This window comes from Rhamphochromis longiceps, linkage group LG18, assembly GCF_057381845.1.
Source record: "Rhamphochromis longiceps isolate RC_006_pf linkage group LG18, R_longiceps_female_GT1.1, whole genome shotgun sequence".
Taxonomy (NCBI): Eukaryota; Metazoa; Chordata; class Actinopteri; order Cichliformes; family Cichlidae; genus Rhamphochromis; species Rhamphochromis longiceps.
In genome coordinates, this window is record NC_140574.1 from 15,413,406 (window position 1) to 15,516,879 (window position 103,474).

General features: G+C 40.3%; 10 protein-coding genes across 19 annotated transcripts; 8 read left to right on the plus strand and 2 right to left on the minus strand.

Annotated features, from left to right (window-relative positions):
- Positions 1 to 40,256: 40,256 nt before the first annotated feature.
- Positions 40,257 to 41,938, plus strand: LOC146647961 (ATP synthase F(0) complex subunit g, mitochondrial-like). Its single transcript, XM_085389673.1, has 3 exons — positions 40,257 to 40,354; positions 40,631 to 40,791; positions 41,740 to 41,938. The coding sequence occupies exons 1-3, from the start codon at positions 40,303 to 40,305 to the stop codon at positions 41,836 to 41,838; spliced, it is 312 nt and encodes a 103-aa protein (XP_085245799.1). The 5' UTR covers positions 40,257 to 40,302; the 3' UTR covers positions 41,839 to 41,938.
- A 33-nt stretch (positions 41,939 to 41,971) lies between these two features.
- ift22 (intraflagellar transport 22 homolog (Chlamydomonas)) lies at positions 41,972 to 45,601 on the minus strand. The gene is made up of 5 exons (XM_085389672.1): positions 45,299 to 45,601; positions 42,951 to 43,033; positions 42,692 to 42,775; positions 42,386 to 42,588; positions 41,972 to 42,308 (listed from the first exon to the last, which is right to left on the minus strand). Exons 1-5 carry the CDS (start codon positions 45,335 to 45,337, stop codon positions 42,160 to 42,162), a joined length of 558 nt encoding a protein of 185 aa, XP_085245798.1. The 5' UTR covers positions 45,338 to 45,601; the 3' UTR covers positions 41,972 to 42,159.
- Positions 45,602 to 45,712: 111 nt separating this feature from the next.
- On the plus strand, positions 45,713 to 53,630 carry LOC146647963 (outer dense fiber protein 2-like). Of its 4 annotated transcripts, none has more exons than XM_085389663.1 (17): positions 45,713 to 45,807; positions 47,014 to 47,185; positions 47,283 to 47,406; positions 47,537 to 47,668; positions 47,761 to 47,835; positions 48,622 to 48,693; positions 48,771 to 48,887; positions 48,985 to 49,170; positions 49,257 to 49,366; positions 49,459 to 49,594; positions 49,742 to 49,852; positions 50,603 to 50,707; positions 51,022 to 51,180; positions 51,592 to 51,692; positions 51,812 to 51,980; positions 52,251 to 52,376; positions 52,475 to 53,630. In XM_085389663.1, exons 2-17 carry the CDS (start codon positions 47,022 to 47,024, stop codon positions 52,637 to 52,639), a joined length of 2,052 nt encoding a protein of 683 aa, XP_085245789.1. In that variant the 5' UTR covers positions 45,713 to 45,807; positions 47,014 to 47,021; the 3' UTR covers positions 52,640 to 53,630. The 4 variants fall into 4 exon arrangements, with proteins under 4 accessions (XP_085245789.1, XP_085245790.1, XP_085245792.1 ...); XM_085389664.1 differs by having other exon boundaries at positions 51,812 to 51,974; XM_085389666.1 differs by lacking the exon at positions 51,022 to 51,180.
- A 2,236-nt stretch (positions 53,631 to 55,866) lies between these two features.
- Positions 55,867 to 58,072, minus strand: LOC146647964 (CCN family member 1-like). 2 transcript variants are annotated; one of them, XM_085389669.1, is made up of 5 exons: positions 57,757 to 58,072; positions 57,463 to 57,667; positions 57,016 to 57,363; positions 56,719 to 56,915; positions 55,867 to 56,637 (listed from the first exon to the last, which is right to left on the minus strand). In XM_085389669.1, exons 1-5 carry the CDS (start codon positions 57,796 to 57,798, stop codon positions 56,317 to 56,319), a joined length of 1,113 nt encoding a protein of 370 aa, XP_085245795.1. In that variant the 5' UTR covers positions 57,799 to 58,072; the 3' UTR covers positions 55,867 to 56,316. The 2 variants fall into 2 exon arrangements, with proteins under 2 accessions (XP_085245795.1, XP_085245796.1); XM_085389670.1 differs by having other exon boundaries at positions 55,867 to 56,619; positions 57,757 to 58,061.
- A 4,233-nt stretch (positions 58,073 to 62,305) lies between these two features.
- On the plus strand, positions 62,306 to 64,590 carry bcl10 (BCL10 immune signaling adaptor). Its single transcript, XM_085389671.1, has 3 exons — positions 62,306 to 62,797; positions 63,200 to 63,488; positions 63,618 to 64,590. Exons 1-3 carry the CDS (start codon positions 62,747 to 62,749, stop codon positions 64,022 to 64,024), a joined length of 747 nt encoding a protein of 248 aa, XP_085245797.1. The 5' UTR covers positions 62,306 to 62,746; the 3' UTR covers positions 64,025 to 64,590.
- A 466-nt stretch (positions 64,591 to 65,056) lies between these two features.
- Positions 65,057 to 71,675, plus strand: mcoln3a (mucolipin TRP cation channel 3a). Its single transcript, XM_085389668.1, has 13 exons — positions 65,057 to 65,163; positions 65,589 to 65,820; positions 65,914 to 66,081; positions 66,183 to 66,336; positions 66,567 to 66,648; positions 66,724 to 66,820; positions 66,928 to 67,027; positions 68,495 to 68,607; positions 69,497 to 69,646; positions 69,808 to 69,909; positions 70,013 to 70,135; positions 70,249 to 70,455; positions 70,577 to 71,675. Exons 2-13 carry the CDS (start codon positions 65,614 to 65,616, stop codon positions 70,712 to 70,714), a joined length of 1,641 nt encoding a protein of 546 aa, XP_085245794.1. The 5' UTR covers positions 65,057 to 65,163; positions 65,589 to 65,613; the 3' UTR covers positions 70,715 to 71,675.
- A 1,380-nt stretch (positions 71,676 to 73,055) lies between these two features.
- On the plus strand, positions 73,056 to 80,626 carry ssx2ipa (synovial sarcoma, X breakpoint 2 interacting protein a). The gene is made up of 14 exons (XM_085389667.1): positions 73,056 to 73,294; positions 74,117 to 74,249; positions 74,528 to 74,691; positions 74,855 to 75,064; positions 75,592 to 75,702; positions 75,801 to 75,936; positions 76,019 to 76,094; positions 76,184 to 76,364; positions 77,450 to 77,600; positions 77,736 to 77,872; positions 78,189 to 78,362; positions 78,461 to 78,578; positions 79,807 to 79,957; positions 80,116 to 80,626. Exons 2-14 carry the CDS (start codon positions 74,216 to 74,218, stop codon positions 80,258 to 80,260), a joined length of 1,788 nt encoding a protein of 595 aa, XP_085245793.1. The 5' UTR covers positions 73,056 to 73,294; positions 74,117 to 74,215; the 3' UTR covers positions 80,261 to 80,626.
- Positions 80,627 to 80,749: 123 nt separating this feature from the next.
- Positions 80,750 to 82,834, plus strand: LOC146647968 (guanine nucleotide-binding protein G(I)/G(S)/G(O) subunit gamma-5-like). Its single transcript, XM_085389674.1, has 3 exons — positions 80,750 to 80,914; positions 82,070 to 82,212; positions 82,557 to 82,834. Exons 1-2 carry the CDS (start codon positions 80,834 to 80,836, stop codon positions 82,193 to 82,195), a joined length of 207 nt encoding a protein of 68 aa, XP_085245800.1. The 5' UTR covers positions 80,750 to 80,833; the 3' UTR covers positions 82,196 to 82,212; positions 82,557 to 82,834.
- A 2,763-nt stretch (positions 82,835 to 85,597) lies between these two features.
- Positions 85,598 to 102,759, plus strand: gpt (glutamic--pyruvic transaminase). 6 transcript variants are annotated; one of them, XM_085388132.1, is made up of 13 exons: positions 85,622 to 85,764; positions 89,067 to 89,150; positions 90,274 to 90,460; positions 94,534 to 94,623; positions 94,802 to 94,910; positions 95,060 to 95,193; positions 96,286 to 96,529; positions 98,357 to 98,436; positions 98,525 to 98,661; positions 98,870 to 99,044; positions 100,380 to 100,535; positions 102,000 to 102,112; positions 102,435 to 102,759. In XM_085388132.1, the coding sequence occupies exons 3-13, from the start codon at positions 90,323 to 90,325 to the stop codon at positions 102,523 to 102,525; spliced, it is 1,467 nt and encodes a 488-aa protein (XP_085244258.1). In that variant the 5' UTR covers positions 85,622 to 85,764; positions 89,067 to 89,150; positions 90,274 to 90,322; the 3' UTR covers positions 102,526 to 102,759. The 6 variants fall into 6 exon arrangements, with proteins under 6 accessions (XP_085244257.1, XP_085244258.1, XP_085244256.1 ...); XM_085388131.1 differs by lacking the exon at positions 89,067 to 89,150 and having other exon boundaries at positions 85,598 to 85,764; XM_085388130.1 differs by lacking the exons at positions 85,622 to 85,764; positions 89,067 to 89,150 and adding an exon at positions 89,232 to 89,358.
- fuz (fuzzy planar cell polarity protein) lies at positions 85,771 to 87,503 on the plus strand. The gene has a single exon (XM_085388136.1). It carries the CDS (start codon positions 86,076 to 86,078, stop codon positions 87,372 to 87,374), a length of 1,299 nt encoding a protein of 432 aa, XP_085244262.1. The 5' UTR covers positions 85,771 to 86,075; the 3' UTR covers positions 87,375 to 87,503.
- Positions 102,760 to 103,474: the final 715 nt, after the last annotated feature.

Here is a 103,474-nt window from a genome sequence, read left to right on the forward strand (position 1 = left end):
AAAATTGGGCTATTTGTACACACAGAAGCCTGACTAGGGACAATGCAAAGCTGGGGGAACGAGACACAGGGGCAAACAATCAAGAGTCCATCAGACGGTTAGTAGAAACCCAAAACGAGACACAAGAGGAAACTAGTGATCAGAACAAAACAGGAAAGGAATTATGACGCTAACAGAGGTACAGTCATGGGGAATTAGCAACTAACATTAGAGTATAATAGTAAATCATATAAACAGGCATATACAACTCCATGAAAAGTAAACATTCTTAAACTCAACACACTAAGATAATAATGAAATCATGAACCAAAAACACAGGACTGGGCAGGTTTAGAATAATAAAGAACTCAAAACAGGAATCCAATTAAAGCTCAGTTTAAGTTATGATCCATATCCATCATTATTTGTTTCTAAACAACATTAAATTTGAAGCACAGTGAATTTAGTGAGTCCTTCTTCTAGCAAAAGCAAGTGATCTTTCTTATTTTTCAGGCACAGTTCCTGCAGATCTTTGTTCTGCGCTATGAGGCTTTTCACCTCATTGAAAAGCTCTCCATGCTGCACCTCAAGTTTCTTACACCTTTTCTGCAGTTCTTCTCATGTTTCTTGATTTTCTTCATGCTTCTCTTGCAGTTCCTCATTTTTCCTGTGGCAGTTCTTTATGTTTTTCTTCTCAAACTTTCTTTTCCTGCATATTGTTGTTTGTTTCTTGTACTTTGTCATGGATGTCCAGTAACTCTTGATGTCTCCTCTGCAGTTTGTGTAGCGTACACTGGATGTCATTATGCTTTTTCTCCTATCGTCACTTCTCCTCTTGCATTCTGATGTTTGTAGAGTGTGCTTTGTTATACAATCCTTGCAAATAGTTTTTTGGTTTTTTGCTCACCAGTGCTTGGACTTTACTCTGCATTTCTATGCATATTTTCTCCAGTTCTTCAAGCTGGCACTGCAGTTCTTTGTATTTAGCTTCAATGTGAAATGTGTTTCTTATTATTTAATGGTTACTAACAGAAATCGTGAACATTATCTGTTAAAGAAATGTTTGTCTATTAAAATTTAAATGTTTATTTTTAATATTTTTTTTAAATCCAGATCATTATAGAATCCATGCCCTTTATTAATATACATAATGCAAGCTATGTCTCAGCCATTGGAAGTATTTTGTATTATTTAATATATCTGATGCCATTTCAGCTCATTACACAAGAGAAACATAATTATTCTATATTACTGTCTCTGTTACCTGAGTATTCATCACTTCTATATTCAACACTATTTCACAACATTAAATATAAATGTAAATTTGCTAACTTAATCTAAGTTAGTTACTTTGTAAAATTAAAAAAAAAATGTATATAATATAGTAAAACATTACAACAACATTAAATTTAAATGTACTCATTTAATGTAAAGGAGTTATTTTATGCACTTGAGGGTGGACGATGGGTAACTGTTTCAGGTCATCTAACCAGTTATTTAACAAAGAAGTCCTTCTAGAAGCAAGTTTCCCCTTTTGAAAGCCCTTTTATGATTCATGTTAAGGTTTCTCGATGCATTATCATAGTTATTTTTACAATCACAAGTGAAATGTGGTTAAAAAACTTTACTTTGCCCCAAAGTAAAGTTTTCTCTGCTCTTCATAGAATTTGTTGCTAGGTACACGGCAAATGAAGACAAGTTTGAACAGAATAGGAAACTAATAGTACACGAGCTCTTAAGGATATACCAGCGGACCTATAGTTTAGAAAGCTAAAATTAATTCGCTCTAACAATCTAGCCTACATTAGCTAACATTGTAATGCTATTTAGAGAACAAATAACCGGCACTTATTGCGTCACAGTAATGGCCCTGAGTTATCAGAACTATTGACCCTTTTTTGTGTTTTGAACCTTCACAGCTGAACTGCGTCATGAAATTCTTCTTTATGTTGTAGTAACGCAAAATTTACTTAGAAATGACAAGCTGTGCTGACGCATGCAGCACCTCTGTGGGAGCGCACTGGTTACGTCATCACCTCAAGAACAGTGCCCGGAAAAGGCCCGGCAAAGATCTTGCAAAGTGTAAGGCTTTGGTAAATATGTGCATAGATTTCGAACGTGTATTTAAGTTTTTCTTTCGATAAAGAACTCCCCACTGCCATTCCCACTACACCAAATAGTTACGAAATCAACAATTAAATCACAGAAAAATTGCTGTTTTTCCAGTATCAACTTTAGAAAAAGAGCCTTATTATAACCTTACTATAACTTTATTATAAACACAGGACAGTCTAGCCAATGAGCTACCAGAACCTTTCTGGTATTTTACACATTCATCATGTAGAAAACTGTGACGTAAATTGCACTTCTTCTTTCTTTAGGATATGTCAGGGATTAAATGTTTAGTTAAATGTCTGAAGACACTTAAGATCAAAGTGGGCCATATGTGGCCTACACTGCAAAATTAGTTTAATATCCCTCTTCTAAGGACAATCAAACTAATTTTATTACCAATCAACTTCATAGCAGTTATAAATTGCCCTCTGGGAACCATCACTGTGCTCCATCAACAGACCAACATTGCTATTATTGATGCAGTAATCTATGAAGGGGAGCCATGCAGTTAGGGCTGGGCGATATGGACTAAAATCCATATCGCGATATAATTTGAAGCATGTGCGGTAACGATACAGTGGGGCAAAAAAGTATTTAGTCAGCCACCGATTGTGCAAGTTCCCCCACTTAAAATGATGACAGAGGTCAGTAATTTGCACCAGAGGTACACTTCAACTGTGAGAGACAGAATGTGAAAAAAAATCCATGAATCCACATGGTAGGATTTGTAAAGAATTTATTCGTAAATCAGGGTGGAAAATAAGTATTTGGTCAATAACAAAAATACAACTCAATACTTTGTAACATAACCTTTGTTGGCAATAACAGAGGTCAAACGTTTACTATAGGTCTTTACCAGGTTTGCACACACAGTAGCTGGTATTTTGGCCCATTCCTCCATGCAGATCTTCTCGAGAGCAGTGATGTTTTGGGGCTGTCGCCGAGCAACACGGACTTTCAACTCCCGCCACAGATTTTCTATGGGGTTGAGGTTTGGAGACTGGCTAGGCCACTCCAGGACTTTCAAATGCTTCTTACGGAGCCACTCCTTTGTTGCCCGGGCGGTGTGTTTTGAATCATTGTCATGTTGGAAGACCCAGCCTGGTTTCATCTTCAAAGTTCTCACTGATGGAAGGAGGTTTTGGCTCAAAATCTCACGATACATGGCCCCATTCATTCTGTCCTTAACACGGATCAGTCATCCTGTCCCCTTGGCAGAAAAACAGCCCCATAGCATGATGTTTCCACCCCCATGCTTCACAGTAGGTATGGTGTTCTTGGGATGCAACTCAGTATTCTTCTTCCTCCAAACACGACGAGTTGAGTTTATACCAAAAAGTTCTACTTTGGTTTCATCTGACCACATGACATTCTCCCAATCCTCTGCTGTATCATCCATGTGCTCTCTGGCAAACTTCAGACGGGCCTGGACATGCACTGGCTTCAGCAGCGGGACACGTCTGGCACTGCGGGATTTGATTCCCTGCCGTTGTAGTGTGTTACTGATGGTGACCTTTGTTACTTTGGTCCCAGCTCTCTGCAGGTCATTCACCAGGTCCCCCCGTGTGGTTCTGGGATCTTTGCTCACCGTTCTCATGATCATTTTGACCCCACGGGATGAGATCTTGCGTGGAGCCCCAGATCGAGGGAGATTATCAGTGGTCTTGTATGTCTTCCATTTTCTGATGATTGCTCCCACAGTTGATTTTTTCACACCAAGCTGCTTGCCTATTGTAGATTCACTCTTCCCAGTCTGGTGCAGGTCTACAATACTTTTCCTGGTGTCCTTCGAAAGCTCTTTGGTCTTGGCCATGGCGGAGTTTGGAGTCTGACTGTTTGAGGCTGTGGACAGGTGTCTTTTACACAGATGATGAGTTCAAATAGGTGCCATTCATACAGGTAACGAGTGGGGGACAGAAAAGCTTCTTACAGAAGACGTTACAGGTCTGTGAGAGCCAGAGATTTTCCTTGTTTGAGGTGACCAAATACTTATTTTCCACCCTAATTTACGTATAAATTCTTTACAAATCCTACCATGTGAATTCATGGATTTTTTTTTCACATTCTGTCTCTCACAGTTGAAGTGTACCTCTGGTGCAAATTACTGACCTCTGTCATCATTTTAAGTGGGGGAACTTGCACAATCGGTGGCTGACTAAATACTTTTTTGCCCCACTGTATATATCGCGATATATTCTTTTCTTCTGTATAACGTATTTTCCACACTATAAGGCACACTTAACATCCTTTAATTTTCTCAAAAATCGAGTGTGCCTTATGTATGAATTCTGGTTGTGCTTACTGACCTCGAACCGATTTAGGCGTGCAGAAATCTGTTAAAAAATGTTTTGATGGATTGTCAGAGCATTACGGCTGCCGTAGTGAGGAGCTTTGCGGAGTAATCTGGGTCCAAAACTCCGTCCTCTTCAGGTCCCAAAGTCAAACAAACACAGAGTTAAAAACGGTCTAAATTCTTTCATCTTTAATTAAATCATCAGCATTGCTGGTGTAACAATTAAGTTTAACATCCAGGCATCCATGAAAACAGAATTTATTAAATTTAATGGAGTTAGAAGTTAGCAGGAAGTTAGCTCGCTAGTTTACACCTAAACATTTCATAGCATGTTCTGACTGAGAGATTTTTGAAACTAATTAAAACGTACAGCTCTGCTACCACTTCCAACATAAATGAAGACAGAAAACTAAACAGCAGTGGCGTTTGCAGGGTTACTGAAGTTGGACTACCTGGTATATAATGTTGTGCTACATGATTGCTAGTGACACAGCTATGTTAGCATAACATTAGCACAGTGAAGCTAGAGGATGAACGCCAACTTTTCTTCCACTCGATAAAAGTTAACGTGAGGGATTCTGGTGGTCAGGGACAAATGCAATCGCATTGCAGGATGCTTCAAAACTTCAGTCAGGAGAAAAACTGAGATTATTCATCCACAATACAAGGTTAGTTATTAAATATACTGCAACAGCATGGGAATAGAGCAGCTGCGAGAGAATTCAACATTAATGAATCAATGTTATGGAAGTGGAGGAAGCGCAGTTTTTGGCTTTCCCCATATTTCAAAAGTGCTTCATCTCTTTGCTATGACTGTCGCCCAGCATAATTTGCAGATGGTAATGGTTGTAGCCTCTGCGATGCTTTCGACCAAAACAGGCGCAGCTTGACGACATCATCAACATGCGCTATCGCGATAGAGCGGTATAGTCAAAATCTCTATCGTTGGCCAAATTTATATCGTTTCTATCATATATCGTTTATATCGCCCACCCCTACATGCAGTAATATGAAAGTTGCTCCCTGAGCCTTGTTTTTTTTCTTTATCCAACTTTAGAAAATCTGTCTTCATCACTACTCCCCTCTGGGAAAGAAGTGGTTTCATTCACACAGAGGTTTCTTATTATTTGCCCCTGATCTAATATTTGCTCCTGTCAGAATAAGTAGAGTTCACCATAACCAACAAAGAAGAAACTCGTAATCCTACATGTCTGGGCTACACAGAGCAGTTCATCCTGCCAAAGAAAGATTACACTTGCACTTGTAAAATAATAAAACAAAACTCTCTCCCTTTTTATCAGGATGCATCATTTAAAAAAGAGAGACACCAAGAACTTTGCAGTGAGTAATACACAACGCCAAAAAGATATATCTCTCAAAGGCTAAATGGCTCAGCTATGGATATAGACACACAAAGGAAGGAGATTATTAAAAAAATATGGATGTGCCTTCAGAGTAATCCATCATTTGTTATTAATTAAAACAGGGAAGTAATGCATCATGGTACTCGAAAAGGCAATTACAAATCCATCTCTCCAAAGGCTGACACAATCGCACTGTACCGTGGATAGAAGGAGTAATTAGAACATGAATCTTTAAGATGTTATTAAAAGCTGCAGTTTGGTTTATTTTAATCAGAAGGTGTATGTTATGAGGATATCTACAGAAATAAGCTGTCTTATTCTGCAAACAGACACACTGTTGGAAGTTACTTCTCAAATATACAAATACAAGTGACGCTGCCATTAAAAGTGCCATATTTCAGACCTTATTTGCCCTAGTTACATTTAACGCCTCATTTTTTAGATTTTTAGAGAACTAGTCAACTTTACATTAGTAACCTGATACTCATCCATCACCGAGTAACAAGACTTACAATGAGGGTACTATAAATAAAAAACATGGTTAGGCGGTTCCAATTTGTGAGTCTGTGACCCACAACACTGCTGCTTGTTTGTGCAATGCTTTACAGCTAGACGTGAGCCCTGATGTGACTCATGGTGTTTACATTTTCCACCACATTCTCCTCTGTACTGGAGGACACGGTGAAAGACGCCGGCCTCAGTAGGTGTGGGGTGTGGTCGAGGTCAGTTAGAGCAGATTGATTGCAGAGTCATCAGCAAATTGTTTAAACTTGCCTGACTGAGTCACTTGGCTTTGTTTTAAATTCCTATCTCCACTTAAAAATGCACTGTTTACTGTAGCATGGCAGGGGCTTTCTCCGCTTGTTTCGATTTATTAGGACCACATATATAGTAAGCTTACCCAGTCACTTCAATTAAACTGCCTGAAGGAGCAGCACAGAGAGAGCACTGAGTGTTCTTGTAAATGACATACAATAAGCATTGTGCATATAATAGAAGAACTGCACCCCCACCTCTTCGTATTATTCTGTACAGTTTTTTTTCCTAACAATATTGCATATTGACAAATTTCTCTTACATTCTTATGTGTATATATATATCCTAGATTCCTTTTTTATATACCTTTAGATTTGGATTTATTTATCTTTCCAGCCTGATAAATAAATGAAATGAAACTTTGTTCTGATGTGCACTGTTATATGTTCTGAATGACAATATTCTATTCTAGTCTAGTATAAGAGGTCAAGCTGCCTCTTACTATGAAGGGCTGTGACTCCATATGACTTTATACGGTGCTATATACACAAACCCAACACTTCATTAATTACACCTTGCCCATACGGGGTTGACTCACCCTTTAACTTCAGTGCTGCCTTAAATCTGTGTGGCATAGATTTAACACTGTGCTGGAAACTTTCCTCAGAGATTTTGGTCCATACTCATATGATAGCTTCACACAGCTGATGCAGATTTGTCAGCTGCACATCCATAATGCAAATCTGTCATTCTACCAAATCCCAGGGGTGCTCTGAGTACGGTGAGCTCATTGCCACATTCAAGAGATGAGTTTAAGATGATTTGTGACATGGTGAACTATCCTGCTGAAAGCAGCAGCGAGGGTCGGCTATGATTAGCAACAACATTCAGGTAGGGTGTGGTGTTTAAACAATGCTAGGTTGGAACTAATAGGTGTTGTGCATTCAGAAATGCTCTTCTTCATACTTTGGTTGTAATGAGTGATTATTTGAGTTACTCTTGAGAGTCTGGCCATTCTCTTCTGACCACGGACATCAAAAGCTATTTTCAAGAGAGAAAACTGCTGCTCACTTTCTCTTTTTAAGACATCCTCTACAAACTCTACAGATGGCTATAGATCAGCAGTTTATGAAATACTCAGACCAGCCTGTAAAACAGCTGAGGTCACTTAAATCACATCACTTTTCCATTTCGATGCTCAGGTTTTATTTCAGCAAGAGCGAGATGAGATGATGAGATAGCCTTTATTTGTCAGTTGCAGGTCTTTTGCCCACAACCAAGATGACAGACCTTGCCGACTGTACATACAATACACAAACATCACATTGGGGAGACGGATCAGGCTAGGTAGCATGTCTTCATGCCTAATTACACTAAGTTGTTAATATGCGGTTGGCTGATTAGACAGTTGCATTAAGTAGCAGTTGAAGAGGTGTACCTAATTAGGTGTCCAGTGAGTTTAATTGTATGTGAAAATGTATTTTTTTTTAATCTCCGTGAACTGAAAAAACCCTCATAAAATAGAAACAAGTAGCATCCAGATCTGCAAAGACGCTCATACTACAATACAGGCTGTCACATTTGATACATGAAAAATTAAATTATGCAACATTTCATCTGTTAATCGTCCAGTAATCACTCAAAAATAATGAAGTGTCCAAAATGTCAAAATCAGTCCAGTGCCTTGCTCCTGTTCAAGCAGCAATTTATTATAAATCTGAAAACAAACAACATGTGTGTACATGGGTTTATTGATCACAGTCACCACTTTTTAAGTCTGCAGCCACACAACTGCCACCACATTTTCCCAGCAAATTACTTTTATCTTTATTTATTTTTGCATTTGGGAAATGTTTTTTTTTCCTCAAATATCAGAAGATGCCAGAACTTCCAGCTACTAGCTGTCCAGACAATTACACACAGAGAAACTAAAGGAAACTTGAACCTTCTTGTTTTACGGTCTGCTGGTTAATATGAATGACTTTCTCCAGACTGTTTACATTCATACACTCAACTGCTGCGATGCTGAGTGTTTCATATTTTTTTCAGACATAATCTAATTGAGGTGACAAAGATAATTTCGCTGGCTAAATTCTGATTTGCACATTGTTTCTATTTTGCCACGTCGCCTTTAAGTTGTACCTTCTTGATTTGACCTTCCTGCCCTTTCAGTCCACAAACTGTGAAAGTTTAGTGTTTCCTGGCACTCGAACACAGATAAAATAAAATTATGCATTTTTTTTTTTCTGTGAGTGTGCTACCAGAATTTCAATATGTTTTGCAGGCCAGATTTGGATGATTTACTGACCTTTATATATCCAGCAGGGTTGTTTATGGACTCCTTTGAGGATTTCCATATACACATTGTTTCAGTCTCTATAATGTGGACATAGCGATACCCTGTAGGGTCATAAAGTGAGACAAAAAGCAAGTTTGCCAATTAGCCTGACGAATGCACAGATGTGCAAAAGCTGATAATTGGAAGAAGACAGCAAACATGTTTTAGAAAGGTTGCTGCTGTGGCATCATTTATTTAAAATGATGACTGCTGTAGGATAGATGTTTAAAAGCACCATTAAGTGGAAATTAAAATTTCCATTGCCACACACGTGATCTCCGTGCAAGCCAGCAACTCTGGTCTTTACCCTCAGCATTTAGATGAAACTTCAAAGAAGAGGATGTCAGACAATGAGCAGCACAGATTCATAACCAGGACCAGAGTGAACTGGAGCCACTACTCCCGTAGCAGCTGTTTATTCATCTGAGAATGCCTCTCTCTTTATTTTCTTACTGTGTAAGAACTTATTTGACTAATCAACACTGAAAATTGCTTCTTTGCATGAGGCACTTGGTGCTGAACTGAAACATTTCTGTTGCAGTATAGTAAACTATACAATCACACAGCAGCACATTTCCTTGCCTTTTTGATGCAGAACTATTTAGTATTTAAGGTTTATGTAAAATAATAATGTGTAAAACCTTTGATTAGTTACCAGTAACTCATTTTTCTGTACATATGATACAAAACCTGGTTATACTGCGATAGAAAATATAAACACAAGTTAACTAACTGATGACTGTAACTAATTCTTCTGCTGTTTACTGTAGTGTGATTTGATGTCAGGTTTTTCAGGAATTCAAGGGTTAACGCACGCTTCATTAGCAAGTCAGTGTGACAGGACTCCGCCCTGACCTGATGCTGACATCAGTTGTTCAGTTTTAATTGAAAGGCGTGATATGACATGCATGCAGCTACATTTAGGGCGGTGCTTCAAGTTAACTCAAGTCATAGAAAACAAGTCCACTCGAAACACTAGCTTTGTGTATGTTTAGTGTATTACTGTATAATAAATCATTATTCAAGCCTTTATGGCAGCTATTTTTTCTTGGGCCTTTATTGTTAATGATAATGTGGTCAGTGAGATCAGTCTAAACGTAGTGATTAGACTCGTGGCATCTCTCATACTTTGTAGGTGAGATTCAGAAGATTCAGTTGTATTGTCCACAACATAAAATATTTTTACATCCTTCTCTTGTGCAACATTATGAACTTATATTACCTATGTTTTCTAAAAAAAAAAAAAAAAGATTGTTTAAACATTAAATAATTATTCGTGTAATGCAGGCCGTGCCTGTCCTGCTGCATTTTTATTCCTGCTGTACTCTTTTATTGCCTCTTTGAGAAATTTGGACTCTTAACAGCTCAACTCTGCCCCACCTTAATATAAAAGGACCTCTAGTGTGGATGTGTGCGTAGGTGCTAGTGGGTTGGTTTGTTTAATCCTTTTGATAAAGCGTACTCTTATTTCAAAATTTCATGTGAACTATCCATTTTAATGCTAAATGGATTATCAAAACAAGCCAACTGGGATTTCTCGCTAACAATAATTTTTAACTAGACAGTTTTTACGTTATTACGACATATTTTCAAGCTACGACTGGTAACCATTTTAATCCAAGAAGTACTACTTATAACAGCTTCTCTGTTTTCTCGTTATAACACAAAGCCGCTGTATGTCGTTAACAAAATGCCTCCCAGTAAATTCAGAGGATCAAGAAACTTACCAGCTTTGCTTAAATGTGAAAAAGATACTTTACAGTTGAAGAAATATGAAACAGATTAATATATAAGACGATGATTCGAACATATGCTGAGGTGTTGCCATATATTATGGCAGGGCATTTCTTTAAATGCTTAATCATGTTTAGTATCAGTGAAGTATCAAAGTATGAAAGGGCAGATACACCTAAATGTGCTTTAACCTCTCTACATCATACTTACTCAGTTTAAAGTAACTCTGTATAAAATTGCAGTCAACTGAGTTCTCATCTTACTCCTCACAATTTAAATGCATTATTCTAGAGACAGTTCATAGCTAGTAGTTATTGTAGGCTGTTAGTACGAGGTTTACTTTGAAGCTTGCTGTTTTTGCTGCTCTTAGCTGCTGCTAAAGCTTTTAGGACCCCTCACACAAAATGCCTGTTGACTCGCTGCAATGAAAACATCTTACTGTTGTAAATTACTTCAACTTCTGTTGCCGTTTGCAAACACTTTGCTAATATCGAGTGATTATTAAGCTATTTGCAATGACCTCTACCACAAAACCAAAACAAAAGTAATCCACAGTTATATTATCAAACGTTACAGTAACCTTTAAATTTAATTATGAGCTTTTTCACATTTTAACACCGTGTATAAATGTCATGTTGCCATATGAGCTTTTTACTTTACGACTAGAAAAGTTAGGAGTAAAGAAAAAAAGAGAACTGTTTGAGATTCTGAGATTTGTAATGAAAAAATATATCCATCCATCCACTTATCCTTTCAGGGTCACGGGGGGCGCTGGAGCCTATCCCAGCTGTCTTAGGGCGATAGGCAGGGTACACCCTGGACAGGTCGCCAGTCTGTCACAGGGCCAACATATAGACAGGGAAAACCAATCGCACTCACATTCACTGCCCCATTCACACCTAGTGGTGAAGTGCGACTGTCTGTCAATCATACAGCAGGCAGCAGGTTTGTTGGTTTTTTATCTCACTAACATTCAGCACCAGACTGATCTACCTGTCGGGTTTCTTCCAACTTGCTTTCATCCTTTAATTCTGCATTGCTTTTTGAACAGCCTGACAGCCTTCTCCTAAAAAATAAATAACATATAATAAACAATAATATATAAACATATATATTTATGTGATGTGACAAAAAGATGTAAAGTGGTGAGTATTCAGCAGCTTCAACCCTGTTGACCTTTTATGGGATTTAGAGCCACTCATTTCCTCTGCAACTGTGGTTTTCTGATGGCTTGGACTGGGACCAAAAGCAAGAGCTACCAGGGTAAGAAGAAATAATGATTCAACAAAAAAAAACTTCCTTGCGGTGCAGTCAACCCTGAAAGAAATACATGATTTATCATGATCTTTAAATTTTTCATCTTTGGTAAACAATATAAAGCAGAGCTTTTATGGTTGTGTTGCAAAGAAGGATATTGAATATTAAAGGTGGAAATTTTCTCTGTCTCTTTGATGTAAAGATGCTGTTTTCTCCTAATGCTGAAGTCGAGCTTGTCAGAGGAGATGCTGAATATGGAAGGCCTGCATAAAAACACCCAAATGTGTTAACGTTTAACCTTAATTTAGGCAATGAAAATCTACTCCCACTACTCCAGGCAGTTTGCAAGAACATGGCCAATAATGTAAAACTGTTGTCAGACATAATAGAATAGCTAGTGAATTTGTGAAACCTTGAATACTGGATAAGGTGATGCAATAACTTCTAATCTACTGTGAAATGACATTAAGGTGTTTAAAGAAAGCAGTCAGATTCTCATCAGCTTGTGTTTCGCTTTGGCACAAGTTAGCTAAGCTAAAATTTGTTTCAAAACAACTTCAAACGCTGCCACAAAAGCAGTTTTTTGTGCCCCGAGAAGTAACGTAGGAAAGGATACTAAATACTTTCACTCCTCACTTGTACTCCGCTCTTCACAGTCATGCGCCAGCCTTTTATTTTCCTCAAAGAACACACAGACTTGGTCCCAAAACTGTGAACTCTTTGAAGATAAATAAGACCCAATGCAAGTTCAGAGTCTCCTTTGTTTAAAATCAAGCTGGAAAAAAAAAAGAACCATTGGTTGGATTTTTAGGATATGTTACCAGCCAGTTCCAGGCAGTAATATTATGTGGGTCGGGCAGTACAAAACAAAAAAAAAAAACAAAAAAAAAAGAGCGCGAGTGGATGCCTTCCCTTCCTTTGAGAGGAGTGACATTTGAAACAAAGAGCCCAGTTATGAGCTGCCTCGGACAGGCAGACTGACGGAGGCCAAATACTCCCAGCCCGCCAAATCAACCGCCCACATAGGGTGGGGTCACCCTGGGATGACTCATTCATACATGTACAGGGAAACATGAGTGCACACACATACACACACAGAGAGAGAGAGAGAGGGGGGGAAAGTATACAGTGTTTGCAACTTTCTCAAAACACTACATTTGTAAGGCAAAACTGCAGAAAAAGATGCAACCCAGTAAAACTGTGAGTACGCGCTGAATGAAAATGAAAGAAGAAATAAATCTCTCTGCTCCACTCACGCGCTTTTCCCCCAGCAGCTGCTTTTGTCTGCGGCTCAGGTGAAAGTGTTCCTGGTGGGATTGCCTGTCTGGCCGTCTTTCTCTTGTCACTGATAGTCCGTGCGTAGGAGGCCTTTGTTTTCACTTGCCGTTCGGGCAGCCTGCCAGACATTAAGACTTTTTATAGTTTGTGTCTAGAGCACTCCTTTGTGAGATAGCTCGTTTTATGGATCCTTGGAAAGGATTTGTCAATATTTCAGCATCCATTTAGTCACAGTAAATTACAATGGCCAGACAAATAAACACCATTTACTGGCGTTTGTGTGGTTTTTGTGTCACTGATGTTAGGCAGTTCCAGCAGTAGCTTCTGCATCTTCCCCTGGAGCATTTCTTTGTGTTTCTCTTTGAGGCTGCAGAAGAGAACAGATGACATCAGACGTATACGTTTCTGCCGCTCACTGAGCTGCTAATGCTAATTTGATAACTCTGATAGAGCTGGCTGTTACCTAGCAACATAATATTTGGCCATAAATAGAAACTGATGGACAAACATTGCCCTGCTTGGCTACTGTCCAAACGTCACCTCTGATTTCAATGAACATTTTCATGAACAATTATTTCTGAAACGGCTGATTTGTGAACATTGTAAAAGTTTTCTTTCCTTTTTGCTGAAGTTATCAAAGTTTTTGGAGTTGTTTTCACATTGTAGCTACAAAGTCACCGGCCTCGAGTCTTCCTCATTTGCTCCGTTTTTCTTTTTTCCAGTACAGACAATACATTTTAGAGAATTTCTTTTGATTGCACTTGTAGATGTAATTCATTTAAAAACAAAAGAGGATAATAGCAGCATTTTCCATGCTGGGATTGAGTGAGACTCCAGTTCACCATGTCAACGCTACGTCTGAAAAAGTAAATAACAAGTTATTGACTCATGACGTTTTTCACAATGGATCTGAGCACACCCAACACTATGGGCTGTACTCAGGAGGGATACAGCAAACGTATCTTATCAATGCAGGGAAACCAAATACTGATATTTTATTTAATACATTTTAAAAATGTACCACCACCACCATCCTGAGCAAACTTGCATTAGATTAAAAAAAAAAAAAAAAAAAAGGTGGCTGCCTGGTGATCGTATTGAATGTTTTTTATATTCTGCAACCTGTTGTAAATTGTGATGGCTACATAGTTGCTCTGAGCTTTAGGGTGTTACAGACTGTTGCCTGATAGCAGGCAACCTTTCTGCAAATAACTGTAGTCTGACTTAGACTGACTGCGGTCACTCTTAAAGGTTTACAAATAATTTTAAATGAAGACAAATTGCCAACATCAGTCTGCACAAATTGAATTTAATTGGCTGCTAGCTTGTTGTATTCTGGTCTTGTTCCATTGGTGGGAATGCACTCTTTCCAGCTTGTGTACCATCAGAGCTGAAAGAGCCATCTGGGTTATCAATCCAGTTATCCTGTCTTCTTCCCATCACGCCCGAACCAGTGGCTGCCAATCCCTGACCCTGGCTCTGCTGGAGATTTTTCCTGTTAAAAGTGAGTTTTTCCTTCCCACTCTCACCAAGTGCTTGCTCCAAGGGGCTTGTCTGATTGTTGGGGTTTTCTCTCTATTATTGCAGGGTTTTTACCTTACAATATTGATTTGGTGCTATATAAATAAAACTGAATTGAGTTTTGGGCTGCAATGTACCATAAAAGACGAAAACATGAAAAGACAGTAACCCACATCTAGTCTTTGTTTATTTGTTCAAAATCAGTCTTAAAGTGTTTAGAATTTCAGAGTATGCTCCTTTCGTGTGCTAATTTGAAGCATTTTCCTTGTGTTCATGAAAATTAAATGAAATCCACTGCCGGGAGCGCACAAAGCTTTTTGTGTTCGCCTTTGCAGCCAACAAAAGAACATTTGGCGTAGTGAGATTTTAGAGTTGGAGAATTGTCTCAGTTACTAAAACAAAAGACTGAACTGAATATGAATCTCTCAGTGTCAACAAATCCCACAAAATAAAAAAGAAAAGAACAAAACCAACAATGAACTGAGCTGACTTGCTAGTGCTGTCAACGTGTAGTCAAATCCTGATATTGTGTAGGTCACAGAGCTCTGCGTTGTCCTAAAATGATTAAAAACACACACTGGTGCAAATAGCGACATGAGAACTGTGTTTTAAATGGATCCCACATGCACTGTCCTGTTGCCGTAAATGTGAGCTAGAGCGCCAAAAAATTCTATTCATCGACAAATGGAAATTAAACACAGAGAGGGGAGAGAAGTTTTAAGGCACTGGGAAACATGTACAGTTGTGGTCTTTTGTGTAAACGCGAATGCCCTGTCCTAACAAGGTAAATGCGTAGCGCTTGTTGACAGCACTGTTTATTTCAGATACGCTGTGAAACTGACTGCGATGTGAGACAAAAGGCAGAACGTGGCACAGACGTCGCGACAAACAGGAGCTTGATTCCTGCCGCGCCACCCTCACTATTCACGGCGCTGTAAAAAGCCTTTGGATGAAAGGAGCCAGCAACGGGCCTTCTGTTATAATAAAGTGAGATCAAATAAACGGAGGGATGGAAGAATTGCTCTGGGATCACACGTGTTTGGTTAACGCCAAACAGATGTAGGCATACTGTATGATTACTACATCATAGCATGGATTGTATACCCACTCAGACAGGAAAGCGGTGGCAGCTGTTAGCCATCAACAAGAAGGCATAGGCAGGCCTTAACTATAGGCTGCAGCCGTGCCTACTCAAACACACATGAACGCATGCACGTGTTTGCAAATGTACACGCTAAGCAGCCGGATGCACACTCACAGGGGGGAGCGTGGGGAGGCCCGAACACACACACACACACACACACACACACACACACACACACACACACACACACACACACACACACACACACACACACACGAGTCTCTTTTATCTAGTTAATCTAAAGTTTAACGTCAGGGCCCACCGTACGCCTACCGCCATCTTAAAAAGCACAAAGCTTCTCCAGAATAACATAAACATCCTGAAATGATCGCTGCTCTGTGTCATAATTTACTTTTCATAACAGATCCTACTGCCTGGTTATTTAAAGGCTATGGGTGACCCTGAAACCAGAAGTTTCCTCACTCCTCCTCTGTTGTTATTTAAGGAAAACTTCAGTGTTTCCCTTTCTGCTGGGTGACTCCCTCTCTCCCTCCCTCTCTCTCTCTCTCTCTTGCTGGGTGTGGTTTTGAAGAGGCAAACTTGTGTGAATGATGTGGACTCTCTGTAGTCATAGCTCTGAGTCAGTCCACACCCTTCAACTTAAAGAGGAGTTTTAAGGAGGTGGAGCAAAGCAACCGCTTGGAGCACAGTTTGAGCTCGGACTTGAGCTCGGAGGCTTTTGTGAGCAACAAGTATGCGCGCTGCTGTGACCTGTGTTGACTTTGTGCCGCGCTCTCTGAGCTCTCTGACTTTTGGATCTCTTCGCTCTGAGCATGTCGAGGCTTCAGGGGCTCACTTTTATCTGTCTCCTCTCAAAGACGTGTGTGAGTATGAGAACAAATCTTGCTTGCTTCTCTAAAGTTTTGGAGCTGAGTGAAGTTTGTATGTGGCAGCGCATACAAAGGTGAAAATGGAAGAGGTGAGGGAGCAGGGGGGCCCTTCATGATGAACATGCATTACTTTAAAAAAACAAAACAAAAAAAACAACATCCACAGAGGAATTGCAGCACTTGCAAGACTGCCATATGTGACAGATGCTCAGTTATAAAAGTTTTACAACCAAGGTTTTAAAATTGGAAAATGTATTTATTGATTGGCTTATTTATTTGTTTCTTTATTTCCTGGGAATCCCTTTAAACAAGTGCATGTTTAAAGAATTATTTAGTTATTTTGTCTTGTGGTTGCTAATTTCTTCAGAAAGGTCAGGTCAGGAGTGTCTGTGAGGAAAGTGATAAAAAGAGACGGCGCGGTAGAGGATTAGTGAGGCGGCAAACTTATAAAATGTGTTACAAGAACAGTACAAAACTGTCAATTTAAATCTCATAAAAGTTTTTTATTTTTTTATTTTATTAGGATAATTTGCAGATTGTTCAGATTCAGACGAGTGGTTAAAGTTAAGGTGAAGGAATGAACCCGAGTAAGCGTAAAAGCGAGGCCCGTTCTGCTGGCTGAAGATTAGAAGGTTAATATTACTCACTCGCTCACACTTGTGTGTAAATGGCCGGCTATTCAGCTGTTTTCCCTTTTATAAGCTGCTAAACATATTTGTTTACATTGAGGCTTTTTTTTTGGGGTGAAGTTTCTATATGTTTACAAATATAAATGGATCCTCAATTCATCATTTCTTCAGCCTGCCTCAGCTCTCCTCACCAACTCAACTCATTGCTCCAAAACTACAAATCGCTTTTCGTTGGGATTTCTTTCGCTGTTTTGACTGTTTCATGTTTAACTGTATAACTGATAACGAGTCAACAAGTTTTTTCAAAGGTGATCTGAATCACTCTGAATGTGGTGACGGACGTATAACAAAGAGAACATAAAGCTCAGGCCACGTGGCTTCTCTTCACTCTTTTCTTTTTCTCCCTCGCTCTTCTCAGTCTCTCTTCCTTCCTCTCCATACGTTAAAAGTTGGCACAGATGGAGGAAGTAGCCGGGCTTTTCCACCTTACATCACTTTGCAGTTGCGCACACACACACACACACACACACACACACAGGCCACAACTCACTGCGTACTCGAGTGGCTTTACCAGTCTGTCTGGGTTTCCTCAGCGAGCAGTAAAATCTAACTGATATTGTCCAGAAAACTACGGCAAAACATATCAAACTCTGACTTGAGAAGAAAAAAAAGCGAAGAAAAACACCTGCCTCAGTCTGTGTCAGAGGGAGGTGTTGAAATTGTCCAGAGTTAGTTTAACTTCTCATTAAGAAAAAAGAAAAAAAGCGGGAGCACTGAACAAAGCGCTGCTTAGAGCAGTAGCATCTCACCGTGACAAACTGCTGTTGACATGAAAATACAAAATGAGTCAGTACTTTAAGCATCTGCAGCTATTTTTGGAGTCATTTCGCTTTTAATTTGCATAATATTTCACACATGCTTATTTCTAAAAGTATGAAATGTACTTTTTCCTTGTTTTTACACCAGCGATGATGCATCTGCCTCATAATTGCAGCTGAAACTTATTAAAACAGATACTTTTAAACATCCAAAAATGCCTGCTGCTGCAGCAGCAGCACACAAAAACAATTTGATGATATTTTAATTTGCAAGAAGCAGAGAAAATTACAGGAAAACGCTCAAACTGCAGCAGTGCCATAAAACTGCTTTACATCAGCACCAGATCGAATAAAACACACATCAGAGCAGAGTGCGCTGTGACAGTGTCCAGGCCTCGCTGATTGAAATTTATTGGTCTGATATTTCACGTGCACAGTGGAAGCCTGGATAACACCCTCGAATGAAGCTGTTTTTTTAGTATTTAGTATTTAGATTTTAGTATTTATCTATAATAAACTCCCCAAATTTGGGAACATGCTGTTATAAAGCTAAAAGATCATCCAGGATTTAACACATGTGAGGAAAAAGAAGCTCGACAGGGTGCTTTAGAAGAAGGGGAGGGAGACTACAGAGCTGTTTTGACACAGGCTGGATGAAGTGGCAGACAGAAAGAAAGTTGGAAGTCAGAGATCGGAGACTGGAAGTGTAGAATAGCAAGGAAAAAAATGGAGGAAAACAAAGATGAAAGGCTAATACGAGGCAGCGTTGGAAGAGCGTGAGGGGATTTGTTCTCCTCAGTCTTGTTTACAGGAAGTTATTTTAAAAGTTCCACAGATGGCTGCATTCACAGAAAGACTCTTTTATTGCATTTTTCCAAGGCCCATAAACTCCCTATACCTTCATTTATGTGTGGGAAACTATGATTGATGCTGCTGCTTGGCTCGAGGATGGTCTTGACTGGTCTTGCAGGTTGACTGCAGACATCACCCTCTGAAGAATTCATTTTGTATTTGGCAGTGTGGATTTCTGTCGGCATTGTTTTAAGGTCAGAGCTTTCGAGAGGTTTTAATCTTCTCGTCAATTAACACGTCGTAACAGAGCGAACACACAACTACCGATGACGCCTAACAACATGTTTAAGTTCTAGTTCGCGAAGATGGGCCTGAACATAGCTTCACCTCACAGCAATTAAGCATCTGGCATCGTTTATTAATTAAAACGTACTGTTTTGTTCAAATGGTTAAAACTATAAACTAAATTATGGATGTAAAAATCTAAAAAAGTAAAACAAACGTTTTGGTCCTTTTCAAGTTTAATAGTAACCAGAATCGAGTAACGTCGCTGACGGACTTTGAACTCCTTCATCAGATTGCACTCATGTGAAAATTAATAGAAAGGAATAAAAACATTAATAAAGAAGAAGATGGCAAGAAGGAAAAAGAGAAAGGAAAAAATCTCAGTCATTGTCAGTCTACAAATTATCAGCTTCTAAACAGCCAGAGAAATTTGATAATGTATATAGATTGTAATTTAATTATTTAAGGATGCATTCAGCATTCATCATTCATTCAAAAATAAACACAGATCAAATCAATACTGCTGCCTCTGCACCTTTAAGCTTGCAGTCACAGAAGAAACTAAGTATTCCTGTACATGCTTTATTCTGCAGTATCGCAGGTCTTCACAAGTTAAAGGGTCTGTTTAGTTCCAAGTGCCCAGAGCAGTAATTTGGTAACTTGGAGGTCCCTCTGAGGCCTCAAGTCCACAGAGGGCTCCAAAACCTTGCACTGCCCTGCTGGCAGCTTGGGAGGTAAATAAAGTTAAGCACTCTTTAAAGGCTTCTTAGCCTCCGGATTTTCTGCGACGTTGGTCTGTAAGAGATTTAGTGGGCACGGCATTTCTGCAGAAGTGATTTGGCTGCTGTGGCCAAACCTCAAGCTAATTATTTTGTGTTGATTTATTTTACAGGCAAATGTAAACCATCTTATGACTTGTAATTATCCTTATTTTGCAGATTTTGTTTTCTCAATTTTTTATTTACTTTTTTTTTTTTTTTTTTTTTTTACACATGTGTCGACAATTCAGACTTCTATGTGGAAAAAACATATTCAGGTTATATTCGAACGTGAAAGTCTTCAGATGACTACCAGAGGAGCTGTTGAACATGCATTCAATTATAAAATAATTATGTCCTGGTTTCTCTCATCTTTTGAGCTAAATTACTACTAATAAGCACATGGAAGAAAAACTTTTTCCCCGCCTGCAAAACATAAAAGACCAAAGGAAACGTCTAGGTATTTTATTCTACTGAGTTCTATAATTGCCACAAAGTTGTTGCTTTGACAAAGACAGATAAAAGTAGCCCATAAAGGGTGGAGTGATTGGCTAAAAGAAATAGGTAGATTATTGAAAATAGCTTTAGGCTATTCATATGAAAATGTCAAGCAAACATAAAGTGGAACCACTGAATGTCATATAAGAGAGCCTTTAAACCCAGAGTTCAATCTGACCTTCTCTCTATATAATACATAAAATATCGCTCCAAACAACACTACTTTAGGTTATTTTAACCAAAAAAAAAAAACCACTCTGTGCTGTGTGTGGGCTCCTGGCTCTGAGTATTACAAGTGCAACAGCACAAATCTGCTGTGAAAAGGCAGCTAAAGGACATCTGAAGTTAAACCCCTCAATCTCTGAAGCTATTTAGTCTTGTTAAAGTTCTTGCTGTCTACACACACGTCATGTCTCCTCAGTCTGACTTTCCTCTTTTCTGTCTCAGCCTCCCTTTCTGTTCTGCCACTCTATCCCTCTTCCTGCCCGCCTCTCTTCGCGCCATCACGAGCATAAAGCCAACTGCACTGCAGGCTCAGGAAACCCCTCCTATAGATTTGCAAAAAACGCAGTGCCCACTTTGTCCACATGGGCACTTGTGGCACTGGAATTAAGATACCTTAAGATGTTGACAAGTGAATGACTTTGAACCTTTGAACATTATGACTAAAGTGCCAGAAACTGATGATCTAAGTGTCCGGCAGGTGCTGTTATTTTTTTCTTTGGTGTGGGATACTGAACGCTTCAGGTCAAACTGGGATAAATCAACCATGCACAAGCCTCAGACAGACCCCAACCAATCATGTGTGCCCTTGGCCTGCTCCCAGAAAAAACGTGTCTAGCCAAAATACAGCACAGCTGAGGCTGTTAAAGTCACGGGGTAATCACAAGAGGAACGGCTCTGGCTAGTAGCTCTCCAGAGAGCGAAGGTAAGGTGAGAGGAGCAGAAATTGTTGAGCAGTCAGCGAGGGCTCCCATATATGAGGTCCAGCTATGTGTTGAGTGTTTGGTTAATGCATCCCCAGATTGAGGTGGCAGCCAGGAAATTGATGCGCTGTCAGCATAGCCATAGCAGCACTCTGTTTTTCAAGCATACTTTTCCACCAGATAAAAGGAGGGTGAGAAAAAGCAATTTTCTGCAAACTTTATTCCTGTCATTCTAAAGAACATGCCGGCACTCGTGGATATAGCGCTTCAGTTCTGCAAAGGCAGCACAGCAGATGAGCTTCGAGCCTGGCTGCAAGCACTGTGCTATTATGAGCACTCTAAGTGGAAAGAAAAACGTTTAGTGCAGCGGCTCAAAAAGTGATTTTAATTGTCACGAGATGTCTTCCTTCAATCCGTGACGCCATTTCCACTCTTGATTGGTCAAAAATCAGGAGCACCTCTCAGTATTATATACATACAGTGAAGACCTGCACGTAACTGTTAACCTCATTCATTTATCGTCACATCTTCTGTGATTTTCATTTAGAAACAAACAGTCAAACGTGTTGCAATGAGCAGCATTTGCCAGTCGCTGCTCAGTTGTGAAAGATTGAAGTGTGGAAAATGGGAAAGAACAAAAAAAAAGGAGTGTGAAGTCTGAGTGGAGGGCATTAGTCATCTACGTTCCTCCAACTGTTATTGAGTAGCTCAGGCGGTCTGGAGCTCGGCCAGGCCAATTGTTGCTCATTTAGCTGTCAAACACCCATAGCCCAGGGGCAGCCACAGGCAAGGAGTGGACAAGTTTTATGCTGGTTGAAATGTTAGACTCTGTTTCCATGTTGTCATGTGAGTTTGTCTTTGGAGACATGTGATGAACCCCTTTGAAGTACAAATCAGGATTAATTTTAATCTTTCCTTCTTTTTTTTAATGCTCCACATCCTGTGTCTAACTTTAGCAGTGTCAGTTTCTGCTAATTTGGTGCTCCCAAACAAAATCTGATAAAACCCTCACATAGGGTCTCGTCTAACAGCCCCTATGTGTGGGTTTGTCACTCCTGCCATCATTAATTCAGCGGCTCTGCATGAGGGCACCTCACTGTCTGGATATATACATCTATAGGCTGGTGTCTGACAGCTGGAGAGCGTGTGAGGGAGATGGAAATGTGGATGGAGAAAGGCAGACAGCACCAAGCTATCGAGTTACCGCGACTGACTGTCAAAGCTGACCCCAGGAACAGACTAGCTCTGGGCTGTTACTGTCAGCGAGCTGTGAATCCAGACAAACACAACAGGAGATGCAAACGTTTGAGACAGAGTAGAGGCCCAAAATAAGACAACTATTAGCACAAACATAAAGCAATTAAACAACTAGAAAAAAAGCTTTAGGACAGCAGTGACGTATTATCACCTCAGTGAAAAGCTGGTCGCTTGTGGACATTTCATGTGCCGGTTGCCTAGGAAACCCTCTAACGTATTTACTACCAGGTCACCTTATTCAATGTAATCTCAGGTTCACGTCTTCAATGTCCACCAGCTTCGTGTAGTCACTTGAAGTCACTTGATTCCCGCTTTATGATCTCTGGTCACCTTTGGTCGTCCATGCAGCCTTAGCAATTATTTGCCAAGCAGCCCCTGTTAGCTCTGTTTTGGTCGCCATCAACTGCTGAGGCAGCTAAATGCTGTCCTCTTATTTCCCAAGGGGTCACCACAACAGATGCATCCACATGTTTTGATTTGGCACAGATGCCTTCCTGATACAACGCTCTCATTTATCCAGGCTTGTGACCCCCCCGAGGTCGAGTTTGTGTCTCCTCCTAGAACTGAAACAGGGGTTTTGACTTTGACACCATGGAGCCTGTGTGTTGCATGGAAAATAGTAACTGCTAGTGATTAAATTGCTATACAGGAGTTTTTAGACCCCTTTTTTGGTATTTTTCATGTATTCATTTAACTTTTGGCTGAAAATTGATGGCAATTGCACACAATTAGTTGATACAAATTGTTGTAAAACATTGCCACATTGAGCAACTATTGTATTTTAATCCACTGAAAATATAGAAATATTGATTGCATCAGCTTTAGCACTTAAAAGATTTTTCGAACTTGTAGGTCAATGTGCTCATTCTGGTGTGTTATAGCTGCGTTCACACACATCCGGGCTCTACACATTTTAAAAGAAAACTCATTTTTTTAACACGTTTGTATTAACAGTTCCAGAAGTTATGGCTAGCAGGCGCAGAAACATTTAACTGAGAATATCAGTGTCGAACAGACAGGAAGGCTGTTGTTTACTCTGGGTTGGTTATTCATATTTCCTCTTCTATCAAACACTGTGTTGAGATAAATATTTGGAAAAGCCAGCCACATGCGCCCCATTTACTCCTGTTTCTTGGATGCAAAATCAGGAAGCAGTTTTCCCAGTAGTCAGGTCACATTTTCTGCCTTCTCATGTTCTCCGGTACCTGGAGAAAAGGCTCTTATTTTAATTTTAATACTTAATCAAGAATACAGGCCACCAGGAAAGTTTTTCATGTTTCAGAGAAAAGTTGCCTAATTGCATATGTTGCAGGACATTTGTAGAGACAGATCAATCTTGACAATAGAGACAATCTTGTCAGTCAAAAGCAAACGATCGCATTGTAAGAGAGAACCTAAAGGCAAAGTTGCACAACACATATTATGGATTTTTCTTATGGGTGTGGTCTGTCGCCAAAATACTGAGTAATGAGATAATAAAGATACAAAGTATATAGCAATGTAGAATGACTACTGAGTGCTCATGTAAAAAGTATTTATGGTAAAGTAATAATGCCATTAAAGGAGAATAATGATGGTTTAAAACGTCAGCATGTTGACAGACACCTTATCTGGGATGTTTCAATCACAGAGAGACAAGCTTTAACGATTCACAAAGGCTACAATAACTAAAACGGGCCATTGTCATAGAAATGGAAATGACACGTTTCAAAATAAAATACTTTCATGGGTGAAACATCTCGTCTGGTGTGGCAAATGAGCAGATACTGTTTTATTTTGGAATTGACTATGTTTTATGGAAAAATGATTACTCTGTGTTCGTATGCCTGTATACGAGCTGTATGCCTGTCACTTTCATAGTGTGTTGTGTTCCTGCTGTTTGTTTCCAGTCTTTTCATACTCGTGTAGCTAGCCCTAATCAAAGCCAAGTCCTTTTCTTCACTCTCGAGGGCTTGCTGTTCTCATCCTGCATACTCCAAACCTAACAGAAATCCAGTGTTTATCATTTGTAACATGCAATGTATGCCAGAAGCATACTGTGGCTATTCTGTAGGCTTGGGTGATTGCTGTATGTGAGAGCGTAGCAATATAATCAGCACAATCCTGCTCAGCTCCAAACACACTCGCACACACTCCGTGACCCACCTGTGCGAGTTCCTACAATAACCCGGAGCCTATAGATTTAAAATGCAGATCTGTTTGTCCAGGTGCGTCAGTGAAAGAAAACTCTATTGACCCCCCCACACACCACGCAACACAAGCATAACATGTGGGTGTGCATGTGTTACCATTTAAAAGTGTGTCCCATAATGACATAGTGATGAAGGGGTAAATCTACTCTGCCGTGCTGATGTGTACTCAGATAGACACCTGCAGTCTGTGCCCTTTTTTCCTTTTTCTCTCTGGCCTCACCTGCAACCTTCTCTTCTCCACCATGACTTACATCTTTTTTTTTTCTTTTTTTTTTTAATTGTACCGTCTCCCTCCTCAGCTTCTGTCTTCACAAACAGGATACTGAATGGTTGGTTTTGCTGGAGGGATTCCTGGCAGAGTGATTTGGTTGTGATGTAATGTAAATCACATTGCCAGGGATTTCCAACCAGCTACAGCTGAAACCCACGTCTCCAACGCCTGATGGCTGCTTGGCAACATCAACGTTAGCACAGCCCGCTGCTCTAAATACTTTGACGCATCCTCTCGGTTCGAAAAAAATGAATCAATCTTATGTTTTAAAGGTCCCATTTGCTAAGATGCTGTTAAACTGTGTAAAGTAATCCATACAAAAAATGTTCTAAACCAAATTTAGTGCTAAATTTGAGATAATCTCAGTGGATATTTGTGATTCGGCCTTTTTTTCAGTTTGTCATCGAAAAGAACAGTTTGCTACCTATTCTCCCAAAGTGTAGGTTGTGGTTAGGGTTAGCACAGTTAGCTAAGGTGAAAGCATGGTTAGTCTGGTTCATTTTAGAGGTAAAAACCAACATAAGAGCACCTATAAAGCTTATTAAAGTGCAAGAGAAAAAAACGTTTTGTGGTCAATGGTATATATGGCCCAGGCTAACATTTGGCCCCTAACTAATTTAATTAATTATTGAACAATAAGTTTTTTATACTTTGCTGTTTTTCATGTGTTCATTTGTATGTGTCAGTTACAAAGTTATGAGAATTTGTCTTTGGACAAAGCAAGGCTAGCTGCTAAGCTAAACAGCTGCTTGCGAGAGCTTAGCATTCACTATCTAGATCTTAAAGTCATATTCAGAGCTCCAGAAATGTTAAACGTTTCCCTTAAAAAGTGATCCATGTGTATTCTTGCTCGGGCCCTGCATTACAAAATGTAGATGCAGTGTCCTCCAGACGGCTTCAGCATTAGTTTGGTGGAGGTGAAGGACTTAGCTCACTCCGTGAACAGTTCAGTGAAGTCCTGTGTTCACAGTGGCTAAGTTCCGCTCCTCTCAAACCTTTCCGGCTCTTTGCTCCCTCTGCCGTAACAGATGTAAGATATCAACAAGTAATCAAGGGTTTGTTTGATTGGTTGTTTTTTTTTTTTTTAAAGATTATGTTCTGCTAGCATTATATGATGTATAATTCAATATATAATTGATTTTGGGCGTTTAACGTCCTGCTCTCACTGCTGAGAGTGCTTGAGGGTGCATGAGGCACATCCTGTATTGGTTGTGTAACTGACCTGCTGTAGCAGAGAGCACAGTGATTTCCTACCAAACCATTAACATGAAAATAACAAGCTTCTCTTTTACAGTTTGTCAGATGGAGCGACTCAAAGGGTTTCTGCAGTGCACTTCCCTTCTTCTCGTGCTGTCTACATTATACCATCTGTTATGCATGTTATGCAGCAGTCTTTTGTGCGCTCTCTGAGAGGACAAAGATAAGGCTTATGAAAAAAGAAAGATGGGTTAGACGTAGGCAGGAGGGAGGGACGGGTAAGTCTTACTCATACAGGAAGGAAGTACAGGAAATGTCCCATCGGGAAAACAAGCAGCGGCGTAATTGTGAACCCTGGGCTCATTTACTGTCTGGGTGGTCATGAAAGCAAGGTACTGATTTTGTGTGTATCTCTGTGTGTCCGTGCATGTGTGTATTCATGTTTCAAGTAAACACTTCTGTGAACTTGTATGTTGATTACACAGTGCTACTAACACTGTTCTTTGTTTAAATCTGGAGATTTGAGATGGTTTTTAAATGTTTCTCAGCGCCGAACACTGTAGAAGCATCACGGCACTCTCATAGGGGTTATCCTGTGTTTACAGCAGCTATCTCTATCGTTCTTGCTCACCCAATCGCCACACGGTTTAAAATAAGAGCTACGGGAATTCGAAAAATGTTGTTAATGTCGTTAAGAATAATAAAATATGTCTTCAATCCGACTCCGTTTTTATGTATTTTAATATGTTAATGTCTTTTAATGTGCAGTGTACTTTTCAACAATAGATTTAGAAGCTTAACATCAGTGCTGGTCTCGGACAAGTCCAAATAAAATTGGTAGTGAAAATTGAATTTATAATGGGAAAAGCCATAATGTATTATTCACCCGTTTAAGTTTATATGTATCTTTAATGTTCAAGCTGTTAAATACTTAAATAATAAGCTTTTAAATACTTATATACCTTGGTAACATAATCTATGAGAATGCAATTTATCTGCAAAATAATAAAGCTTTAAAATAAAGGGTACCAAATATAGTGGAAAAAAACAAAAACAGAATAACATTGAAATACTTCAATTAAGTGCACGCATGTTAAACCTGTACTAGACTAAATGTACTCAGTACACTTGTACTGGTCCTATTCATCCTTTCATCCAATGATGTTGGGCTTTGTAAGATTAGTACTCTACTTCTGTGGCATTGGTGGGGGGCAGTCATGGCACCCTATGCCCTCTTGCAGACACACCACTGCCCCCCCCCCCCGGATAATTTGGCACTTTCTGATCTTAGGCTGTATTAATATATATAACTGAAATGGTGGTAAAGACTAACCAAATCAAAGTCAAGTCAAATTCAGTTAAATGTACCATATGTACAGATCAGACACAGGAATTTGAAATTGCATTGCTCCCACAGCCCTCAGTGTACAGAAATCAAGAGGTGCAGAGCTAAAAATGTGGTGCACGGCAGCAGTTGTGACATCACTTTTGGCACGGTCTGTAGTTCAGTAGTTCAATTTACTCAGGACTGAGATTGTGAACCAAAAATCAAAAAACATTTCACTGAGCAATAAAAAATAGTCCCTAACTCTATGTCTTTTCCTTGCTATCTAAAGCTTACATGGAAATTTGTTTCTTATTAAAATCCTAAGCGTTCAATGAATTTTAATACTGTTTGTAGAACTAAATGTGGCTTCTACTGAGCCCTTTAAATGTCCTTTTTAGTGATGTAGGGGCACAAGTTTCAAATAATACGTGACAAGATATAACATAAGACATACACACGAGGAAATACTCTTCTGTAATCTTCAGGAGGTTTTGCTTTAAATCGACTTTTTAAAGCCTCTTTTTTTTTTTTTTTATCTGTCTGTTTTTATGTTACCTTACCTGTATACCTGTTGTTTGCTTCCCCTTGTGGTGAAAGCAGGGTGGTGCGGGTGCCTGGGCTCAATCTCCTGTGCCTACTGAGCTGATAACAGTTAGATATTAACAAGCACTGGCTCAGTTCAGCAGGAACCGGAGTTAGGCCCTCTAGAAACATCGAATCATCGAGCTGCAGTCTGAACCATCTGTCTAATTACAACAGCACACGGCAGCAATCTACATGTTCAATTAGCGTTTCCTATATACTGTACTACATATGTAGCATTATAGCTGGCTTGCCTCCAACAGTAGTTGTGGGATTTTTTTTCTTTCCTCCTCTAAAGGTCCATTAGACTTTTCCCACAAATGCTCATCAAGGCCAATCTCCAAGAAAAAGCCAGAGTGCAATCATCTGTTAATGAGAGCAGAGGAAGCACAGACCCACACATCCTCTCTTAATTTAACTCTCGCAGTGTAAAGCTCGTGATGGAGGAAATCTGCTTCTGTTGGTTTGGTATTACTAAAACATCACAGGAGCAGAGTTTTTCCAGCTGTATTCAACACTTCTTAAGGTCCCAGGAAAATTCCTTTGGATGCGATTTAAGCCAAACCGTGTATTTCAACAACTATTTGACTTGCCTTCAATTAGCTCCTTTTCGCTCATAAATCTGTGAAACAGACAGTTGCAAGTTGGCTACATTAGCAAAGAAGTCCTTAAAAATTACAACCTTCTCACAAAAAAAGTAAAAGAGTACTTTCTACTTATTTTATTAAACCTGTTAAATACAGCTAATGCGATAATAAAGATTAAACCCAGGTCAGGCTGTGGCAGAGCGTCTGGCAGAATAAGTAATACTGTTGTTACTTTTGATATAAGCACATTTTGCTGGTTTCAGGGAAATTTCCTAACTAGTTTATAAGTGATTACAGGAGGTTGCTGGTAGTGCTAGGTGAAACTGGTCACAAAGAGGTATACAGTGTTGCACCGAAAAACCTCCTCATGATGGCTCTGGTTGCTAGCAGATTGCCATGGTTACCTGTAGTTTGTATGGAAGACGCCAGCTTGCCTGCGCTCGCCAACTACTTGTGAAAAGGAAACAGAGAACATTCGCCTTCAAAGTAAATCCTTCATGCAAACGTTTGACAATTACTTGCTGACCAGTTGTGAAACCAGAAATGAAGGATTACTTTCAGATTAAGGGACCCAATATACCTGCCTTATCACTGTGTACCATTAATACCAGCAGTTTGGACACGAGTACCTGCTGCAGCATTCTCCTGAAGAAGGTCGTCACTCAGACGAAACCTCCACTTCAACGCTGCTGTAGAAGAGGTCAAAATGGGAGGCAAAGAGGTTTTTTCTTTTAGGGTTTTTTTTGAGAAAGTCAAATTTTTATATTGTTGCAACATTTCCCTCTGTATAATCTGTGAACCTCTGAGCCTCTGTATATCATTATTTCTCTGTATGCTCTGTATCAATAAAATGGTGGTAAAAAAACCAACACAATCATGCAGTCGTATTTTCAACCTATCTGCAGTGACAGCAGCATAATGCATCAGGCTACTAAAAGGGAGAAGTGCATGACTGGTTAAAACAACATCAAAGTGGCGGCTTGCATCAGTGGATGTTACATCATCTCATCGCTACAAACAAACAAAAATGTCAAGCATAATAGTCCCGTGCGATTCTACAAAAAGTTGCTCAACTTTACCAAACTACTGTAAATCAAAAATACAGCAACTTTACTGTAAATACAAATTACATGAAAATACTGGGAATTCCAGTTACAACAATTTATCTTATGTCACTAAATTTATGTCATTGCACTTACAAGTAAATTCAATTACAGCAGAATTTTTTTCTCCAAAAGAGGTTTTCAAAGTAAAGTTACTCTTATTGTAGATTACTGGCATCCAGGTGAGTGAGTTAATGCAGAATTTACAGCAACTTATCTTAAAATTAGTTTTTTCTGGTGTAACAATTGCTTTACTGTGAACTTGGCACTCTGAAAAGTGGTAAACACCAGAAAGGTGCTACTGTTTGACTGCTGCTGCCTCTCAGTGACAAAGTGCCGCTTCTCCAACAGTTTCTCCAGATTACTGATGACAGTAATGTGAATCCCGAGTTCACTGTCAGACTGCGTTTTCCAAAGTTTGTTCGTGCACTTGCAAAAACAAGAAATATATAATATATCATATATTTTGCTATCATGTCTACGTTCTTTAATTTCTTGCTGTAAACATGTATTTTCTTTCTCTAAACAAATAGTTAGAGAAATAACATGAAATAAAGCAGAACAGCGAAGTAGCTTTGAAAAAAAAACCCAAAGCACTGGTTGTTTGATTTATTATTTATAAATCAATCACCGTGTGTGCAGCGATGGTGAGCAAAACTCGGCTAGAGATTGCTTCCCTTCCCTTAAATCCTGTACTTTGTTGTTTTTCTTAGAACAAGATATTTTACCATTATGCTGGGGCCTAAAAGGATATTTTGAAGTGCTGACGTTTCTGGTGTTGTACCTTAAGTACAAAGTTACACAGAGGAGGTGATATGAGGGATTTTTAGCTTCTCATCGTCATTCTTTTCCACTGTCTGGATTCTGCAGCCATGAGTCAGGTACCTGTTTCTGTTTGACATCTGGCCTGTTGTATCTGCACACAAGAGCCCACATTAACACAGGCACTTTTATACACAACCTTATCCACACAAACTCTTACATAATGTTTAATTTTACACAGGTGTACACACTCCCATAGGCTCAAACCGCTAAAAGAAGAACATTCACACTAGTCATGTACACATCAGGCCTAATTTTTGCTCTGACTTTGCAGCGTCACAAAACTAATGCACCATCAGTGTGCCCTCCTGTATTTCTTCTATGTTAAAGAAAACACAGCTGTAACGTTATACTGAAGATTGCGTGACAATGGATCATCTTCCCTATCTGGGAGAAACCACAGCAACAGCTGTGTGCGTGTGTAAATGTGCGTTTATGTTCTGTACCGTCTGCGTTCAATATGAAAATGAATCATCTGAAAGTGTGTGTCACGCTTGTTTATGACAGCCCCAAACCCCAAACCCAGAACGAGGGCTCACATTTCAGTAATTAAAATCGGCTCATACACCATCAGGCTGGACACTTTAATCCTGCCTTTCAAAAGCTATTTCACATGTGAGGCCACAAATAGAAAGGAAACATATAACATGCTGTTTTTAGATTTAACAAATTGGAATCCGGAGAAAGTTTGGGAGACACGGGCTATCCTGAAGCAGTCTTTCCATTTAGATCGAAATCGTTAACTAAATCATCTGTCACAAGACGGAGGCCTTCAGTTTATTGTGTGAGAATGGAGAAACTTAAAATAGATCCTTTGAAATTAATCAGATTTAAGAAAAAAGCAGTTCTGTGTGTTTTGCACATTTTTAAATACTTTATCTTGTGAGTCAGACAAGAAGAGAAATGAGGAAAATAAAATGTTGGCTGAGGAAATTTAAGGTTCCTTAACTGGCTCCAGTGTGAAATGTAGACTTTACAGAGACAGAATCTCTGACCTGTGTTTGTGTATGTGAAGTTTCGCTTTCTCGCTCTGTTAGCTGAAATCTGCTTTGACCTGTGGATGTTTACTTGTTAGAGTCTGCATCTTTGAATTAAAGTTCATGTTTAGCTTCTATCGTCAAAACAGTGTGTGCACGTAACTGCTATACAAGCAGATTTAAACTCCACTGACATTACTGCGGTGGCGGCGTGGAACGAAAATGGTTTATACTGACAGGGGAAGAAAAGATGTTTACTCCAACAGATAAAGGTTGTCAGTGTGAATGTTGAAATTGTTCCATCTCAGCACACATCTGAAGCTGGTTATGATACAGGCTGTGAGACAAAATCAACTTTAACATACCACTCTGTCCAACTTCCACAGTATAGATGTGAAAGTCTTGTGTGAAGCTGGAAACTGAACATACAATTACTTGGTGGTAGAATTACGGATCAGCCATATGATTAAAACCACTGACTGGTGTCATGAAGAACACTGAGTATTTCATTACAATGCAGCGTCTTGCAGGGAGATCTAGGATCCTGGCATCATCTAAATGCTACTCTGACGACATAGAAAGACGCAATCTTGCAGACTCCTATGGCAATGGCTCTCTCCACTGCAGTGCAAGAACAGATCGGCTACATTAATTCCAAATTCCCCAACTTTCATCATCTGGTGCTGATGCTCCTGGAAAATCCTGATCCAGCAAGACACTCCCAAAAGTCAAGTCCCTATGCTCATCGGTCAGAGCTGCTTTGGCAACACAACAGAGGATCTGTACAACATTAGCCAGCCATTTTATGTACTTATGCTTATTTCATTTTTAATTTAGTAAATGTACTTATTTATTATATAATGATATAATAAAAAGGAAAAAGGAAACATGCAAAAAGTAGAATTTCAACCAGGAAAGCCATCAGGATAGAAGTAGGAAAGCTGGTAACTACTGTAACCATTTGTACTCTCTACACAGAAGCTTTCACTCCATTGATCTACGTTTTGAGCAAAGTGGTCAAAAGATGAATCAAAAGAAAACGTCTCTTTGAGTTGCTGGAACACAGACTCATTCAAATTACCGTCAATCTTGTTGGAGTTCTGCAGATTGGAGAAACTTTTGTTTTATTGTGTTTTGATAACAATATTATATTATTGGTATTATTAGTATTATATTACAATACTTAAAGCTTCTTTTTTCAGCTGTTCTCTTTAGAGGTCGCCTTCAGCATGTCTTTCACTACATCTCTGAACCTCCTCTGTGGTCTTCCTCTTTTCCTCCTACCTGGCATCCCCATCTTCAAAATCCTTTCGCCAGTATATCCACTCGCCCTCTTTTGTACATGCCCAAACCATCTCAGTCTTGTGTCTTTAACTTTGTCTCCAAACTGCTCAAGCTGAGTCACAGCGGTTCACGCTACCATCTTTCCTGAGACTGAAGGATGAGACTAAGTTCACAAAATAGAAAAACCTTTTTTAAAGCCAAAAAGTCACCCGTGACACAATTATTCCGACCCACATGAAGATTTACACTGCATACAGTCATGATGCAAACCTCACCCTGTATCTAACCTTAATATCTACAACCCACTTAGATATTCTTAGAGAAACCTTGGAGGATGTTACTCTTCGTATATTTGTAGATTTTTTACCAAAAGCTTTATTGTGACGATGAATTGGTAGATTTAACAGTTGGAGGTTGGATGGGTGAATTAATAGATGGTTGGATGGATGATTTTTTTCTACGCATTCAAATAAGAAGAAAGAAATTACAATTAAGGAACAAAGCAAACCACAGTGCCGTCATGCTACTGAAAGTTTCAGTACATTAGGATAAAATCAGCTTACCTCACTAATACATCCACCATCTTAGCATTTCCATTTCTTTAAAATTAACAATACAGAGATTTTGTGTAACACAGCCATACATTAAAGTGAGGAAATCTCTTAATCAGTTATAAGGTTAAGCAGAGTGTTTTGTTCTCAGTCTGGTTGTAAGGAGGTTAAAGGCCTACCAGGCCAAAAGGGTGGTGTTATTTAGACTCCTTGGTGTGTCCAACAGATTGACAGGGAACATGATAAGATGTATGCCGGTGTAGTTAAGTGAGGAGGAGTTTAAAACTTGGGATTTTAACAAATATAGTCATTGTTTACAAAGTGGTCAGAAAGTTGAACCATTATGTTCACAGAACATGGACTTGGTGACGAGTCAACCGCAACACAGAGTTCGAAAGCACACCTCCTGCACTCTCATCCAAACACAGCTATCCCACAGCGCTGTGTGTTGAGCTCAAAGCTCCGCATACTGTTTACCTATGACAGTTTCCCCATCTGCACCTTGAGCTCCACAGCTAAGTTCAATCATTGTCCTCATTTCTAATGACGGTGAAAATACCTACAAGCTGAAAGTGGATTATCTGATGGAGTCATTGTTATTGACTTCAGGGAGTTTACTATTAGGAACATCCCCATAGTCAATCAAGACGCCCTGCCTGAGTTTGAATCCAGCACCCTCTTGCTATGAGCCAGCATTGCTAAAAACTGAGCCCGTCATGCTTTACCCTCGACAGCAGGCCTGGTCGCCACCACAAAGAGAAATATGTACTGCGAAACTATCACAGGCAAAATACCCAACGTGAGAAATTATATTTCACCAGCATCAATCAGCAGCATGAAAACACATTATTGCAGTAGTCAAAAGTAAAAAGAAAAAAAAAATCACCATTAATAGCAGCGCACATACTGCACAGTTGACAACATAAATAAGCAAGCAGACAGACGCCACGACATCATGCTTAAGCATATATGGAGAGCCATAAAAGAGAAACAGATACTCATAATTCATAGCTTACTGGCATGGGACCACAGAGGGAGTGACTGAACCAGAGTCACGGTATCAATTCCCAAATGCCGTGTTTGCACAAAACGCACTTATTTTGTGATCTGAAGCAGTTATTACCAAAGAATAAGTCTTTTTTTTTTAAAGAGGGTGAAAGCATCTACAAGCAACTGCATATTTCGGGGCCCACAGTTTCTATGACCTAGTATTAGTAGCAGAGAAGGCAGCACAAACCCAAGCACTACATGTGTCACATTGAAACAATTACAAATAAAAAAATAGATCTACCTTAATTTAATCTTGCTGATCTTCTCTTCAAGCTCATCTCTTTGAGCTTGCCTGCAATGCTTCCAGCTCTGCTGCTACTTGTAGATCACTACCAGGAAGTCCTGTCCCTACATCTGTGTTCTGTAATGCATCTCGGTTCTTCCCCTCTGTTTTAAAACAATCTCTCTTTAATTTAAATTTTAGAATAATGTATAATGTTTGCAAGTAGCCGAATCTTAAAAGTTGTGACACATGCATGTTGCCTCACCTTCAGATCTGGATAAGAAAGACTGGAAGTTTGGTCTCTCGGGTCTCATCATCAGTGATTTATTTTATTTTATTATTTTCTCATGCGAGGACATTCATGTTTTTCGCATTTTATTGTAATGCTGACAGATTAATATAAAATAATTTCATCATAGGGTGCATTTGATTTACAATGTTGGCCCAAGACTAGAAAGAGAAAGTGTTTCCAAACTCTTCAAATATGGTGACAGAAGAGTGTGCATGTGCTATGTAATTTATTATGTGCACACAATCAGTGACCAGCAGTGTTCCACTGTGTGTTTGAGATCATTGTCATGATGAAATATTAAGCTATCTACATGGTGTTGCATGGAGGATCAACATCTGATGGCACATTTCTTGTTCATAACTGTTTGAGGACACACTGCACACTATACCAAAATATACAAGTTATCAGCTCGTATATCTTTCAGGAAGAATCTTGTTGACACAAACATACGATTTTAATTTGAGATGCCTCTCAAATTGTGTTATTTTCATTTTTTGTCAATTTCAACAATAGAAATGGGAACTCTCTTTTTTTTCGCAACAGACTGCTTGCAACAAAGTGCCTAAATACAAAAATTTAAATTGGTTCTTTATTAAGTTGTGTGTTATGTGTAGACACAACATTGCTCCACCTCTTGAGTTAGGCAGTTTTTATGCTTGAGTGATTGATAGAAAAAGCAGCCAGTGTCCAAATAAAAAGAAAGACCCCCAGAAAGCTTGGAGAACTATTGCTCTAGACCACTTTTTAAAATGACAACAAAGTCTGGTTCCTTGGAAGCAACATATAAAGAAATGAGGGGCGGCTCATGACTGCCGCACAGAGGTATAGTTTATATTTACAAAGCTGTATTTTCTTGATCAAAACTCTCAGAAGATCCAAATAGTCTGTTGATGCATTTCTTATTTTCTTGTCTCCCTCCTGTCTTTATTTAAAAGCACAATTCTTGATGCAAGAGAGCCAAAACACATAAAGCTACCATCTGTTTACTTGTTACACTGCACGAATGCTTTGCTGCAAGGATATGAATACATCTCCCAAACAATGTGTTTCATTATTAAAGCGAGCTTGCAAGTTAAGAACTGTGAAGCTTATTTGCCACCTTTAAGCAAGTCTCCTCCACATAACAAACCGCCGTCCCCCACTGATCCATCAGCCTATTTTTCAGACTCATTTGCAGTCTCATCTGTCTCCTTACTGTCTTACCAGAATCTCTGTCCCTCTGATGGGGTGTGGGTGGGATTAAATATATAATTACAACTGTCTTCACCAAACCATCACATCACCTGGAACTCTTCAGCATGAAAGAGAAATGACTTAACTGTGAGGTCCTTGTGCACAGCTGAGCTTCCCAGAGACTGAGAAAAAAAAAAGATCAATCTGTGAATCAAGACCTATGTGGAGAGGTTCATAACTCTCAATATGTGGTTTGGTATAATGATCACAGTACTGCTGTTAATGCGCTCCACTATCCAAGCCGAGTGAGGTGCAGGGAGTTGTGCTATAATTGGTCCCTTTACGCTACTAGACTCCAGCAAGAGTTCACAATGTCACAGTGTTGTTACAGAACACAGTTCATTTGCTGACATTAGCATGGGTGATCTGCTGTTTGCTGATGTTTTTTATCACCTATCTGTTTCAGCTGGTGGCTCTCAGGTAAAAGACGATTAGCTGCATAAAGGGGAATAAATTGTGTTCAGGATCTCGTTGAATTTTGTGATCATTAGGAGCACCAACAGATTATATGCCACCAGGTTCATAAAGCAAACTTGGTGGTAAACATGTAGATCACAAATATACTTTAAGTTTCTGATCACCGGATATATTTAAGTCTAAAATTCCCCATATCATCGTTAGATATTTGACTTTTGATCTTGCTAGTTTTGTGTGTTCTGATTAGTGCACAGAGGGCTTATCAGGGGATTTTTCTTGAAAACAGCTACGTGCATTGGCTGAAACAACACTGTGAGAGAGAACAAAAAAATAAATAAAAAAAAATGCAAATCAATTAGAGCCATTTCATCATAAAAACGGTGGGTATAGCAGCTCTCAGGCTTGTGGTGGAAACCAGACTCAAACTGATTCATTCATATTCTTTCACTGATGGACCAACTCTGGGAATTATATTATAACAGATGTGCCAAGCACAGTTCGTCTAACACCTGATACGATTGTTCCAACTATCACCTTCATCTGACTTTTTTCGCTTTTCCTCATTTTCAGTTTTTATTGCTTTATCCATTTTGTAAATATACACACACAATAATCTTCTTTTGGAGCTTGAGCACAGATTGTCACAGATAAAATCTGCAAGTTGGGAGGAAAGCAAAATCTAATTAGAATTCATCTGACATCAAATTTTCTGCAAGTTGTGAACTGCACTGTTTCTGATGGATTATCAACAGCGGAAACTCTAAAGAGGACCAGACGGCGAGAGGAAATGCTAACAGGTAGCAAAGAAGGGGAGAAAAAGAATGATTAGGATAAAGATGCTAATTTTAAGGACTAAAAAAAATGTAGCTGCATATGGGATTAAAACAAATGACTTCATCACCTCAGTGCTGGCAATCAGCAGCACACTTCCCTGCAGACCAGCACACAGAACTGGATGAGGTCCCTATCTGTCTTCGTAGCCTGCAGGGCTACGACTGATTACTGCCCGCACTGCTGATCTATCTCCAAATGCGCATTCGTGCCAACAGCCAAAACAAAGGAAGTGATGTCATTCGTTTTAATCTCAACTACATGTATGGGCCATTTTATACCATGAAAGGCAAGATTTACGTCGTCACTGCAGCTTCTGTACACATCTGCCTTTGTCTTTCTGTCTGTCACCATCTATTTCTATGACTCACAGCAAGTATCCTTCTGGATCACTGTGTAGAACACCTCACTCTTCTATGCTCTTAGTCATATCCGGAGCACATGTCCCCTCCTTACATTATTTATTTATTCACTTTATTCGTTTAGTTTTTTGGTCTTTTACTAATGCTGATATTCTCAATGAGGAAAGTTCATACATTTGATTTCTTGCAAAGAGTTACGTTAGAAAATTAAAGCTTCTGCCTTTACTAAGATGCCAGGAAGTAAGCGTAATGAGTGGAAACAGGGAGAAAGAGCCAAGCTGTGTGAAGGTTGGAGTGTATAAATAAATAAAAACACAAATGATCCCTTATTTCCCTCCCTTTATTTTAAATTATTTATTTTTTATCAACCAGAGGCATCCTATGCTGTCATTGAGAGGGAACTGGTTCTAAATCAGAATAAAGAGGGTGTTCTCAGTCAGCAACTATAGACCAAGCTTTACTTAAGAAGGCATTTCTCTCATCTAAATCTTGAAGGTCATCAAGGAAACATTTTTAAAAAATATCTTACTCAGGAAGCAGTTTGAGTTGTGCATTAAAGTAAATTACACTTTTTCCACAGTTTCCCATTATACCCAAAGTTACTCTAAAATAGCCTCAGAGTTCAATGTTTTTCCACGCCATTGCATGCCTGTTTGCAACCTTCCTTTGCTTGTTCATAAATATATTGAGGAGCTGTCAGACTTACAGTGAATGTAATCTAAAGTGTTAACGTGAAATGGAAAATTCTTTCTGCTTTCTGAAACCTGTTTTACTTCGATTATATTTCCCTGTAATCTGAGATGACAAGTTTGGTGTTTTGCATTGGTAGTTTTAGCTACTTTCAAAATAAAACACTGGGGGTTGTAACTGTGTTTGGCTGGGAAACACAAGTTTGTAGGGGATGGGCCCACCATCATTTGAGAACCATTTGACAACATCAAAATATAAGAACATACGTGCAAAAGACTTTAACAAGGTGTGCTTTTCTCCCTAAAGCCTTTCAGGGGTTATGAGATATTAGAGAGCACCCTCTAGTGATTTGCTGTTTAAAAATCTAGTTGAAGTTCCTGCCAAATTGACCGCATGTATATCCACTTTTTGAATTGCAGAAAATGGGATGAGAAACCTGCAGAAAGTCATCACTGAACTTTTCAATTAGCTTTACGGCCATCTCAAATGTGAGAAATTCTTCCAGCTCCACAAATCATTTATGTTCTTGCGTGTGAACGCATGCAGTGATTTGGCTAAAGCTATATAACAGTGAATTAAACAAATAGTACCAAGTGTTGGGCGTTTACCTGGGAAATGCAGCTCTGGCCTCCTTTCTTGTTTGTACTTTGGTGCAGCTCCAGTTGTTTTGTTTAATGTGGCCTGTCGGGTGAGTCAGAGGATAGTGAGTAATGATTCAGTCATGCCTGTAATACTAAAAAAAAGAAAAAGAAATTTACACCCACACGCACGGACTACTGTACAAGGTACAAGTTTTGTCTTTTTCATAGTGGGATAAAACCTTTCAGTTATTTGATGTAAAAATAATTTTAAAAAAGGTAAGCACATTTTTATCTCTATACCACCTTTCAAGATAAACATCACAAAGTGCTTCAAAAGAAAATACCAGAGTATAAAAAAAGAGTTAACCAAATGCAAGCGTAAAAGGCTTTTAGCAGTTTTTTAAGACAATAAGAATTGAATAAGAATTTGGTGAATTACAAAACTAAATCAAACCAAACATAGAGGAACTGTCCATGATTTTATGCTTTGTCAGTTTGGTTAAAAAAAATAAAAAAAATCAGCAGCACAACCTGACGACCTTGCCAATTAGGAGAGTTTCTGAGGTCAACTGCCCTCACAAAGTCTTGTGCTTGTATTGTAATACCTGTTTGGACTTTCCTAAATATTTCCCCTCATAATGTGCTCCAAACAATAGCCTGACAATTAAAAGGGAAAAAACCCAAGAAACATGCTCCCTGGAACTAATAAAAATGGCAGGCTGCTTAAACTAAAAATATAAGTAAAAACTAACTTCAAACAAGGAAACTCACCCTGGAAAACCTGAAACTAAGCTGAATTGAAGTCAAATCCTCAGGTTACCGACTGGAAACTTAGAGTTGTTACTGAGTCACTTCAAAATCTGAGCTCCCCAAAATTTACCCCAAATTTTGATTTATAGGGGCCGTTTTTTCTTTCTTTTTCCAACTTCTGAGAAAATAAGATATATTTTTGCGTTATTAAGTCAAGTTTTTTTTTCAGATATTAACCGAAATTTTTCACTTATGGATGGCAAAATATATATATTTTTGTTAGTGGCTGAAACAAGCTTCCACAAATATTTAACTAACTTGCCAACGTGCACATCTCATTTTATTTTGAAAATCGACGACCCGGAAGATTGCTTTCTTCTTCTGGTGACCTCCTGGGAAGTCCTCATCATGGCGCAGGCAGTTAAGAAAGTTGTGAATAAAGTTCCCGCATTAGTCGGCGGTAAGCCTTCTCACGCTTCTTTTTATACTAGAACAAAAAGTGAGGTACTTACCATGAATCGTGTAGCAGGGGCAATGTCGCGTTGCTTACAGTTTGTAGCAGTTGCACTGTGACCTCTGGCGTCAAAACATCAAACCCTGCAGCAAATCTTTATAAGTTTGTGAATTTGTATTTGTACTTTATAAAGTGTTTCATGAGAGGCGAAATAAACACCACGCGTTTGGCTTTGCTGGCTTTACTGCTCCTTGGCTGACGTGGTCTGTGTGTGACTTTCAGCCGCTCTTACATACTCCAAACCCCGGTTAGCGACCTTCTGGCACTACGCCCGAGTGGAGCTGGTCCCACCGAGCCCAGCTGAGATCCCCAAAGCCATAGAAGCTGTAAAAGGTCTGATCAGGAGCTATCAGACGGGACGCCTGGGACAAACTACAGTGAAAGTAAGTTTGAACTGAGTCGATTAACCTCTGTTGACCTTTTAGATTAACTTGGCTGCACAGAAAGTAGACCTTGAAGGAATGGCCAGCCTGTAATTTGTAATGAACAAATAGTTTGACAGATGTGTGCTTCCATGTTGCTGTGGGAGTTCAGGGCCCTGAGTGATTCGATTTTATATTGGGCACCAGAAAGTACCTATTTTGAATATTTACCAGTAGGTTGTGAATTTTGCTTGAGGGTCATTCCAGATGAGTTCATCAAACACCTCGCACCTATTTTAGGGACTTTAAGCATCCTTCTATGCTAACTTTAGCTACACTTGTGAGAGTCCATATTCATATAGCCATGGCACGAGATATTGCCGTAACATTTGAGGGCAATTTAAGTAGTTTATGTAATTGGGAAAAACAATATATTAGGTTTTTAAAAACCCTACCTTCATCTATTATTCTTTTAAAATAAAATGTAATATCTCACTGTAGGGACCTGAAATCCCCATTAACTTTGCCCTTTTCATGCAAATCTGTGATGGTGAGGTGGGACTTTTTTTTTTTTTTAAATTTCATGGCCCAACATTGACCCTTGATACATTGGTCACTCAGTGGATATTGTGCTTTTGAGTTGGAAAACTTAAAACACTAACTGACTAACATCTTTATTAAAGCACATGTGATAGTTATTACTATCCTTTACAAAGTCTGTTTCACTGTCTCAACGTAAACATTGTGGGTCTCTCACAAACACAAACCTTTACAGAACGTGTTAAAGTAAAAATAGGTAAACACACCATCACAAGTGCAGTAACACCAGCTGAATAAAATGTCAACAATTACTTACAAAACCCTCTTTGTGTTACATTATCAGGCCTCGTGCAGGGACTGTTACTGAGTGTGTTATTCTAGAAACATTTAAGGAGTTTTCTTGAGTGACAACTTGTTGTTTCCTTGCAGGATGCCATAAGGAATGGACTGGTGACCACTGAGGTGCTGATGTGGTTCTACATCGGAGAGTGCATTGGCAAAGGAGGCATTGTTGGATATGATGTCTGAAAAATGAACTTTTCTTCCTCCTCTTGCTTTTCCAGTCATTACATTCTCAACAGCCTGCACCAAATTCTTCCAAATAAACAGATGTTTGTATACAGGAGTAGATTTTGTGTCTCGAGTATTAATTTCAAGAGAGAACTGGGTCATATTTTATTCATAAAAGATTTACAAAATGCAAGAAACCAACGCTGAATATGTTCTACACCTATTGTAGAGAATATTAAAGTTTGCATACATGTATAATTTAGAGTGAAAATGTGGTAGTACTGCAGATGGCAACAAAACACATCTTAATTCAGGCCGCATATTTTATAGATGCTACTGCTACGTAATGATGGACATCTCCTCTCGCTCTCGACTCTCCGACATCGCGTTCACGACGTTTCCCAGGTATCTGCAGAAAGCTTGCCTTACATCCTCTGGCTCTTCTTCTAGGTTGGAGTGAATGAGCAGCAGTCTGCTTAGATGTGACGCTGCACAAGAAAATGTGACTGCATTAGCCCAGAGATAATGATTCTCATGACTCTCAGAGGACTGCAGTACAAGTTACCTAAAGGCAGCCGTCTGTCTTCCACTCCACTGCCAGGCTTGTGGTGAGCTATGAGCAGACACTGGCTGTCCTGCAGATCTTGAGAGGAGATGAACATCGAATGCCACGTCTCTATTTCTTTGAGGTGACTTGGAACATCAGGGTTAAAAATGATCACCACACCGCTGGAGTCCTTCATGATTGCAGGCCAGCATGACTCAAATCTGTATGAAAATACATTTTACTACCATCATATTACATCGTAAGTAACAACACTTCTCTTAATTGTCACATAAAGGTAAGGATAACATCTATGCCTCCACTTACTTGAAATCCCCTGAACAGTCCCAAAGTTCAACCTCACACGACTTGTCACTGCTGCCCTCAGGCTGTGATTCAAATTCCAGTATCCTTGAAACAACAGAAAGTAGCTGCACTTTGTATTTTTACACACAAAGACTGATATCTGTCAAGGAAGGCTATGATATTGGTTCAATCTTGTCATTGCGATGACTGAGTTTTACACTAAAGTGACACTCGGAGTGGCTTAATGTTGAAAGCAGTAAAGCTCACATAGGATTTGTACCTGACTCCTTGAGTAGGTCTGTATTCACCGCCCACATTTTCTGTTGTGTCTGAGAGAAAATTTGCAAGAACGGTTTTCCCACTCTGAAAAACAGAAAAGCAGATGGCTTTAAGTACGATGGCAAAATAGTAGCACATTACCCAGCCTGACAGACGGGAATTGTTACCTCCGGCAAGGAAGTCGTGTTTTTGGTAGCATTTGCATGCATGACATTCTTTCTGTCTGTAAGCACGATAGTTTGAAAAGTTTTGAATGAATTCTGGTAAAACTTTGTAGGGGTGTAGAGTGGGGCCATGTTTACAAGCTATTAAAATTTGACTTGTATCCAACAGGTCTTTGGGGTCAACTTAATGATTTACTGGTTGAAAATTGACAAAAAAGTGTTAGAACTTAGAAACAGTGATTCTTGTAAGTATTCTGTGCATTTTCAACATATAGAATGTACCATACAAAGATCTGAAATGTCACGTTTGACCTCTGACCACAATATCACACTTTGGATGCACACTAGTTTGCATCCAAATATCATGTCACATTTCATATCTGCCTTTCTTTCACCTTGACCCAAAAATGCATTATATCTTTAAAATAAGTACAGTCAAGAGAAAGAGAATGAGCTGCAAGCTCAAGTTATTCATGAGTGAACTGCCTTGTGGAGGTTTGCACTCTCATGTTTTTAAGTAAATATTAACTTTAAAGTTAACTACCAGTATTACATAAAAAAGTAAAAAGTGGAATATGTCCTTTCTTCTCCTTTCACCTGCTCCCTTTAGGGGTTGCCGCATCAGCCACCTCAGCCCTTTTTGTGTCCTCCTTCACCACATCCATGAACCTCTTCAGTGGTCTTCCTTATTTTCTCATGCCTTGTAGCTTCATTATTAGCATCCTCTGTGCATGTCCAAAACATATCATCCTTGCCTCACCAACTTAGTCTCTAAACTCAACCTGTCCTCATGCATGTCTTCCATCACCCTCACCCTACTCCTGACTTCCTCATCCAGTACCAACCTCCATCATTTCCTTGGTGGCACAAAATAAGCATTCTTGTATGTATGAGCACATTAAAACCAATACACACCCCTCAATTAATATAAACAAGTACAGTAAGTTTTGATATTTATTTATTTTTTAATATTGTGCAAAAGTCTTGAGCTACTTTTTGTCGTTCTTCCAAGGAGCCAGAATTTTTTAAAACTGGTCTCGAGCAATAGTTCTCCAGGCTTTCTGAAGCTCTTTCAAAGTTTTGTCTGCCTTTTCACCTTTTAACTCAAGGGATAAACCAGTGTTGTGTCTACACAGAACAGACAACTCAGCAACAAACCTGTCTTAAATTGTATCTCTAGGCACTTTGTTATTAGTAGCCTGTTACAAACATATAATTTTGGTCCCATGGTTCTGGTTGAACCCCTGTTACAGACTGGCAGGGTGTACCCGGCCCTGTAGCAGTTGGGATAGGTTCCAGACCCCTCCGTGACCTTGATAAGGGTAAGTGGAAGAGAATGGATGGATGGATGGATGCACTGTGGTCACGCCAGCATCGAATCCATCCAAGTTACATGGTTTATTAAAATAATCAAATTACAGCACTTATATTTATGTTAGACTACTTTTAATTAACTGCTTTAGCCCACTTACAAGGAAATTTAAAAAAAAATCTTGTTCATGACCTGTGTAGTATGTTAACACTATTGGAAGTCCCAAACATATTGCCCATGCAGCAAATGCACACACAAATAGTACAACTGAAAAGCACGCATTTTGAACACAACCAGCCATTTATTGGGCTCCCCAGAGCCCAGTTCTCAACAGAACAGAAAAAAGTCGGCCACCATCTAAAGGATGGTTTTGAATGTCCTTCAAAAACCGTAGAGAAATATTCCTGAGGGTACTTAAAGAAATTACACGAAAGCGTGTCTCAAAGAGTTCCGACTTTCGTTGAAAGTTGATCGTACCAAATATCGACTTCCAAACTTGTTATAATGTTACAAACTCAGTTTTTAATTTAATATACTGTGTTTCAATCTATCTTTGCACATTTTTCAATAAATCTCTGCACCCATTTACCTATCAAAATATAAACAAAAACATGAGGGGTGGCTCGAGACTTTTGCATAGTACTTATCACTCCTTTTCCCTTCGTTACGACTGAATTTATACATTACTTTGTTGAGCAGTGACAAATAAACTCGGAGCGTAAATGTAACGGTGAAGGGTATGAATACTTAAGTCCAGTGCTTTCTCTGGTAATATTAGCCAAGGCAAATTTCACTGTTGACGCTTTTCGCTACCTGCTGGAATCTGAAAGGTAAAATAGCAACCGGTGTACAGTCAAATGAGAATTTACTCACCTCATTGGGACCAACAAAGAGTATTTTAGCTTTGAACATTTCCACTCAACTGACGCTGGTTAGCATTAGCTTTTCAGCTAACTTATCTTTACAAAATTCCGGGATAGCGAAGCAGTATCGCAACAGCAAGGTAAATGTAAATCAGCCAAACTTAGCTGCGTACATATCTAAACCACGTCATACTATATTTTTACCTTTACTTAATAATATATATCTCTTTAAATGATCTTCGATGCTTCCCGAGGATGGCGCACTAGCAATCGCGACAGTAAACTTCTTTTCCGTTTCTATGGTTTCAACCAGGCTCTCTGCTTTCTCTTGTTCATTGGCTGTTTACGGGTCTAATCAAATTTGGCCCCGCCCATTCAACCCTTAGGGAACGAATCAACAAAAAGATAGTCAGTTGACGTCGTTACGCTGCCTCACATCTAACCAATCGAGTGAGACTTTCCAAGAGGCGACTCCCCAGAGTGGAGGAGCGTTATTTACAAGAGGTACAAGGCGAAGGAGTAAGTGTTGTTTAAATTTTCAGGCATGCTTTTGTAAGTGGTTACTTGGTTTGGGCGTTATTAAACACGCTAGACTTGAATGGCGATTTACTTGGTATAATTACTAAAGTGCTTGCTACGCTTAGAGTTCCTTAAAGCTTAACAGCCACTTAACCTTGTCTGTTGCTAAGAAGTAGCTTCCTTGGCGATTGGCTTTCTCATGTCCAAGCAGGACTTTTAACCTTCCTCTTGTGTTAGCTGTCTGTAACTATCTCTGATGTTGAAGGGTCGCCTTTGACCAGTGTTCTAAATAACCCAGAAAATACCCTCAAAACAGCGGTTTATCATCCAGTTTGTTTGTAACCAATGGGTTACATTGTTAGGCTTTTTTATGAATTAAAATGATCAATTACAGCACAGGTGTCAAACTCTGGCCCGCGGGCCAAATTTGGCCCGCAGCCTAATTACATTTGGCCCGCAGCCTAATTACATTTGGCCCGCGAAGCCATACCAAATTACTATTAGAGCTGGCCTACTGGTATTATACAGCTAATATATATATTGTTTAGTATTAAGCTTTGCTTGTTCCATATTCAGTTTTCCAGCAAAAATTATTTGAGTCCATAAGAAGAGATTCATTCTTAAATCTGGAGGAAGATTTTTTTTTTTCAATAAATATTAATGTTAGCCCGCGACTTTGTTCCAGTTTTGAATTTTGGCCCACTGTGTATTTGAGTTTGACACCCCTGAATTACAGCATATCGCTTCTTTTCATTCTAAAAAAAACCCCGATAAACTGAACCTTACGAGAATTTTATGAAGAAATAAAAGGTTGTGGTTCTATTACCTAACTATTACTGAGAAGTATTACAACAAAATGTCTAAAATACATTTCTTCTGATTATTATTATTTTAATATTATTAACTATAGTAACGTTATAGTAAAGTAAAGTTGTATTATTTTATTTTATTTTGTCCACCATGGTAAATTTCCTCCTGAGAAGGTATTGCCCCAGATCATAGATGCTAAAGAAATTGTCACACATGATATTGTGACTCCACAGTCCAGTAGTCATATGAAGGACTACGCGCTTTCCTCGGTTTCACCCAGGGATGCCACTTGGAGGTTTGCCTGTGTAACTCTGTATTTCCCATGCATAGCCGGTTTTTGCGCATAGTATATTTGCACATATCATTTGAGCATATTATATGCACATCTGTTGACAGTAAGAGGCATGTCTCCAGAGGATGACCTTCGAAGTCCCCCCCTTGGTTTCAGCGGTACCAGGGAGGATTTCACTCTGAGTCGTGGCGACCTAGACAGCAGTCATGAGCCTGTTGGTAGAACCAGGGCACGCAGCAGTCTCCATACAGGAACCCCAGAGTGTGAGATCAGCTGGTGAGGTCCTACAAGGATGATGCATTTGAATATGCACTTGCCAGCTACCACAACTTTACTGATTCAAAGTGTTTTCTTGCTTTCCTTTTTATTTTAGTCTCAGAGATTTTGGCAATAAAAATAATCCTTTCCTGAAAATGCTAATGGATGCAGAAGCAGCTGCCAATTCTGCAGCAATCCAGCTAGTGTCGTTTAAAGACGCCATCGACGATGAGTATGCTGTAGGTCTGCAGCAATTTTGGATAAAGCTAGCTTTGTGTAAAGCCAAAGGGTTTCCTACATTAAACATATGTTTTTGCAACTGCTGTCCTGCATTTTCTCTAATTTTCTTTTTTTTTAATGTCAATTAAGGATTCAAGACAGTCTGCCAAAGATAAACGCCAAATTGCAAGACAGCGTGGGCTTCTGCTGGAAAAGCTAGAGGACTTTAGACGAATTAATAAGTCAGTGCGACAGAAACTGAAACAGCTCCAAGAGGCAGAGGTTTGTTAAACTGCTACTACACCGTATAAGTCAACTGTATTTAGTCTGAAAATGTGTTTATTTATGTCCTTGCTTTAAATAATTCCGCAAAGGCAAATCGAATTGATGCAGACCAGCAGATTGACACGCTGCTGAAGAAGATCATGCAGGCTGAGAGTGAAAATGAGGTGAGTGTTTTATTACACCTATGCATTGGCACAAAAGAAGGAAGTTTAAGGGAACTAAGCTTTGTGATTAGCTTGTGAAGATTTAGTCAGTGAAACAAAGTGATAAAGGATAAGTTATAGCGGTTAGATAGATGGATTATTAATAATATTTCATTTATTCAAATTCCATTGTCTCGGCCTGTGATCAAATTCTTTATAGATTCCCTCACTGATTAAATTTTTCTGGGGAACAGAAGTAGAAATATAGTTTTCAGTATCAGCTCAACTGTTTTATTACCTTTGAGTGTGACTCAGCTCTAGGAAGTGACTGAAAGAAAGAGATCACAGATAAAAATAGCCGAAATGGGCTTTCTCCAAGCATGGTTGGGCTCTCCTTTATAAATAGGGTGAAGAGCTTGGGCATTTGGGAGGTGTTCAGAGTAGAGCCACTACTCCTTAATATCAAAAGGAGCCAGTTGAAGTGGTTTGGGCATCTGGATGCCTCCTCAGTGAGGTGTTTCAGGCATGTCCTACCAGGAGAAGGCCCTAGGGTGGACCCTTGACACGCTGGAGATTATATCTCTCAGCCTGAGAATGCCTTGGTGTTCCCCCAGATGAGCTGGAGGAAGGGGCTGGGGCAAAGGGGCAGCCTTTGGTGATTAAACTAGTGAGAGCACAGCCACATTGGTTCTGATGTCACAGGACATACTCTAAAGGTGTTAACTTTACAAAAGCGATTTTAATGCACCTAAAGTGAAGATATGGTGATGTGATAATATGCATTGGTTTCCATGTTTTTTCTCGCAGAATTTAAAGAAAGATTTGAGTGAGAGTGAACAGAAGGTCAGGGAGCTGATAGATCTGCGGAGAAAAGAGCAGGTAAGTACAGCAGAGATCATTTGCGGATGAATTAAGTCATTGCCCATGAAATTATATGTTTACGCTGGCTTCAACAGGAGAACGTAAAGAGTGCAGTTCACATGACCAAGTCAGCAGAGGCAACACGTGCTCACCTACAGGGACAGCTACGCAACAAGGAAGCTGAAAACAATCGCCTTACTGTACAATTACGGGTACAGACACCTTTATCAGCTGGCTGCGCTGTAGACTAAACTGCTTTATTAATGTATAAATTAAAACTGCACACTTGTGGGTTCATGGTCTTTGCAGGCTCTGGAGAGACTCATAACCGAGCAGAAGCTGGAGATTGATGATCTGAAGGGGTCTATCACCTCTCTGTCTGCGAAGGCAGCACAGGACAAAGAATCTCTGAAGAAAGCCACCCGAGCTCAGAAACTGAGAGCGGAGAGATTTGAAGCTGCTATTGAGAAATGCTACGCACAGCTGAGGGAAAAGGTACGAGGTCAAATTGGTTCATTATTTTGGCTTCAGAAGCAGTTGAGGATCCCGTTTGATCTTTGTTTGTCTTGTTTGGCAAACAGGATGCTCAGCTGGCCAAAGCCCATTCAGAGAGAGACTCAAGGAGAGGACAGAAGGAGCAGACGACAGATGAGAAAGACAAACTCGTTGCTCATATAGACTTATTGAAAAGGTTGGTTGGTTCTCCTTCCCAGCCATTTGTCATTTCTGAGTACATCAATATTCAGATGATGCATTAACTGTAAGTGTCTGTTTCCATTAAAGCCAAATTGCAGACTTGACAATGAGAGTGCAGAAGGAGAAGGACGAGCTAACTGCAGCAAATGAAACTCTGATGCAAAGGCTCGAAAAACTCAGCTCAGACAACGGAGAACTCGGCATAAATAATGCAACACTCAAGGTACAAGTTACTGAACAGCTTGTATGTGAGAGTCATTACTGTGAAAGGCAAAAAGCACAGACATGTTGCAAGAAGTCCGGTTTCCATATTTAGGAGTTAGGAGGACCTTATTTTACTAAAACTGTTTGGATTTCTCTGCTATCCCAGGAATCTGTAGCTCAGCTGGAGCAGCAGCTCGCTGAGTGCGAGTCTGCCCTCGTAGAGGAGAAGATCGTCTCACAGGAGAAGAAGCACCAAGCTGAACAGTGTCATTATCAGGTTTGTGTTTTGATTTAAAACCTTTTACTTTCTCGTGTGCTGCAGCCCTGAAATATTCCAGACATCACCCAGTGACAGTGGGTCAGCTCCGCAGCGCTGTGCCTGTGAGATGTCCGATGCACGCAAGATTAGTACAGGTGACTGTCCAGTGAATTCACAGCAAGGAATTGAGGATCTGGTTTGCTGCCCTCTTCCTTTTTTTGTGCAGGCAGAGCCTCAAAAATCAAACTTATCAAAGTATTTTTTTTTCCAGCAGTGACAAACCAGACCTAGACCATCCCTTGTTCTCTGCAGGGAAACTTTTAATCATGTTTGTAAATGACTGTTATTTTTATAGACCCACTACTTTACTCTGGAGTCAACAAACATCAAAAAATGTGCAATGTTGAAAAAAAAGGCACTCTTTCATCATATTTGATCCTCTTAAAGATCATTTCTGAATAAACACTGACACACAACAAAGAGTGTTTTATGTTCTTAAATCTTTCAAACCTTTTACTTCTCATCTATTAATTTCAAATATTAACCTTTCAGTTCTTGTTTTTTTATTAGTATTTTTCTATCTTTCTATCATGTTTGAAGGTCATTTTTTTCCTGACACAGTTAGGATAAAGTAGTTTCCAAACAGGATTACAAGAAACCTACAGAATGTGGTCTGTAGAAGCCACTGAATGAATGACACTAGTTTTTAATGACAGGGAAGGCCACAGCAGGTTTCATGTTAATGTTCTGTATTTTTTTCACCTCCAGGTTGCACAACTTCAAGCTGAGCTCCATGATTCAAAGATAAAATATACAAGTCTTTTAAGAGAAACAGAGAAGACACGAGATGGAAAAGAGGCAGAAGTTGAGAAGGTACCACCGCCCTTCTCTTTAATTTGCCTTATTTTATTTACGTTACATGCACAGTTTCTGTTAAGCTAAAAACTCATTCTAACAGCCCATTACAAGTCTGTCCAGCTCTGTTTCACCTGCTGTTTAATGGACAGTCATTGTGCACTTAGTTTTCTTTTTTCAACTGCATAACCACAGCTGAATGAATCATGTACATCCGTGAGCATCTCTTGGAGAGGTGTGCTGAGTTTTAAAGCATATTACTATGTTTCATTTCCCGAAACCCAACTCTTTTTTTTTTTTTTTTTTTGTGCCGTTCCTCCTCTGGAGCCCAGGTGAGGCAGGAGCTGCACGGGCGCGTGGAGGAACTGAACGCTTACCCCGAGTTACTGAATGCAGCTGAGCAGAGTCTCTTTGAGTGCCAGGAAAACCTGCAGCGCTTGGAGAGGAAGTGCTCAGAAAAGTCAGAGTCCATTAGGCAACTGCAGGTTAAGGTGTGCAAAGCCAGCTGCTGTGGTCAATGTAAAATGCAGTCATTTTCCTATTTTTTGACCACTGGGTGGCAGTATAGCCTCAGGTGACCGCTGGTGCATTGTGGTTTCTAATATTGCTGTGAGTTTCGATGTTTGTGATTGCTGTGCAATGTTTAGGTTGAGCCCACTAGCAAGTCTTTTGTGCTCCCCAGTGTGATCTCTGGTAGAACCAGACGACCACGTGTTTCCGTCAGAAATACTGAGTTTTTATCTCGAATCTGCTCGATTTGAGGCTGATAAATGTTCAGCAGATCGTGGAGGTAGTTGTTGTTTTAAAGTAGCATTTGTGCACGTGGTGTGATTAAATGTTTTCTGCACGATTTACTTGTAGCCCGTGGAGGCAACTCTGAATTTTATGTTTTGCACACGCAGATGGAGAGTCAAAGCAAACTGCTGAGATCATCTGCAGAGATGAGGGAGTCCATTCATGAGGCCAACTTACAATTACAAGAAAAACTGATTTCTATCCAAAAGTAAGACCTCAAATATCAAAAACCTGCTCATATTATCGGTATAGAAATTGATGCTTACTCTATGTGTGTGTGTGTGTGTGCGCGCGCGTGTGTGTGTGCGTGTGTGTGTGTGTGTGTAGAGAGACAGACAAACTGCAGCAAGAGAACCTGGAGCTGGTACGGAGGCTCGCAGCTCAGGAGGAAGCTCTCAGCTACAGCAACCGGCAGCTGGATCAGCGCTCATCAGAGTGTCAGGCCGTCAGCCGACAGCTGGAGGCAGCTTTAGCAGACGTCAGACAACAGGTACAGGTTAGCTGTTGGAGTGCTGACCAACAGTTCAGCACCTGTTCTTCACTCAGATCATCAAGTAAGACATTACAACCTAACAGTTCAGTCGAGATTTGTTTGAAGCCATGCCGTAAGTAATCCAGCTGGAGCTACATAGTAAACAGGCAAAGCTAGATATGCATGTATCTGTATAAAACAACTTGTGTTACTCCAGTTTGGTGTCAAAGAGAGATTTATCGTGCAGAAAATGGCGCATCACATAATGATATTTCACATTTTCACCCCGTGTAGGTCACTAAGGTGAAAGAAGAGGCTGTTTCCAGGGAAGAGGCTCTTCAAACCAAAATCCTGGAGCTGGGAGCCGAGAAGAGCAGAAGGGAAAGCGAGCTGAGGCTTCTTCGCCAGAGCAAGCTCAACGTAAGGGCCATAGAGAAGACGCACTCACGTTAGATGGAACATTTCTTGGAAGGCAGCGCTGAGCTGTATTATCTGTCTGTGTGTCTCTCAATCTGCAGGCAGAGAAGCAGTATGAGGTACGTCTGAAGGACCTGCAGCTTAGCCTGGACCAATCAGAGAGCCACAAGCGAAGCATTCAGAATTATGTCGATTTCCTCAAAAACTCTTATAAGGCCATGTTTGATGAAGGACTGCAAACATCAACATCTTATTTTCTGAAATGATGGAGGTTTGCATTTTAAATCCTGATTTGTTTTGCACTCTGATATTTATTGGGTCTGTTTAAAAGGGCAACATGGGGGTAACTAAACCCTGATTTTTAATTGGTTTGATCAGTTTCTACTTTTACATTCAGATTTTTGAACTGCATTTCCAGGAATCAAGTAATCTGCTGCTGTTTTTTTAAAATACAGTAATGTTTTCAGATGTTTGTACATCTTGAACTATGATATTTTGGTGCTATTCTGTCCGTATGACAAGGAGCTTGTTGCATAACTGTTACATAAGATTGGCCAAACTCTGAGTTGAGTAACACCTAATAGTACTGTTGCATAAATATTACACATTTGAAGTGTGAATGTAAGATAGCAAAGACTACACTGGACTGCAGGAAACCTCTTTTCAATTTCTATTATTTTATAAATTTTAATAGATTCATTTATAAAAAACAAAACAAAAGGACTTTCCAGCAGGGTAACACGAAATTGCTAGAAGGACTAGCAATCAGGTTATTTTAGGCACAATGCAGTATGTACTTGATCTGTCTTATGCAAGTGGCTACAGCTGAACAACTTTTTTCCACAGCCTGCAACTGAACACCAACGAAATTATGACAGCAGTTGTTGGCCAATGCAAGTGGTGCTTGAAAACGAAACATTTTATTGGTGCTTACATCCTTTTCAGTAACCTTTGTGTCTTTATAATGCATTCAAACAGTGCACGTGTGCGATGATAAATTACATGTGCAAGTAAAGCAGCAGGCACTCCACTCAAATAATGTTTGATTGTAAGTCAGATACATGTGTGATTAAAATGTGAATTTATGAATTGAATGAATTCAGAGTGAACTGAAAACATGCAAATGTGGTGCACAGCACAGTGCATCACTGGTGGAAGGGTTTCCCAGCTGCCAGTAATGGCTATCTACACTCTGCCATATTAAAGACGTAGCACACTGTGTGTAGTACCTGAAATAAATGCCACCCTCGTGTAACACTATGCCCTCTTCACTTAAACTTGCACATTCAGTGTGTGAATGTGTGTGTGAATGGGTGGATGACTGGATATGTAAAGCGCTTTGGGGTCCTTAGGGACTAGTAAAGCGCTATATAAATACAGGCCATTTACCATTTACATTCTGACAGGGTTGCGATATCTGATAATTGGCAAAATTATAAATTAGCCCCTAAAGGCTGCCAGAATAATATAAATCCCAATTCAAATATAACATTCTTGCTATCAATACGCAATAAGCAGTTTATACATTTAGAAACAGATTTCTGCTCCATCTTCTCCACGGGCTTGATCTTATAACGCTGATAACTGTGGAAGCTTCCACGCCGTCATTCCCACCGTCAGTTCAGCAGAAAGCAAAACTTTTGGATTCACAAAAAAAAAAAAAAATCTAATTTTAATTGCAAATGACTTTTTGTTTGGTCACATTTTGTCCCAGCTGTGTTTACCTGCGATAGAATGAATCCATATTTCCAGCTGTGACTTTGCCCATCACCCATAATAAATCTTCTGCTCTGACTAGTGAAGCTGATTCAAAATTCAGCGTCTTTACTTTTAATTTCCCTGTCATCCTCCCGGTGCTGGAAACAGGCGTTTGTTTGTTTGTTGGTAGTGGACATAGCAAAGGTGTGGTGTGCACTGGTTGTGTTTTATATTAGGATTCTCAGCTGGACTGAGAATAATTATGTGTGGCCATTAGCTGTGAAGTCCATGCCTTTAGGTTGCAAATGTAACTGCCCACTTCTATCTCTGTTGTTGGTTTGTCTAATAAAAATCTTATATTAATCTGGCCTGGAGGCAAACACAAGAGCTCCGGTATCAGTTGCAGCGTGACTTACTGAGATTTACCGAAAAACTGAGCCATAAATGTACTGTGTTTATTTCTTTTGTTCTCTCACTGTTGCTTGTGCTTCCCTGCTGTATCTATGGTAATAAACTACTGTGAGTCCAGACCTCTGAAAGACTGATGTGTTCCTGCATCGGACGTATTCCCTCGAGTGAGCAGGCCTCCTCTCAAGTTCTCAGAGACAAAGCTCTATTGTGCTCTCCTTCGGGGGATGGAACGATTTCATGGCTGCGTGCGTCAGTACTTATGTTTTTTTCCTTTGCTCTTGTGGTCTTGCCTGTTTACGTAATTCTGTCGATCACTTTGGGAATTTGCTTTTTTCTGCTGCTTTCTGCTTACATCTGACTTTCGGCATTTCAGCACTGAGATGGGCACACCCTGTGCTTATGTGCTTGTTAGGCTCAACAACTTTGATAGCCCTGACGCATAAACCCTTGCAGCTCTGCGTAAACCTGTTGGTTGGGTTAGTAGTTATGTCCCAGCTCAGCTCAGGGGTGGTGGAAAGTGCCATTCAACCAGACAGCCAAACGCAAGATTTATGAATTACAAAAGAGGCAAACTGCATGGATAAATAGGGGTTGGCAAATCAAAGAAAATTTAAAAAAACAGACGGGAGATTTATAGAGTTCAAGAGATTATTAAAGTTCAAAAGAAAATAACTCCCTGCCCAAAACAAAGAGCAGAGCAGCAACACCCTTTTCCCTAATGTAGCTTAACAAAAGAAACGGCTGATGTGTGCACAACCCCAGGCATACACAAGCACCTCAAAAACATCATCACTGCTCCTTATTATCTGCTCATAGCCCTAAAACCGAATCAGCAGAACACATCTTAGTGTGTGCATCACAAACAGCAGTCTTCAATGAGACCTTAACCAGGTGCATCTAGTGAATGCTGGACAGGACCAGCATCTCTCTAATCAGCAGCAGAGACAGAGTGATTGATTGCGACAGAGCCAAGTGATGGCACAGCAGAGCCCACCTTTGACAGAAATACTGAAGAGGACACAAGAGCAACAACAGCCACGGCCGTGCAATTCACAGTCTTATTTCAGTCACATTTGCCTTCTATTCTGCGTATCGTAAATCGCAGTGGAGGGTTTAGATTATCGGTGTAAGCCTATACCACTGCCAGAAAGCAAAAATCTGCAACTTGTGCCCAGCATCTGTGCAGCACCAGGCAAACTGCTGAGAAGTTTACATTACAGACATTCCCAAAACTATTCAGTGACATGTAGGTCCTCTCAGAAGTAGGTCAGCCAGATGCTAAAGAGACTGAAAATCGTTGCAGCAAAGACCCCCTGAGAATTTCCAGTTTTTCTCAAGACAAACTCTTAAGTAAGATAGTGGGGAACTGAATTGGTTTTCCTTGAATTTATTGGAGATTATAATCTGCTAACCATGAAATTAACAGTCTGTGTGTCCAGGCTTCAATCATATTTCTGTTTTGCATTGACAACCAATTACAGAGACCAGGACAGTAAACCAAAAGTACAGTTTTCCATGCTTAACATTAACTTTGCATTAAAATGAAAAAAAAGTATGAAACATAACCCTTTAAATAACACGAGTGCAGTGAATCAAAAGAAACAGCCACCGCGTGACGACACATTTAGCAGCTGCCATAACTTTCCACACTGCGATTTAACATGTTTTGTCATTAGAGGCTTAAATATTATTAAGTATGTACAAAGAATAAGCAGGAAAAACATTTTTTAAAATGCAGCATTCACCATTTAAAAGCAGCTTCACAAAGAAGCAAACCACAAGGCTCCAATAATATGAAGCAGAAGTCTTCTTGCGCTTAAATCAAGTCTTTCGGTTAAATTTTCAGTTTGTGGATGTCATCGAGAGGGCTGTAGAGCTCAGGTGTCTTTTTAGCGTTGTTGGAGCAGTTGAGATTACACTTGCACGATTCGATCGTCATCACCATCCTCCTGAAGGTCTCTCCGTTTTTGCACCGAAAATGGAGAGGCATTGTCCGGGTCCTGTGTGGCCTGCAGCATTGTCCGTCTGAGCAGGATCCACAGTACCTGCGCTGCAACTTTTTCAGGCTACGACAACCTGCGTATGACAGGTGAACTGGATGGCTTGCTTTTCCTCTGTGACTGCATTTTTGACCTTTCTGCAAGAGAGAATGTATCTAGGCTTTAGTCTTAACATGGATGGGTTCTCAGCCTCTAATGAAATAATCACTGTATATGTTCATCAGCATATGGTGTACCTTCGAGGTCAACTGTTTGCAGGGACGGATTTCACAGATCCGAGTTTCTTTCACCAGTTTGCACTGTTTGTTGCGGTTGGTCAGCCTCGTGGACACACCAGAGCCGCAGGATTTGGAGCAGGGTGACCAGGCTGTGGTTTGAGGCATGCACTGGACTCCTCTGGCAAACATGTGGTCCACTGAATAACTCCTGAAAGCTGTGCAGATGTTTTTAAGCAGATATTTTTTAAGTTAAAGGTGGGTTAAAATAATGAAAGCAAGCAAGACTTAAATGCAATAAATATCAAGACTGCTCACCAGGCAGAGACTTTGATTCTCCCCACACAGAGGTGAACTCGTTCTTTTTGGAGAGGTCGTCTTCAGTGGTTTTGACTTTGCTGAACTTTCTTCTGTGCTTTTTTATCATAGCGCTCTGTGCCTCTGTTTCCTCAGGGCAGACTAGTTGTTCGCAGCACCCTCCCGGTACCTTGACCCGTCTTAGTTTGGCACAGCCCAACAAGGGCAGCGAGAATTCACGTGGGCAGAGGGAGACACATCCGACTGCACCGTCGATGCAAGTGCACTGGTGTTTGCAGTTAGGATGGAAGGTTTCCCCACTCTGATAAATCTTGCTGTTGTACTCACATGTTCTCCCGTTTAATTTGGCTGTTAAACAGAAGCAGGGAAAGGCTGATGTGATGAAAAGGGAAAAGGTGACAATTGAAAAACAAAAAAGATCAGAAAAGGGAAATGAAGTCAGCGTACCTCGACAGACTCCCTTATCCGACCCTCCGAAGTTGCACTCCAGTCCCTTCGCAGCATCGCATGGCTGTGTCTTGCTGCAGTCTTCAAAGAGCTGCCGGGCACAAACCTTACAGCATCCACAGCTGTCCAGCACGAGGCTGACGCTGTCTGCACATGTTGGGACTTCAAGGGGACACTGGCAGTCCTTCGGGCACGAGGTTGACACCTGAGGTTAGACCAAACATCCCACCTTTGTAATCAACATTTCTTTCACCCACAGAATATAACAGCAGGCATAAGACACCTTTTCCTCACCAGCGTAAAGCAGAAGATCTCGATGACAAAGACCTTCCACATCTTCTCCAGCTGAAGCAATCTCTCCTGAGTGAAAAAGAAAAACCAGCCTCCTTAATATCACTCAGCAGACCTGGCAGCGGGATGATGGCTGTTTGTTCTCCCTCTTTGAGAGTCCCCATCCCCTTTTATCCACTTCAAGCAGATCTGACGTAGACTGAAGAGGTGTCCCGAAACTATGAGAGGAATGCTTCTCCACACGTCCTCCCATAAGCCAAGCAGAAGTTTCTCCCTCCCTCCTCTCTCACACTCGCTGTGCCAAGAACCACCCTGTGCAGCTTCCACTCTGCCAGGGCTTTCTCTCCGGTTTTACTGTGTAATGCTTTCTCATTTCCAAAGAAAGCAGATATTTTTGACCATTAAGATTCTCCAGAAATAAAAGCTTACATAACATGCAAAACAATGGCATGGATAATTCTTTGATTGCAGTGCTGGGAACTGATTTTATTCTGTTTTGTGACACAATGATTGCACTATTCAGTCTATATCACTGTTATGAAGGAGCTCTTTTGCGCCTAACCAAGACTTTACCAGCTGGTGCTGGACCATATATGTATGTATACCTGGCAGCTGAAATGCATGTGAACATGGCTCCTTAAGGGATTTGACACCGGGCCACTGCAAGTTCTGACATAAATATTGAAGGAAAGCCACATATTTCTATGACTGACTGAATTTCTCCCTGAGCTGAAGCTCTGTTTAGACTGTTGCACGTTGTCTGCGAATAATGTTTGTATTTTCCAGCCTTGCTAGTGTTACAGGTTAAATTTCCCTTCAGTCACCCTGTAAGGGCGTGTGGATGGAATTGAGTTTAACTTCAAGATTTCACAATGAGAGATGAGAGCCTCCTGGAAATGTTTGAAACTTGATAATCCTCTGTTTAGTCTAAATCAGAGCAGTCAGAATAAGATGCTAGACAAAAAAAAAAAAACAAGAATAAAAAGAAAACCCAAGCAATGCCTGAAGCAAAATTCCTCTCAGGATGAGCAACAAAGGCATTTATAAGGGAGAGAATACCTTTCCTTTCATTATAACCTGTGAGAATAAGAGGCTGAGCAGAGCAGATTGGCACAGCCGCCGTCTTATCTAACTAAGGTTACAAAGGCCGGTCTGAGTCAGCGCCAGCTCCGGCAGATGAAGAGCGAACAAGCGGGAGCTTGGTGTGTTTACCGATGCCTGGAAATCGCTGACTGTTGTGGCTTGGTATGGAAATTTCCTTCCAAAATTATAATATCAAGAATCTGCACAAACATGTTAGGTAAGAAGAACAGAGGCGGATGTGGAGGGCAAATTGCATGTCCTCTTCCCACAGTTCAGAAAATGAATGTGAAATAAAACAAGTGAGAAATTGAATCTTTCCTCTTTCTTAACATCCTAAAACACTGTTACCCCAACAGTTTGAAAGCCAGGGTGTCAAACACTAGGCCCAGGGGCCAAAATCGGCCTCACGGAGACTCCAGTCCAGCCCACTGGACAGCTTTAGATAAAAATGAAGGAAGGCATGAATCTTGGACTTTTAACTGTGTTTTCATAAGCTTCATTTTTGCATGTAAAGACTTCAGCCATGGTCATTCACGCTACACCAAAGTAACTGGTCTTTTCTAATGGGAAACTAAGCTTCTTTACACTAAGACCGGCCCATGTAAGATCAAAGATCTGCTCCTCAATGAGTTCAAATGAGTTTGACATCCCTGGCTTAAAGGAGTAGTCATCACTTTTTCGAGCAGATATCAGTGATGCTGAATATCTAATATGGCAGCAACTCAGTGCATATAGTAAGCAGAACGATAGTTTAGATACGACTGTTTCTGGAAGCCACTGAAAGTTTATATTTCAAAAAGAAATAATAAATAAAAAAGTGCCACGCTGTATTACAAGCTGAACTGATCACTGTAAGTGAAACCTCCGCCCTGCCTCAAATTTTCACATCATGTGCAAAAACAACAATCGATAAAATAAGACACTGACCCACGGGCATAAAATCAGTAGACTAATAGTAGACAAATTATAAATAAGAAAATCGTATTAGAAAGTTCAATGAAAGATGATCAAATTCAAGGAACATCCTGGGCTTCTTACTACATTTTACAAGATCCAGAGAAGCTTATTCATGTCTTTATGTCTCGCAGGGCTGCCTAATGCGAGGCTCTTTTTATTGTCCTTACTAAAAAGACTGTTAGACGGCTCTGATTCTCAGCTCCCTGCCTTGACTTCCAGTAAGGTACAGATTTCAAACAAACAGCCCTAAATATATATCTGAGATGCTTAATGAATATGAACCCAGTGGGTCTCAAACCTGGTTACAAGAGCAGACAGATGTGAAACTAAAGAGGGCTTTATATACGCGTCTTGCAAAGACGCGTATATAAAGCGTGCATTTTCTCATATCTTGCAATTCACTTAATGAGAGCGACATGTAATTACTTCAAAGTTATTGTGTTAGAGAGACCTTTTATCCTCCCACAGATACTTGATACAAGCCATGGGTGGACGTGCATTGCACAGTACTCTGCAGCGCCCTGTTAAAATTACATATCCCTGATACTTAATGGGATACACTCGAATGAGTAAGGTGGGTGGGCAGGTTATAATAGGCTGTGTGAAAAAAAGCTATAAAAGAAGTAATTTTGCATGGTTCTTCGACTGAAAAGCACAAATACCTCCTCACTTACGCATATTGTAAAACCACAGTGGATGCAAGGTCACGGTGGTGTCTTGGCTGTTACGTGAGAGTGGGTTTTGTGCTGATATGAATGAAAGTCCCGTCGGTGACATCATTTCTATAAATGCCTTCTTTTCTTTTGTGTCTGGCTCTGCACGAAGGGCACTCTGGAGTCAGCACACTGGGTTCATTTGAAACGCACAGCTGGTCATTTCCAGGCTGCTGAGCTCTGCTGTCCAGCATGAATGAAGGGAATTGTGGAGAGGACAAGTGGGCACGCATTGTCTGTTTCTGTTAACGCTCATTCCACGTTTTTGTTTAACATCTGACATTCTCCTGCTGCGATGAAACAGCAGCCAGACAGCTGTGAGGGGCTTTAAATCATTATCGCTGCATGAGTCCTGCGATCTGATTTACAGTTCATATACATTTCTGCTTGCTGATGGTGGTTTCACACAGCACATACAGTACTACACTGCAGAGCATGACAAAACAAGCCTGATAACAATCTCCTCAGGGAGCGCCCGTCCTCTCTTTGTGCTATACTGCGATTAGGGGGAAGTGAAAATCTGCATGCGTTCAGCCATTCTGTGATAGACTTCATGTTTACCAGAGTGTCACATCACTTCTACTGCGCAGCAATTCCCTTTGTATATGTGAACTTTGACCCGGTGTTCTCTCTGAACTGCTGATGATTTTAATGCTATGACCCTTCAGCTTTATTTGTATATAAACTGTTCTGTGACCTAATCGATGATACAGGCTCTGCCTGCTGAAAATTTACATTGTGATCATCGCATTTCAAAGCTCAGTACTACACTTTAAAATGTGTCCAGCTGCATGACTGACAGTAACGGAAATATATTTACTCTAATTCTCCGAGTTACTGTGCAGATTTTCCAAACAAGACCAGCAAACCAACAGTTTACATAAAATCAGCTCCACCACAGCCAACTAACTTATTAAACCCTTAGTTGTTTGTGTAGTAGTAATAACCTTATTATTATAATTATTTTTGCAGATGCTGTTTCAGATAGTTTAGTTTGTGGTGCTGTTGAGCTTGTCTTTGTTGCATTCTGAGCTTTTTCCCAAGGCTCTGTTCATCCAGTTTCTACGGAGGAACTAACACTATTTAACTTCTACGCTGTTTTTCACAAGGAAAATTTATCTGATGGCGACAGCTACTTTGCAGTGACTCCACATACAAAACATGCAAACAGATCGTAAAGCATAGACGTTTTTTGTGAAGCAACTGAAAAGCCCTGCATCACATTAAAAAAGCCTACGTTTCACCTCAGATTTGCGTCATTACAATAAATCAGCAACAAAAATTCAGAAAAAATTATAAATTGAAATTGAAATTAACTGAGAGTTGCTCTGTACTTAAGTTACTTTGTAGATTAGAGAAATATCTTGTGCAGTATAGCCACGCAGTACAGCAGGGATGCCAAACTCAGCTTAGTTAATTGCCCACAAAGAGTAAACTAGTAAAGTAAAAAGCTCATATCCCTCCTGCTTCTTTAAAACCCTGCCAGATTACAAGTGGTAACATTTCACATTATTTTATTTTCTTATTTAATAAGCAACCTTGAGATCACATAAGAAAAATAACTGCAAAACTATGTCTCAGTTTTTCCACATTCATCAGTATTATGGGAGCCTTTAAGAGGGCCACTTCTGTGCCCTGGACCACATGTTTGACACCACTGGCCTATAGTTTACTGGGTGTATTTAGGCAAGTGTAGCACTTACTTTTCTTTGAATGAATGCTGTCAGACTAAACTGTGGGGTATAGCAAAACCTGCCAAACGTGGTGTTTGTATGCGAGAAGGTCCAACAGCGCCACCTAATGGAGTTATCGAGAAGCGCGCGTGGCCATGGTCGGAAGTGCAGAAGCGCAAGAAGTCGCACATCAGAACCCAAAGCGAAGACAGTTGCTCAGTTTGGAGTTGTTCTGGTAAAACAGGAGAAATCTTGAGGTGAACGTGGACTTTTTTATTCACAGTTACCGGTTTAAACCAGCGCTGAGTGTGAAACCGACGTCTCTGCCGTGTGTTGACGTAGTTAAGCCTCGACACAATCAGGAAGTCCGGGGATTTTTTTTCCGTTGTTGAAACAAAAAAAGTTGAATGGATAGTCGACAGACCACCTTTTATCGATTAATAATAAGGTGTCAGCTTATTTAACTTCTATAATTTATTCGCTGTTGTGTTTTAATCCACCACTACGAGATTATTAAAATAATCTTCAGTCGTTACCACCTGGATTTTCACTTTGCGGGGGAGAGGGATGGATGCTCCTCACCTCACTGAAGATGAAATGGCAGAGATAAAGAAAGACGTGAGTATTATACTTCAGGCACGCTCTGGCTTCCTAACAGATGCCAGATCAATCTGATAAGGGGAGCCATGTGGAAACAGATTCACTGCTAAATATATATTTATGCTTTGCTTAGCGCTATAGGCCTATTAAAAGGAGGAAATGCCCCCACCACACCCTCTTTGTGCCCTCACAATTTCCACTTTCTGTAGGATTTAACAGCAGGACAATAAGATGGACGTTTAGGGCACATCTGGACACCCAGCTTACTTTGTATGTGCCACAGAGAGAGCAGATCCAGGCCTGCTGTAGTCTTTGATTTGAGGGAAGGGGGGTGAACCCTGGACTGTGTGTTTCCTGTTCATTGACACCTCACTTTGCTCTCTTTTCATCTGCCCTCCGTGACTTCCTGTGGCTCTCCAGGTGCTGACCAGATTGCGGCACTACCTCTGCGATAAAATCAGAGCAGATCGCCACCTGGACTACCTGCGCTCTCGCAGGATCCTGACACGAGATGATGCAGAAGAGATCAGCTGCAGGACTACGCAGACCAAGAGGATGGCCGTGCTGCTGGACATACTGGCTGAGAACCCCCGCGGCCTGGATGCCTTGATCGACTCGATTCGGGAGATGCGCTCGCAAAATTTTATCATCGCAAAAATCACAGACGAGGTGCAGAAGGCCAAAAATGAGAAGATCGAGTCCCTCAGAGGTTAATACGTCCATTTCTAAAATAGTTGTGTGTCTGTGTGTATGTGTGTAATGCAAAAAAGTGCTTAATGCGTTTGTTCTTTATGACTTACAACTGTTCCCCTTTTTTTCCCCCTCTTCTATTACTCAGCGGCAGGAGCTTCCAGTTCCTCATCTGACTCCACTTTCAGCACTCCAACCTCAACCAGCGACCTCCCATCAACATTTTCAAACAACTCCACCTTGCTCTTTCACCCGGACAGCGAGAAAAGCCCTTCCAACTCAGATGTGGGCACCTCACTCGATCTGCTGTCTTCGCAAAAAGCTGGAGACTCCTCCGTGGCTTGCGCCAGCATCGCCACGCCTTCCACGACATCATCCAGCCTCCCGAAGCCCGGAGACCCCGGGGCGCCTCCTCTGCCGGACGAGGTAATGGTCGAGTCCCCCTCCAGCATAGATGCTGGAGCGCCGGGGTGCACTAGCAGTGGAGGCGATCCAAACTTCCAGCCCCTCCGGTCGCGCTCCCTCACGCCAACTTCAACTAGGAGCATCTTTTAGGAGCATATCTCAATAAGACAGTTCTCAACCGGTTAAAAAGCCAACCACAACACTCACTCTCTCTTTTTCAGTGATATTCGTGCTTTCGATGAGGCAGTTGGTGAGAAATTGCTGCACATGGGCATATACTGTATACTACCACTATATTAGCTAACTTTTAGAATGAAAATGGGGGCATTTTCTCATCAGCTAGGCTAACTTTTAAAGATTGTTTTTTTGTTTTTCAAATGGTGCCAATTTGTTACCAAACCAAACCCTAGGGTATGGAGATTGCCTAGTTTAAAATGGAAAATATGACTAAAATGAGACAACGGTGCCATCAAAGAAGAAAGAGGAAATCTGCGCGTGCATCAGATGCATTTCTAACGCGGTTAGATTTCCAGCGTGATGTGTCAGGAGTGAAGAAAATGTGACTCACCCTCTCTAACCTCTCCTACTCCCCTTCTGTGACAGGAGGTGTGATTTTTCTGATGAGCTGTAAAGGCCGAATGCAGTTTCTATGTTGTATACACTTGAACGACTACTTGAGCATATATATATATATATATATATATATCCATGTGTGTGCGTATAAAGAGCCAGTCTTGGAGCAGAACTCCAGCTCATGTTTATCTGTTGTTTGTTTTCATGTGTGTGCATTAAGTCATCAAGAATTTGCTTCATGTTTTTGTCACTACAATAGTCTTGAATTAGTAAACATAGTTTCAGTGACATCCTATTTCTTTCTTTATTCACTGGTCATGTAATAATAAAACTAAAGGTTGTTCATATATGGACTGCGCTTGTGTTTCTTTTTTCCTTTTTTCATTGTGTGGTTGATTTCCTGTAGTGATTATGAAAAATCTAAATGTTAGAGTGCCGATAATTGTTAAAATAGGGCATCAACTGTCGAGGTCAAAATGAAGTTATTGACAGGCCTCCAACGTCTAAATGTGTCGTCAGCTTCTGGGTGTGCAGACGTACTTTTTTTTACTTCTGGAAAAAACTGGAAAAGCTACAAGTGGCGCAGAGGAATGACAGTCATTGTGGTGACGGCTGCAGTGGTGACTGTATCACCTGGTTTTTCATACACCGCTGAGAAGCCCTGAGTGTTAGACTGGGTGAACTTTGGGTCGCTGGTGCTCGGCGAACGCTAACAGGTATTTAATTTATTATCATAATTATGTGTAGAGTGAAGTTTAACAAATGTAGTTAGCATCTGATTTAAAAATATATATAATTATATAACAACATCCAATATAAGCAGCTAACTTTTATTTATTAAGCAAAAATATGTGTAGTAATTGTTTTCACACACCTCTCAAATCTGTACATTTCTCTGCTCCCTGTTGCAGGAAGCCCTATGAGCTAAAATGGGCCAGTGTGTGGTAACCACACTGTGGCTGTGGTTTTGTAGTGTGTTGTGGCTCAGTGTTGCATAATTAGTATGTATTGAAGTATAACAATTAAACTATAAAGAAGAGAATAGCAGCAGTGTACACAGGCTGGAGAACCAGTTAGATAAACATCAGGCTGACTGGAATGGCCAGATGCTTTCTTTATCTATTAAACATTTCTGATGCAGGTGTCACAAAGCTGCCTTCAGCCTAATGGAGGACTCCAAGCAGCTTTTGGCTGCCAGGTCAGAGGAGAGTCAGCGAAACGGCTGCTGCGGCTTAGATACAAAGACGGTGGAGGATTTCAGACGGAGGCTCAAATACTTCTTCATGAATCCCTGCGAGAAGTACAGAGCCAGGGGTCGGAAACCATGGAAACTGACGATACAAATATTAAAAATTGCAATCACTACTATCCAGGTAATCCTTTAGTTACGTGTGAATGTGTACAGAGGTCGGGAGCTACTTGTTTTTTACCTGTGAGACTTTCTTTCTCCCCCTGTTTCCAAACAGTTGGTGTCTTTTGGACTGAGTAATGAAATGATGGTGACTTTCAAGGATGAAAATTTGATGACATTCAGGAATCTGTTTCTCAAAGGATACAAGGATCACCGGCACGGAAGCCTTTCCCTTTATACCAAAAGAGATGTGAATGAGCACATTCACTACATTATCAACAGGGTACTGAAACCTTTGTTTAATCACGTGGCATCTTCTATTTAATTTTAATTTTACACTATTAAAAGATGTTTTCTGTTTTCTCTTTGTCTGTTTTTTTTCAGTATACCAATCTCCAAAACCTGACTGTAGGTAATCTTGCATATGAGCTCATTAATGGCGACTACACTCCTCTGACTTTGTGTCAAGTGTTTTATAGAAACAGCACCATCGATCCTGAAAACGACACCTTTGATATTGATCCGCATATTGATAAAGGTACAAAAACATGAAGTAGCTGCAACACTGTTTAAGTCAATGCTTAATATTCTGTGCAAGATATATTTATTGAAGCTGATTCATGGCAAGAATGGAAAATAATCACACTGTGCACTTGTGACGTGAAAAGAGGAAGCTTGTTCTACTCTTCACGGGGATCTGTGCTTCATCGTTCCTCTGCTAAATAATACAAACTGAAATAACTTCTGAACACATTTTCTCCACCACAGATTGTATTTCCATACACCCTATGCAATCATTGAGCAACGACACTCTGGCAACGCATCCCAACTTCTCTTTGGATTTCAGAAGGTGGCTAAACTAAAAATATTGGTTTCATGTCCAATGATAAGAGTGTTGGCTGCTAATATATGTTTGTGTGTCCAGGCTGCTATCTGTGAACATCTACCTAACTCTGAAAACCATCAATCTGCAGACTGTGCGGCACCACGAGCTACCAGACTGTTATGACTTCCACGTAGTGGTTGGTGACACTATCTGAAAAGTGCCACAATCTCAAAGATATATTTTCTATAATATTTTAGGAGATTTTACAAGCTCAGTGACGAACCATCCTTTGTTTTTACACAGATCATTTTTGACAATCGTGCACACAGCGGAAAGATAAAGGTTGATATTGAAAATGATGTTAGAATTTATGAATGCAGTGACTGGAACGTGGAAGGCACATGTGAGTAGAAATAGTACTGAGAGACACCAGGAAGCAAAATATTTGTTAGTGTTAGTCAAACGCCAGCAGGGGGCACAGTAACACTTTTCTGCTTTTCATAATACAGCTGTGTTCAAACTCATAGGCATGAATGTCATGGTCATTTTGTGCTTTTAATGATTTCTTTGAGGTCTTCTTTTTCCAGGGTCGAATGAGAATTGGATACAAAAGGGTTTTTTTGGTCAAAAGTATAATAAGTGGTGCAGAAAGTTTTACATCAGCATGTACTGAGAGGGTGTTGACCAAGAAAGAAGCTACTGTTCCCAAATCAACACCTTTAAGAAAACCCAAATGCATTCTGGAGAAAAGTTTCAGATGTTCAGACCAGATAGACTGACCTATTTGGCCACAGTGGTGAGGGGTAAGTTTAGAGGAATAAAGGTGAGACTTTCAAACCCAAGAACAGTGTACCAACTGTTTTTCCTGCCACTGGTACTGGTACATTGTACAAAATGGGTAGAATAATTATAATGATGGAGAAGCACATCCAAATTCTTCAACGTCACCTCAAATTGACAGGTAGATGGTTGAAACTTGGGCACAGTTAGGTGTTTCAAAAGGACAAACACATCAAACTGGTTTTGGAATGGATAATATAGATCAGCGGTCCCCAACCCCTGAGCCTCGGACCGGTACCGGTCCGTGAGTCGTTTGGTACCGGGCCACGAGAGTTGAGGCTCAGGTGTGAAATGTATGGTTTTCAGGGTTTTTATCGGTTTTCAGCGTTATTTTGTTATCGTTTTTATTGTTAACTCGATTTTCCTGGGTCTTTTCACGTGTGTTATGAATAAATCTTCTTTTTTTCGATACTGGTACTAGTTTTATTTTGTTATATTTATCCGGGACACCTTAAAGGCCGGTCCGTGAAAATATTGTCGGGCATAAACTGGTCCGTGGCACAAAAAAGGTTGGGGACCGCTGATATAGATGATAATTTCATTTCTCATTAGAAATTTTTGGACTATGCTTGAAAGCTGGGCTCATGTCATGAAACCAACCAATTCAAATGAACCCTACCAATTCTGCAAATATGCTCACATATCCAGCCAGAATTACACAAGAAGCTTGTTGATGGCTAACAGAAGCATTTATTTGAGGTGCAACTCACTGAAGGACATTTAAACAAATATTAGTGGGGGTGTGTGTACATGTTTGAGCTGCTATGTCTAACTTTGACCCTATGTGGATTTGAGAAAATCCAATGTAAATCCAATGTCGTACGCTGTACAATCGTTCCACCCTGGAAAACAAACAGTTCAATCAAATCACTAAAAACCCCAAATTACTATGACATCCATGCCCATATTGAGTGTTCGTAATCTTTTGATTGCAACTGTACCTGCATGATCCAAGAAATGACAAAGGTTATGTCTCAGTTTTATAGAGACAGAGCCCCAAAATATTAACACCTGACCTCAAATGTTCTAGCTGGGAAGAACGATTATCTCCTCTTGTCGTTTGATTCTGTGGTCTTCCTCGCCTGTTTCGCCTCTCTCATCCTCTGCATACGATCTGTCGTCCATGGCATCCAGCTCCAGTTTGTAAGTATCACCACAGAAATACTTTTAGCATCTGGCTCAGTTAAGACACTAAACGGCACCCGAGGCAGCCCATAATTATAGTTGATGAGGTCAATCAAGTAATGTTCTCTATACTTTTGGTGAGGGGCTTTACATACTGGTAACATGATGTAGTTTTTAAGAAGAGCACATATAATTTTGTGAAAAACTCTTGAGCCACCTTTCATTTCTTTATATTTTGCGGGGAAAATGGGACATAGGTGCAGAGATTTATGGAAACATACAAACATGTTGGCATGACCACCTTTATTCTTCTGTCTATCAAGATGATTTGACACTACCACTTATTTTCAGTCCAGTCCTTCTGTAATTTGGCGTAACTCTTGATAGCCATGCTTCCACCTAAGACTGTTTCTGATGAGGCTAGATGCACTTTCAGATATTGTTCTTCAGCTCTAGATAGTGTTAGGCCTGCCACTTCTTTTCTTTTCCCGTTTCCTCAGATTTTTAGGGATACACTGCACACCATAAAGAGATATCCCAAATTATGGCATAATAGCTCTTTAGAAATCACCTTGTTATTGCAAAAATATATTTTATGCCCGTCAAACTGTGTTATCTTTGTCATTTTTTGTAAATTCAACTTATGAAATGGGAACAATTGATGTGTGACATGTTTTAACAGACTGCCAATGTGTGAAGATACAATTTAAAATTTATTCAAAGATGTTTGATATGTGTAGACCCAAAACCATAGTCAGGTGACTCAAGATTTTTGCACAGTATTGCTTTATAGTATTAGCTAATAGACTAAGCATGTTAAAATGTGCCTGTTACTACTGCCTGTAGTAACATCTCATTAGCTGACTTGTTTGACAGTCTGTTTGTTTGATAAATTTCTCATATGTAGGAGTTCAGCATATTTTTCAGTGCCTACTACAATAAAACTGTGTCCTGGTCAGACCGCATGGAGTTTGTGAATGGCTGGTACATCCTCATTATTGTCAGTGACATAATGACCATCACTGGATCAGTGCTGAAAATTGGGATACAAACAAAGGTTTTCTCTTTTTTTCTTTTAGAAATCAGTGAATATTTTCTAAATGGTCTGAAATCAGTATGTAAAAACACTTATACTTGGCCAATAAACACGATTCTGATTCTGATGTAAAGGGTTGCAGAATTATCAAATTTATCAGTAGTATTTTTTTTCTTTTGCAGTTCTTAACAAACTATGACGTCTGCAGTATCTTGCTGGGAACAGCCACGATGCTTGTCTGGGTTGGTGTGATTCGTTACCTGAGTTTCTTCAAGAAGTACAATGTAAGACTTTCCTAACAGTGCCTAATAAAAAATACTTTATACAAATAAAGAGCAAATGCATTTCCAGAGGGACTGGCATTTTTTCTTCTTCTTTTTGTTTTAGATCTTAATCTTAACCTTGAGGGCGGCTTTGCCCAACGTGTTTCGATTCTGCGTCTGTGCAGCCATAATCTACCTCGGGTACTGTTTCTGTGGCTGGATCGTCCTTGGACCTTACCACGACAAAGTATAAACACTTTAATTCATATTACAGTACAAACATTAGGGTGATCTGTTCCGACATGATTTCCAGAAACACGATGTCAGAATGTTAATCGTTATTTAAACATTGTTTTACAGTTCAGAACACTGGCTAAGGTGACAGAGTGCCTCTTCTCTCTCCTCAATGGTGATGATATGTTTTCCACCTTTCTGAGGATGAGAGACAAAACCTACATGGTGTGGCTCTTCAGCAGACTCTACCTCTATTCCTTCATCTCTATCTTCATCTACATGGTGCTCAGTCTGTTCATTGCTCTTATCACTGACACGTACGAAACCATCAAGGTCAGTCCGAGCCACCCTGATATTTGATATCTTGCGGGGATGTAATTTACTGTTGAATTTGAGCATATTTTATTTATTTATGTATTTATGTATTTATTCTTATAATGGTTCTTTTTTTCAGCATCATCAGAAAGACAAGGAGCCAGTGTCCCAGCTTCAGGCCTTCATTGCAGAGTGCATAGATCAGCCTGAGTCTGGACGATACCAGAATACTGACGAGTCGACCTGCTGCATGTTTTCAAGTGGTTGCTTTGGATAACAGGGTGTAGTATCATCTTTTTGCCAATTGTGAGCAACGGGTTGCCCTCATGTGACTGCAAAATGCCCCACAGGGTCCTGAGAGTCTGTATAGAGCCTTTGTTAACACTATTGGGTGATAGTGATGGAATATCTTCCAACTTAAACAGATGTACTTTTACTTGAGTTCTGACTTTTTTAGAACTAGTAAATTAGCAAAGTTCCTATGTTAAGGACATGCTGATATTATATGGCCACATTATAAACCAATGTAACATCAATATCAAGCATTGCCGTATAAATATGTCAAATAATATTCTCTTCTTGCCAGTGTTGCATTCAAACATGGAGGGCAGATGTCTCAGACATTAGTGGAGAAAAACACTAAGAAGAACTTCCTCCTGGCTACACAACAACGATGTAACTTGGCGATCTTTTATATACAAGCACTTAAGGAGAAAATTTAAACATATTTCTATTTTCATAATCATTTATCCAACTTGGAGTCTTCCTACCCTAGCTGACATTGGTTGAACAGTGGGGTTCACCCTGGACAGGTCGCTAGTCCATCACAGGGTCAACACAGAGAGAAAAACAATCATTCACACTCACATTAGCACATATGGCCAATTTAGAATCACCATTAGCCGAACAAGCACATCTTTGGACTGGGAGTAAACTGGAGCACTTGGAGGAAATCCACACAGGGAGAACATGCAAAGTCCAACAGAGGGTACAAACCCAGAACCTTCTCGCTGTGAGGAAACCATGCTAAAAGATGCAACTCTCAAATAAACTTCACAACTTAAATGCAAAGTAAAGTGAAAGTGAATTTCCTGAAACGTAATTGCTTTTCATCTCTTTATTTTGTGCTGAGCACAGTTTTTTTTTGTCATCAATACAGAAGCATATCCTATGACCTGTATAAATTACTTTGTGTATTTTTGCTATACTTGTATTTTTTCTTTTGCACAAAATGTCAAATTGAGCACCTTATTTAGATAATAAAGTTTGAATTTCAGTACTGAAAGCTTCTTAGGAGTAGTCATGTCCCTTCTGGATATATTTCAGCGCATCTTTAGCCATAACAGTGGCACCTATTTTAAATTTAATCTGACTTTTTTCTCACAAACATGGTCGGCAAAATATCTGAAAATAAAACATTTGTTTCAGCTGAATTAATTTTACCTCACAGCACTTATGACATGTGCCAATGATGTCTCTGAACCAATCATAGCACAGAAGCAGCTCTTATAAAGTCATCAGTGACCTTAAGATCAGCAGATCTTAGCTCTGTTTGATCTCACTGCTGCTTTCAACACTGATGATCAGGACATTTCAACTCAAAGACTTTATGATCCAGTTGATTTAACGGGTTCAGATTCTTAATTGGGTCTCATTGTATTGTACCTAAAGGCTCGGGGTTTTTTTGTTTCAATTATTTGATTTAGATCTGCATAAATGAACATTCAATCAGGAGTTCTACAAGGGTCTGTCCTTGGCCCATTACTCTTTAACCTTTACATGCTCCTGCTTGGTATTACCATAGAGAATAATAATATATCCTATCATTCTTATGCAAATGATACTGATGTGCCTACCTTGTTCCTCTGATGATTTAACCCCTGTACATAACCTAATAAGCTTCTCTGATGACATTAACTACTGGATGTCTACAAACCCTTTGAACAGAGCTGAACAGAGACAAGACAGAAATATTTGTTGTTGGTTCAGAAAGTCAGAGACAGAAATTTTTTTTTTTTTACACTAATCATCTCTTTTGCGAGTAAGTTGGGAATCCTTGCATTATTTTGGACAATGATCTTAGTTTTGATAATCATATTAATAAGGTTATCAGAAGTGCTTTCTGTCACATATCAAAAGTTAGAAAATTCTCAAACTGGCTCAGGGAAATTGGTCCTTATAGTCAAATCAAGAAGTTTAGACTAGTGAAACACACTATTTGCAGGATTATCCAATTTATCAGTTGTACAGTTTCAGCTCGCCCAGAATGCAACAGTTAGAGTCCTGACCTGAAGTGAATTACCTCTATCACTCGCATTTTACTTTTTTGTAAGGTTCTACTGTCTTGTTTTCATTGTCTTGAGGCATTATCTTCTATTTCAAGCACAATGAGTCTATGTGTAATGACAATTAATTTGGCAGCCGTCAAAACAGGCTTTATGTGTAGTAATACTTCCTGCAGCCACAGGGGGCGCTGCAGTGACATTTATGACACCTGACTGTGGCACCTGACGGCATTTCTCATTTGCATAATGTACACCCAATGCACGGCCCTCATACTGGTTGCCTAACAACGGTGCCACCAATAACAATGCAGTTTGATTGGACGACAGCGGAGGAATAGACTTCAAAAAAAAAAAAATACAAACGCCGCAGCAGCCAGAGTCTGCCCATTAACCTGTGGAGGTATTTTCTGGGCTGTGTCGGGAGTTTTGATACTTATTGCCGCTGTTGACAGGATGTTGACTGGAGTCTACACTGGAGTTGGAGGTGTTTTCAGGGAAGGAGTGTATTAACCGTGCCAGCAGCAGCACGGAGCTAAACTGTTGGATTTAGTTGACCCGTTTCACGCCCTTGAGTGAGTATCTTTGTAGTGTTGTCATGTTAGCATGGCTATTAATTATCCTGTTGGCTAACTAACATCACGGGGGAGACACGGCATGTGTGAACGTTATTTATGCTTAGCAGCGTTAAGCTTCTAAGGTATTTCTCTATAGCCATGTAGAGGTCTAGCAAACGACACAGCAAAGTAAGCAAGCATGTTTGCTGGACTACGTACGTTTAAGCAGCTCCTGACGTTAAGCATTGAGTGCGTCACGTCGTAGCACGTCTGACTTTATCGCCTCCTCAGTGTATGTATTTCTAGATAAAAGCTGTGTAAGCTCTCTGCTTCATTAGATAAACTGGGAAGAGTTGGCTTGTGAGGCAGCAGGCATTTCCCATGATTGGTGGTTGCGTCCAACCGTTTTTACACGCCCCAGCTTTTCAGTGCACCGTTTTTTCTTTTTATTCATCAACACAATGAAACTGTACCTGAATGCAAGTCACGGCATTAAGGCTGTGGGAGTGGCCCCTTTAGTTTAGTGTGTGGTTCAGCCTGTTTCACCGAGCATGTCAGTGATTAAAGTTAAAAAACAAACGCGTAGAACAAATGAGTCTGCCAGATTTACTCTCTGTAATGGATTCTCTTATTTTTATCTCTGTAATCCTTTGGTTTGAGGCTCAGATCATCTTACAGCCCAGCAGTTTGGATGCCAGTAACCAATAGGAGCACCCTCCTAAAACCCATTCGAATCCCCCTCCAAACCGGCACACATCTGACAGTTAATCCTGTGAGGATGAAGCTTCGGCTCAGATTATCTGTTGCTGGTCTGTCTCATGACTTGATGCTCTGTTGCAGCGCTCTGTTCCAGTGCTGTCCTCTGATCCACAACCCCCGGCTGCTTAATCCATCTCCCTGGTGACAACTTATGACCTCGTGTCCTGATGTGTTGGTGATATGGGAGAGTGGTGGACAACTGAGGCATCAATGGGTAACTTTTGTGTGTGTGTGTGTGTGTGTGTGTGTGTGTGTGTGTGTGTGTGTGTGTGTGCTAAAACGATGCATTTGATAGAGCACTTCAAGAATAGCAAGTCCCATTAGCTTTTTTTTTTTTTTTTTTTGGAGGGGGGCTCTTTAGAGGTGACCCACATTTTTGTTCTCATTTCTCATCTGCAACCTAATTCAAGCCTCTCTTTAGAGGAAGAGAGCAGTAGATGTAATGTTTCCACAGTTTCAATATTTTTCCCTTTCTTTGTTCTGTGTTTACAGAAAACTATGAGATATCCAGCATATCACATGTTACGATGTCACCCTCGAGACAGAACAACTTTGTGTCATCGTACTCGTTTCCCTTGGCAAAAAGCTTCTACAGTGTAATAAGTGCCTTTTGCACAGAGGATAACATTCTTCAGTGCATTTCATACATCAATCAGGTATGGAAGGCCCTAGGTTTATTATTATTATTATTATTATGATTGTTATTATTGATTGTTATTATTACTACTTGAAGTGTTTGGTTTATATGCAAACGTTTTATTGTCTCCAAAAAGATAACCCCTAGACAAGGACATACTTTTAATTTCCATCCCCCCACAGGAGCTCGCCTCACTGGGCCTCTCCTCTACGTATATTGAGGCCACCTCACCAGAGGGGACTGGCCTGAATGCAGTACTGGCTCTGAATGCCATGTATGAGCTGCTACAGATTCACAGGCGAACTATGAGCACTGTAGAAGGGCTTGAGAAAGAGCAGCTAAAGAAATCCAGCACCATGGAGCTTATGCAGACGAGCAATACCAGACTCAAGGCATGTATAACCGCTGATCTTTCTTTTAATGTACTTCCAAGAGAGAAAGTGTCTCTTTCGTTTCTCTGTGGAGCCAACATTTTATTTCTTCGGGCTATAATCTGCGTACAGATGTCTTGGAGTAAAGGTGGAGTAATGCAGTGTCACATTTTTCACCTCTTAGAGATATGAAAACACGGTAGTGTGTAAACACTGTGAATATCCCCACTGAACATTGTCAGTCAAGCAAAGACTGACCTTTTACAGCTGTGTGCTGGGAGGTCTTGACGTGCTTTCTGTCACTTTGATGGTATCTGGTTGTGATGCATAGTCCCTCTGTTTTGTTTTTTTTGTTTGTTTTGTTTTGTTTTTTTCTAAACATGCTGCTAGAAAAAATAAAGGTCATTTGATTCACATAGAATTTCATTTGATTATTATTTATTTGTAGTGTATTTTTTTTTTAGTTTATTCGATTATTTAATTTGATTTATAGAAAATCTTCAGACGGCACATAACAGTTACGTCATGTATCATGTGTTTCCTTCCAGGATCAGTTGGAACTGTCAATAAGGGAGAAATCTGGTCTGCATGAAATGGAGAGGCAGCTGCAACTGAAAATTAAGACTTTGCAGAGCTGCTTAAAAACAGAAAAGGATGAGGTAAAGCTTCTTCTTACACTGTGGTTTTGTTACTAATACTAGTTATTTCAGGATGCAAAAACCTGACAGCTTGTAAATAATCAATTATTTCTGGACAGGTCCAGAAGCTCCAAAGTATCATTGCTAGCCGTGCCTCTCAGTACAGTCATGATGCCAAAAGAAAAGAGAGAGAAGCTGCAAAGCTCAGAGAGCGCCTCAGCCAGCTGCTGGTTGACAGAAAGGATAAGAAACTAGGTAAATGTGCTTAACTTAAACAAACAATGATTTGCATAATTTTGTGTCAGTTCTGTTGGATTTTCTGTTTTTCCTCAAATAGCTATCGATGTACTGAATTCCTTGGGACGGTCAGATGGGAAAAGGGGTCACTGGAAGACTGCAAAAGCGACAGCCAGGTATTTTGAAAGTGAAATTCATTTAACCATGTAAACTGAAAAATGTGTAGTATTATTTGCATAAACTGATATGTCATTGATTTCTGCAGCCACGAGGGTGAGATGTACAAGTCTTTGCTCAGTGACTACGAGGCAAGTCAGAAGTCTTTGATGCTGGAGAACGCTGAGCTTAAGAAAGTCCTCCAGCAGATGAAGAAGGAGATGATTCATATCCTGAGTCCACGCAGTTCTTCTGGCCGAGGAGCCACTGCTGATGACAGCCTGGAGCAGGTATTTGAGACACACACACACACACACACAAACACACACACCCCCCTCTGGTAGATGGGTTTGAAAAGATTGATGGTTCTCTTATGGACAGGAAACCATCCAGATGGTGAAATGGTGAATCATGAAGCTGTTCAGGGCTTTGTTGTAAATTACTTTAGATCATTAGAGGTGGGAATCAATATGATATTATCACAATATTATTGTGAATTTTTATTTTATTTTTTTAACGCTATACTGTATGTTGCTATCAGTCTGCAGTCGGATAGGGTCAAGTTGGTAATCACATGCAATAAGTTCCTGATGAGACAGAAACTAACTGTGATTGTCAAAAATATCACTTCTAATCCTGTCTATAGAAAGTCACATTTAACTATTACATTTCCATTGGCAGCTGGTTGAGTCAAATTCTCTCGAGTTGTGCTCACTGACAAAGCCTCATTCAAATTGATGGAAACAAGGTAGCAGTTAGTCTGCATTTAGAAATTAGACGGCATTTATTTGAAGGTTTTCAAATAAATGCCGTCTCTCCTAGAGTGATTTCAGTCAATCAAGTCAGACTGCAACTGTTTGTAGAAAGGTTACCTCGTATAAGTTGAGATGAGCCCCCTTATTCATAGCATTTTCATTTATTTAAAATGTCGATATTTGGTGTCACTGTATCGATACAATATCGCCATAGAAAATATGTTCCTACATACGTACACACATGTGGTAGTGACGAGAATCCCTGAGAGTATCTGGGCAACAACAAGGAATGAGACGCCATCTTGTGGTGTTACTTGGTGTTGAAGTAGAATATTTAACAAAGCAGACCAATACGTTGTCTTACGCAACCTTGACAAATGGACTCAGCCAATACACCAATAGATCATACCTGTAAGCGAAAGTGGTACAATGCTTTAGTCTTGTTACCATATTAAATTGTTGCTTTTGTTTGTTTTTTGCATAGAGATACTTTCAAAATACAAAGAGCACTAAAACTGGTCCATAAATGTTTACCAGAGTATTAGAAATGACATGTCTGAAGTTCAGATCTCCTGATTTCCTCCTTTTAAGCCCACTATATTGTTTTGGCTGATTTGCAGCATCATGATTCAGATGGGGAGGAGAAAACGGGAGACACCAGCAGAGACACTCTGGATCGGTCCTGTGAACATGCCAGGGAGCAGCTAACAAACAGCATCCGTCAGCAGTGGAGGAAGCTGAGGAACCATGTGGAGAAATTAGACAGCCAAGGTAGATTCGGCGTAGACACAATGGCACAACTTTAAACATTTTTCATCTGCAAAACCTTTCTTATGTAGCTGAATGTGTCATGCCTGGAAAGAAACCAAAATTATCAGCTTATCCATTTGGTTTTTGTTTGTCAAGTCTCTCAAGTGCAGAATCAGCTGGAGTCAAATAAAGAGATGATACCTCTGGAAACCCACGAGGATGAGATGGAGAGGATGAGGTGTGAAGTCCAGCAGTGCAAAGAGTTCATTCATGCACAACAGCAGCTACTTCAGGTCAGCATCTGATGAGAGGCAGTCAGTGTGTTTACAAAGGGGGGGGACATGTGTGTGCACGGGTTCTTACTATCTTGGTGGGGACCAAAATCCAGGTCCCCACAGGGTTGGAGGCATTTTTCACACTTAAAATATGGTTTTACTGTCAAGGTTACAATTGGGTTATGGTTAGGTTTAGGCTAAGGGTTAGGGTAAGCGGCTAGGGAAAGCATTATGTCAATGGGATGTTTCTGGCCTGTTAGTCAGTATCAAAAATGATTTAGGAACATTAAGAAATAATGTGCTATCAAAGGAATAACCACTCCTGCTTTTGCAGCAACAACTCAACACGTCGTTTGACGATGAGACTGCCGCTCTCCTTAATGACTGCTACACACTGGAGGAGAAGGAGCGTCTCAAAGAGGAATGGAGGCTCTTTGAAGAACAAAAGAGAAACTTCGAGAGGGAGAGAAAGAACTTCACCGAGGCTGCTATTCGTCTGGGCCGAGAGGTACTGAAGGCTTCTGATTTGGTCCCGTAGTTAAATTGAGCACACATTGTGATGGTGGTGCATTTATTTCTTTGGAATCGTTTTTTTTATTTCGACAGAAAAAGGCCTTCGAAGAGGATCGCGCTTCATGGCTCAAGAATCAGTTTTTGAATTTGACTCCCTTTACAGACCGAAGGAGATGCTCCTCATCAGATGGTCACAGTGCCTTATCAGTTAGTAAGTTGGTGCAATTTAAATTAAGGTGCTTTCTGGAGTGGGTGGTTGAATGACATAGCCTCTCAGTGGTTAAATGTTTTACTTACTAAAATTGGGCACAATATCAACCCCATTTCTGAAAAAGTTGGGATGCTGTGTAAATGCAAAGAATTTATTTTATTTATTTATTTTTAATTCCAGATTTTTATTCAGGGTAGAAACAACGACACAGAACGCATCAAATGTTTTAAAATGGACAATTGTAAGAAAAATATTCACTCATTTTGAAATTCGATGCCATTAACAGTTTACCACTGAGCAGCATCCCCTCTTCTTTCTATCAATCGTCCATAAAATCTTACAAGAGAACAGTTTTCCGCTTTGCCACAGTCCATTTAAAAGCGTTTTAATCCGTAGAAGATGTCAGCATTTCTCGATCGTGTGCAGATATGGTCTCTTCTTTACATGATGGAGCTTCCACCTGTATTTGTGGGAGGCACAGCAAACCATGAGAGATTTCTGGAAGTTTTCCTGAGCCCGTGTCGTTACTTCCATGACAGAATCGTATCTGATTTTCATGCAGTGCTGCCTGAGAACCCAAAGATCAGACATCCAGTGTTTTCAGCCTTGTCCCTAGCACACAGAGATTTCCCCAGATTCCTCCAATCCTTTCAATCTCATTTACTGTAGATGATGACATATTCATGGTCTTTGCAATGTTATTTTAAGGAACACTATTCTGAATTTTGTGAACCCATTTCCATCTTTCCTTTCTAGAAACTCAGCCTCTCTAAGATGCACTTTTTCTTTTCTTTTTTTTAAATGCACTCCATCATATTTCTGTTACTAACTAACCGATTTACTTGCGAAATGTTCCTCCTGCTGTTCTTTAGTACCACCTACTGTTCCAATCTGTTGTGGCCTCTGTCTGAGCTATGAAATGTGTCACTCCCATCAAATTTAAAATGAACCAATATTTCCCCCCCTCAGTTTAAACACTGGATCTGTTTCCTATGTTCTATTGTGAATACAATTTATGAGCTATCCAAATCATTGCACAGCTCCACAATATCACATCGCCAAGTCAGTCTTGTTTATTCAGTACCATCTGCTTGGGGACATCAGTGTGAAAGCTACAAAAACTTGGTGTAAGAGAAAGACTAACAAATAATCATTTTCTAATACTGCATATGAACACCTAATGCATTACCAGAAAACTGTTGTCCTTAAAACACGGTCTGTATTGCAGGAAGTGAGCCAGAGATCAGGTCTTCAGTGAAAGCTCAGCTGGCCAAATCATCTACCTACACGACGTTCTCCACTCCCAGATCTTCACAAAGTGCTGCTCTGCCATCAACTCCTGAACTTTACCGGACACTCCGCTTAATACCAGAAAGCAGGTATTAGTGAGTTACTAGATAACTGTTTTCAGGGACTGCATTTCATTCATGCAGTGAAATGCTCTGCACGATATTAAATGTGAATGTCTTAACAACAGATGCATGAATCAGTGAGGATAAGAGACTCTTACTTATTGTATATATTTTTCTCTTTTTAGTTCCTCCAGACATTCAAATCGAGGACTCTGGCAAGAGTGTAGCACCATTGAAGATGGAGATAATCGGGTCAAGGCAAAAAACGGAGGTCGATGCAGTGACTTGAGTATTTTCTCTATGGGTGAAGATGAGAACAGCCTCAATTAAAGAACTTTTAAGTGCCTTTTTTGTTTTTATCTCTGCAACAAAGTTTAGTTTCAATCTGTGGCTGAAATCCATCAGCTCTGAGCAATCATTTTTCAATGGATGTGCACAGACAATTCACCAAAGCTTGATCACACAAGAAAGCACTTTAAGTCTGCCATAGCTCATTTCTTTACTGACAATTCAGATTTTAAGCTGTTTCAAGGAAGGGTACCAAGCAATGATAAGAGTGTGTTGTAGCCAGAAATTCTTTTCTACCTGTTGATTGTACTGAAATTACCTTTTATGTTTACATAATCTATAAGTATAAATTATGACTTGAAGTATGTATTGCATTAACATTAGATCGATTAGATCTGCTCTCAAGAAGTAATAACAATAAAGATGTTTTTTAATATAATGAAATAAGTTTCCCTTTCATTTGTCGCCCCCTGGTGGATTGAATCGGGAGTTGCAATTAAGTGTGAACAACCGGAATCCGGGTATCGTCATCTTTGCTTTTGTCTCAGCAGCAACCAGCGTAGACGTGTTTCCCTCCGCCCAGCGTTTTATTTCAATCACAGAAAAGGCATAAAAATGTCGGGTTCATCCAACCTGGTGACCATGAAAAAGGTGGTACAGCAGCTTCGTTTTGAGGCGAGCATAAACAGAGTTAAGGTAAGTAAAAGTGACTTTTTTTTCCCCTGACAATTAATGGAAAAATCTGCGAACAGCGCTAGCTGTTGCTGGATGCTAGCACCGTGATGCTAATTTGGCCGAAGCATCTGTGAAGCAGGGCGTTGTTTGTACCGAGGGGGAAGTGTTGAAGTTTCGCGCTGCTTGTAATCATAAAACAACGCCCGAGCAACATAAGATGACGACAAGATAGCTGTAGTTGGTTACGAATTTAACGAAGCGATTTAAGATCAAATGTTAAAACTCTAGCTTCGCAATACCCCCCCCCCCAAGTGTAGCTAATGTTTTTACTTGACAAAATAATTATTCAAAGTAAGGTACTAGATGGTAAATTTCTTAAACTTACAGACCAGGGAAACGCCATGTATGAGACGGATGTATTATTTTGTTTTAATTTTTGTAAACTAAGTGTAGTGGGCATTCCTTTTTGAATTCACATTTTATGTTACTAATTATGTTATAAGATTTGAATAGGTAACTTGACATAAGCACATGATTGATGAATAATGAGAATGATCGTTTTTATTAGCTACTTCTGCAAATTCAAACACTGAACGTTTTTTCCAAATACTGTCTATAACGACATTCAAACAACCTAAAAGACTGGATTCAGTCATGGTTGGAGAAGATGTGCCTTGTTTACAGTTCCATGTAAATGAAGAGCGTCTATTTTAAAAGAATTCTTGCATTTCCAGTTGTACCGCAAGCAAAATTGGATACCAAGGCTTCATCTCTGATATTGGTCGGGCTTAAAAAGTGCATTCTACAGTTTCCTTCAGTTGTGCAGTGGAGTATTATTAGCCCTGTTCAGGTCTGCATCTTCAGGGGTGGCTGGTAGAGCAGGTCATCTGCCAATCGGAAGATTGGTGGTTCAGCCCCTAGGTCCTCCAGTCTGTATGGCAAACATTCTTGGGCAAGATGCTAACCCCGATGTTTGATAAACCTTCCAATAATGGCTGAATGAGCCATGTTATATAAAGCACTTTTACTGCTCAGGTAGAGTAGAAAAGCACTATAGAAGATCCAGTCCATTTTCCATTCTTCCCAGCTACAAAAAGCATCATACAGGTGACTGAGCAGTCATTCAAAAATATTGGGATGCACCTGCTCTAAGTGACTTTTTCTTGTCTTCACCAGGTTTCTCAGGCAGCTGCAGATCTACAACAGTTTTGCATACAGAATGCTCTCCAAGACCCCTTGCTCACCGGTGTGTCATCCAGCACCAACCCTTTCAGGCCACAGAAGGTCTGCTCCTTCTTGTGAAACCTCTGTGTCCATTGGTAAGCCAGCCACACTTTTGAATATGCACATACATGTTCTGTTGCTGCGCTACACATGCCGTCTTTACTGTGTATTCAGATTTCTTTCTTGAATTGAAAAACCTCTCAGACTTGACAGTAACATTGACAGTATTTTCTAATAAATTGATCTAACGCTTGTGTGACCTGCAGGTGGATACTAAAAGAGTTGCTTTTTTTAATACTATGAAACTTTGTTTCAGTTTATACAAATACTGTTGCATTGTAAATCAGTAAAAATAGTCTGAATAAAATCTTCTCATCCTGAGCTGTTTAACCATTTAAAATGATCATCTTTTCTTTTTTCCCTTCCTCTTGTTCTGTAGGCCTTCATTTTGATGCTACAGGGAAAAATTGACCTCAGCACTGCTCCTTATGCCAAGCCATTATACTGCCACGGGAAATCTCAAAAGTAGAACTCGATGGATTTAAAACAGGAAGAAGACTGGCTATTTTTAGATAAGGTAGAAGACAGGAGACGGTATTATTTTCCACGGCACAGTGTGATTTTTGACTCAATTATTGTGCCTTTTCTATTCTATTTTAGTCATCACTGTTCTCAACTTTTTTGTATTTAATGAATAAAATATTCTTTACTACTCAAGTTATTGCCATTATCTTTTTCTTGTTTAAAACAAAATCAGAATTCAGCAAATTGATATAGTTCCATATTATTGTCAAATTCAGCTAATATGAGGGAAATTACTTTCATGTAGCCTTGGAGGCAACAGTTATGGAAACAGCTTGTGTATGAATCATTAAATGGACCAAAGGAAGAGTTTGGGTCAAATTATGCTGCATTATACATGAAATTGGTGATGGGTGAAGTACTTCGATCTGTTTCTTGAGCCAAAATTAAAATGGGCACAGTGTAAAATTTATAGCAACTCTATATTTTCATGCTGTTTTTTATTTTTATTTTATTCTTTTTTTGCAGTGTCCCAGGTCATGATCGGGACTCCAAACTGTGATATTTAAATGTGCATACACAGAGTTTATAGTGCATTAAATTTGACAGGATTTGTTTCCTGTATTCAACTTACTGTACCATACCACCTTTATAAATAAAGCACTTTAAAATAAACCAGGGTCCACAAAGTGGTGTACATATACAAATAGCATAAGCAGAAAATAAATGAAAACATGAATAGAGAATTAGGGAAAAAAAACAGTCAACTTCTTTAAAAAGTGCTAAAGGCTTCAGCAAATAAATGTTTTCTGAGTTTTAAACTCAGAAAGAGAAGAGGTCTGCTTAACCTGCAAGGCCAGATCATTCCACAACTTTGGAGCCGCTATAGCAAACGCATGGTCACCTCTAAATTTACGCCTAGTTTCGGCACCTTAAGGAGCTGCTGATTGGAGGACCTAAGGGAGCAGGCAGGCTGTAGTAGCTCAGTAGTTCAGGGACTCTGAAATTAGACCCAAGGGGTAGCAGATATAGGGAGAAAATAAGGCCTCAACCTGAACCCTGTAGGACTCCACATTGAAGAGAAGCAACAGAGGATACAAACTCACCAAGTTTCACAGAGAAAGTTTCCTCTGCCAAATAAGATCTGAACCACTGCAGTGCAGTACCGCTAACACCCACCAACCGCTCTAAATGAGAAATAGAAATTTTATGATCCACTGTATCAAAGGCAGCAGTTATATCTAAAAGCACAATAATAACACAGTTACCTGAGTCAACTTAGAGTAATATAGTCAACTACATTTATGATACAGGATGTGGAAGAACTTGACAGGAAATGTATATTATAGGAATTTTATGGTATGACATACTGCAAAAAGTCTGCTGCCATATCTTGGGATCTGGAAATGGGAAAGGAGACCAGCACTTTATTGAAATGTATGTAAGCACACATGGAAATCCAGTCTGAACAGTATTGAAACATACGTGGAAATATAATCTATAAGCAAAAACGGTTTGTCCACGTCTAAAGGGTTTGAAAGTCAATATTTGGTGTGATGACTCTTCAAAACCTGAACTCTGAGACAAGCTTTCCAGTAATTTCTTTAAGGAGTCTTCAGGAATAGTTCTCCTGGCTTCTTGAATGACAATCAAAGCTGTTTGGATGTTTGCTGCGTTCTGTTCTGTCAAGTTGTTCCCACACTGATTCAATATTGTTGAGACCTGGGCTCTGGGGAGGTCAATCCACGACTGAAGGTGGCCCACTGTATTTTTCTATCCAACTATGCTTTGACTGTATTGGCAGATCCCTGTCATGATAAAAAATTAAGTTGTTACCCATCGGATGGTTTCCATATAGTACTAACATGGTGGAACAAAATCTAACAGTGGCAATGATGGCTGCGCTTCTATTGAGACCATTTCTTCTGTGAACAGTAGGTGGAAAAACTATGGAAGAGGATTAGGGCCACTGGGGAAAAAAAGGACATGTCTCCCCCTCCCAAATTCTGAGATTAAATTCTGGCTTTTTTCTCAGAATTCCAGAAAAGAAAAGGAAAAAGACGTGCCCAATCTTTTTTTCTCCAGTTGCCCTAATCCTCTTCCATAAAAACTGAAGTCCCAGATGCATTGTTTGCAAAAGCGTGTGTGTGTGTGTGTGTGTGTGTGTGTGTGTGTGTGTGTGTGTGTGTGTGTGTGTGTGTATCTATATATCTATATAATTCCATTGTATGGGTTAGTAACAGGAGTCCTCTTTATTTTAAAAGTTAATATTATTGAATTACAGCAATTATTGATGATAAAATTGCATCTCATCTTTGATTTAAAACCTGGTTACTATCCCAGGACCACCCCAAACAAAAGCAATACAAAGAAATTACCTTCTCAAATCAAATCAAATCACTTTTATTGTCACATCACATGTGCAGGTACATTGGTACAGCACATGTGAGTGAAATTCTTGTGTGCGAGCTTCACAAGCAACAGAGTTGTGCAAAATACAATAATGTAAACAAGCAAAATACAAGAATGGCTACATCTGAAACTAATAAATATATGTACAATATATAATAGTATATGCATTCCTGGATGTGTATACTAAATATTTTTCTGTGTGTGTGTGTGTGTGTGTGTGTGTGTGTGTGTGTGTGTGTGTGTGTGTACACACATATTTTACAAATTAAATAGAGTAAGCAATAAATAAAATATATAAAAATATACAGAGTTGAGACATGTTCTCTATTCTCTATTCACATTTTTATTATATTTATATACAGAAGGACACTCTTTAGTCTGCTCTGTTGATTTGCAGCTTGCCTTTGTACAAACTGTACAGCATTTTGTATAACAATGTTCTGGGAAAATGATGAACTGGGCATCTTATCTGCTCGCGACTGTTGGTGAGCAGTTGGTTGAACTCTCGCGAGATGTGAACGTACGGAAATCACACCCGTGTTGAGAGTCGTTCCATGTACGCGGGCACTGAACCCAGGTCGGTCTCCATGTCCATCTCCTTGAGCGGTTACATCAGAGCTGTTAAGTCGTAACTGCAGCTCGACCAGCCGAATGAAACCGCTCTCATCAGTGTGAAGAATGAATCATGGGACAGCGTTACTGTGGAAACGACGGTAACTGCTTTTGTTAACCTGACATATTAACTACAGTTAGCTGACAAAGCTAGCCGGCAGAATATATCCGGGTATAGTAGCTAGATTTGCTGCTTGATAGCTTGTCTCATTGTTCGTGGCCGGTTCAGTGAGCTGGAAGAAAATGGATTACGTGATGCTAACGGCTCACCCTAGCTGATGCAACTTTACTCGGTCATTGTCATTATACAATCAGCTCATTTAAACCCGTTAGTTAGCTGGCTCAGTAATCTCATGCAGCTGAATAGCTAGATTGTTGAGCGTATGCATAACCTTAAATCACTACTGCCACGATGATGCTCCAGGATGGCGCTACACAGCTTCTTTGCCTCACAGCCAGCAGCGGGGTCCCTCTTTTCACAAGAGGAGCCTCCAAACAGCTGCCCTTCTCTGTCATAGGCTCTCTAAATGGTGTTCACATGTTCGGAGGTGGTCAGGGGGTAGTGTTGACCTGCTCTGAGACGCAAGGTGGAGGGAAGGTGGTGTGGAGACTTTTCCAGGACAGTGTGATACTCATCGCTGTGAGTGGAGGTGGAGATGGCGGAGTGGGCAGCAGCAAAGAGGAGGAGGCCCGTCTACAACGCCTCCTGGAGAATGTGTGGGGCTGCATGGTGCTGGTGTTAGGGCTGGATGAGCTGGTTAATGTCCGGAATGTTGAGAGGCTTAAAAGGGAACTCAGGTCCTGCTTCAGTCTTATTGATGAGCTACTGGAGGACAAGCAGGAGGGTATTCTGGGAAACCTTACACATTGTGCTGATTCACTGGTGCCCCCAAATCCTGCTCTTTTTCAGGAGGCAGTGGATGGTTTTGCTCAGGCTGCAGAAAGCGAGTTTGGTTGCCTCGTTGTTCATGGGCGAATCGCTACAGCAACTGAAAAGTGGTGGCGCCTCGCTCCGCAGGAAGTTGTCCTGCTTTCTGCTTTGATACGCTCACACTCAGCCTCTGGATCTGCTTCTTGTGATTACCCAATTTTCCTTCCTCATGGCAGCCCCACTGTAGCCCACCGTCTTCTCCGCTTCCAGCTGCTGCCCGGAGCAGACGTATGTGTGCTGTGCGGTCCAACCCCATCCCTGCATGGAGCTGAGACTGGGCTGGTGGGTCGTTTCTGGTCTCCTTTGGTCGAGACCCTGAGAGAGTGCCTGGCTGTTGGAGAACGCTGCCTACCAGGGTCTGTATCCGTTCGGCCTGATGTGCTGGCACTTCTTCTCATCAACCGTGAAACACGTCGCGCAGTCTCCTGTGTACGGACTTCCAATTACCATTACGATGATCCATTACTCTCCAGAGCCCGCTGCTGGGAGCTGCTGAAACTCTTTTATATCTTCAGCACATCACGGTACTTCACCCAGGAAGAGCCTTTATGTGTCTCCACAGAAGAAAAGGCTCAAAGAAGCAACACTGAAGACTTTCCTCTTGGATTCTCCCACCAGCCCCAACAATGTTATCTAGTTACAGAGGAATGCAAAAGCTATGGACTTCAAACACCACAGCACCAGCTGTTTCTGCTCATCTTACCATCTGTGCCCACGTTTGCACTGCGTACACTGGCTACACAGACTCTGTCTGATATAGTAGCAGCCACAGGGTTCTAATTGAATTTGCTGTTTAATACCTTTTTTTTTTTTTTAAATCACAGGTGAATATCTATAACATTAATGTGAATTTACATTTTCTTTACTGATTTACGCAAGCATATTATATGCTCACACACAAATCTCACATCATAAAGATAAGCTACTATTTTTGTAAAGACAGTTATTAACTGTGCACTGGTAAAATCTATGGTAGAAACAATGAAACACTACTCAAGCTCTTACAGTTTCTACTACGCTGCCTCTAATGCTGGCAAAATATAAAAACACATTGAAATGTTACACCAAAGTGCTTTGAGTTTTGTTTTGCATCACTGTTTTACAACTGCCCTGCCTCTCTATAAGCTGGTTATTACGTTAGAGGGCAGCACTGTTACAATGTGTATTAAAATATACTGGAGAATAATGTGAAGATGTTAAACTGGATTTAAAATTGCCTGCTGTTTTTGTATATTTTGTATATACCAACTATATTTTGTCTAAATATAGTTGGTTAATTTCTCTGGGTCTTGATTTCACTGAGTCAGTCATTCACGTGTTTTCTCATGTTGATGGGTCTGCCCACTACTGGCTGAGAGATTCATTGCAAAACTCAATAGCTGTAGAACAAAAAGTACAACGTCTAAACCACTTCCTAAATGAAACTAAATGTTTTCAATATTATTTAAGTCAGTCAAAGCTGAGTAATCAAAGTGGTCAAAACTGAACGTTTCCACCTCAGCATTCTTTGAATCAGCTGCTATTTTTGTGCAGTAACTTTAGTGTATTTAATAAAGCCTTGCACCGAGAGTATGAACGTTTTGAGTTACAAGCCCTCGAAGTATATGTCTGGGGCCCAAATGTGGCTGAGGAGACACAAGTACAGGAACTAGCTACATGAAATTTTGAAGTCTGAAAAGTACATTTAAGCTGTGTTTTAAAAACTGCAACCAGATCAATTTTATATCCAGCTGTACAACAGAAAGTACAACCTCAAAACCACTTCCTAAATGAAACAAAATGTTGTCAGTAGTATTGGAGTCTGTCAAAGCTAAGTCCTAAAGTTTAAATTAAATTACAGGCCCTCGAAGTATATGTTTGAGGCCCAAATGTTGCAGAGGAGACACAGAAATGTTGAAGTCTGAAAAGTACATGTAATCTGTGTTTTAAAAATTGCAACCAGTCCAATTTTATATCCACTCAAGTCTTGTTTGTGTGCAGAATGTATAGTTTCGGTAGCAAGACTGCACCAGTTTTATTGTCCATTATATAAAGTCACAGAAACAAGGACTAGCTACACTTTTTATTTGAGCTCAAATGTGTGTTTAAGATCATTTCTGTCTTCCAGCATGAAGAAATAATTAGAGTATAAAATGCTGAGAAAATTAAGCATTTCGAAAGTCCATAACCATAAAAATGTTCATAGTATGAGGGTAAAACTTTGCAGGGTTTCATTAAATATGCTTAAGTATTTATGTATTATAACCCAGCTAGTAGCAGGTGTAGAAAAATTTTCACATTTCCAGAAAGCCGTGAGACAACTTACATGCAAGGGGGGGAAAAAGATCATCTTTGCGTTACAAAAAAATTATTTTACAGGACTTGATGGTGTAATAACAGCTGTGATTACTGATGAAACACACCATTGCTGAATGAGCACTTCTGGTGGTGATGAATAAATGACAGTGTTTTTGCATTTCTCTACAACTGCAGCGATAAATTGAGGAACCCAATTGCACTCTCACGTTTCAGTGTGAAGACTCAGCTTTACTGAAAATCACTGAGGATCAGTAGCATGTAAGTGCTTTCTAGTCCTCGCTTCTCATCAGATGCACTGCACTCCATACTCATTCTGCATTTAGTAGAAGTTGCTGTGAGCCAGGAGACACAATCCTAGACAAAGACCACCCCATTCTGAAGTACCAGTGTTACCAGGCCAGACCTTATTCCTTATGTTTGACCCTTACTCCCAATGGCCTGGAAACACTGCTGAGCATGAGAAACGGTAATGCCTCCTTCTAATCCAGGAACAGTGTACGTTTTGTGCAGATTTTTACATAAACTGCAGCGTGGTTCGGCTTATTCCTGTGGTACAAGGAAATGGAGATTTCTCACATTCTTTTGCATTAATCCACGGGGATTGGGACGTGAGTGAAGTTTAACAAAGCTGCAGTCCACGCAGGAGGGGCTTTGATAACTATTTAGTTCACTTCTGTCTCCACCCAGGCCGCGTGGGCATCTCGGGACAAAGAGAAAAGCGCGGTGAAGTTAACAGTCAGCAGCCGATTAGCTTATTTTCCGGCGTGGAGCAGTTTAGCCCGAGTAACCGGAGAACCGTCGCTGATTGACAGCATCACGGAGCGGCGGGTAACGGAGGAGAGCGGGTGGGATATAGATGGTTACACAAAAAGGGGAGGGGTACGCTCGCTGGCGGCCGTGTTGTTAAATATGCACCGCCTAAGAAAAAAGTCCCAGTGAAAACTTTGTGTAGACACAGTCGTATTTTGTCACCACCCTCAGATTTTGACGCAATATTTTTTTTTTTTGGTCGAAACCTCCTTTTAACTTCAGCGCGTGCTAAAGGTTCGACTGTGCACGCGCGGAGTCGTTTTTAGGATCCCGGCGGTCACTCCTCTTGCTCAACTTTATTTTCACTCCTCTTTCTCCGGTGAAGCAACCGGCGCGGTACAGCTCGCTGTGCCCGCAGAAGTGTTTTCTAAAGTCGCTCGGCTGTTTTGAAAGAGTCTGGTAACATGTCAGCCGCTCGGATGCAGGTGCTCTCCTCCAGAAACGTCCGGCTTTTAAGCCGCGGGCGGAACGAGGTGTTTGCCGGTAGAAGCGGAGCGCAGCGGCCCGGCGGAGACCCCAGGACCCGCTCACTGACTTGTCCCCCTCTGTCATCCTCCTCTTCTCCCGGCAGAGCCCTATCGAGTTTGAGTGCGACGCGGCGTGGACTTCCCAAAGAGAAAATGTCCGAGAATGGGATCATGTCCCGGGCCAAGGTGCTGACCATCGACACCATGAACCCCACGGTGAAGAAGGTGGAGTACGCCGTGCGGGGACCCATCGTACAGCGCGCCGTGGAGCTAGAGAGGGAGCTCTCAGAGGTTTGTACAAGGGCGCCTAGAGTCCTACTTGAACACTACTTTGTGTCTCACTAGACAATAAAGACTAACTTCTGATGTGGCCATGTAAGATGAATGTATTGTGTGTGTGGGTGTATGTGTGCTACTTTGAAAGTTATTGCAAAGCTGTGAACCAATCAAATGCCACTCACCTCTCGTGCCTATTTTAATCTCATGGGACTTTAAATGTTACTTTGTTCTCAAGTCCTACAAAATGATAGATATGATTCCGTGAAAGAGTTTCAGTGTGTCAACAAGTTAGTGTATGTACTTACTTGGCTTGAATTGAAGATCAGCAGGTTAACTAGTGTTCTAATGTCTACGCACAAACTACTGTTGCCAAATAAAAGTCTTTGTTTACATTTGGTTAACTCCTCTACACGCCCTTATCAAAGTCCGTCAGAAGGCTACGTTTTGTCTCTCTGTGATGCACCTGGTTAATTTCTAACTTGTTTTTCAGCTGGTCTTATTGACTCCTTGTTTCTAAACGATGACTGCTTATGTAAAAATACAAACTGACCTCACAGCGAAAGTCCATAGTCTAATTTTTTCTGCATTCCAGCAAAAACTGTTGTCATTATGGTGAATTGAATTACTAAGAGAGATTTGCTCTCTTCTCCTAAAAATGAACTCTCAGCTCTTATATAACCACATTGAAATTAAGTAAATAATAGAAAAGTTTCTTTGCACTTTATTGGCACCAAATAAGAACCTGTTGCTAATTTCTCACTCTCTCTCTCTGCTCTGCTCAATCCCTTCTTCACAAGCTGTCTATGGTGATGTGGCAACCAGCTGTTAGTGTGCTGAGTGCAGTCTGGTGTGAAAACTGTCCTCTCTTGAGTGGTTTGCTTAGTTAAAGGATGAGTATGCGAGCGGGTTCTCGCTCAGGTCAAATGCACGGTAACATCGGGCAACAGGGTCTCTAATGACGGTGGTAGCCCTTTACCCAGATGGTTCAATTACTCCAAACATATTATGTTCTGTTTACTTTGACTGATGCTCATCCACAGATGAGCACTCTCTCTACATATGGGATTTTCTTCTCAGCTACAACAGTTATATCAGGTGCTAATTGATGTTTAGGTGCTCAAAAAGCAGACACAATTGTAGCTGGATTCAGTTGGTAGAAGCACAGTTAAGGTTTAAAGGTACAGGAGAATTTTCACAAGTGAAACAACTTTTTACAGCTGTTGGTAAACTGTAATAAACTTTACTACTAACTAAAACTAGTTCTCTAATTGCATACTGTTGCACAGCCAGAAGGGAGAAATGTATCTCAGTTAGGCTTACTCTCAGCTTCTCCATTTTTTCTGAAGCACTCACCAAATGATGCCAATTATGCTTGGAATTGTTCGTAGTTATTGCAGCACGCCTTACTCTTTAGTGGACAGCTGCTTGTTCAAACAGGTTTGGTTAGTCTTAGATCACTTTGGGAAACGAGTCAGAAAAATATTCTCTCTTTTGTCTGGGCATTAACCTCCTAAGACCCGAACTCTCCCACGGCATGCATTTTTGATTTCTCTTTGATATTTGGGCATATTGGGGCTCAATGAATGTAAAATCAAAGAATTACCAGATTTTTTTTTTGATTTTTTTTTACCTGATTTTTGTTTCTAAGAAAAATGAGAGCCACATATGAGGATATTCATTTAAAATTTCGGTAGAACAGTAGCAGTATAATGTCCTCGTAAGTGGATATCAGGCCCTTGTAGAGCAATGTTGAGTATTTTGGTCTAAATAACCCAAAATGTGATGTCCACATATGTGGACGCCAGGTCCTAGGAGGTTAAGCATGTACGCGCACACAAGAAGGCACGCTGTGTCCCCTGTTCTGTAAATTTTGTTTGCTTTTTGGATGAGGACCAGTATTGCATTGTGCCTTCTAGCATATACAAAGTATGTGTTGTTCAAAGAGCACAGAAACAAGACAAACTGCAACAACCTACTGTACCAGTATGCATATGCAGTGATAAATATCACACTGTCGTTGTTGTTTAGTTTTAATGAGCGGCTATCTGATAGTGAATGGGGCTGTTTGAATGAGCTGCCAGATATTTTAATTCTGCTGGAGCACTGTTAGCTGAACAAACCAAAGAAACAGACACATAAGAGTGCAAAGTGAATTTTTATAACAGACTTTTTGCTGCAAAATCGAAACTGTTGAAAGCCCCTCAGTAGAAAGAAACACTGCCTCTCCTGCTGGACCTTCAGTATTGTTTTTTTCTCCTGTTTTATAAGTGATGAACAAAAAGCACAGGCCAGGAGCAGAGGTCAGCCTTTTTTTTCTAAAAGATCAACATCATGAATGGACGCTTCTTTGACCCAGGGGTGTTATGCACACTGTCTAATGTTATTGGCTCAGCCTGAGAGACGCCTCTTGTGTGTGACCAATGGGAGAGCGAGGGAATCATGTTTCCTAAAATCTGAACTGGACTGGACAAATCAAATGTGTTGTTTGGATTTCTGCAGGGTGTCAGCGTGTAGTTTCACTGGTGGATTTTCTGCACTGTCGCACTGTGTCTTAACATCTGGTGTTAGCAGCATGTGTTTACGTGCATGTTTCTCTGTGTGGTTCACTGTATTGCTGTTTATCCTCCGTCAGAGGTCTCAGCTGGTCAGGAGATTATCTTTCAGACCTTGGAGTATTATATTATTTGCCTGGGAGACCATAAACAAATAGCTCTTATATAGATAATATTCATGGATAATTATTTCAAACATTTAGCTTACTGTTGCTTCATGTAATCCATGCTGTTTTTATTTTTAAAGGTTGCACAAAAGAGATTGAAAGCTTTTTGTGTAATGTTAGTCTGTTTGTTTCACAAGGTTAATAGAAGTGATGTGATAAGCTGGTTTGCTCAGGTAGAAACTGTGTCTGCACATTTGACCTCCATCAAAGCTGTTCTAGACTCACTAAACTACTTTTCCAAGTGGTCTGCGTCTCCTCCTGAATAAACACAGCTTACACAAATGCTGTGCATGCATATCTGTCTTATCTGGAGTTTATATTTTACTTAAATGACCGGGTTCGTAGAATTTAATCATAAGCCTTGAGACTTTGTTTTATTAACTGTCTGTAAGAGTTTTGTTTTTTTGCTCCTTTTTTGAGGGGGTGGGGTGGGGGTCGTTATTTGTTTACATCAGCTTTTGTTGCTTATCAGCCATGCCTTTCTTTGGCTTTGTTGATGCATTACTGAACAAACAAACGACCCCCCCAACTTCCACCCAGAAAACTTGCTGACTGAAAAAAAATTAGAAAGAATTTGCATTTTTCTATAAAGCTGCTAAAACTTTCCCCAGTGTTTTTGTTCAGGATAATATCTGGGACATGACATTCAGTAAAGCAAACTAGGGATGCACAAATTGTGAATTTCTGGGTCGATTACTATTTTGCAGATAACCAGTGCTGATTTGACATTTAGAACAGCCAATAAATGTAAAAAGCGAAGAAAAAAACACAATGTTCAACCATGAGTGTTGATGTTGCATGTTTGACACTGTAGCTTCCCTGTTGTGGTGGAGGGAGGAGTCAGCTGATATACTGAAATATCAGATTTCTAACTCTCCACATATCACATCGGTCCTTAAAAATCGTCAGTCAGACTCTCGTACCTTTATTGTTTTCTGTTTTCTTCTTTTCTATTTTAGTTCTTTCTCTGACTGTCTTTCCACATTTAGCTAGCAGTAAACTGATATGACTCAGCAGATACAAATTAAAGTCACTGCCATGTGTAAATATCATACTATTTGTTGATAGGTGATTATCAATCATATCAGTGTCTGCCAACATGTTACTGGATCCCTAAAGCAACTTTTTAATTTTTCTGCATAACTTGCAGCTGCATAAAGTCTCATGTCCAGTAAACCAGTGTGGGGTCCGTGTGTATGGAACAGTTATGTATGTGTTTAAAAGAGTGCAGGCATAGTGTTAAGGTTATTTAGGTGCAGCTGATGGTCTTTGTCTATTTTTAAAAGCTTTTTGATGTATCAAAGTAGTTGTTGTTGTGTACAAAATGTATAGTTAAACTGCTGCTAATTGTGTTTATGTTTGACAGGGAATGAAGAAGCCCTTTGCAGAGGTCATTAAGGCCAACATTGGTGACGCGCACGCTATGGGCCAGCAGCCAATCACTTTCTTCCGACAGGTCTGCTCCTAAACCCTTCCCTTTACTTCTATCTAAATATAACAACTCTTTTCATGTTTGTTAATGTACTTCACACTAACGCTGACTCTTCATATACGTCATTGTCAGTGTGCCCGTTTTATGTAGTAATGCATGCAGATAATACACCCTTATGCTTACTCAATCTTGTTGTTTAAAGGTCCTGGCGCTCTGCTCCTACCCTGAACTGCTGAGTGACAGCACATTCCCAGAGGATGCTAAAAGTAGAGCATGCCGCATTCTGCAGTCTTGTGGCGGGAACAGTATGGGTGTGTATGAGGTCTAGGGGTTTTTTGTGTTAGTAATTATCACCCTTAGTCCTTTCATACACCTACTGAGTGATATATAGCCACTGCGGTGATTCTAGAGCTTGTGTTACTATAGCAGCTTGCATCGTCTCCATATGAATCTCCTTCAGGTTCCTACAGTGCCAGTCAAGGCATAGACTCTGTGCGTCAGGACGTGGCCCGTTACATTGAACGACGGGATGGCGGTGTGGCCTGTGACCCAGATAACATTTATCTCACCACAGGAGCCAGCGACGGCATTGTGGTACTGTGATTTATGTCTCCATTTTAGTTTTAATTATGCACATTTGTCTTGTAGCAACAGTGAAGGAAGTAGCTCGATTTTGATTTTGAACACTGAACTACAAAAACAGGCTTGTGAAATTAAAGCCTCAGCAGTGAGCCTGCTTTTAAAGGATGCATTGTACATGCAACAATTAGCAGGGAAATAAATACGTGTGAGAACAAATCTATTGAATGTCAGCCAATCAAAGAAAGGCTGAAACTGGATCACTGATGCATGAGCATTTTGGCTAGCTAGATGGGTATTACCTTCTCATGACCCCTTTCATGGGTTGTCTGGGCTGTTTAACGGTTTTGTTCTCCAAGAGAAATGACCTAAAACGATAGCATCTCTATCTGGCAGTAATGTTAGCTGGGTTTTTACTCAAATATAATATTTATTTTTCGTAGAATGCTCACAAAGAACTAATTTCTTGTGCATTTTTGTCGTACGTGTATATATTTGTTATATATTGCATTCAGGTTAAGCAAGATGCAGCCAAACTACTACGTAATTCGAAAATCTGATTATATGTACCGGTACATGCAGATGAGGGCACAATTATTAGCCCCAAAGTTTTTGTCAAAAATTTTCCAAGTGCTTTTTTAACAGAGCATGAGGTTTTAACATAGCATTTTTAAACATCCTAGTTTCTCTTAGAAAGCTTAAATTATTTCTATTTGCACACAATAACCTAATTATTTTTAGAAAACAACATCATAACCCTGCGGGGCCAGTGGGCAACGTGCAGATGTAGGTTTGCAAGAATTCGAGAACAAGGTAACATAGGAGTTTGAAATTGATACCATAGAGGTATCTGTAAAAGTTTAAGACTAATTTGAATCTCAGTGACTTCATCGTAAAGGTCAGAGGTCAAGTTTTTTGAAAAACTTGTAAATGCAATAAAGAACAAAGCAACGTAGGATTTTGAAATTGATACCAAAGGTGCATCTACTAGGAGGATGAGAGTTAGCACTGGCAGCCACCAGTATTTAAAAAAAAAAGAAGTAATTTTCATAGTGCAGTCAGCATTATAACTGAAGCATCACAAATCTTTTCCGACCTGTTCTTCAGACAATGCTGAAGCTGCTGGTGTGTGGCGAAGGTACAACCCGTACCGGTGTTATGATACCCATACCTCAGTATCCCCTGTATTCAGCTGCACTGGCCGAACTGGGCGCTGTGCAGATCAACTATTTCCTTAATGAGGAAAAGTGCTGGAGCCTGGACATCACTGAGCTGCAGCGTGCTGTAAATGAGGCCAGGCAGTACTGCAACCCCCGAGCCTTATGCATCATCAACCCTGGAAACCCCACAGGTAAGTTCTTATTCCTTCCTATTGCATATGTCAAAGTCAATTAATCAAGTAGTTATTATAGAGAATTATCAGAATTATCATCATTTAATCTAGTTATGTGATTAATTTGTGCATCCTTGTTGTTTTAGCATTACATTTGCATCTTTTTTGTTGTATTCACATATATATATATATACACTGAACAAAAATATAAACGCAACACCTTTGTTACTGCTCCCATTCCCCATGGGATGGACGTAGAGACCTAAAATTCATTCCAGATACACAATATAACCATCCCTCCCAAACAGTGGTCACAAATCAGTCCAAATGTGTGGTAGTGGGCACATCTGCTATATTGAGATAATCCATCCCACCTCACAGGTGTGCCACATCAGGATGCTGATCTGACATCATGAGTAGTGCACAGGTGTACCTCAGACTGCCCACAACAAAAGGCCACCCTGGAATGTGCAGTTTTGTCTCACAGCAAAATGCCACAGATGCCACAAGCAATGAGGGAGCGTGCAATTGGCATGCTGACAGCAGGAATGTCAACCAGATCTGTCGCCCGTGCATTGAATGTTCATTTCTCAACCATAAGCCGTCTCCACAGGCGTTTCAGAGAATATGGCAGCACATCCAACCGGCCTCACAACCGCAGACCTCGTGTAACCACACCAGCCCAGGACCTCCACATCCAGCAGGTTCACCTCCAAGATCGTCTGAGACCAGCCACCCAGACAGCTGCTGGAACAATTGGTTTGCACAACCAAACAATTTCTGCACAAACTGTCAGAAACTGTCTCAGGGACGCTCAACTGCATGCCCGTCGTCCTCATCGGGGTCTTGACCTGACTCCAGCTCGTCGCCGTAACAGACTTGTGTGGGCAAATGCTCACATTCGATGGCGTCTGGCACGTTGGAGAGGTGTGCGCTTCACGGATGAATCATGGTTCACATTGTTCAGGGCAGATGGCAGCTGAGAATGTCCCAGTTCTTGCATGGCCAGCATACTCACCGGACATGTCACCCATTGAGCATGTTCGGGATGTGCTTGACCGGCGTATACGACAGCGTGTACCAGTTCCCACGAATATCCAACAACCTCGCACAGCCATTGAAGTGGAGTGGACCAACATTCCACAGGCCACAATTGACAATCTGATAGACTCCATGCGACGATGTGTTGCACTGCATGAGGCAAATGGTGGTCACACCAGATACTGACCGGTTCTGGGTCCCCAGACCCCCAATAGCGCAAAAAAGTGCACATTCCAGGGTGGCCTTTTGTTGTGGGCAGTCTGAGGTACACCTGTGCACTACTCATGATGTCAGATCAGCATCCTGATGTGGCACACCTGTGAGGTGGGATGGATTATCTCAATATAGCAGATGTGCCCACTACCACACATTTGGACTGATTTGTGACCACTGTTTGGGAGGGATGGTTATATTGTGTATCTGGAATGAATTTTAGGTCTCTACGTCCATCCCATGGGGAATGGGAGCAGTAACAAAGGTGTTGCGTTTATATTTTTGTTGAGTGTGTGTGTGTGTGTATATATATATATATATATATATATATATATATATACATACATATCCTAATAGACAAGCTAAACACCATAACACACTGATATTAAATTATCCATCCACCCAATTTCTTCAGCTTATCCAATTCAGAGTTGTGGGGGAGACTGGAGCTGGATTAAATCTTTTCTGCAAGAAAAGACTGTCCTGTCTCCTAACCAGGCCCAACACACATTTCCATGTATTTTGGATGAGCCACTAGATGGCAGCAAAGCTAAAGTCACTGCCCTATCATGAGCCTCTTAATTTTTACAGGTCAGGTTCAGAGCAGACAGTGCATTGAGGATGTAATTCGATTCGCTGCAAAGGAACGTCTCTTTCTCATGGCTGATGAGGTAATCTCTCTGAATGTCTTAAGACATCTGTCTGATGTATAATCTTCTTCACCTTGTTAATATCTATCCTATTGTCCTCATCTCCCAGGTGTACCAGGATAATGTGTATGCTGAGGGATGCCAGTTCCACTCTTTTAAGAAGGTCCTGTTTGAGATGGGGCCCGAGTACGCAGAAACAGTGGAACTGGCGTCTTTCCACTCAACCTCTAAGTGTTACATGGGAGAGTAAGTTGTTTTTTTCCCCCTCTTATTTGTGCTGGGGATAAAATAGCTATGAAAAAATAGTTATTTGAAGGGGAGGTTTTACAACAATTAGCTCCTATAGCTAATTGAAGCTATATATTGAAGTAAGGCTGCAATATATAGCTTGCGTTTCTCTCTTTCTTTGTGTTTTGTGTTTGCTGTAATTCTCACATTATAATCTGCCTTGTAGGTGCGGTTTTCGTGGGGGCTACATGGAAATCATCAACATGGACGATGAAGTGAAGGACCAGCTCACCAAGCTGCTGTCAGTTCGTCTGTGCCCTCCTGTTCCTGGTCAGGCTCTAATGGACCTGGTGGTTAACCCTCCACAGCCTGGGGAACCTTCTTATGGCAGCTTTATCAAGGTACACAGTCTACCATCATGGGCTGTATATAAATAAAATGATGACACTGAAGCTTAAATATCATAAACCTACATTCTTTATCACAGCTAGCAAGCAGTGACCCCTGTGGTTGCATAAAAGCTGTCAATGATCCGTAAACTCTCTTCTAATGATGACTTACAGCCCCAGTCACTAGTTTGAAGTCCTTTTGAATACAAACTATTGATTATGGATTTTACTTAACTTGCTGACATACCAGAATACGTTAACCTCTAGACATCCAGCCCATCGAGGGTTAAGCGAGGGTTTCGCTAAAAAGGTAAATTTTCAAAAGACAAACTTCCTGTTAGTGCCGTCAGGTAGGGCTGCATGAACACAAAAAATCAGCAGGGTACAGCTTCCACTTTCTTCTACTTCCCTGAGATGTCCATTTCTTACTGTGTTTATTAGGTGCACTTTTTTGGCCAGCTGTAGTGCGATTGCATTGGTGGTTTCAGTGCGCTTCTGTGAGGCGGATGGCGGCGCTGGCATGCTGTACAGCTTCGCTTTTATCAACATCTGAGCTGATGTTGGATGATTGATGTTAGAAACCACTGCACTGCTTTTCTTGGCCTTCATGCATTCATCATTACTGCACTTTGCGGTGTCTTTTCAGGCGGCTGAATAAGTTAGTTGTATTGCTGTTCATTACAGACACACAGCACTCTTTGCAAATGATTTCTTTTTGGAAGTATTTTCAAATAACGGCTAATGATCGGCTTTCAGGGACAAGCCGTTCATCTTCTGCTCTGCCAGACATTTTGTTCTATATCTGTTTTTAACACAGTGTCACTCGTCCAGATTAATCCAGGTAAATTCATGCCTTGCGATGGAGGGAACACTTGTGATTGGCTCATGCAAGCACGCCATCAGGAGCTGATTTATGGACCACTTGATTTTTGTTTGCTTTGCATTTTAAATATCGCTCAGTCATAATCATTTTATTGTTTTGCAGCCCTACCTTCACGTATCACTGTAGTTCATCCAGAAGAACACAAAAGATGTTTCATGGTTTGCTTATAACAAAGCTTAAAATCAAAAGCTCTTGAGCTCAGCATTATCCTGCTCATGTTGTTTACTTCTGGTCATGTGTGATGTAAATCTAAGCAGTAAACTGTTCAAGTGCACCTCAAAGTCATTTAGGCAGGGATGAGATAAAAACCCTTTGCTGAATTTGAAACTTTTTTTTGGAGCTTACAGCACAGAGGATTGCAACATGCAGATAAAGTACTCCAATCAAGTGAATCCCAGCATCATAAATGTATATATGTTGGATCTAATGTTGCCCCCGCCCCAATATCTCTTTCCCACATCCAGGAACGCACAGCCACATTAAGTGCCTTAGCAGAAAAGGCCAAACTTACAGAGCAAGTTCTCAACACGGTCCAAGGCATCAGCTGCAACCCTGTGCAGGGTGCTATGTACTCCTTTCCTCGCATAACCATCCCTGAAAAGGCTGTCAAAGAGGCCACGGTCAGTCCTGAACCTTCTTTTATAAATAATTCACCATTTCTGTTTCAGGGTGATGACATTGGGGATGATCGTGGCTCAAGAGTTGGGAGTTCGCCTTGTAATCGGAAGGTTGCCGGTTCGAGCCCCGGCTTGGACAGTCTCGGTCGTTGTGTCCTTGGGCAAGACACTTCACCCGTTGCCTACTGGTGGTGGTCAGAGGGCCCGGTGGCGCCAGTGTCCGGCAGCCTCGCCTCTGTCAGTGCGCCCCAGGGCAGCTGTGGCTACAATGTAGCTTGCCATCACCAGTGTGTGAATGTGTGTGTGAATGGGTGGATGACTGGATATGTAAAGCGCTTTGGGGTCCTTAGGGACTAGAAAAGCGCTATATAAATACAGGCCATTTACCATTGGTCACAAGCAACAAAAGAAGAGAGACATTGCAGTTATGCAAGAATTTCTATAGAACATTCTCTCTAATCTCCAATCGCTCATGTTTGCAGTTCTGCTATTATTGTTTTAAAAATGTCTCTCTGTGACCTTCACGGCCTTAACTGCACTCATGTCACACTACACACAAGCCACATTAGGAATGGCCATTAAATACAACATGCAGACCGGTGGTGGATGTGCAACGTGCCAAAGAAGCTGAGCTCGTTGCCAACCTTGCTGTCTTAGAAGAACAAATGATTTCCAATGGCTCAGGGTTTCAGTTCTGTCCCACGGGCAATTGTTCTGTAGGAATTTCACGGAGAGCGGATGAATCAAAGCACCGAGAATCTGATCAGCCTTAGAGAGGGTAACGTCACATTGACCCACTGACATGTGGTCAGCTCCTGTGACTGACCACAAAGGAGTAGCATTATCCCAAAAACACACACATACCTGCATTATTACAGATCTGCTGTTAATCCTCTTTAACTTGCCTTGTGGCCTGAGATTTAAAAAAAACAACCCAAAAAATATCTTTTTAGAAAACACAACTTTAACGTTGTCCAAAAGTCACAGACAGCGTTTCTTTTTTGTTTTTTTATGTCATATATCTTCTATCAGCTGTTCATTATCAGATAAATTAAAATTCACTAAATAAATTAAAATCATATGGATTTTTTTCCTTTCAAAATTCAAACATCATGTTTTCTTTTTAGTTGTATTTTGTACCTGAGGGTCACCATAGTGAAGACATTTAAAATATCTTAAACTTCTCATCCAACCTCAAGTCATGTTGTACAGCTTAATGTGGTACTTTATTTTATTTTATTGTGGTATTTGTTTTATTGAGCTTTTTCTGTTGTAATTTGTTCCAGTTGAGCTTTTAATTGATTTGTTTTGTTTATTTGAACTGAAAATACTATTTACTGTTATTTAAGTTAAATTAAGCATATATCCTCACAGTTTTCTGTTATAAGTATAGCTTTTAGTTAAAGAGCCCCATGCCACCAAATTATCAAGATTTGTACATATAATATTTCCTTTCCTCTCTCTCAGGAAACGGGACAGCAGCCAGACATGTTTTATTGCATGAAGATGTTGGAGGAAACAGGAATCTGCCTCGTACCTGGCAGTGGCTTTGGCCAAAAAGATGGGACCTACCATTTCAGGTACACAGCAAATGTGCAACCTACAGTCAGAAAATCAAGATATTCAGTTATTCAGTAGGTGCACTTTTATAAAACAACAATCACCTTCATAAATGTTGGTTTTAGTGCAGTCCTGTTGCTTTAGAGTGGCTTTGAACAAGTGGCTCAAAACATTTTTTATGTCATTTTTTTAAAAATATCTTAAATATTATCCCTGTCAGAACCTCTAAATTAATTCTTCTGGGATTCTGGAAGTCCAAAGAACTCTCAGCTGGGCCATCTGCTGTTTTCTACATCACTATGGTTAATTTGTGTTTTCATTTTCTTTGCTCCTCTTGCCCAGAATGACCATCTTGCCACCGACCGACAAGCTGAAGATCCTCCTCAATAAAGTCAAAGAGTTCCACCAGAGATTCACCCAGCAATATTCTTAAATTCCCGCATTTTTCCCGCTCCATTCACAAAAGGAGGAGCTGGCCAAACACAACAAAAAGTATCAGCCGACCAGAATTTTATCTGTTAATATTAAGTGCCTTCTCTACAGTGGCTCTGGTAGTCTCTGTGATGACGCACTCCAACCTCTATAGCTGTCACATTTGGACATTTGCAGAATTTTGTCTTAAGGCGCTGTTTGTGCCAAAAAAAAAAAAAAAAAAAAAAAAAAAGAAGAGGTACAAAATTAAATTAAATCAGAGACCTGTGTCCTTTTCTTTTTTTTGGTGCAACATGGCTTAATCTATTATCTGTGTCGTTTTTAAAAGATGTATATACTCCAGGTCTGTAACTTTCATTTTGCTAAATGGCTTGACTCTGCGTCTTGAGTTATAAAGAAGGTGCAACGAAGAATGAAGAAAAGAGTGATGCTGCTTAGAAACTGAGAATGTGCAAAACAAAATGGTTAAAATATTCCACTTCTGTAGGGTTTGCTCAACTGGAAGAATATGCTGAAAAAGCTTCTTTTGCATGATGGTTCGGTAGTAAGTAATTTGGTAGTGTCAAAATAAATGTAATGCTCTGATGTTTTGCCTGATTATTTTGGAGAGTGTGTTTAAAAACAAGAGCCTCCTTTCTCTTTTCCTTTGACCTTGAATTCTATGGCAGCGATCTTATTTCCTTGGTTCAACATGCTTCTGTTGTTCACTGAAGGTGTTTTATGTCACATACCACAAACTGAAAAAGTAGCATTGTCTTTACTTGACATCTGTTCGTCTGAGTCTGGTGACCTTCTTTAACCTCAGTCTTCTTCCTTGAGACAAATGATGAAATCAGCACATTGTGTGTAATTTTAGCAGCCTTAGCCTTTCAGTTCAGCTTTATGTATAGAGCACCATTCACAACAACAGTCACCTCAAACTTTATAGCTTCTTCTTTTCTTATAACATT

Coding starts and splice junctions, on each gene's coding strand:
- ift22 (XM_085389672.1), bottom strand. CDS start 45,337: ATGTTCAAAGCTAAAATACTCTTTGTTGGTCCCAATGAG. Junction 43,034..45,298: donor TCTTTGTTGGTCCCAATGAG/GTGAGTAAATTC, acceptor TCTGTTTTTCAG/AGTGGGAAAACCGTTCTTGC. Junction 42,309..42,385: donor AGACAGACGGCTGCCTTTAG/GTAACTTGTACT, acceptor TTTCTTGTGCAG/CGTCACATCTAAGCAGACTG.
- LOC146647963 (XM_085389663.1), top strand. CDS start 47,022: ATGTCTCCAGAGGATGACCTTCGAAGTCCCCCCCTTGGTTTCAGCGGT. Junction 47,186..47,282: donor CCAGAGTGTGAGATCAGCTG/GTGAGGTCCTAC, acceptor TTTTTATTTTAG/TCTCAGAGATTTTGGCAATA. Junction 47,836..48,621: donor AGGCTGAGAGTGAAAATGAG/GTGAGTGTTTTA, acceptor TTTTTCTCGCAG/AATTTAAAGAAAGATTTGAG.
- LOC146647964 (XM_085389669.1), bottom strand. CDS start 57,798: ATGTGGAAGGTCTTTGTCATCGAGATCTTCTGCTTTACGCTG. Junction 57,668..57,756: donor AGATCTTCTGCTTTACGCTG/GTGAGGAAAAGG, acceptor GTCTAACCTCAG/GTGTCAACCTCGTGCCCGAA. Junction 57,364..57,462: donor GGATAAGGGAGTCTGTCGAG/GTACGCTGACTT, acceptor TCTGTTTAACAG/CCAAATTAAACGGGAGAACA.
- gpt (XM_085388129.1), top strand. CDS start 90,107: ATGTCAGCCGCTCGGATGCAGGTGCTCTCCTCCAGAAACGTCCGGCTT. Junction 96,530..98,356: donor CAACCCTGGAAACCCCACAG/GTAAGTTCTTAT, acceptor TAATTTTTACAG/GTCAGGTTCAGAGCAGACAG. Junction 98,662..98,869: donor TCTAAGTGTTACATGGGAGA/GTAAGTTGTTTT, acceptor TCTGCCTTGTAG/GTGCGGTTTTCGTGGGGGCT.
- LOC146647968 (XM_085389674.1), top strand. CDS start 80,834: ATGTCGGGTTCATCCAACCTGGTGACCATGAAAAAGGTGGTACAGCAG. Junction 80,915..82,069: donor CGAGCATAAACAGAGTTAAG/GTAAGTAAAAGT, acceptor TGTCTTCACCAG/GTTTCTCAGGCAGCTGCAGA.
- bcl10 (XM_085389671.1), top strand. CDS start 62,747: ATGGATGCTCCTCACCTCACTGAAGATGAAATGGCAGAGATAAAGAAA. Junction 62,798..63,199: donor TGGCAGAGATAAAGAAAGAC/GTGAGTATTATA, acceptor GTGGCTCTCCAG/GTGCTGACCAGATTGCGGCA. Junction 63,489..63,617: donor GAAGATCGAGTCCCTCAGAG/GTTAATACGTCC, acceptor TCTATTACTCAG/CGGCAGGAGCTTCCAGTTCC.
- LOC146647961 (XM_085389673.1), top strand. CDS start 40,303: ATGGCGCAGGCAGTTAAGAAAGTTGTGAATAAAGTTCCCGCATTAGTC. Junction 40,355..40,630: donor AGTTCCCGCATTAGTCGGCG/GTAAGCCTTCTC, acceptor TGTGACTTTCAG/CCGCTCTTACATACTCCAAA. Junction 40,792..41,739: donor TGGGACAAACTACAGTGAAA/GTAAGTTTGAAC, acceptor GTTTCCTTGCAG/GATGCCATAAGGAATGGACT.
- ssx2ipa (XM_085389667.1), top strand. CDS start 74,216: ATGGGAGAGTGGTGGACAACTGAGGCATCAATGG. Junction 76,095..76,183: donor ACTGCAAAAGCGACAGCCAG/GTATTTTGAAAG, acceptor TGATTTCTGCAG/CCACGAGGGTGAGATGTACA. Junction 78,363..78,460: donor CTATTCGTCTGGGCCGAGAG/GTACTGAAGGCT, acceptor TTATTTCGACAG/AAAAAGGCCTTCGAAGAGGA.
- fuz (XM_085388136.1), top strand. CDS start 86,076: ATGATGCTCCAGGATGGCGCTACACAGCTTCTTTGCCTCACAGCCAGC.
- mcoln3a (XM_085389668.1), top strand. CDS start 65,614: ATGGAGGACTCCAAGCAGCTTTTGGCTGCCAGGTCAGAGGAGAGTCAG. Junction 65,821..65,913: donor TTGCAATCACTACTATCCAG/GTAATCCTTTAG, acceptor GTTTCCAAACAG/TTGGTGTCTTTTGGACTGAG. Junction 68,608..69,496: donor ATGGCATCCAGCTCCAGTTT/GTAAGTATCACC, acceptor TCTCATATGTAG/GAGTTCAGCATATTTTTCAG.